The following is a 121,896-nucleotide window of genomic DNA, read 5'->3' on the forward strand; positions in this document are numbered from 1 at the left end:
TGAGTTATCCACTGAGTTGACATTTCATTTCTGTTGTCTGATATGACTCAGGGGCTCACAGCAAACACTCTTACAACATGAGAGGGGTCACAGATGACAATGTGATTAAATAATGTCCTCAGAAACTACAAAAGTGTTTGAAATGTGTTAAACATTATGCACTTATTTGCTTCAATCTTTTAATTTAACAGATTTAACAAATCAACAGATCAACAAAAACAACATGAACAGAGCTTTCTTTTATCAATCTGAAGATCTTGAGGAGAGCTTTATATCTATGCATCATTGTCGTAGACAGAAAACCATAGTAGTGGAGTTAGAATAGCAGGAGTTGTGGGAGATTGAGTGTTTATGTATGTAAGGGTTATGCCACAATATCTGATCTGGTGACCATCCTGCTTTCCCATTGTCCATCCCAATTCTCCCACCCTGGCTGCAGGGAAGTCCATTTTTGGCTGGTTCAATGGGAGGAAGAGGAAGTGGGCACCATCTTATACCAGGCATGGAACAGAGTCTCCGGAAAAGCAGTCCTGTTTTATTGAAAGCTCAAATACACAGATAAAAAATAGCAACAAAATGTTCAGAGGAAGTCCTGAATGTTGAGTGAACCCAAGCTTTTCACCAAACATACAGTAGTACAGAGTTTTTTCAGTCAACATCAAGGTAGGATTGTATTATAGTTTTCTGTTTTGGGACATTTACTAACTTTATAGCCAAGAATTGGAGGAGAAGATTAATTTCTGTCTAGTGGCAGCAGGTTAGCCTAGCTTAGCATAACGAATGGAAATGGGGAAATTGCTAGCATGGCTATGTTCAGGTAAAAATATGTAGCAAACAAGACCTGTAAAGGTTACTAATTAACACATTATATCTTGTTTGTTTAATTTGTACAAAAACCCAAGTGTAAAAATGAAATACTGTGATGTTACAGGTGGTTATGTGTGCAACTATCTTTTGTCCAGGCACCATAAATAATCAGACACATAATCTTCAGTTAAACCAAAAAGAGATTTTGGTTTTCTTACAGATTAAACAAACAAGATATAGAGTATTAATTAGTGAGATTTAGAGATGCTGTTTAGCAGAGTTTGTTACCTTTGAACAGAACCAGGCCGTTTCCAGCATTTATGCTAAGCTACGCTAACTGGCTCCTAGCAGTAGCTGGATATTTAGAGACATGAGAGTAGTATTGATCTTCTCCTCTAACTTGTGAAAAATGTGTTTCCCAAAATGTTGAACTATTCCTTTAAAGATTGGAATAAAGTTCCAAATGTAAGTATGACCAGTATAAATAACAGTAATACTTGATTCTTTGAAACTGAGGTGAGATTTGAGCGATAGATTCAAGAATGCGGTGCTGGGCCAGATGTGACTGACTGTTCTTCGTTGACTTTTGGGTGTTTTGATTATGCCGTAAATGGGTCCTTGTGTTTGCACCAGATGTCACAGGGTTAACAACAGGTCAGCCATTAAAAACTATGACCCAGAACAGGCGGGGAAAGAGAGAGAGTGAGAGCTGGTAAAATGCAGGGGGGGAGAGGTTGGCTGAGAAATGAGGCAAATTATTTATATCATCCATCCTCTCACTCTTTCAGAGCCTTCATTAAAATCCAATCAATTACACCTCAACACAATCCACAGCTTGTCGAACTTAGCCTGTGTGTGCTAGTAACTCTGTGTGTGCATGCACACGAGGAAAGTGAGGCACAGTTCAGGGTAGCTGTATTAAGATTGGCAGCAGGAAAGGTTTGTAATGAAGAACTACCGGCGTTTACCTTTATGCTTTAACTTAAGTTCCAACTGCCCCCTTTACCTTCGCATCACAGAGTGTCCATTGTATGTTCCTCATCATTATTAAACTGAGGAATTCACTCAGACATCTGAGCACAATCATCCCCTCAAACTACTCCAATCAAAGTTGCCTCTCAAATCAAGCTTTTCTTGCAGTGTGTAGATAGGTTCCCACAGTCCTTGTTAAAAAGAAAAAAAAATCTGAGATTGATAGTTTTACTCACATCTGTCTTTACTCACTACTGACTCAAACATGCAACATTGTTGAAGTAGTTTTACTTCTTACTTTACTACTTTAAAAAATCGTCTGTCAAATGGACTGCATACCCGAAGACAGTAGAGAAAATATTTCAGGTTGATGGGAAATAAAGTACTTTTATGGTTTTATTTTCTCATAAATACAGGGTGTAAACTACTTGCATGAATATCTTTAATGTACGTGTGTGTGTGTGTGTGTGTGTGTGTGTGTGTGTGTGTGTGTCTGTGCATCAAAGTTAAATCTCTCAGGGCCAAGGATAACAGCCTGAACAGCTGGTTAGAAAAATTATAAAAAGGGTGCACTAACAGCTGTGGAGGAACACAATCACAAATAGAGCCAAGGAGCTCTTTACAACGTCCAAAAAAGGAGAGAAAGAACATGGGTGAAAAAATAATAACAATCACTGCCTCCTTCCTCTTTTCATGAACTTCTGGAGGATGTGTCTTTCATGCCTCGCTCTTTTCATCCTCATCGCCATCCTTCTTTTGTGTTAGTCTTCTCCTCTCACCAGTGCGAAAATACACAGGAAACTTTTACCACAATGGGACCCTTCACACATCTTTTGCTCATTAGGGATTTGAATGTTCACTGGAGATGTATTCATCGGGGGATCGGACTTCAGTTTACCCACATATAAGCAAACACTTTCACAGATCGGGCTCCTGACAGGCACTTCACTCAGTTTGGCTGGCAGTGATGGGGCCCAGGCAAGCCTGCACTTTGCAACTTTGAAACTCTTACATGGAAGGCCTGCTGTCATGGTTTGAAGAATGGATGGATGTAAAGCCATTGGCCTCCATTCAGACTCTGATGTATAGAGTGCCTGGTAGTGGGAGGCTGACGTGAGGCAGCAGAGCTGTTTCATATTTAGAAGCAGAGGTTGAGTGTGGCTGGGAGGTTCAGGGAAAGCTTTCGGTGGTTTGGTGCATCAGAGTGACAGGGTTAAGACTGTAGTCAGCCATTACGCTCCTCTCCAAATCCTTTTCTATATTGTAATGAGAAGCAGATATCTAATATCTCCACCACAAGCTGCAGAGTGATGGGTGAAGCAGACACATGGTGAACACAGCACATCCTGTCCCTCACTCCTTTTTGATCCTCCACTCTGATGACGACTCCTCTTTTGTTTCAATGTTTGATTCAATCTCTTTTCTGGCTCTTGTTTCATGCATCTCACTTAGATATTTCCCTTGATATAATACTGATCTATTCCCACTGTCAAGAATGGTATAAACAATGAAAGTATACAGATGCCCTCATATGTTTTTTTTCTGTGAGTAACAGATGTAAGTAGAGGCTGAGGGTTATAGATGGGACTATGAAGAAAGACTAGATGGATGGGAGCGCTAGCACTGGTGCCCCTCACCGGGAGCTCCAGGCGCACAGGGCTCAACTCCAGATGCTGCCTGGGTTTCCGCATCCTGGCCGTAATCCCCCTGCCGTGCTGAATTTGAGTTTGTGTGTATGTGATTGGTGCGGAGACCATGAATGGGAACCACCTGGGAGAAAGAAATATGGCTTTAGGTAATTTTCCATCACGTGTCACTCTGGTGATATTGATCAATAATTTTGTGCTGCACGGTTATTTTTAAAAGACATGATATCTACAGTGTATCGCCATTTAAATCTTTTTCCATTAATGTGACTCATTCTGCTAGCATGTTTATCTACATCACTTATTCCAACATCTTGTTTGAGTGTTGTGGAGTTGTGTTTATATCCAATAAAGCCTGCAGTGTTTGGTTTTCTGTCAGTGCTCAGGCTCAAACTTGTCTTTTTTTTGCAATTGAAACATCACACGGTCTATGTTAAATTGGTCTGTTTACCACTGATGCAAGTTAAAAGCTTCAAACTTACAGTAAATTAAACCATGAACTTGATCCCTGGTAACAGTATGTCAACACTGAGGCTTCCATGCATTAGTCCTGGGCAAGGGCAAGGCAACACCTACAGGTATTGTAGCTGGTGAAGCTATTGCTGCAGGCTTCCCCAAAACACAACGCATTCCAGCAGCACTGATGGTCCATTTTTCAGTTAGCGTGACAGCACAATAGGGGTGAAAGTTACCCACCTTATCTGTGAACTCTGTGTCATCAGAATGATGAGGCGCGGTGTTGTAAAGCACACATTAGGATTGTCAGGATAGGATTACTAGATTAGACCTGCAGCCCCCCGGGGAATGCAGTGAGAAGGACACCTTCTCATGCAGCCTGTGGACAGATTCTGTCGCTAATCCATACTGGGACACTCACTGTCCCCTGGAGCAAGACTTTTCTTCAGCTATTACCTATCTCATGCATGATCCCAGTGACCTGACTCATATTAATGAAGAAGGTGTGAGTGTGTGCGTGCACAAGAATGCAGCGAGGGTGGGGGTGAACAGGAACCTGTAAGGCTTGGGGAAGGCAGAACTTACACTTTGTTTGAGTTATTGCTGCGTGCAGAGATGACGGACAAACTTAATGGACTGTATGAACCACAGCCGGTCATAGTCAGCAGCAAAGCATGAAGGCACTGACAGATTCAGTGAGGTCAGAGAAAAAGAAGAGAAGAGAAGAGAGAGTAAACAGAAAGCTCTTGGAGACAGCAAGACAAAAACAAGGTTAAGGACAAAAATTTAAAGCTACTATATTCAATATTTTTATTTTAACAGTGGATCAAATTACTACATGTAATTTGTAAGGGCTTACTAACAGAGAATTATCACCCTGCTCTGTAGTTGCCCCTAGGTTTACAGAGCCTTTTAATATCTTTCAGCCCATTGTTTTGGTTTTACAGCCCACAACTTTACTGTTCTGGTTCACTCTCACCGCTTTCATCATCGCTGTTTTCAACTGCAGCAGGCAACTGTTTTCAGCACAAAAGCACTAAAAGGCCCACTGTAAGCCACCTGCCCAGGACTAAATGACAGACAGACAAAGTTAGAGACTAGCTGGTGAGCATAGTGGAGCTGGAGCATTTAGCAGCTTAAGAGCTGGATATTTCCCCCAGGAATTTGTGTAGAGCAAACAATCCAGGAGAGTAAATACCAGACTTACATTTGCCACATGGCCACAAACACATTTCCAAATGAATGTTACTGTTGCTCAATGTCTGCTGGATGTGTAAATAAGCAGTTTTTTGTTAACAAATTTGCCAAATCAACATAAGAGCTGATATGTCAGTACAGTTTGTTTTTGCTGCCTCCAAATGGCAAAATGCAGGTTTAAGAAATCTTGCATACCTGTTTAGCACAAAGCCTCTAAGTATATTCTCTGTTTTTTGCATGTTTGACATCTGAGCAGTTCTCAGATTTCACTCACATTCGCGGGCTGGTGTAAGAGATGCTCTGTCAATGTGAGGAATGCCTTGATTGCTACATTTCCTGCCAGGGATGCACTCTTTCTGCCAAACACACACCTGCATGAACAGATCCCAGAGAGACACAAAGAATATCCACGGTGACAAAAAAACGGCTCTAAAACTTTCTAACGCGATCCCTCATGTTCACATACTCCTTTCCTCCATACAAGCTTCATCTGCTTTGTCTGCACACTGCTTTCAGTTTCACTCACCCTTCTCCTCCTAAAAGATAATTGTAAATGAATAAATGATTAAGTGAGAGATGAGTGCGGTTAGAAGAGCAGGGGATAAGGAGGAATGTGAGGGAGTGGAGACATGCAGGAGGGAACCACAGAGTAAGATGGATGTTTACAGTTGATGGTAAAGATGTGGTTGAGAATTAGTTTGAGAGGGACCCTCTGAATAGGGATTTGCACGAAAATAGGCTGTGTCTGTCAGATCCCCCACCGTGACATAGGGCGAGACTACAAAAGAAACGGCAGTCATTAGGAATAACTCTGTCAATCTTTCTTCCTCTGTTTCCCTCAGCTTTTCTCTCCCACACCACCATCCACCATCCACCCCCTCCTCCTTCTTTTTACGTCATCACAGCCCTGTTCTCCTCCTGCAGTCGCCTAACCCTTTTCCATGCCCTTATCTCTTGATCGTTTTGTTTATCCTGTGTGTGACAACATGTGTGATGAACTTGGCTTTGCCGAAAATACTACAAAAATATACTGTGTGGGAAGAGCAAGGTGTTTGAATAGTGGATAAATACAACTCAAACATGAACATACATAAAAAGAGAGCAAAACTCTGCAACCCAGAAACTTAGCCCCTGTCAAAATTTTTAGCAGATTAAGTCAGTTTTATTTACATAAAACATAACATAACCCAAATTTGTCTCAGTGGGCTTTACAAATCTGTACAATTGGGGACATGCTGTAGGTGTTACACATCCAGCAGATACAAAGAAATATGAGCATTCCCTTTCAATCAAACTTAAGCCTGATGTATTTATTTATTTATTTATTTGCTCTCTTTTGGTCTCCACCAACTCCAGAGGGAATTATCTGGCATTTTAGTGGCTAAATGCTCTATTATGATCACCAGATAGTTTCTAACTTTGTCTGTCCATTGTTTGGTGCTGTGGGGGTAGCATGCAGTGGGTGTATCAAAACTTTTTGATGAAAACAGCTTCCGGCTGTGTCTCTGACAAGGGTAGTGAGAGTAAAGCAAAAAAAGTAAAGCTGTGGGCCTGGGAAAAAAAACCCAAAACGCAACAATGAGCTGAAAGATGGTGAAATGCTCTAGAGCTTCGTGCCACCAAAATTGCTTTGACCAGTTGGGGTGTGGACATGAGACCTCAGAGGGTGTCCTGTGGTGTCTGGCACTGGGACATTGGCAGCGGATCTTTTAGGTCCTGTGGGCTGTGGGGTGGGGCCTCCTTGGACAAAGCATGTTCCGGCGAATCCCACAGATGCTCAATTAGATTGGGATCTGAGGAGTTTGGAGGCCAGGTCAACACCTTGGTCTCTTTGTAGTGATCGTCGAGACTTTTCTGAGCAGTTTTTGTGGTGGTGGGAGCATTGTCCCGCTGGGGGAGGGCCCAGGGGGTTGTGCTTGGTCTATAATGTGGGTGGTACATGTCAAAGTAACATCTAGATGAATGTTGAAACCCAAAATGATCAGTTTTATTCACTATGTCTGTCAGTGGTTTTAATGATGTGGCTGATTGGTGTATATGTACATGCAGTTAACTTAAATAAGATGATCAGATTTAGGGAAAGTGTAAAACTGTTTGTGGTGAAGACTGCGGATCACAAAGAACATGTGCAACTCAATTTCATTAGATTTGTCCTTACCCTTTAAATGCAGGTGGTCTTTTCCCAAACAACACCACATATTTCCACACACAAACACACATACACACAGGCAAACAGACATGCACACCCCTGCTGTTCCCAGTCCGGCTTCCCTGTGAATGAGAACTGCAGAACAGAGGTTGGCAGCAGTCTGCAGGGCTACGGATGCTTATCAGAAAGGCTTACAAATCCCCCCTGATGCTCCTGATATGGAAGACAATGGGTATGCGTGCGTAGTGGGAGCTCTCTTTTAAGCCTCATTGAAACCGACTTCACTACTCTGCTCTTTAATGAGGTCAGAGTAGCCTGCTGGCTGTATTTCATCTCTGAATATAAGGCGTGCAGTCATAATAAACTGCAGTAAAGTGACCTGTACCGGTCAATGATATCTTCTTCCTAAGCAAACATGCTGGACTCCCTGTACCTGGTCAAGTCAGTACTTCAATCACTCGAAATGAGATCAGAGGAATTACTTTCATTTGAGCACAAACAAAGTATATTATGATTTTACAATTCAACAAGATTTATCAGTGCATTCTTGAAGGAAATCCCACACTTTTTGAATCTTTGTGTGATCCTGTCTTTGTATTGAACTTGGTGTTAATTGCCCTGGTGGGAGCAGCTGCGAGGCCACCAGAGTTGCAGGTGAGCTCTCAGCTGCTTTCAACAAATACATGAGCCTCCCACACAGCTTTGTGCTGCTTCCAAAGGATGTGCCTGAAATGAGACTGAATAACGCTCAAACGACAATGAAACAACAAGGATCATGCAGCTGAGGTTGTTGTTCATAGTTTCAGGACACCGAAAAAAGGAACCCTTTCACACCTGCAGCTGGTCAGATTGCCCAAACTGATTCTAATTCACAGAAACTGCTTCAGATTAAAATTTGTACTAAACTGTGAAAATAGCTTTCGATGTTATTCGTTATTTGGAGGTTATTTTCAGTTACCTCTGCTGATTTGGATGTTGGGTTTAACTCTGTTTGTGGGTTTTGGGTGGAAGCAGAAGACAGTAGATGTGGTTTACTGACTGTCTGCGGCTCTGGTTTCATATTTAGATAACTGGGGTGGGGAACTGCAGGGAGCACAGGGAGGTGCCCTCGTAGTATGATTTCATGTGGTTAATGAGTATTGTGTATGACGTTTATGATACATTCACCCTGTATATTGTGATTTCATGAGGCCTGATGTAAACCACATGGTTTATTAAGCTTGCATGTCATATACTGTATAACATTACTGTGTTTTTTACACAATCTGCCCCTTTTCTACTGATTTCATACATTAGGCTACATGCTTTGACCATATACAGTACCAATAATAATCTAGAATGATATGCTATACATACAGTACTTTACTAGAACTATATGACTGAGGAATGATAAGTTATTGACATCCATCTGCATACCACATGGGTAACTTACAGTTAAATGTTGAATGTTAAGTTGATTACGTTTTTTTAAAACTACATATTATTATTTATTGTGTACTGTTAATACTGTATATAGCAGTCACTGAATAACCAAAAAAAAAAAAAAAAACCATAAAAAAATGAATAAATAAATAAAAATCACTTTTGAAGCTTCCCTCCAAAAAAGTTCCTGATGACATGTTTTATGGTTTTTTTTCATGTAATAGGTGTCATTATTTATTATGCATTGGCCTATGTGAAGGAGTCACTAAAATAACATATGTGCAGCATATGTGCAGGATCCAAACATCTACAGTGGGGGTGTCATTACAACGCCTTGAGAGTTTATGTAAAATGCACTATTTCTTAGGTTTGCATATACTATACAATATCAGGGCATTTTTCCTAAAAGGTTAATGTTTTAGAGGCTTTGTGTAAGACAATGATAAAAATAGCAGAATATTCCGTACTCACAGCGCAGCACAGTTATAAACATGTATAAACCTGTATACCATATAAAATCTTGCATTAAGCAACATACTGTATATTTTAATGTTCTGCAACTTTGCATTAAACTTGCCTTATATATTACATTTGGTGCATGGAAAGTCAGGATGTTCTTTTTTTTTTTTTTTTTTCTTCTTCCTGCTTGGTCGAAACTCGCTGGGCTACTTGGTGTTTATTGAACGCCTGAGGAGATGCCATGTCAATATGCGTTGCTGTTGGGACCAGCCTTGGAGGCGTAACTCTTGTGAGTATCAGCAAGTGCAAGAACGAGGAACAGGCTCAGATTCAGTTACAGAGACGAAGGGAATCGAGCGCACAAGTGTCTCGCAGTGGAGCTGAAGTTATCCATCCGCACAACTTAGCGAAAAACAAATTCGGTTTTTGGGAAGCAGAGACTTCAGAAAGGGAGGAAGAATAAAAAAACAGGTAAGCTGATACAATGAGCTTACGTGGGCATGAAAAGTGTAGTTTTTCCGACTTACTAACTTTGTACACCTCAGAGATGCTCGATACTTGCGATTTTCGGTGCCTACGTCTTAAATGAAAAAAATCTACAGCGTAAAGTATTACATGTAACAGTTTAATTAACACTTATTATTGCAGATACGAAACCGGGATGAAATCATATACTTGTAACTTACTCAACATTGTTACTGATATGTCAAACAAACAAACAGAAACAGAAAGTTCTTGTAGGAATATTTCTGTAACATTGTAGCGTTTTATTTTATTTTATTATTTATTATCTCGGAGCTCTCCATCTTTCCAGCTTGTCCTTGTGTTATTTATTTGCCTCCTCATTCAAACACGGAATCAGGCTACTGTATAGCTGACATCTGATAAGACGGGTTTGTTTCCAGCCTGATATGAATCAACAATGACACTGAATGTGTTTGCAGCCAGCAGCAAGCTGGGATCTTTGGTTGGATTCAGTAGTTGCCTACTTGTGCGTAATGACGCACAGGACAACACTTGTGCTGTTAATCTGCGCGGAAACATGATGTCCTGTCCTTCAAGGCAAAGATTTTATCCTAAACTACAAAAGCCTGTAGATAGAGACCGGCAGGGGAAACTTCTGACAAACATTCCGCACCTGCACCATTCTTGGCAGCAGCATTAGCACATGAAAATGGCCTTCAATCGCTTTTATTTCATGTGTATTGAGAAACAAAAGACGTTTTCAGCTAATTTGTAACTGGATGCTAGCGGGTTGAAAAGGGGAGAAACAGAGGTACACACACACACACACACACACACACACAGAGAGAGAGAGAGAGAGAGAGAGAGAGAGAGAGAGAGAGAGAGGCTACATGTGATGTTTCTGTTATCTGATGGGGTGGGTGTTAAAAGGTTAATTAGCTTGAAGCCTGTGGGCCTACCTGGCACCTCCAGGTATTTTCCATATAATATAAGGGAATTAGACAGAGACCATTGTGAGGGATTATCTCAACATAGAAAATCCCCCCATTAGAGTGAATAGCACTCCCCAGTGTGCCAAAATAATAGAAAGTTAAATTAAATGTGGGGTATCTGACATCTCTTTTCAGAGCTTTATCAGAGGGAGAGGTGGAAGAAATATACCCATTACTAAGCAGAGGAAGCAGAAATGTAAAAATATTCCACTGCAAGTCAAATGTATAAAAAAATGTAGAGTTACTCATTTCCCCTTGTTAGAAGAGCTTAATAAGAACAAAGTCTATCACTGTGTATGTAAGCTTATATTTGTCTTGAGCACTTAAAAGTTAAAATAATCAAATTGGAATGTCTGCTTTTGGCAAATCTATTGTGTTAAATAACTGGAAAGTTAAAGTACTTCACATTTATACAAATAACATAAAATAAATTCCATAATGCAGTTTTAATCAGTAATTTGCAACATTGCCTGCCATGGCTTAAAACACCCACAGACATTACAAATCATTGATGCTGGAATATAAACTCTATGGAAAAAATCTCTGGAGGACATCAAATTATATTATATATTTTTATTTTATTCAACCCTGGCTTCTGTCAATGTTAAGCAGTAATGTTAGGTAGTTTGATCTGAAATTATATGACTTTTTTACAAGCTGATCTTATATTTCAATGTATAAAATATGACGTAAAATATGAAGTAACCAGTAACTGTACCTATGAAATAAATGTGGGTGTTAAAATACATTATTTGCCCCTTAACTGTGGAGCAGGATTATAAAGCAGTATAAAATGGGGATATTGAAGTAAACTGATGACTGGTAGCTTCCAAAGGCAGACCTGAGACACACCAGACAGCTGCACATCTTAATGTGTTCCAGGTCTCCTTGTATATACACTTTGCCTTTTTCTTTCATCATCTGTCACTTTGTGCCAATTATCCTGTGGTCAGCACAAGTCTCCCACACAGACAGATGTCTGGCGCGGTCACATTTCACTGCTTTCCGGCGTGCTGTGTCACCCTGTGGTCGGTGACCCTCATCTCAATCGCACTCCGACCATTTTGCAGGCGTCAAGCCTCCCCGCTGATCCCTGCACACAGTTCACCCTGTGGGTGTATGAGTTAGCTGGGGGGGCAACGGTGGGGTCGAGCCACTCGTGTTCTGGTTTTGATCTATCACCTTTCACCTCTGAGCTTTCACACTGGCAGCCTGCCAGTTAGAGGAGATGAGAGAGACATCACAGCGAAAAAGCGTGTGAAGACAAGGCAGATACAGCCATGCCATGCAGAGCTGGACATTTCAGTGGCCCTATGCTCAAAAGGTTACTGGCATGCCAAGCTGCTCTAGATTGCTACCTCTGTGATCTTGCATATTGCTTCAGTCATCTCACTCTGAGCATGCATATACCTTGTATTTGAAACTGTGTGCGTGTGTTATTAGATTCAGATGTTGTAAAATGACGTATTCAGGGTTATGAGCAGCGTTTTCTTTGATCATCGGGGTGGTGACAACTCTGCTCTCACCCTCTCCTTGCTTGAGAAGTAGGGAAACATGGGATTTATTTTTACTATAACAAGCATGTTAAAGGAAAACATTCTTTAAAGTGGCATCAGGTTTCCCACCCTGACCAGCACTTTATCTTGGAATGCCCGGAACGCTCCGGAAATACACCCTGTTTTTATTTCTTGATCCCACTTCCTTGTGTCTAATCTGCACTCTGTGCTAGTGGAGCTAATGTAAACATTTATTGTACTGCCCCCTGACTGCACATCAGTTACACACAACTCCTACGTTTGTGACATGGCAACAGAGAGCCTCTATTAACTCATGAAAGAAGTGTTTTAACAGTTAACCACATAAGGATTCTTCAGGATCTGGTGGCACACCACAAGTAGCTTTATGTTTTATTAGCTTGTGCGGTTGGAGTCCACATGGGTAAAATAAACCCTGCTTTATGCAACAGAAAATTGCTTTTTAAATATGATACCCGAAGGTTAAATGAAAAAAGAAAATAAAACCAGTGGTGGTATTTAGCTGTTGGATCAATTTCCAGATAAATGTATGCTGCAAGAAATGATGTAATGAGTTACTGTCTTGTTTTTGCAGGATCTATCCCAGTCAGAGGTGGTGTGTTATCTCCCAGTAATCTGTGGTCCTCTCCTAGTGCTGAAAAATGAGCCTCAGTGAGCTGGAGGACCTCTGGGAGTCGTGGGGGGACCTCAACGTCTCCGAAACCTTTGGCAACATATCGAGTGTGGATGCAATGGTGTGTGCCACGGCGTTCAACCGCAGCACTCTGCTCTACTCCATGTGTGTCCTCTACACTTTTATCTTCATCATCGGTCTGGCTGCTAACGCTCTGGTCCTCTGGGTCAACATCCGTGCGCAGAGAGACTCCACCCCTCGCCATGAAACACACATGTACATCGCCCATCTGGCAGTTGCAGATCTGTGCGTGTGTGCCACTCTGCCCGTGTGGGTGAGCTCACTGGCCCAGCATGGCCACTGGCCCTTTGGCGAGGTGGCGTGTAAACTCACACACCTTATGTTCTCCGTCAACCTCTTTGGCAGCATCTTCTTCCTGGCCTGCATGAGCGTCGACCGCTACCTGAGCGTGACGCAGCCTGGAGACAACGAGGGAGGTGTGCGCAGGAAGCTGATCCGACGTGGAGCGTGTGTCGGGGTATGGCTTCTGGCTCTGGTGGCCTCCTTGCCAGACACTTACTTCCTGCGGACTGTGAAGTCAACACATGAGGACACCATGCTTTGCAGGCCTGTTTACCCAGAGGAAAACCCCAGGGAGTGGATGGTGGGAGTGCAGCTGAGCTTCATCCTGCTGGGCTTTGTTCTCCCCTTTCCTGTCATTGCAGTGTTTTACACCCTGTTAGCCAGCGCTTTCACCCGCTCCTCTACTTCTTCATCATCTTCCACAGTAGAACAGGAGCGCCGTGTGAGCCGCAGGATGATCCTGGCCTACATTGTTGTGTTCCTGGGCTGCTGGGGGCCCTACCACGCCGTTCTCCTGGTTGATGCCCTGTCCCAGCTGGGCCTGGTGCCTCTGACCTGTGGCCTGGAGAATGTGATTTACGTGGCCTTGCACCTCACCCAGTGCCTGTCCTTGCTCCACTGCTGTTTCAACCCCATCCTCTACAACTTCATCAACAGAAACTACCGCTATGATCTCATGAAGGCCTTCATCTTCAAATACTCCACGAGGACGGGCTTAGCGCACCTCATTGAAGCTTCCAACATGTCTGAGACTGAGTACTCTGCTGTAGCTGTTGAAAACCCACCACAGATCTGAAACTTATAAAACCGAACAAATATTTCTCTGATCACTGTTTCTAAATCTAACTTGCAATACTGCAATATAAACTAATGTTACAGCTGATTTGTTCTTGTCAGAATCTGTCCACTCTAAGCGGTATGTTTGACATAAGATGACAGTGAAAAGAGGAAAAGCTAATCCAGCATCTTTTTTTTACAGAAATCTACTTGAGACCTGTAGAAAAGCTTGAGGACAGGCTAATATCAACTATGAACTGATTAAAAGCACTTAGAGAGCAGTTTAATTATAACAGCTGATACTGAAATCATATGAATATTGTCACCCATCTGTAAAACAGTGACCGTAAATGCATAAAAATCATTGCCTTTACTGTGTATATAGGATTGTATTGTGTGTGTGTGTGTGTGTGTGTGTGTGTGTGTGTGTGTTCGTGTGCGTTGTGTGCATATGTACATCTGTCGGGCATTGAATATTGATAGTATCAGCAGAGTAATATTGTTAATCTTTTTGTAACAAGTTGTATTTATATACTGTTTAACTATTTTGCCTCTACCACGTTGCAATGGAAAGTCTTAACACACTGATGTCTGCTCAGTGCTTCACTTCATACGATGCTGCCTCATCATTTTAGTTGAGCCACTGACTGGCTCAGTGTTGTAGTCCTGCTGTCTCATTGTTAATCGTAACCTCATGTCACACCAGCTGAATCCTTTAGACAAATAATATAAATCAGATTTGAGTTGTTTCATGCTACTAAGGTTCATAACATATCTAGTGCGTGTGTGTTCTGTACACCATAGCAAAATGATGATTATTATTTTTTGAATACACTGCGTTTCTGGCTATAGCTTTGAATTTAGCACACAGACATGAGAGTGGTATCAACCTTCTCATCTAACTCTGCAAGAAAGCAAGTAAGCGTATTTTCTAAAATGTCAATTGTCAAAAATGTTGCTCTAAAAAAGTCAAGATGTTGGTGATGACAGTGCTTACAAATGATTGCAGATAACTAGCTTCTCTTAACTTCTTTTCTTTTGGTTCTAAATATTTCCAGACATTGTCTGAAGGCTTCATCTGGGACTACTGAGCTTAAAGAGCAGATACATGTAGCCCCCATCTCTTCTGAAATGTAAAGTATGATGTAATATTATGTGCTGTCTCTGTTTTACATCAGTCCTAATAGTACAAAGGATACAGATGTCCATGTAATCTTGCTGTGTCAGCACGTAGACCACAGGAGGCAAAAACCTTTATGACCAAATAACATCAATGGATAGCTTTACTCCACCCATGTAGGCAGCAGCTGTGGTGTGGAACAACCAAGTGTTTATTAGGGATCAAATAACAAAAAACATCACTGCATTACTTTAGAGTTGTGTGTTTGAGTTGTGTATGTGTGTGTGTGTCACAGCTTGACACCAAGAGTTTTATGTGTCATAAACATTGAGTTATACAGTTTACTCACTGTCTGTTGTAGGAAACAACATATACTTTTGATATGCTGACATAGAGCACATTGTGTCATGTGATTGGTTACACATGGATGCTTTTACACTGAAAAGATTTCATGTTGCAATTAGAAAAGACTGGAGACACAAGAACAGAGGCATTCCTTTGGTGTTGTAATGTGTAGCATGTGTTTTGATATATATTAAATACAGACAAAATATTTTGCCTCACTGATTTCTTTGGTTCCTGTCAAAATAATTTCACAACTTAATGTCCTCCATACCTCGAGATTCCTGAAATACTGTCATTTAGACAGCAAAGAGAGAAACAGATGTTGCTTCTGTCACTTGCAAAGAACATTTTCTTACACTGACACTAAGGGTCAAATGAGAGGCTTGACCAGTTAATTGCATTCATTATAAAATGCAGTCAGATTTATGATGAGATTGTTCATTTAAGAGTGAAAGGGAAACAGTTTAGCTCCATCAGTGGTGTCAATATGCCCCCAACAACTCATAAGAATACACGGACTGACAGTAATACTTAGACGCCATTGTTGCACCTTCAATTGTGCTCCTGCAAAACTGTCACATGGGGATGGCAATTAATCAGTGTTATGCTCCTTTAATTCAACACTTGACCCGCTCCCCTGTGGAAGGGACAACTCCCTGCCACTGTTATCTTCAGGATATGTGACATCCCTCCACCCTGTCTTCTTCCTAGATGTGAGTATATCAGTGTCTTCCGCTCATTGGCTCTCTTCCCCTCTTTCCCACAGGATGATGAGTTAAGTGATGGAAGACAATTTTGGTGGCCAAGGACCACATCACTATGTCTGGGTGGAGAGATGTGGTGATCTCCCTCTGAGATGTCCCTGCCCTCATACATGCCAGAGAGGAGGCTTAATGATGCGACTCTTTCCGGTGTTTCCTGAGTACACTGAGGACCTCAGTGACATTTTTCACTTTTTCCTGTTGGTATGCCTCCTCATTCCAACATCTGATAATAATTTGGACACGTTCATGATTTTCCCACCACATGACCTTCCACTTTATCTTAGTTTATCTCCTCTTGCCATTTCCAGTGTCTTCCAGGTCTCCTTTTTCAGTGTCTGGTCATGATCACATAGTGCTCTTGAGACAGCACGCTCTTGCTGACGGAATATGTCGAAGGTTTGTATTGGCAAGTGAGGGGCAGCTCAGCACCTCCTTGCTGAACCATTGGTGCAGGCAGGCCAGGGTGTTAAGGTCACTTTGATGAGGAAGCTGCGCAGGGATTTCCAAAGGTCAAACCGAAGTGAGTGATCTGCTAATGAAATCCTCCCAGCTTCCTTCTTCCCTGTGACACTGCCTTGATCTTGCAGCGCTCCTGCTGTGTGGTGGTCACCTCTGCCACAACCAGGGCAACCCTAGTCATTCTTGTGTGAATGATTTTCGCAGACCCATTCGTCTGACCTGAACCCTATCAGTATCTTCCTTGATGTTGTTGCCCGCTTATGGCTTTTTCCAGATCAGTGAACCTCCACTAACTCACTACACAAGATGCAGTGTGTAAATTAGACTTTGCATCACCTGGAAACTGGAACACAGATTTTTAAATATATTTATTTAGTTTTGCTTTTGATGAAGTGATGGCCAAATCAACCAGCAAGTGAGCCTCTGGGCCAAAAACTCTACAGTAGGCCCCTGTTAAGCCCCACATGTTCCTGCATGTTATTATTATTATTATGTTGTAAGTTGATAACATAAACATTTGAGAGCATTGAAGAATATGTACCATGTAAGCATAATATTACCTTTACAAGGCCCAAAGATTAAATACAACAGCAGGAGTTATATTAATCAATAAAACAAATCACCACAAACTAATTGCCACACAGTGCACCTGGGCCCTGAGGAGTCTGGGTGCACGGGGCAGTTACTTGCTTGCTAAGTTTTAATTACAATTCCAGATGAGGTGCCATACTATACTCCAGACCAAATCCCATAGCATTATTCCAAACTATCCCACCCATACAGTAGATGTTCCGGTGCTGTAGTCACGTCTGAATACGCTCAGGGTGAACAGAGTGTAAAAAACACAACTCAGTTGCCTGTGTTTTACTTGGCAGGCACATATGCTATGAAGTGTTTTACTTCCTTTTACAGTTTGCCAGCTATGATTTGCTTTTGATTCCTTTCTGTTCCCATTATAAGTTGCTTATACAGGACGTGTCAAACATACTGAGCCAGTCCTCTGCACAAACCCAAACACTGTAGTGTGAGTAAAGTGTAAAACCAGCTAAACAGGAGCTCTGAAAGATTCTCCTCATAACACTATACTTCTAAGACACAGCCTAAATTGTTTTACGCTGTCACTAGCTGGAACACAAACAGTGCTATAAATCTGTTTTAAAAAATACAAAAATTAGTGGTCCATAACTGGGTAATGAAATCACCTAAGGTCCAGCTCGGTCCTATTTTTTTCTTACAGCTGGTTCACATGTGAGTTGCAGTACTTTCTTAATGGGGCTATTTATTATAGTTTGATTTAAGAAGTATAGGTAATGGACCAGAGATGGACTAAATTGGGGGAGTGAGGCTTTACAGCACAATGGTCATTGATGCCTTATGTTGAGGAGAGATAACATTAATGAACGATGGAACAGAGAAGAGGTGCAGAGGTGGAGAACAATTTAGATCAGCTTTATTTTTAAAAATGTTTTTTTTACAGGAAAAGAACACTGCTAATGCACTGAGTACACTCATATTGCATAGTAGGATTTATTCACACAGACAGGGCTTTGTGGTTGTAAAAGTAAGATACATTATTTCTGGCCCATTTCCAAGCATTTAGAATAAGTTCAATTCCCAATCATGTCTGTACTTGCTTCGCTTGGTCTGTCAGGAATTCCACATGAGGACTTATGAAATAAAGGGTCTTGAATTATTGATGAAGTCGAATGGGAGAGCAGCAGCTGCTTGTGCTCAAAGGGAGTTTTTGGTGTGAATATAAAGAAAGTCAGAGGATAGGGTTAATTTAGCACCCCTATGTCTCCACTGCTATCAGGAGAGGAGGACAAGTGCTATGCCCAGATGTTAGACAGATGTTCAGTCAAAGGGGGGAAGAAAAAATTTGAGTAAAAATACCATCTGACCCGAACTTGGATCAAACAACACCAATGGCACACGTCAATTTACAAAGTCACGGCTTATTTAACCTTCCAAGCACAGGCCTGATAACATTAAGTTGAGGGCAGATTCTTTTTGTGCACTGGGATATATCAACAGAAACTGAGGTCTAAGCTGGAATTTATGTTGCTGTGTTCAGGACTAATGATCATACTGTGTGAGGGTCTTTGAGAGCAGATAGTTCATGCACTCGTTACCTTCTGTTTAAGACAAGGGGAAATAGAGCAAAAACTCAGTCAGCTTTTAAACCTGAAAGGGGATTCATATAAAACTGTTTTGAAAGGTTTGGTTTCATCAAATTATACAAAAAACAAAAAGAAACATATTGTCTCACTCACTTTTCATTTGTTTTGTTATATCCATCTCAGAGATTTCTGTCTCCACCCTAATATAATGGAAGTGAATCAAATCTCAGTGTGGATACATTCGACTCTGTGGATAAACCGCAGTTAAGTGGGACATTGTGTTTGGAAAGAGAAGTTTCTGTTGAATTTTTTAAATATAATTTTTTTATCCCTCCACAAAGGCAGGAGCCAATTTACTCATCCACCAGACATGGAGCAACATCAGGGTTAATTTGGAGTCATGTGTATGGTCACCTGATAAATAAAAGCAGGTTGATAAGAGCATTGAAAGACCAAATCGAAACAGGAAATTTGCAGGCCTTTAAATTAAAACTGTGAGCTGAAATAGGCTAAAGTGTGAGTTCATCACTACCTATGACTCCTTTCACACTATGCACATAATTCTTTTCTGCAGATGATAAAAATCTTGATCAGTGCAGGTTTAAGGGTATTATGGCTTTTATGATTGATTACAAAAAGAGTACTATAACATTCCTCTTAAAAAAGTATAAATATGTTTGGCTAAAAATCACACAAGACTAGCTGTCTGGTTGCAATAGGCCCAGACAGTCAGATTGATTGGCTGCAATATCTGTCTGGGTCGGTCGCTCGTGGAAGGCACCTCTTACTCTTATTTATGGTTCAAACACAGATTAGACACAGAGTTCCAAAAATAAGCTTCACATGTATCCTGAATAATGGGTTGTGATGTTCTTTCCTGTTGCCTACCACACTGTGTCTGATAATGTTCAACCCCTCATAAACCATCCCATGGCTCATTGTTAGTGTGAAAGCTCTAATCTCTTCCAGATCCACAAATGTAACTGTATAGGCAGGACACACATGGCTGTGAAGGCTTGATATTTGAGGGTTGTGGGGTGATTTATACCATGCTTCATGCCCAAGCTAGGGATCTGGTGTTTAGACATCACCTAATTCATCCAATATCCCGTCAGCTTTAAGAGCTCATGCTGATGTGCAACTTTAAAGTTCATCCACCACTCGATCAGCTCAGCAGCATGCTCGTGTCAGACCCGATGATGAAACTTCAAAGATGTGTTAGAGAAGAGAAGGCAGCTGCTTTACGGCTTATGGAGGCACACAAATCCACACAAACCATTTGGTTGTGTTATTATATCCACATCTGTCATACATTTTATAAGCACCCAGTAATGTGTTTGGAGTTTATTATAACTTCATGTGAAAGTATCATGTTGTTTATATTCAATCATTTCTTATTTAGCTAACTAAACTGACTTATTATCCTTTCATATTAAGTGTTTTTGGTCTCTGGTGTGAAGGTAATGAGAATGGATTATGCAACATAACATCATAACACAAAGAACTTATGCTACACCCAAAGAGCTACAATATGCTATGCTCAAAAATCTTGCTTTAGTACACAGCTTTATTATAGTCCTTCACTCCATCAAAACACCCTTCTTCCTAGATGGATAATGAATGACTTACCTACAGCACTTTGAGACAGACTGCAGGTAATGATAGCTTATTTTGACTCCAGAGAGAGAATGATAGAATGAAGGTGCCGACACACTTTTATCACAACTGTCAGGAGGTGTTAACACTGACACCTAAAATCAAAAGTAGGATTTATGTGGCTCTCTGAAGTGACAAGAAAAACCCTCAACTTTTGGCTGCGGGTGATGTTTTGTCTGTGATGGTGTTTGAGCAGACAAATGTCCTCCTTTGGTTCCTGTCTGGGGTCAGACTCTGGCATTCCACTGGAAAAACAAGCCTGTTTATTCAGACAAAAGCAGGGGCGTCTCAGTTAAGTCAACATGACATCACTGCACCAGAACCCAGTTTAATGAGCTTCATAAACTTGCAGTTCCCTCAGTGTTCTTTCTACTTTGTAAGAAATGCTAAATTCATTAATAATTTTTACCTGGAAAACAGGCTTTGTGTGACTTAACTGAAAATATTCTTTATTCCTTTTTCTTTCTACAAAACTGTAGCATGAAGCTCTACAGCTAAGATAAAAACTTGGGAATCCCCAAAGCTAGAGTGAGCAGCACTTGCCTTTGCAAATGAATACACTGCACACAATGGCAATTCTGGTTTTTCTGCACTCTGATATTCTCATTACAATCACAGAACATTTCTCTCCTAAGATGACATATTTGAACACATGCCAATACCCCCCTCATTCACCACAGAATAAATATACAGAACACAAAACTACATGCTGTATATATCCATATTTTGTATGGAAATCATTAAATGGCATTAGAGCACCTGAATTCTTCGAACATACTCCTTGTAAAGCAATATCCCCAGCTGAGTCTTCCCCCACAGAAATCACTGGGGAAACAAAGAAAAAGAGATGGTATGAATTAATAATTGTAATCTGACTGCATATGCTCATTCTCTACACCTGCTGATTCCATTACAGGCTTGTGGGGGTGAGCATATGTGATTCCTCTGTAATGATTTGTGGAAGCCAGTGACAGCTTGAAGCATTGCATTTATGTTAGGTGACATAGATGTTACTTTTCCTAAAGTTAGGAAAAGGTTATGGTAAATAAAGTAGGCTTTACACTCTGTATCTCCTTTTTCAAGACACTTTTGACTTTTTAACTTTAATTTAAAGCTGTCTGAGCCTAAAAAAGTTGCAATGAGTGTATGTTGCATCACAAGAGCAGATGTTACAGGTAAAAAAAAAAACCCATCAAAAATCAAATGTGGTTTTGTAAGAGGACATTTTTACCCACTTTACCCATCAGCTATTCACGTTGTTCCCCACAGACACTCCACAGCATGTACAGAAGGTTAGTTCAGCAATTATTGTCACTGATGATGTGTCGGTGTTTATGTCTGTCTGTCACCAAAAAAAAAAAAAAAGAAAAACATCTCTGTCTTTTCCCTTTTTCCTTCTTCTCCTCAGTATAAAGTGGGACAGAGACTCTGCATGGTATCAGTTTACAGGGAGTTTCTCTCACCATCATTGGCACACACACAGTTCACACCCTGAGGTAAAAATGAATGTCTGTATGTCATTCAACAACCGCCTCGGAGTGTCTTGGCTCTCATCATCCCTCCATATCACAGAAGTTACTCCCCCCCTGCAGGAGTGAAACTTCCCCTGCTTCCCTAGAACTCGATCTTCTTCCTCCCCATTGTGTTGTTTTAGTTGCAGGTTCACTGTAGCTAAAGCAACCTGCGATGCACATCAGGCATGCTGCTGTGATAAAAAGGATTTCAATATGAGCATGCATATACTGGGGTACACCCATATAAACAACATGAACTACATTTGACTGTCTCCAATATAGAGCAATTTTGATTCTGAAACTGAAACGTCTGTGTCTCATTGTGGCCGAGGTTTTCTGCAGTTGGCCTCGATACAATAACCTCACAAACGAACTGTTCCTGTAATCCTGTAATCTCTGTGTGTATAAAAGAAAAAGTTTCCTCACCACTGTTTTCTTAAGCTTGGTTTCACAGGCTCAATAAACTTTTGTGTGGCTTGACAAATGAGTTTGTAAAATAGCTCCTGAGAATTAAAACAAAATTGCAGGGAGATGAATGGGGGAGGAAGTTGTAGTTTCCGGGTGGGGTTGAGGGTGGTTTAGGGTGGGGAAACTGAGAGCTGACACACCTAAAGTCTGCGTGTGTGACACCAAATCTCAGCATTCACTCGTACAATTGACCAAATGAAAACACAGCACAGATTATATTCGCCCTCTGGCCTTTAGTTATGAATAGAAGATTTTCAAGTTGAACTCAAGGTTCATCCTCTCCTGTCCCCTTTTCACCTCTGCAGTGGTTCGGAGTCACCCCCCCCGTATCAATTGCTACTTTTATTTGCTTCAGGACATCATTGTTGTCACAGCTGCAGCTATTTCATTGTTCCAAAACAAAGATTTTAAAACAGAGAGCTGTAGGAAAAACAATAAAATGGCTAATGGAGCAATTAGCATAGCCTAGTATCACCATAGAAGGTCATTTGTCTGAAATGTGGTAGGGATGTGATAAATCAGTCTGGTTTCTTGAAGAGTATACAGAGCTCAGTAAAATTATCTTTCATTATGAACGTTTATTTTACGGTGAATCAAAAATTTTAAAGATATTTTTTAGCTGAGGAGAAAATCATTGGCATTAGCCAAAGTATAGGACAAATGAAGACATGGAGAAATGACTATGCTGGCAGAGTTTATTTTGTGAAATGTCATCTTATTGAATCAAAATGTATGGTCTTGATAATTTGCAGCTTTGTCCAATTAAGTTACCATAGTAACATGAAACATCAAAGGACCCTAATTTGGGACTTGGAGCCAAAAAAATGCCAGGGAGATGACAGGAAAGATGGAGGGAATGAGCAATTGAATTGATGGCTTTTGTGTCTGAGTTTTTAAATTGAGTGGAAACTCCCTTAATGAAAATGAAGATGCTTTTGAATAAAGGGGAAAGGAAAAAACATGAAAGGAAGAGAAATGACAGAGGAACATAATTTTCTGCGCACTTTCATTTTGAGGTCTTTTGATTTGCTCGTTGCAGACATGAAGCATGTCATTCTTGCAATGAACTTTGTGTGAAATGCAGATATCCCAATAAAGATTTGATTTCAAACTACAGCTGAGAAGTTCTTAAAAGTTACCAAATATGCTTCATTAGGAAGCCAGAAGAAAGAAGAAGAGAAATATCAGTAAAAATCAGTAAAACAATGGTTAAGTCAAGATGTATTTTACAGCGCTCACCTGCATAAAACAAAAAGTCATTGTTTTACAGAAGTATTCTCAAAACACAGACAAGTTTTGTCAAGAATCACATTTTTGCTTTCCAAGTATCATACATTTCACCAGATGAAAAGTACTAAAGTTCTCTGAGTTTCTTGTCTGGTCTGTAAACTCATACCTGTCTATGTTTTAGATTGATGGATGAACATTTTCATTGAGGTCGATGTGTCACAAGTAAAAGCTGCAACCCAAACTGGGCTTTCCATCCTGGCCTTACACTTGGTATATGGTTTGTAATTCTATAGGAGAAGTGGGGGGTTTAAACAAACACAAGTTTAAGGGGAGGAGGTGTATGTAGGCGTGTGTTTCACCACTCTCTCTCTGCTATAGTATTAAATAGCTTTCCTTCACATGCCTGTCACCTTGTAATCAATAATGCTAGAATAACACCTGAAACACAACAGCCGTCAGTAAGCTGTCATTCACTCACCCCCAAACCTTATCCACACATGCACACAAACTCAAAACCATCCATCATTCATAACTGTCTGATGGCTGCTAAGACAGCACTCGCATGAACACACTGCAGCTCCGCAGCTTCCAGGCATCATCCATCACCTAGGCCCACCAGAGGGGGTCCGTGGCTGGGACACACACAGGCAGCGAACCTGATCCACACCAGGCTGCGGACTGGACACACACACGCACCTCTCAGGGTGGACAAATACAAACACACATAAAACACACAGGTCACCTACAGGGACACATAGGTGCCCTTTATCATTGCTTCAAGCTTTAAAAATATTTCCCCTCCCTCTCTGTCATTACGCAGTGTAATTATTTTCAGCTGTTAATCCACATTCTTAATTAAATCCTGGTACATTTTCCCCCTACTTCCCACTCCTTCTCACCAGACTCTTCCCTCCTCCTGCTTCTCCTGCTATGCGGATTATGTTTGCAGTACAGTGTATAAATAGTGCTGAGTAGGTGGCCTTGTAATGGAAACACAGATATACAGATATCAAAGGCTCTGCCCCTTTCTTTCGAATTCTACTCACATTAATCACGACTTGTGTTTCACAGATGTGTCTGAGTCCATGTGTGTGCTGTTTTCTGTGTATGTGCAGTATACACCCGTGCGAGCCTGTCTGGAAATGTGTGTGCATGTCATGCCAGCTGAGCACATATGGCAGCACAGTTTACTCCTTCTCATAAAAAATAGCTTCAGGTAGGCTTGAAGATGTTTAAACCAATAGCTCAGTCAGCTCATGGATTTGTGCTTCCATGCAACAGATTCAGACTGTCTCATTCACAAGCTGAGGTGTAATGACTGAAAAGAACGAGAATATAACTCGGTGCAGAGGTAAAGGTGTTCGTGACATGCAGTCTTCAGTAACATTATCAACTCTGCTCCTCCATTAGCGTCAGTCATGGGACTCTTAGTGTACTTTAGTGTATGTTTAAGTTCCCCTTCCCTGGTCCTATTCCCATGACCTGGTTCTTCTCAAATGGCAGACTACATGGTCTTATCTTGCTGAGAGAACTTTTTTTTTTTTTAGTCGTGATGGTGATATAAAAAGTTTTAGTTTTAAGAATGAGGTTTGCTCTGAAGCACAAACTTGAAGCTCATTCTATAGTAGGCGGAGGCACTTGTCTGTTTGTTTCATCAGCTTTAACACTCTTTATCATATTAACCATGCATTCTTGTGGGTTTCTTGTGTTCTGAAGCATACAGCTATACCAGCTGTGTGAACAATCGTTGTGCTTCAATAAAAATAAGTTACAACATTTTTAGGGTCTTGTCTATTGCCATATCTAGTGCTTGTGTGTGTGTGTGGGGGGGGTGGATGGGTGTTCTGACATTTTCTGAAAAATGACATGACAAAAATGATAGTGGTATGATCTCGTATCTGGGTGTGAGCCTGTTTCAGTGTTTGCATGATGAAGGTGAGATGAAGAGGTTGACAGTTTGGGTTCATGAATAAGGAATTGCTGTGGTAACTGTGATCTTCAGCATTACCTCATTTCTCTCACTTTCAGGGAGTCAGTGGACACAGCTGCCATGTGTTGCCTGAAGAAAACTGTATCAGGAGTATCAGAAGTACTAAGTATCATGATTCTACAAATAAGAAGTAATCAAGCAAATGTCATAGTTTGTGATGTGTTAACTTTTGCCTGGTTACATCATGTTCTGTGATTTAAATCCACCCCAGTTACAGTTGAGCCAGGGAGTCACAATTGCAGCTTTAAATGTCTTAACTGAAACGTTGATGGTGATGGAAGTGGTGTCATAGTGTGGTGGTGGGGTGTCGCTCTGCTGGGACACAAAACGGACTTGTAAAATAGAAGCAGGAGTGTGCACACAACCCAAATCAGCCTCTGGAGCAGGATAAAGTAAAAACTTTAGAAGTTTAAGGAAACCACAACAGTCCAAGTAGAATCATAACATTTTACATACACACGCAGGCCTCACAGAGGATTTCTTATGTGAAAGGTATATTTGTTGATTTGTGACATCTGGCAGTACCTGGACCGCCGCCTCGAAACCTTTAAACCTACGATAGCTGATTTTTGGCCACTCGGGGCAGTGGAAACAAGCTGTAAAGAGACCACTGACATTTACCCCCTATGTTGATATAGCAATCATGTTGGCAAACAGTTGCTTATTTACACGTCCATACAGTATATTGAGCTATGCTGGTGTTCATTTGGAATCATGTTTCTGGTTACATGATGAATGCAAGTCCAGCACTCAGTTTTCGGTCTTCACCAAAATGAGGGAAATACTGGGCCCATAGAGCGTCACTTACACATAGGCATTTGATCAATTGTTAATAGAAAATATTGCTAGTTATTTTTGATAGATGCTTTCAAGTGTCAGGGCTTTGTAAAGTGATGAGTTATGAGATCATCAAATGATTTGATATAATTTATCATTCCAAGCAGTATCATACTGTGCAGCAGTAATAGCAGGAAAGCTTTGGAACACAGAGGGAAGCTATCACAGTGTCCACTCTAACCTACAAAAACATCTGGACATGATATCTACCATTTCTTTTCAGGAATGACGCAGAAGGAAAACCAAGAGTCCCACCCTTACAACCCCTGTCTCCATTTTCCTGATCTTTGCCATCACTGAATGTGCCAGACCCTTATGGAAGATTTCATACACCCTTATGCAGTCAAGGTGATAACTATTATAGTCTATTTTTACCCATAAATCACTCACGGAACACAGCTCAGAGACAGCCCTGGAGAGAACGATGAAAATTAGCCCCTGATGGCAACGAGCTGCTATTTGCTTTAAAAAAAAATCCAGCATAGAACCTGGAGATGTTGCCAAGGCAATGACATGAACCTTGTTTTTGAAGATGTATTTCACAGCTCTAGCTCAGCCTTTGTCTATGAGTAAAATGATACTCCCACCGGTCACTACCATAATCATCACAACATTTATCCTGTTCCTTTATATATTCATGGTTTTGTTGAATCTCATATTCTGCCTTTGTATTACACAAAGGATTCAGCATAGATCCGAGTCCACTGTGAGACAAACCTACAGAGACGCACACACAAAGACATACTCACACGTACATTCTTACTTCTTACCAAAAGTGGACTGTTGGACTATGCCGATGTAGACCACTTTTTCTAGCCGCCTCCCAACCTTCAATCACTTCAGCATTCATTATAAATTCAGGAGCCTGCCCAAAGTACACAAAATACTTGATAGTGAGAAGCTTTGAATCTACTAGTGCTGTGCCATTTTTACCCAACAGAAGTGCCAAGAACAGGGTAGAGGAACACCATGTATGTGAAAAATAAAGATACTCTTTCAGATTCCAGATTTGGTGTGGTTGAACTTTCCCTCACCTCCAGAGGCACTGCAAGGACACAGCAGAAAAAACAGAGAACGGGCCAGGGGAAATTCCTGCCAGGGATCCATGAATGTCTTAATACCACAGGAATGCACAAGTCAAATTTACATGACTGTCATGACAACTACAGATATGGAATGAGATAAACCAAGGTCGTCCTGAGCAACATTGTGATTGTTACTGCTTGTTCTTATTTATTAGTAAAAAGTTGCAGACATATCAGCACATTGTGTTTGTTTTCAGCTTCATCACACTGTTATATAATGACTTAAATTTGTAAAAGCATGTTGTTTGTTTATGGCATTCAGGTCTTCAAGGAATCATTGCAGAATGTGTGTGGTCTCTTAATAAGACTTGTTTTATGTTAATATATGGGGAAACATCAAAACAAAATGAAAATAATATCAATCTTAACATCTAAATTCCTTGTAAGACACCAAACAAGCATGTTTTTTTTCCAAAACAAAGGAGTATTTCTTCAGATAACAAAATTCATTCCAGTCCCAGTAACTTAAATTCAAATAAGACTATATAGTGATATTAGCATCAAATTTTGTATTACATTTGCAAATTTGTCATGTACTTTTTACTTTCTTGCTTTTTAAACTTTATATGAGGAATAGTTAGACATTTGAGAAAATATGCTTATTTTTGCCAAAAGTTTGATGAGAAGACTGATATTACACTCATGTCTGGACATGGATTTAACAGTAGGATCTATCAGCTGGTTAGCTTAGCTTAGCATAGAGACAGGAGACAGGGGTAAACAGTTAACCTGGGTTTATCTGGGTAGGTCAATGTAGCCACATTTTTGACAAATGCCTTATTTTATGCTATATATTAAATAAAAGTGCATAGTTTTTTTGGTTTTTTTTGACAGTGTTATTAAGAAGAGCAACTGTACTGACACAAGCTGTTGGCAAAAAGAAAAGTTAATTTTAAACTTACATGGTTACTTATGTAATTAAATGAGTTACCCACAGGACTGGTTATTTCACTCAAGGGAAATACACCCTAATGAAACACTAACAGCTTTCATTCTTCAGTGCTTGTCCTTACATAACTCAATGAGGGAACACCCTCTCAGCCTGAAAAACAACATTGATTTGTTACATTGCTGAACTTCATCACTGGGTGGATCTTCTCCAAAACTACCAGCATTTGTGATTGTCTCTCACATAGTCTCTGCATTAGTGAGAAAAAGATTTGTCAAGGCTCATGTGGATTTGATGAACTCCCCATCGTGCCTCTGTTCCCATTGATGGAGTAGCTCGTGAAATCTGTTGGCAGAAATCCAGCTGATTCTTGCTCCTCAGTTGTGATCCATGTTTTTTCTCCACTCTATTCTTCTCTTTCAATGCCACGGGACATTTCCTGGCAAAGAAGATAAAACACAAATACTTTCCACTACGGAGTTGCTCTCCTGTGTCCTTCAGTCAGGCTTCAGGAAACCAACAGGGGCCAGGTTAAATGCTCCATTAATCTCTGAGATCTTTTAAACTCCTTTACTTGCTTTTCATGCATAGCACTAATACCATTTTAATGTAGTGCTGTATATATACATTAACCCAAAATACAGTGACTCGTGTCAGTGTAGCTCATTTGTTCCAGTTCTACTTCTCTCATCTGATGAGCAGAGCTGTATAGCAGAGTCCATTATTAGCTACTATACATGCTGGCTATCTGCCAGGCCCCTCTGGTAAGCCACTCAAAGAGGCCAGCACCAGCGAAAGGCCTGAAGCATTCCCATGCCAAACAAAAACACATCAGTAAAGTCAATATTAGCCTTTTATGCTGCAGCTACCAGCAGCAGGAAAAGCAGAATAAAAGAAGAGCGAATACCTCAAAGGATAAGCAGAGGCTAAGTGAAAGCACTGGGATAGTAAAGTTGGTAAAGTGATCTCAAAGCTCTGTGTCTCGAGGGGGCCGTAACACATCACACTCCTGCTCTCGCTTCCGTCCATTCTCTGTGTGAGGTTAATTGGACAGTGGGACAACACTTTGTCAGGATGTGTATATACGTCTTTGGAAACAATTCACATGGGCCTATTTTCCTAATAGAATGAGCAATTTCCCCTGATAACAGTTCTCACACGTTTCACTGCCAAGAATGAAAACTCAGAAGGAGTGTGGAGTTTAACAGAAAGCCATGCTCTGGTATTCTTAGAGTGACAGTCAGCATAAATGTGTTGTTTATTGCATTGTAAGAGTTATTTTCCTCTATGTGCTGAATATACAGAGAGTGACAGTGGTATGAATTACACTGCGTCAATTTTGATTTGATTTAAATCAGAGATAGCACAATACCCTGGTGTGCCATGTCATATAGCTTTATTAAATCATGAAATATTGAGGTTTGAAAGTCTTTGGAAGCATGTACCTCCTCTCTGCTGAATTTCACCCTGTCTGGTTGTTAAACCATTGTCTCTCCTGCAAAAGAGATCTTGATCTCAGTGAGATTGCATGAATCCATAAAGGTTATAAAAAACAAAGGTGAATCTGGAGAGAAAGCCACTGCCCTTTTATTTTGAAAACCTGACATTTAGCCTTGATGGTTGAAGTGCCTTAGCGTTAGATGAATCAGAAATACCCTGACATTAAGTGACATTATCTGCATCTGACGAGTCATCTGCCCGTCTCATAAATATACAAACACCAAGATTAGAAAGGGTAAGGCAAACTTCAGCTGCTCTAAGAGCTAATTATTTGGTTGTTTTCAGTATAGTTTCTGCAGATGGATGAACTGTCTTCTCTAACCATCCTGCTGGGGTTTCATTGCTTGCGTGAGAAGTTCAGGACAATCATTTCATTTTTAGAAGATCCTGAGCACCATCTTCAGTTAAAACTTGCATTTAACCATTTCTTTGACCTCCTCAGCGTTTTAAAACTTTGCGATGTTGTTACCAATGCTTAGCTACTTTCTTTTAGTGTAATTTTTGTTTGAATGATAACCTCCTCAAGTGTAAATTTTGGCATTATATGTATGTAACTGCACCTGTGTCCAGTTTCTTTTCTTGCAGTTAGAATCACTAATGACTCTTCACCCAGGAGAAGGATTTTGAAGATTTGTTGATACTGCTTGATTCTTCAGCACTCTCCAAAGTGGGTCCAACAGCTGTTGGAAACACTAGATGGGGTGGATTCATACCCCTGCTTGGATCATGTGATTGTGATTGTTCTCACTTTTTTTCCCACAACAAATTTATTTTCTCCAAACAAGATGGACTCTCTGTGCCAAGAGTTTCTTACATTATCTTTTTTCCCCACAGCTGAGTAATATTCAGCTGCTGATGTTCATGTTATATTCTTAGCACGACAAGTATTTAATACTCCTCCCAGCAGAGGAGAAAATCATCATGATTCACAGCTCAGCCAGCATATGAATACATACCAGGCTGCTCTCTGAAGAGTTGGACAAATACCATCTTACTTTCAGATTTGTTGCCAGATTTGCTTTAGCTTTGGAAGACTTAACATAAGACTGTGTGTGTTTCACATGTATATGTGTTTGAATGTAATGAGTGCAAAAAAGTATTTATGTATTTCCTTAGAGCACAACATGGTTTGGTCGATAGCTATGCAAAAACTTAACACGAAGCAAACATATTTAGGATTACACCAGTTCAATAAAAAATGAAGAAATACCAAAAGTATCATATATATTTTTTAAAAAAATCTCTGTCTGATCTCAAAAAGCAGTTTTATTAAACATGGATTTCCCATTTTCATAAACAAAACCTTACTCCACCCCACTCTAAGAGCACATGTTGTGAGAGAATATTAAACCCTCCTGTGTTCTTTCAGCAGTCCCTTGCATCGACAATCTTCAGATATTAAAGATTAAATCAGGTGGATTAGATTTTTTATGAAGTCAGGAGGTAAGCTTTGCTCAAATAAACCTGCTCAGTGGGCTACAGGTCTTAAATCACAAGAAAAAAAGAAAAGAAAAAAATATTCAGAACAAATCTGTGTTTTTATTCTTTCATACCCCCATACTGTCATTTTGAAATGTCACTAGTGCCCCAGTGGTCCAATTTCTGGCCTTTTGAAGTAGACACTTTGCCCACCATAAAGCTCTAAATTATGACTGGTGGAAGGGTCCATTTCTCCCTCGAGGGTGCTTTCACAGGCAATTACTGTTAAATGCTGGCCACTAGTAGTCTGAAGAGTGCTGTGGTCAGGGTACATAAGTTGAGGTCATGTTAAAGAATATGCACCATGACATACACTGATGCTGTTTAAATAACTGACATAAAGCTGATTATGCTGATAACACTTAAAGATTTGGACATATAGCAAGACAACATCTAATCACATCAACATGTTAACATTAAAGGATCACTTCACTGACTTCTGACTTTATTTTAACAAACTTCTAATTCTGTGATATCCAATGTACACTAAAAAAGAAACCCCAAATTCTGCAACTGTAACTGCAGGTCAAACTGTACAAACAAAAACACAGCTTTATTTTTCCTGGCTATGAGGTCTTAGTTTAATTTGGTTAATGATTGTAGATCTGCGGGTCACAAGGGGTCTTTGCTGCTTCTGCATTCCCAGTGAATGCATCATTGTAATGAAAAGCCTTTCACAAGATCCAGTGAGCACTGAAAAATAATGGGCAAGGCTGAATACTTTCAAGACAGGCCTTGACAAGTAAAATTATATTTTAAATCAATTAAATCTACTGATTTCTTCTTGTCTTGTCTTCTTCACATACCTCGCTGACTGGATCACTGCTTCATCAACCTAGAAAGTTACAGGATGTAGAGACAATCCCTCTGTGCTTATTCCTAATCATACTCCTCCATCTACATGGATATCCTGTGATCAAATACTTACTGAATGAAAGTTTGCCTGTTGAGCATCCACACTGAAGGTATACACACAAACATGCTCTCCTGTGACCCTCCCCCCGGCAGGAAAACAAACTTGACTGGGAGCATTAACCTAGCAGAGGGAGGGAGCACCCGCCCCCTCCTCTCCACTTATGGACCCCGACCACAGAGACATAAAGCCCAGGAAGGGAGAGGCTACAAGCACACGTTCCACATTCTCCTCCTGACCATCGCAAGAGGCTGGTTTATCACTATCTGTTTGCTCAGGAGGTTGGAGTCCACTGCAGGCAGGAAGCAGGAGGAAGGTTTCAATCAAGATAACACATAAAAAGTTTGGAGCTGTACCAAGTTCTTAATAATCAGTCATTGCACAGAAAAAAGAAAAAAACAAAAAACAAAACAGCACTGTCTCTATTCCTGCCTTCTATTGCAGAGGTTAAAGGACCCAACTTATCTACAGGTCACAGCTCACTGCTGAATACAAATGCACTCAAGAAAGTGAACTTTGGAGTTGTTGAAATAAATGACTGCACTTATACCCAATTTAATCAATATGTCAATAATTCTCTTTTTAACTTCGTTCACTTCAGCAGGTATTAACAGAAACTGAAGACTTGTTAAGGCCACAAAAGCCACTTAATTCGATGCGACCAACACTGTTAAGTGAACGCTCAATGATAACGGTATATTAAGAATGTCCTAGATGAGTTCCCGTAAGACAGACGTTGCGCATGCTCTAAAGCTCATTCCGTTTACGTGAGATAAATGGCGTGAGCAGGTGCGCGTGTGGTGGGTGAGAGACTGGAAATGGAATCAAGAATCATCTGATTAATTATCTGAGTAAGTATCATTGCCGACTGCAGTCTGTGAAGCTGACATGTCAGCATGTTGTTAGAAAGTGTTGTTGTACATTACTCGCAGTAATATGGGCAATATTTGAGCACATGGTCGCTAATGTTAGCTAGATAGCGAACTAGCCAATTAATATAACAAGTTTAAGGAGCTGTCGAGTTTAAGGAGCTGTCCTTGAAAGCATTATGATGTGACTGAATTAGGTCATCATGCTGTTACAGGCTATGTGGTAGTTTGGTGTTTAAGTCACCAGAGTAACAGTTCTGGGGATGAAAAGAATTGAGAATGGCGTCTGACTTGAAATGTATTTGACTGGCAGCGGTGGCTTGTGGTGGGGTAAGTTAGCCCTACAAAACTTGTGTTGGTACTTAACTTGCAAGTAAAGAACACGAGGTGTCGGTAACAGTTCTGTTGATGGGCAGTTTTGACAATTTGCCATTCTAAGGCGCTGCTAAGTGTTTCAGCAACAGCGTGCAGGCTAATGGCTAACAACTGGAGTGCGTGAATGAGTGAGTGGGCGAGTCAGGGTGAGGGGGCAGTGCTGTGACTGCTGTCGGGGCCGACAAAGTGGCGCAGATCTGTGCGGAGACGGGTGAGAATTATAAACTCAGACGTGGTGACGTGTGTGTAAATATGACGCGATATGTGTATGATGTATTACATGTGCTGTGGCTTGAATTTGTGCAGAGCAAAAACAAGTGCAAAGATAGCTGTAGACCTGTGCTGATATACTTTCAACACAATATATGTGAAGACAACGTTTAAATTAATACATGTGCTGTTGGTGTCTATGGCAACTGTATCTCTGCATTGAGAACATGCAGAGGACTGTCACTGTTTCTGTGACTTTGTGGCAAGAATGTTGAACTAGAATTTAGTATGAACAGTGGCAAAATTCAATGGCTTTTTTAATCCAGTAGCATCTGATTTGTTATCAATTGTTTCACATGCAATGTCACTATTTTAATTGAAATACTTGTGTGTGCGTGTGTGTGTATACACTAACTATGCCATTAAAAGTGGTAACTGGATTTAATGTGCTGCTCAATGTATTTCTAAAGTTTATTATAGATAAATAATAACTCTCCTCTGTCAGTGTATTTTCACATGTACAATTGCACTCATGTATTATTAATAAATCTCTATATGCTAAGGTCTGTAATAAATAAACCTGTCGGGCAGGCAGTATTTGAGAATGCATCAAAACACCCAACTGTTCATAAATAATCATTACAGTTCATATGCTGTCTAATCAGTTTTGCAAGTAAATGCTAAAGTAGCAGTTGTCAGACCTATACCAAACCCTGAGTTTAGCATTTGAGTTTGTAATGATCCATTGTTGTCATGTTTTAATGTAATCAGAACTGTAAAAGTAAAGGTGTGCTTTTATTGCTGCTTTATGTTACATATTCTAGTTCTGTTTTCTTAACATAATTTTGGTGACTGTCATTACAGTTTCTATCTGGAAAAAAAAAGCATTTCTGAGCCTAAAGGCTGGACACTGTATTTATTTCTTAGGGCTGAAGACTGCACATTTGAAAATGAAATAAATCAAGAGGTGTGGATTTAGAAGTGAAGTTAGATCAGTTTTGGTCTACTGAGTAGAACTGTATTATCTGTGAATGGTTTATAATCATTTTCTTCTTCTGCTTTTCTTCAGAATAACCTGGTGACCAGCATGGTTATTTCAGCAGTGCTGTGCATCCTACTCCAAAAGTAATCCTGCCTTTGGGGGAACACAAGGTCCTCTGGAGGAACTTAAAAGTCAGGAAAAAAAAACAGTGTGAGGTGTCAGGAGACTTGAGACTACAATAGTCTATAAACCTTACATCCAAAGGGAGAGTAGGAGCCACTGGCTGAAAAATAAAGAATATCATGGCAGACTTGGACAAGGTGTGTATTTTTCTAACAAATGTTTGCTCATTAAGAATATTTTTGTTAGCTCTGTTGATTTCATTTACTGTCTGTGCATTTGTGTTACTTTTGCATGTGATGAAATACATCTGGTTGACTGTGGACATTTCTGCTTAGATAGCTGTTTATATAGCTTCTTAAAAAACTCAATTACTTTAATTGGTGATCCTTAGGATATACTTACATGAGTATGTATTCATTTCTACATGAAATAGTCGAAATTAAGTTTGTTTCCTCCTATGAAGACAAGTTTTAAATATGTACTGTGTACCATGGAGTTTGGACAGAAACTTTTTAGCACTGCAGATTGACCTCCTGTTACATCCAGATCAGCTTGTCGGAGAGTGAATATTAAGAGGATCATTTGAGTTACATTGGGGACTGTCTGCTGATCATGATAGGCACCCAATCACTCTAATATCATGAGCCAGTCCTAGGATACAGTGTTGTTTTTTTTGGATTGCAGCCATTGTTATGCATTTTGCTACACATGGATATGATGAAAACACACATATGCTGTAAATATATTGCCTAGATTGAAAAGCAGTAAGAAGAAGCAAGCATGAAACTGTATGCTACAAATTTGGAGCCTGAGCAGTTTGCTTTGATGCATCTTGAGTGTTGCACAATAATATAACTCATCTTATATGTTTCCCTTGTTCTTTGCTGCAGAATGATGCTATTGATGCATTTGTGGATGCTGTTAAAAGAAGTTCCAATCAGATGACATCTTACAAACTACTAGTTACTAGTTTTAAAGATTGAATTTGACTGTTTTCTGCAATTGAAAAAATAATAATTAAATATTTATTTCAACTGTGCTTTTGTTTCTGAGCTACTATGTATGGCTTACTTAGTCTTATTAATATTACTGGACACTGACCTATTGATTCAATTTAAGTTGATCAGATAATGTTGGAATACCATTATAGGCATGTTGGTTGCACCAAAACGTGCACAACTTCATCAGGAAATTGTTGACATACCTGTATTAAGTAAATCCAATAGGTCATTTTTTTGAATGCTCACATCTTGAAGAGCACTTAAAGTATACAAACAGGAATTATTTCCTGTATGTAATCAACACATCATTTCCTCTGCAGATTAGCAATTGTAATATAGGAGGTTGTTTTTCCATTACATGTTTCAGTAGGTTCTTCACTGGAACTGAGTTGGCCTTCATTTATCAGGTAATTATTTCATTGTTGGCACATGATGCACTTCAAAAGACTGTTAAACAAGTTCAAACATGTTTAAAACACACTGCTGTGTAGCTGTTAATTAGCCACTGGTAAAGTATAATTCTAAATCCCCAAGGACACAATTGAAAGTACTTGCGTTTAAGCCAACTTGGTGAAAAAGTGCCAAAACCTTGTGGGGGCAAAGGGGTGAAAAAAATAAATATTCGTTTAACCGCATACTCTTGCTGAAGAATATATGCAGATACACAGCACATTAATTCCTGCAGCAGTTAAATAACTTAAACTCCAAAAAATGGCATCCGCTAATGCAGATGAAAATGAACACACACTAATTTAGTAGACTGGGAATGGAATTGATTAGGCTTCAGCTTTTATCAGCATCAGCTCGCAGTTGTCCCAAAATATGGATGAAAAGACATTTTTTAATTGTCTTCACAGATGACTGAGATGCAGGAACGCGTGTAACAAGAAATCTTTTATCCACAAGCTCATTAGGATCACACAGCATATAGTGTATTTCACAAGCCGTGAAGAAGTGGAAAATGTACAGTACATACACGCACTTTTGGATTTTGATCATCCAAATAAATTATTAAACTTTTGCCATTAAATGTGTGAAGGGGCCCATCCTCTATCACTTCAGTGTGAAGTAAATAAGATTCATGCAATCCACTGTTAAAGGCTGGTATTTATGCTTTTATATATATTGTAATTCATGGTATCTATAAAAGAGAATCCATACAACTCAGAATATTGAAAATGTTTCAATAACTACATGAGTATATTATGTGTATTATGTATTTTCATTAAATTTAAGGCTTTGTTTACAATTCATATTATTCCCTATTGTGCTTTTTAAAAAGTGTCCTTATTTTTCTGTACATATCAATGTCATCAGGAAACTGTGAATATATTGGACAGTACAGTGCTGGTATAGTACTGGTTATTCTGGGCGATATCTAAACTGAAAATATGTCAACAATGATCCATAGAGAACAGCTTGATAGCATCTTGAAAATGATTGCAAGTCACATTCCAGAGCTGCTGCTCCTCCACTAAACCAAAAAAAGGTGTCTTTAATGGGGACCTCCAGTAAACAGAGGCCTAGGGTTTACTGAAATGATGTGCATGGCGTTTAAGCTGTTTACAGTAAAGGTGATGAATATGTCTTTGGGTCAGCTGCAGGGAAAGAATGACCCCTATTAAAGACGAAATATAAATGCGTCAACCAAGCTGGGCAATGCATCACTCTAGTGGAAACAGGCTACGTCACCACTCTTAAGTTTCAGTTTGACTCAAAATATTGTCCCAGCTACCCATGTTAAAAAGATAATTAACTAATAAATGAGCTGCAGTGAATCTTCCTTGGTCCCCTCTCCCATTAACCAGAGAGACACTTTCTACAGAGAGGCACCACAAGGGACTTTTGTATGGACATACGTATAAAACTCAGCCCGTTGCAGCTATTGCACTGGTCCACAAAATGACTGTCAAAGCCTAAAGCTTTTTTTTTACTACCTTCAGAGACTCCTGAGGCCCTAGTTCCCTGTGACGCCAACTTACTTTGCCTCAGCTCTACTCAAAAATTGCATATATCATATCTCTGTCTGCCAGAGTGTGCCATGTCACCGGTGTTTCCGTCATTGCTGCGGTAATGCAAGACGTGGGCAAAACTCATAAATGTCAGATTCTGTTTGGTCAATCTGGGTATATGAGTGAGCTTCTTTGTGGGCTGAGCCTCGGCAGAGTGCTGCAGAGAGCCTTTTTAAAACCTCAGCCTTCTGCTCCTTATAAATCACAACGACGTACACACTCATGAAAAACATTCATACCATTTCAGTGGACCATGGCCAAGATGATGAAGCTGACAAAGAACTCAAAGAATAACTGAATATGCAGTAAAGATACACCAAAAGTTATCTCTGAAGAGCAATAATGACAAACTGTTGGAGATAAAATACCATAATGTATTAATCATGCAGCTATCATGAGACATGTGGGACTAATTAAAACTTGCATATTTTCCTTATCTGGAGGCTGTCCACACAAACTTGAGTCAGTTAACTATAAATATGGAATCACATGATCAAACTGATTTGACTCCACAGCCATAACATTATTGAATGCAATTAGATTATTTGTGAATAATGACTTTTGTAAATAAGTATTTAATACAATTTAAAGACTTTTTAAAAATTATTGGACACCTATTGTTGTATTTGGTCTGTTTTATTGTTTCTCCAGTTTTTAGGACATTAAAGAGTAATAATGGTATGCTGCTGCTTTTTTTCTCATTTCTGTAAGAGGTTTACTTTTTAACTTTTGCTCTTTTGAGGAATAGATTCATCACAGGTCTTTGGCACATAATAATAACCCTGCAGGCAGACCTGTTCTCCATCTAGCTCCAGCAAACTACATGAATCAATAAACCCTATCTCTCTAAAGTCCTTACAAGTTTATATCATTTAAGCCTGTGTCCTCACACACCATCTGTGAAAAAGTTTTCCTCTGAGGCTATTACACTACAGTATCTACCTAATGTATATTTTAAGCAATGACACTGCAGAATGACAGAGACAGATGGAGAGAGGTGGCTTACAAGAATAAGTCTGTGAAATTTCAGAGAGGCATTAAAACATGAAATTAATGGCCAAATACAGAGAGAAAATAGAAGCACAGAGCATTCTGGATAATTTGAATTGAGAAAGTATTCAAAAGATTTGGCAATTTTATGCTCTTTACACAACTTAGTAAACTGTGTCCGACATTACCCACAATGCAATGTGTCCAATGCAATATGCTAATTACAGAACCCATATTTCCCAACAAAGGATCCTGATACTGAAAACAACCCAAGAGAAATTTTGAGTTTTTAAGCTGCACAGAATTGTCTGTTATGGCTTCTCAGGAAATGCCTTTGCCATTATTCTTGAGTAGAGAGGCATAATACAAATTGCGGTTTTCAGGATATTCTGCAGCTAATTATTCAGTGCAAAAGATAAGTTAAGCAGAGTTTTATTTTCCACAGAAAGGCAAGCTGGGAGAAGCTTATATTGCTGTAATCATCTCCTTCATCAACACCCAGCTATTCAAATTAAATCCACCATATAGGTCTAAGATCTGCATTGAGACACAGACTGTATGAGTGACAGTTCATTACCCGTATGAGCTATGCGCCATCTAGTGCTAAAAAGGAGGTATTGTCTTATTTTGAAGGCGGAAGTGTGACTCCGGATCATGGGCCGGAGAGAGTTACCAAGCTACCCACTGATTCTTTCTAAAAATCTTCAAAATAAAACTTGTTGAGCATGCAGCTTAATTTTAAAGTGTGAACAGAACAGAAACACAGAAAATAAAATTAGTTCATTAAAAATGTTTTAAAGGTATTTATATTATTTTATTTCAAATTTTCAATTAAATTACTTGTTACACGTGAATGATGTTTGATAAAATTATTGTTATTTGTTTTATTTTAAACAAGGGCTACACAATGCTTTCCAATGCAAAGTAATATAATGAGCAATTAATTAAAAAAATAACTGGAGTCAGAGTCACAAATGTTTTTATCTATCCTATTAACGATTTATCACAGCCTGTTTGACCTTAGCAGCTACATTTCAGTATTTCAGCTGGATTTTAAACGATTACACATTTTTTTCATTAGACGCTTTGATTTTACTTTGACGGTTCTCAGCGGAAGTTACAGTTTCTCTCGCGGCGGTACCTTGACCTGGTGTTAGCCTCCTTGGCTGCATGCAGACAGTAATAGCAGCAACAGCATGGCTTACAGTGCGAAGATCGGTCCGTCCATCCTGAGCAGCGACCTGTCCTGTCTGGGCAGCGAGTGTGTGCGGATGATGGAGTGCGGGGCAGATTATCTGCACCTCGACGTTATGGACGGGTCAGTTTATCAGTATATAGCCAGATAAACTAGCCTGCTAACGACTAGCAAGCCGGCTGGAAGTTCAGTGCGAGAGAGCTAAAGTTGGCTAACATCAACAAGCTAGCTTGCCAGAAGTTGAGCTGAGGGAGCCGATGTTTATGTAACTGGATTTTCCTGGCTTAAATGCGTCAGTGAAAAGGCTTTCCAAACCTCAGGATGTCAAACATTACGCTGTGTTCCAAGTCTTAACAGACCTCTTCCTTCTGCCTGCTCATTTAGGCATATTTTTATCTTCCTCTACTGTTATGCAAGGCGTTACTTTGCAGCTGTTTATGCAAGATGAGAACATTTCACAACATTTGCTCGATAAACTATTCTGCTCTTCTCTCCGTCTTTCCTTTTAAAGGCATTTTGTCCCCAATCTCACATTCGGCCATCCCATGGTAGAGTGCCTAAGGAAGTCAGTAGGCCAAGACCCTTTCTTTGGTGAGAGAAAAAAAACACCCTCACATATAATATAATTACAAACTTAACCCAGTTATCTCACTGAATTGAATCACGAATGCCACTACTGTGTGGTGCAGTACAGTGTTGTGACAGTGTGTCTGTGTTGCAGACATGCACATGATGGTGTCTCGGCCGGAGCAGTGGGTGAAGCCCATGGCTGCAGCAGGAGCCAATCAGTACACATTCCACTTAGAGGCCACTACCAACCCTGGAAACCTCATTAAGGAGATAAAAGAGAGTGGCATGAAGGTGAGAAAATGTTTCTGCACTTCTTAGAGTTAAATTCCAGCCCCAAGTGTGTAAAGTAAAATATCTCTAATTAACAAAATAAATGTATATGGCTTTTTAATGGACTGCATTGAAGGAGGGCTTGTTTGAAAAGATCAGATAAATGCATACAGATATTTGTGCAAAATGATGTTAATAGGAAAATTTGAGATATTGGCATCAGTTGCAAACATGAGTGCTGAGGTGACTGTTTTCAAGGACGACTGATATCAACACTGTGTGAATGCTGTAGGTGGGTTTGGCCATAAAACCTGGCACAACGGTTGAAGAGTTGGCACCGTGGGCTAACCACATTGACATGGCTCTGGTCATGACTGTCGAACCTGGCTTTGGTGGACAGAAGTTCATGGAGGACATGATGCCCAAGGTAAGGACAAACTACAGAATAACAGGAACCTTTAGCACAATCACAACACAAACTAAGCTTCAAAGCTCTCTTAATAGTAAATTAGCACCTCTTAAATGCAGTATCATCACACTTTGAACATAACAAGCTACTGGTCTGCATCATTTAAATCACCACTACGGCTTCTGCCTAATGTATACCATGCCCTAAATTATGTCAGCAAAAGAGTACATAGCAGATGTGCAGCACACTGACTAAAATACATCACTTTGCACCTAAACTCGCCTAAAATGGTAACATAACAAGCATGCCACCACACTCATGGAGAAAACAAACAAGCTGACCTTTGTGACAAGAATAAATAAACTCCTGGCCAGTTGTCTTTGAGCCACTGCCATTACAGATGCATCTTGCATTCATTGCATCTTAAACAGATTGTGTTAGGGGAGGACAAATAGTTTTGAGACACCTGGTAGGTGATCTGCATTCAAGATATGATGTGCAAAGCAGAGCTCCCTTCAGTCAAAATAACTGTGGGCTAGGCCAGACATGCTGTCTGCTGAACTCAAAAATTGCAGACTAAGATTACCTGGGTGTCAGGTAAAGTTCTTTCACAATGACGTGAGACTCGATACCCATGAACATTTTTGTTAAATGACAGAAATATACAAAGTACCAAATTAAAATCCATTTCCATTTCAGTGCTCTCTTCTCCCTCTCACCTCCCCTCTTGTCTCGCTCGCTGTGTTTCTCTCGTTAAAACAAGTAGGGAAGTTGGTTAGATGTTGTGTAAATGTCTGTAACAGCTCATAGTCCTGATAGAAGCATCTGTTTACCAAAGCATGGTGGTCTTGTCTGACTAGCGTTTCAATCTGGTTGAAGATGCTTGTGTATTATCCTGCAGTACTGTGTCTCTTTGCAGTCCTATAAACATCTAAAACTTGTGTTATAGAAATGGTCTAAGGCAGGTTTTGATCTCTTTGTTTTTGTGACAAGGTGAGCTGGCTGCGGAGTCAGTTCCCTTCATTAGACATTGAAGTAGATGGTGGGGTGGGTCCTGACACCATTCACAAGTGTGCAGAGGTAAGGAATTCAAATAATACAGTTTATTTAAATAACCACCTAAAAACTCTTAATTGGAGTTTTTGAGGTTCTCTTATATTGTGTGTATTCTCACATTTGCTCCAGGCGGGAGCCAACATGATAGTGTCAGGCAGCGCTGTGATAGGCAGCGACGACCCTCGTTCAGTCATCGCTCTTCTGCGTACTGTGGTGGCCGAAGCAATCCAGAAACGCTCGCTGGACCGCTGAGGTGTCCCCCTTGTGGATATCTCCACAGCGACACTCTACCTGGCCAGTCCAAGCAACACACCACAGCAGCCAGTGGAACAGACTCAATATGGACATTTCTTGGGTAGAGGTCGGGGGTCACAGTCAGATCAGGGGGGGTTTCTGTGGAGGCATGAGCTGATGGCCAAATCTAAATCACTTTGGTGTGAGTGAAGTTGCATCGTGCCTCTACAGAACTGATTGAACTTCATCCTGTCCTGCCACAGCCTCTCCTCTCTGAACAGTTCAGTCAAAGTGAGTCTCATCATTTTGAGACTGGAGCTGAGGTTATACTGATTTCAGATCTGTAAACATTCCTTAATATTTTTTGACTTTTTTTAAGTAGAAATCATGGAAATTATTTGGCCCAAGGAGTACTGTGTTAAGCATATTTTCTGTTTGGCAAGTAATTTTTTGACCTCCAACTGAAATCATGTTTCTTAAATCATAAAACTGTTTTTGCCCTTTTGCTGTTTTGTTGAATGGACCATTCACAAACTTACTGTACTGCTGAGCAAAAATATTGTACACTACTAAATTCCGTGACATTTGGCTTTGCAGATTAAAAAGACTCAAGTGAATTGATGTGTGGATTATTCACAGTTTGACTTTGACTGTGGTTCATACTATCAAATCTGAAAAAAAAAAGAAAAATGGTGGCAGAAATTCAATGCATCAAATTATATTTAATAAATACTTTGCAAATTATTGAAGTTTGCCAAGTGCTAATTTCTCTTTAGTTTGGTTTTAGTAGTAGCCATTAGAAGAAGTGTGGCCAACATGAATGCATGTGGTCAGTAACAATAATCAGGCTAAGGCATCCAAGCAATGATTAATTGGTATTAAAGGGCCCAAAGTGAAAGTCAAGAAAGCATTCTCCACACCACCAGCAGCTTGGACTGTTGACACAAGGCAGATTGGGCACATTGATTCATGCGCTTAATGCCAAACTCTGGCCCTACCATCTGTGTGTCTCAGCAGAAATCCAGACTCATCAGACCAGGCAGCATTTTTTTGGTTTTCAACAGTACAGTTTTGGTGAGCCTGTGTGCACTGCAGCCTCTGTTACTGGTTGACAGGAGTGGAACCCTACGTGGTCTTCCTCTGTTGTAGTCAAGGTTTGACGTGTTGGTTCATTCTGAGACGCTTTTCTGCTCACCACTGTTGTAGAGTGAGGAGTGGTTATCTGTGTCACTATACCCTCTCTGTCAGCTCCAACCTGTCTGGCCATTCTCCTCTGACCCTTATCAAGATTATTTTATACTTCTACCTAGCAACTTCAGAGGTAAATGTTTGTTTTACTTCATTACCTTTGACTGGCAGATAAAGTTACTAATTATTTTGCAGATTTTATATAGAAAACATATGATGATCTTTTAAAACTACCCAGCAATATAAAAAGTAGTCACATCCACCTCAATCAGATTCAATAGTAAAAGATAACTTAAATATTAATAATTCAATAATACAATCTACAATAATTAGCAATTTTACTTTTAAAATGAAGCATATGACTAAGCATATTTCACTGTAAATCTTTTGTACTTACAACAGAATATTTTTACATTGTGGTTTTTCTACTTCTATTGAATATTATTGTTGAATTGTTGAATACTGCTTCCAACACTGATGAAATGTATGCTGTATGAACCAAGCTGTGTTGCAGACTTTTAGTGCAGTTTCTTTTTTCATACACTAGATGGCGAATTTGGGCAAAATAATCAAAATGCGGGGGTTCCCAGTCAGAGTAAGAAATCATATAATGGAATTGTAAGCACATATTATTGATTTGTAAGCGTAAGCAAATATTCTACACAGCTGTAGATTTTAGAGACATGATGCTGTAATCTATAATGTATTCAGCCTCCATGGTGTTAACAGCACCACTAATAGTGCAGCATAGAATTGGCTATGTATAGTAATTCCCTGCTGAGAAAATGGTTTGCCAAACTCTCCTGTCAATGTGCATACTTAGAGTACTGTTTTACATGTTGCCCCTTTTCTCACAAACTTTTACCCCCTAATCAGTATCAAAACATTCATCAATGTATTGTTATTGGTCAAGTGGATCATGTGCGGTAGTGGTGCCACTAAGCATTAAGTTGTAATCGGGAGGACTGCAAGTTCTTGAGTGGGTTGCATTTCCAGAAATCAATATGTAATATTGTATTTTTTGAGCTGAGCTGAGAGCCCTCTTCCTGAGGACACCCTGGAAGACTAAAGACATGTCTACTACAGCATCTCTCATCTCTTTATCTGCTGAAAGAATTCTTCGTGTCAATGAGAATCACCCATGACATACTTCAAACCACAAGCAGCTCGCTCTCAATAATGCAGCACATGCCTTGGAGGCAATTCACAGACTGTTGAAATATTGATGCCAAAAATCTGTATTTTCATTTCAGCGTGACATATAATGGCAGATAATGTCATCATTTTTGCTCATTGGATCATTGTATATGTGTACATATGGGTTAACCCCAGAGTATGTGCATGCAGCAGAAGAGTTTGTGTAGGATACATGCATTTGTACATCATGAGAAAATCTCCTGTGACCGATTTCTGTTCTAATAGATGATGACAGGCGTTTTGTCTGCCTGTGTCACTGCCGCCTCACATAGACAGAGACACAATCCAGTGGGCGGGAGTAGTCAGCACCTACACGCGCTCCACACTCCTTAAGCCACGTCGTAGTCTCATTATCAGCTAATTGATGGTTGTTTCACTCTCCTTCACTGTTTACACACCGTTAGTGATTTTTTGAAAAATTATAAATGCAGAGAAAGAGATGTGAGCAGCAGCGATTGTGACAATGAAAGAACTGGTCTGTGGAGGGTGCTCATACACACACACACAGGCACATACATACCTGACATGCTGGGCCCTAACTTATACATCAGAGTCACTCATGAGAGACTCCCTGCTCTGATGCCATGACAACCACATCTGCAGGTACAGGTTAAAAACACTAGTAGGTGGGAGATGGTAGGGACACAGAGCAGAATGATCCATTAGTACTTGGCCTTTTCTCACTGGTCACATATGAGAATTGTCCACATCTCTCACAGCCTGTCGCCTGGCGTGTACATAAGAAAATGTAAAACACACACAGGGAGAGGTAAAAAGAGAGGGAGAGAGCAGATATTGAAAGTCCAGAAAAGATTTTACACCAAAAATGAGTCAGACAGACATCATGTAGAGCTTTTGATCTTCAGAGCCCTGCCTTAAGGGAATGTCTCAGTCCCTGGTAGAGGTGTGTGCAGACTTCAACAGAGTACCACAGGGTGCACAACCACACAGTGAAGGCGGTCAGATCACCAAACAACAGGACCCTCCAGAGGCTGCCTTGTTAGACCGCAGGGGCTACTCTACACTCACAGGAACTCAAACCACTGCTAGGAGCAGCTACACCCAGTTTGAATAGGTGTAAAATCCACATCTGCAAATTTTACACCAGGGTCTCAGTGAACATGATACCAGTACCCTTAACTATATTCATGATCATGAGAGATTTATCACTGGATAAGGTATCCTTATATTATATGCTGTCAAATATTCAATAGGCTCATCCACAGATACTGTTTGAAGTAACTATCCCAGGGGGAACGCAGTTTTAACAGTTTCCTCTTTTTTTTTCTTCTCTCACACTTTATTTTGCTCTATCAATTCCCTGCTGCATTCTCGTTGCCTCTATGAGTCACCCTTCCCCCCTCTCTGGGATCATTATGTAGTAGAATTATATCTTTCTGCTTCTCTCCTCATCTTCAGCACTAAAGGCACATTAGTGAACTTGCTTTGCCTGCTTCTGCTCATTCATAATTACTTGGCATCCCACAGGAGGACAACATGCACATCGCTGATTAGCTCGCTGTTGTTGCCGGCTTTACTTATGCATAAAGGCCTCATCTGATTGAGTGTGTATAGTCTTATTAACAATTAAACAACAACTTGCTTAGAATAACATTACAAAAGATCTCTTTGCCCCTCCCTGCAGCAAGGTGGTTGTACACTATATAGATTGCCAGGAAATTTTGTACATATATCCACAGAGAATGAATCCTAAAGACGTAGGTTTAGTTCCACTATTGTGGCTTTAAATTAAAATATTGGATTTCAATTTCAGTACTCGGGTACACAGTAAACATACTCTACATGCTAAACATCAGCATATTGAAATTATCATGGAGAGCATGTTGGCTCCCTGGTGTTGGCTCAAAAGCATCCTTGTGCGTAAATAGAACCTTAGAGCTGCTAACATGGCTGCTTCAGGAGTACTTTCTGAAGCTTCCATCCATACATGTTCACAGAAAACTATATCTCCTCCCTTAGATAGATAAAAGTCTTACATGTTTTGACCAAGCTCGAGATTAGCTTCAGTAGGAAAGGTCAGGACAAAATAGCCTTGACTAAACTTCCCTGAGGAATGATAAATCTTGCAAGGTCAATGCACCTATCAGGTATTAAATGCTCATATAAATTCTCAACAAAACAAATAAAACAACAAATGCCTGGAACAGCTAATTAGTGCTACATCTGAATCTCCAGGCTTTTGCGGGGCCCCCGGAGACTAGAGAGACTAAATGCAAAGATCCCAGAGGAATGTTGCCTTAGTAGCAACCTTAGCATTAGTTTACTACATCTTAGACAGAGCCAGTGGAAGTACATACACAATTTTAGGGTCTATCAATTATGGATGGGATGAGAATATTCCAATGTGTGTGTTTGTAAATTTGTGCATGTTTTTAATTCATAATGAATGTTGTGGGGCCATCAGTGTTTTTGTTGTTTGGATGTCAGCATGTGTCTTGTGTGTTTTGAGCTACATGTGAGTCATGATGTCCCTGGAGTTTCTATGATAATCATCAGCAAACTCAACATTTTTTTTTCCCAATAAACAGCTTTAACTAACAGGCCATTAATACAATTATTGATTTGTCTTCTTCCAGTAGAATTTACACAGATTACTGACTCTTGCTGATATATCAATAGAAAAGCGTGTCGTTGTTTTCTGCAGTACAGGTGGTACATCTGTTACAATTGTTTTATTAACAGATTTTTTTGCTGTTCTTACTGACTCACACTTACATCATGAAGTGAGTTGTGCCACACAAAGGTGAGTGTAACAAGCTGTGCACAGGTCTCATCAGGCCAGTCACACTACACAAGCTGTTAATTTTGTAGTTCTGCCTCCCTTATGTCCTCACCTCCAAGAACAGAACAGCCTGTCTGTCGAACTTGCATATAGCTGTTGCTGAGCATTGTGTGTTCAGTCCAGAAGCAAATATTCCCTTTTGCTATTCACACTAGGATGGTGTTGATCTGTACCAATCTTCACAAATTTTTCTTTTCCTTGTTCCGATGAATCCGAGCTTACCACAGAGAAAGCAGGAGTCTTTGCATTTTCTTCAGTGCTACCTCTCTCACTGGTGATATATCATAATCTATTTGCCTGACTGCTGCCCTGCTGCTCTGCATCGTTAAGTACTGTCTGCCCATGTGTGCCCTCTGGTGTCTGTGTCCTAAGTGAGGACTATGGATTTGCGAGTGGTGCTTACTTTTATGCAAAACTACAGTGGCCCTGAAGGGTCAAAACACAACATTTTAGAACACACATTTCACAAAACAAAAACGTTTCAGGAAACTCTACAAGTTCAAAGTGAACTGCTCATCCCCATAGTGTGACTGAGCTCACAACAATGGCTGATCTGCTTTTGCCTTTTACCAGTTCATCAAATTTATCCAACTCATTGTGGAAAAGCAGTATGTTGCTCTAAAACATTTTCAGGTCAGACACAAGTTTACATTAGTCTTGACACATGGAATTAAATTCAAGTAATGTATTCAATGTAATTCAAGTAAAGTCTGAAAACACAGAGGGCTGTGTTAAGTTATATGGGAGAATAGTCATATATGGAACACCTGCTAGAGCAACACTTTCAGAGTGCAATGCTGGCATTGTTTTAAGGCCAGCACACATCACGTCAGGCCAGCATTGCATGGCGCCACATGAAGTTGAACCATGAGCTGAACACACCTGTTGTCTGATGTCATGCTGCAAAGAGTGATTCTCTCAGGAGAAGCGCTACCATAAGCTCTCAAAATGATGGTGGTTTGTGTTGTTTATGGTAGATCCAATCAATCACACAAAGAAATCATGAGAGACTTTAGTATCTAAAGTTATTGTTAATATAGAGGAAAATGCAAGAAATTAAATGGGAAAATGCCATTAAGAGCCTTGCTGGATCTCTATGTCACAACTATGGTGAACTTGTGTGCCTCTTGGTAGCATATGGTTGTAGAAGGTTAGAATTTGTTGTAGCTTAGAGGCAGTAATGCGTCCAGCTTTTTGTTGATACCAAATCTTGGATGCACCATGGCTTCGCGTTGCCGTCTCCACAGCCTGAACCTGAGAAGATGTCAGCTTTTCTGGCTGAAGATCCTGGCATAGCTCTTCAAGCTCTAACATTAGAAAGTAGCCTAGTAAACAGTTTCTGAAATACTGTTGTGTTTTCTGAAATCTTTTAATTTTGTTGAATGTTTTCCAAAATGTTGTAGTGTTTTTTGAAAAATTGCTGTGTTTTGTATGTCTTTCCTTATAGCATGTGTGCTTGACAAAATGGGAGACAGAGAACAAAAATCAGGGAGAAAGTGGGACAGGGAGATAGTGCTCAAAGGGGGAGGATTTGGTGTTTTTGCATCCCGTGAAGTTGTGACAGTGCTGGCTGACAGTAACATCAGCGGTATCAGTGTGTCTGCTATCTGTGCTGGTGGCATCAATAGATATTTGAGTGTGGGACCCTTTCACTCAAGATAGATTGTTTTGTCAAGAGCTGACCATTAGCTCTTGCAGGGGAACCTGCATGCATCACAGAATCCAGAAAATGATCCAGTAACTCCATAAGCAAACACCAAACTGTGATTTTTCCTGCAGTGAGTACTGTTTTCCCTTTATGTCACCATGATTTATGGAATGGGTGGCATCATTTGTTCTTGGCTTCTTTGGGTTCGTGTGTGTCAAAATGAGTTAATATGAATTCATGGGAGAAGGAGTCAGAGAGAAGTTTATGAATGGCATGGACTGGTGGAAGACTGCAGTCTACTGCTTGGGAGGTATGTATATATGTGAGAGGGAAAGGAGGAGGGGGAGGAAGAGTAAGCAAGTCCATCTGCATTGGTTATGAGTTGTGAATAGTGTGATGTGATTTGCTGAGGCTGTCAAAAAAGTGTCCGGTCAACTTGCAGGAGGCCCTCTAAGCATCATTTATCCTCTGACTTGCTGACCCAATCCTTCTCACTCCTCCGCTCAAAAAGACACTTACAGGCAGAGACCGAACTGAACATGCAGAGTAAATGTTGTTGAGGGGCTCAGGGGTTAAATTCCCATGCAGACTCTATGAGACCTTGATGCCTGCAGGGCATTAACCTTGAGGTTACAGTTAAAGCAGAACTAGGTGCTTCGGAGGGGTTGCTGGTAGTATTTTAGTACGTCGCTATTGTGAGAAAACTATACATATGTTGTTTTAACAACTCATCTTACAATACCAAAAAAAAAGTGCATACGGTTGAAAAGAAAGCAGGGAGATGCACTGAATGTATTTTATTGCAATAAACTGACAATAGCAAAGTGCCTTTTTCATGGTCACGATGGCAACTATTAGATAGATTAAGAAAAAAAACAAACCATGGTCATATAAAAATACATCACTTGAAAATAAAGCATCACTGGCTGAACTGAAAACATCACCACAAACTATTTTACACCTAAATCTGGAGCCAGCACACAGCCAATACATGCAGCCCTCAAAATGCAGCTACAACACTGTCAGAACATCTGGAGGAATCTTGGGAGGCAGCAATGGATGGTATTAATATTATTTCTACAAAAAACACCATTCAGAGTTTGTGTACAGCCCCAATGATGGCGGCAGCACTGTGACACCACACACCACGACCATGCCTTACACTTCCTGGCTCAAGTCTAGAAAGATGAAGTGAGTTGAATTTTTAATGAATTAAGTCTTATTGTGTGATTTTACACAGTAAAGCTGAAGCATCTGTTCAGTGGCACCATTCACCCAACCTGCAAATCTAGGAATGTTCAGCATTTACTGCCAATGCAAATGCAAGTCAGTAAGATGTGCAATCATTACTGTCAAATCAAGACCTTTCCAGCAGCTCTATTAATTATTCCTGGTGACACTGGCACCTGAAATACACAGAGTGGCTTTCCTGCTGTTTTTATATATATATAAACCTTTGACTTGCATCAGCATTGCATCATATAGAAACAGGAGGCTAAAGTCTGTATAATGGGGAAAAAAGGGGCAGTTCCCATGCTGAATATCACAATTGAATGAGGCAACATTTCAACCAACATGGTCTTCATTAGGCAAACACCATATGAGAGAAAAACTGGATAGACAATATATATATACACAGAAAATTAGAGGAGACCACATGATGCAAAAAACCAAATGTATCTTTCTCTGCACAATCAATGTACATATTTCTGTCATATGAATGTTATCACTTGCAGGTTTTTGTATCATGTGTTCTAATAATTGTACTTGGACTCCTTTTTTTTAACCACATGGGTATGAAGAAGACTTTTCTAGTTGAAGTGTTACCTCATCATCTACTTGGGAACTTGCAATATTCAGTGTGTGGACAACTTGCGTCTGGGATGTTGTGTCCAAGTGAGGTCAATATCTCTTTTATGAAAACACTTGTAAACTTGTTAATAATGAGTGGACAGGCAGCTAATCAATGGACCTTATTGTTGAACACATTGATTTAGTTGTAGCTGAATTCACTGCACATGCATCACATTTCTAACTCCTCTGTCTAAATAGCACCAGCTCTTCTCCACCTGAAATAGTGCAGTCTACTTGAAACTGGTTAACTTGAAAAACAGTGAAGGAAGTTGAAATCTCAGGACTCTGGCTTGTGTCAGTATCAGCTACGCACCTTTTGGCTTTTTATCTGTTTAATGAAGTGCTGCATAAAAGCAAAGCATTAAAAGGACAGATATGAGCAGTAATATCAAACACAATCTCCACAACACCCATTCTTGAAAGAGATTACTTCATAGGTTCAGAGGGCATCATTGGCAGTCAAATATTGTAAATGAGGAGGAGCCTGGGCTTTGTGTTGACTCTTGGCTTAGGAATTCGGGCGGGATTTGGGCACTGCTCTGTCACACAAACACAATGCTCAAAGAGTTCAAAGTTTACAAAACATTAAAATTCCTCCTGCAATATTGTCATGCAATATACATGTTGACACAATTGAGACAACAATGTCAAGTTTTTCAAGAGTTTTCATGTTCCGTCTGGCAGTGAAAGGGTAGGCCCAGATCGAGGATTTCTCACCTCTCCTGGCTGTTGCGTTCCAGGGAAGGTGGCAAAGATTTTTCATCCCTTTTGCCTTGCGTCAGGGGAGCTGAGGAGATACGCCTTCAGCTAGAATCCATGATTAGAAGACGTGTTAACAGTTCAGTTTCGGCTGTCTTTGATCAAACATCCTACCTAGGTGTTACATCACATTTCACTAAATAAACGCGACTCAAGCAGAAAGCATTAAGTGAATCCATTTTTGTGACTTGTCTGTTCAACTACTGTACATGTAAAGCCACAGTAAATTCCATTATAGATATAGATATACAGTGTTTTGACACTGACCAAACTTGACAATCTGGTATGAAATGCTACGGACTGCAATGCGCAGGACAAATCTAGCATTTCTACATCTACCACATTGCCAACACACAAGCTATTGACATAATCTGCTTGGTGCAGTTGCCTGGCAACACAAGCAGCACAGTTTTTAGAGAATTTCAAAGCAAAAAGAAAATCTTACAAAGCTATGCAAAGTAGTATAAAACAATAAATAGAAAAATCTTTAAAATAAACACAAAAGTCAAACATTTGCCCCCACCCATTAATTTGTTTTCTTATAATGTGCAGATTACATTTTTAGAGTGTTTTACTACACATCTACACATTAGTAATCTTCAGTGTGGCCTCAGTGTTTTTTTTAAACTAATATGCATCATTTGAGCTTCTGATATCTTTTAAAGACAGGATGACAGAGTGATTAAACTGGGCAACTTAAAGAAATGTGCAAGAATTTAATTTCAGTCAGTGACCCCCACTGTGAAATTTAAGGACAATTCAACTGATTTAACATGAGTGTAAAAATTGCCCTTTTGCCCACAAAGCCTGTAAAACCACAGCAGGAGGTAACCAGACATACGATTTACAATCTGCCTCAGAACCAATCAGTACCCCCCCTACCCCACCCCCTCTCTTTAAAACTTCAAATATTGGCTGCAGAGGACAGCGTGGAAATAAGGAGGACTTGGCACTGAAAAAATCCCTTGTGTTAAAGTACGTATATCCTCAGCAGGAGAGAGCTGTTCATTTATTCTCCATCATTTCCGACCTCCCTCTCGTTCTCTCTGTCTCTCTATTCGTAGAGGAGGAGGATAGAAGAGAAGAGTGGAGCAGTCTCTCACTAAGGCCAGAGTGTCTGGCAGTGTTTAAGTGGCGCACCAGGACCTGTTTCTGTCTGCCAAGGCAAATTCATTGTGGAGGCAGGTGGACCAACACACATACACACATCCTCACTTAGGACACAGACTTGTGTGTCCTTGCCTTTGTCTCTATGCAGGCTGGAAACCAAGTCGTCAGCTACGGAGTCAGTGGGCGCAGAGCATCACTATGGCAACCAACATAGTGGGCCAGGCTGTGGCTGCTCTTGGATCAGTGCGGAGACTTTTTTTTGGCATCCGCTCAGTGCCGGAGTCGATTATAGAGTTCCTTCTCTTAAATGTTCTTCCCGGATTGGCCAATGATCTCATGTGCGCAGTTTTTTTCTCTTTTGAAAAATAGACAAATATTCAGAGTAATAAAAATCAAAATGCAGCTATGAGATTAAGTTTCACAGAAAACAAAAATGAGAGAGGCTCATGATACTCTCTTACCCTTCAATTTGCACTCACACAATTAATTGTGCTAACATGGCACACTCATTCTAGCCCACACACCCAAACACACACAGTTAACATAAAACAGGCAGCCACCAGGGTAGGGATTTTTAAACTGATCAACTGATTGACTAATTCGACACAGCAGTGAACGACAGTAAGGTCTGAAGGTGGAGTCCGGATTTGCTCCCTGGCATTGTGTTGGCTGGATCCGCAACGTGTGCGAGACAGGAGGGCAGGGCCCTCGCTTAGTCAACAGAGCCAGGGTGCAGGCTGAGTGCAGGCGGGTCCAAACAGGTGGGAGAGTAACTGAGGTGAGGTTCTTTAATCCACAGGAGGGGGGCGCCGTTCTTGCCCTCTTGGCTCTTGCTGTTGTTGCGGCTCTTGTAGCGCACTAGCAGCACGGCGATGAGGAGGATGCCGAAGATGGGGAAGGGGTAGAAGAAGACAAAGTAGAAGAGGGAGTCGTTGGAGCACACCACTGACTGGAGGGTGGAGACTGTTGAGAGAGAATGAACAAATCAGTTTTTCACAGATGAAAAACATTTTTGAAAGAGCCATACTTGGTATGGTCCAGAAGAAAATGGTCACTGAAAAATTGATTACGATGGAATGAAATTAGCTTTTTGATGGAAATCGAGTCTGGATTTTATGACTCGTTTAGCGTGTTGAATGCGTTTTGTACAAATGATCTTCATCTAGTTGTTGACACTGGTGAATGAATCTATTTGAATTCTTTAGATCTCAGCACTTTTTTTGACACCATCTGCTTTAATGCTAAATAGAGGGTGGCTGTCTCTGGCTCTGTTTTTAACTGGGGCTGTTCTCATCTTCAAAATAAATGTTGTGACTTGCAGAGCCAGATCATCCAAGGCAGGGATAACATACAGAGTATCTGAGAAATCCTTAATTGGACTATTAATATTCTCTTGTTACATGTACTGTAACAAAGAGGACATATTAGGATTGGGCAATATTACAGAATACAGCGTGAGACAAAACCTTCAAAGGAGCAGCAGTGAATTAAATCCTATCCTGCTATCTAAGGAACCTCTATGGTTTTAAATTGCTGGAATAATACAAGAGGACAGCTATTGATCGAAGCATTGCTTTGTCACAGTCTTCATTTCCATCTACATTCAGGGAAGCTCAAGGGATTTAGTTAATTAAGGAATTACCTTGTTGCAACACATTGACGATGGTGAACCCAGAGTTGTTGGTGGCCAGGCGGTACCATGCATTGCGGGGGTTCAGCAGCCACTCCTCTACGTGACAGTAGTATCGGCCTGCGTCTGTCGGCCGGGCTCCTTGAATGGTCAGGCTGTACTGGTCAGAGGCCATCCTCTCAAACTGCAGGCGGGAGTTAGGCCCCGCCTCCTCTCTGGGGCTGCAGTTTCCATTTCCAAAAACGGCATCATGGCCGATGGAGAACACACACTCCCGCTCCCTTTCCTCCTCACCCGGCTGGTCCTCACTGTCCTCATCTTCGGGGCGCTCCACGTACCAGGACACCGAGAAGCGGGAGTCACGGGACGACTGGGAAGGAATGCTACAGCCCAGTCGGATTGACCCGGACTCCTCCACTGTCACATTTGACTCCATCTCCTCTACCTGCAGTCGAACTTCTGCAGAGGCCCAAGAAGATCAGAAAGAGAGAAAAAGATGGGGGCAGAAAAAATGGATTAGTGTTGAAATCTACAATATTTCTTGGAGCCTATTAGTAGAGCATAAGTCACAAAATTCACTTCAAGTAACATCAATGGCTGCTTTTTGAATATTATATATCTTGACAAGAGCTGTAGTAATTAGTAATTTAATTAATAAATTGATCAAAATAATCATTTTATAACTGACAAATCATTTGAGTCAAAAATCCCATACATTTTCTGGTTGTCTTTGTCCTATATGATAAATATATGATGATACGATGTATATGAGGTCCTATATGATAAATCTCTTTCATGTTTTGGACTGTTTAACAGACAGAACAAGTAATTATAAGGTGTCAACTTGGCCTCTGGGAAATGGTGTTGGCATTTTTCACTGTTTTTTGACATTTCACAGACAAAACAGTTAGTCAAGAATATCATCAGCAGATTCATTGATAATTGAAGTAACTGTTAGCTGCAGTCTCGACACCACAGAACAGCACATGATTATGCAAACAGGGACATGAAACTTTCAAAATGTGCAAACAGAAGACAAAAATAAATAGATCCCATGGTGCTGCCCACAGCTATCGCCACTCTTTGAGCTTTTCAGCGAGGTTAGATCCTACCCCAAGGCTACTGTGTCTTTCTGTATAGGTTTGTAACAGCCCTGCAGGGGTGGTACAATGACCCACTTCTACTTTAGTTTTAAAAAAAAAAAATGGCTGTAGAGACCTGGCTTGCTTGGGCTCCTCTCGCACACAGTTTGGAACAGCCGTCTTGTTAAAGCAAAACGAGAAGTGGAAAGGACAGCAGGAGAGCAGGAAAAAAAGGAAAGCGCTGGCACACATCTACCCTCATCTTTCCTCCTGACAGGCAGATTTCTGGATGACTTCCTAGGTGAATGCATTTTTTAGCACCTTAATGAATATCCATGATGTTTATACTGCATACTCTATTCATCTTATGGACATGTTTACATATCATTAAAGGTTAAATTCTATATGTTTATGAATAATACACCTTCCTGATTAATAATAACCCCTGGTAGGCTCCCACCAACAACCATGTGTTAACGTTTTGAATCAAAGTTGAAACTAAACCACAGAACAACAGGAATAAATTATACAAACAACCCAATATAAAGGTGCACATATGTATGTTGCAGATGTATTTGTATGTGTGCTGTAGCTTCATTTATCATGGGGGGAGCATTAACTTCACTATCTTCATAAAATACAGGCGTTTTCCTTGCCCTTCTGGCTCACAACCAGACATTTGGATCCTCACGTTCTAGTTGGACAGATGCCATATCAAGGATTTCACTCTGCATTATAAACAGGACACCTGGCAGAAGAACAGTGCTCTGAGAGATGTCTGAAAAAAGTCACCTTCAGCTGGTGTGTGGAATAGAGCCATGCCAAAACAAACAAACAAAAAAAAGACTATCAAGGATGGCTAGGTCGTTATTATTTATTTGCTTATTTATTTGCTTTTATTTCATTGTATAGGAGTGGAAGGAAGGTTGTCGTAAGAGTAATGACAAATTCAGTCAAGGGGAGAACAGATAGAAGATAGAGGATATGAGGCAGAGTGTGCTTGAGATAACTGTCATAGGGTGGGATGTCAGGGTCTGGGTGGTGTGGGTACATCATGGCTTTGAGCACTTCGAAAGTTTTTGAGCACTGGACATAAGGATTAGGTTCTCCGTCTAAGCCAGGCTTTGCCCTCTGGGGTGGCATATGACAACTGGCATGTCTTCAACCCATTTTTTTGCCACCTGAGCTCTGCCCAGGGTAGGTGTAAGGTCATCAGTGCGAGACGGCCTTGAGGCCTTAAGCAGAGCACTGAGTGGGAGGCAAGGTGAAGGAAAAGCAATTTGGAAGAGGGATTGGCTTAACAATGTTCAACCTGAGCTGGACACTGTGTGGGGCTAAAGTGTCAGCTGCTGCTTCCCTGCAGAGGGAATAGATAAGCATTTTATTAAAGAGAACAACAGTTTTGACCACTTGCTTACCTGGCTGTTTGACCAGAACCTGCGTGAACCCTGAGGACTCCCGGGAGAGTCGATACCAAGCTCCATCTGGGTCACTCAGCCATTCCTCCACCAGGCAATAGTACGTCCCAGAATCGCTGCTCTCTGCCCTGTTCAGCGTTAGCACATAGGAGCGGGGTGACAGCCTCTCAGCCTGCACACGACGTCGAAGTCTCTCCTCATCTGCGTAGGCGCCATACTCAAAGGCCCCCGAGCGTTCGATCCTCAGCAGGAGCTCATCAGCTTCTGACCCTGTAGCGCGCCTCACGTACCACAACACAGCGTGCTGGGAGTCCTGGCTGGTCTGGGAGGTGATAGAGCAATTGATTCTGACACGGCTGTCCTCTGGATACACCTGAGACTGGTTGGTCTTTTGCACTCGCAGCTTACTCTCTGCAAAGAATTAAGGGAGACGGGGTTTGGGGAGGGAAAGAGAAAGAGCAGACAGTCATTCCTTTGGGTGCAGGAAAATGTGAGCGCTGGTGACAGGTACACAATGCAATTTCTGTTTTGTGACAGACGACCTGTAGCTGGGTTTATTTCTGGTGGCAGCGGGGCAGGAAAAGATAGTGGTGTGTGGGTGGATACAGCAGGTGACAAAAAGAAAGAAAGAAATATGAGGGAAAGGAGGTGGAAATGTCAGGCAAATCAAAGCTGAGAGGATGGGAAGTTTGTTGGTATCAAGGTAGAAATGTAAGATGAGATGTAGAGCAGCGAGGCAGCGAGAGACAAGGGTGAAGGAAAGGGAGTATGTTATTAGATCAGATACAAGACAAAAGCAGGGCAGGGGGTCTGCCAGATAGAGAGGAAGGAGATGGAGGAAGGAATACATTTCTAAAGTTAAGCAAGGACGGGAAGAGAGCAGATAGGAAAGGGAGGAGACGATAGAGAGGTGTGACTGAGATGTCAGGAAGGAGCTGAGGCTGCCCTGAGTGCTGTGACAGGATTGGTTACAGTGACATCGGTAGTGGGATAGGATTAGCTGCAGGTACATCAGGTGTGACCGCGACCAGAGCCCTGCTGTCAAAAGCTTGGAGGGAGGATTAGTACAGCAAACGATCATGTAGAAAACACACATATGCACATACATGCGCACGCACACACTTAACACAAGATGTACATTAGCACAGAGACCCAAGGTAAAAAAGAATTTGCACCTTACAAATTTTCAACCAAAAGACTTGAGAGGCATAAGACCTGCTGTAATTTACATTTCACATTATATGACATTAATTCGAACAGCTACCTCATCTTTAGATCTTTAAATAATTGAGATTATTATTATTCATCCATCCATCCATTATCTATACCGCTTATCCGTTAAGAGTCACGGGGGAGGGGCCTGGAGCCTATCCCAGCTGACATTGGGCGAGAGGTGGGGTACAACCTGCACGGATTGCCAGTCCATCGCAAGGCCAACATATATAAATAAACAACCATTCACACCTACAGGCAATTTAGAGTCATAAAATAATCTAACTTGCACGTCTTTGGACTGTGGGAGGAAGCTGGAGAACCCATACAGGCACATGGAGAACATGCAAACTCCACACAGAACAGCCCCGGGCAAACTGCAAATTTGTCTCAAACAACTATAATTACAAGAGTATTTACCTACACTCAAACAAATATCATACAGCTTGAATGAACATCAGATACTTACTGCATATATGTATTTCTACAGTGCTTTTTCTAGCCTTTCATTAGACTCAACGAAAACTATCTCCACCACCAGCTATAACCATATTTATCCAAAACTATAACTGTCTGATTGGTAGCACTTCCTCTTGTTGGCACACAGACAGCAATCCAAGAGTTGTTTGTTGGCGGAGCACAATTTGGGAAAACAAATTCCCTTAATTGATCACAGCAGCAGAAATGCAAGTGCACCATATGTCATCTTTCCATATCATCCTATCAGAATGAGAAAGGAATACCTATTTCTGGATCAGACGATTTCTGAATACACAGACAACCAGCAAAGTCATGGGAGACATTTTCTAATGTAAATATGAGCCCTTCCAAAGCACTTTTCGTTGCAATTTATAATACATCAATTCAGAAAAACAAACTTCCAATTTGAAAAGTGGAACTGTTTGACCCTTATTCAAATCAGTAATGAAGTCAGGTATTTTTCATTTGTGAATAGTGATGGGTATCAAATTTCCATAGTTTTTGGTACAGACTGAAATGAATCCATAACACAGAGTATCAGAGACATAGAAAAACATGTTTATATTCTTCACTGCTAGGGATTAAAAAGTATAATTTTGATATTGTAGCAGCACAAAAATGACAACCTGCCCTAATCAGAAATATACTGTAGATTTGTAATAATAAAGTTTTGTTATCAAGTTGTTAAATACATTTGACTTGACTTGACTTTTTGATAATGTATTGTTTCTTGTTTACTGACACAAATCTGACCCCATATCAAAATCTCAATCTTCTACATTTTGTTTGCGTTCTTAAACAGCCTTGCTGCATCCCCAATTTCACAGCTTAGCTCAAGCTAAGCTCTACTATGACTGACTAACTGATTTACTGCCTGGGGTCACAACCATCTGCCCAGAAATCCTCACCCTTATTCACAGATTGTCGAGCATGCCCAAAAGATCGCTTTATATGATTCTGCACATTTGCATATTACATACAGTGTCTACACATTTGGTTGCATTCAAACGATTCATGGCCACAAGGCATAGCCAGACCACCCTGTTGTGCAACAGCATTTCAAGCTAGCATCTCAAATTAGTCATCATCATTGCCTCTGTACCCACCGGAGACTTGGTAGGAAGTCTGACAATCTCCCCATCCGGAATTACTGCCGAGCCCTGCGGAATCCTGGCAATCTTTTTTTTTTTTTTTTTTAATAGGAGAATTACCTCCAAACCTCCTGAAGTGGAACCATGCAGGATTGGATTGGCACAGGACAATTCTCTGCCGTGCCCATTTGAAGTTCCGCAGCCAGGAGAAAAACTGGAGGCTGAAAGCCTGTTGCCGTACATCAGTGTCTACAGAAATGTTTTTTTCAAGGCTAAAATAGGTTAATTATTCAAGCCTTATTAGGTAGCATCATGAGCTATAACAAGTTATTATAACTAAGCACTCACTCAAGCAAAGAAAAGGGGACAAATAAAATGGAGGAACAATGTGCAGAAAGGCGGAAGGGAAACAAAGGGAGGAAATATAATGTCTTTTTTTTATCCCGAAACAACCCTAAACTCTCCGCTCCCTCCAGAACCATCGTGCTGAGAAATGTCTCAGCAAGAGCAGTGACTTCACAGACCAGCCTGTCACATCCTCTGACACGTGTCCATTCCCACAGAGAGTGAGTTTTCTTCCTTCAGCTACAGCCTTCCTACGACAGTTAAATCAGTGCATCTGCTGAGGCTAGTATTACTAAAACAGGCTAAAAATTCTGTATTATGTATGTACAGTACGAAGTGTTTTTTTTACATGTGGAGCTGATAAAGGTAGATTCATTCTATTATGGGAGGAGGAAGAGCACTCCTGTTCTTGTGTGGCTGTCAATACCTATTTTTAGTTGTGATCACATGTTCTTTGCTACTGAGTTTCTTTAATGAGCCTCACGGGTGCATCTACAAAGTAAGACAAATCCGTAATTAGAGACACATGTTCTTATTTCCCTGCATTCGTTAATGTGCCAGTCAATCCTGTTCTCCATCAGAATAAAGTACATCCTCTCATTTTTTCTCTCTTTTTTGTTTTGGTCAGTTTGTTTTCTCCACAGAAAAGGGGGCAATAACTAGCGTCACTTTATGATCAGGTGGAATACGAAATCATTTTGAAGTTAACCTTGAGCATAAATGTTCAAACCTTCTCATACTCTTCACCTGCCTTAGTGGTTTCCAAGGCAACCCCTGTCTCTGTGAACAACATGGCAAGACACTTTTAGGATCTCATTGATCTTGAATTCCAGTAATTGTCCCTTTGTTCATGACACCAGGCATGATTTAATTATACAATTTGTTTCTTGCTTTACAAAATGTGTAAAAAATACTTTGTTGAGCAAATGGACATGTAACAATATGCTCTGAATCCAGACAGCGCGCCTCTTACCCTACATCTATCTCAGTGCCACTGGAGGTGCTTGTGTTTCTGCAGTTTGCTGAGCATGTGCCGTCATTACAGTACACACAAACGCACACAAAACTGCACAGTACAGTCACTAATTGGCTCATTGAACCCTTGTCTCACCCCTTTCCCATATGTGCCCAATTTGTCTGTTTAATAGCTACAGGAAACTGCAGAGTTGAGACAAAACTGTCTTTATTCCTTTTATTTATCAGCAGAGGTAAGTACACAAAGGCTGCAAACAGCTCTGTTTTGATAAGGACGAAAGATAGCAAAGTGCGCCCCCAATCCCCAAAAGCTGCACCACACAACTGTTGTTTATGAAGCAGAGCAGATGAAAACAAGTTTGAGTCCAGGGGGAGGAGAAGTGTACAGCTAAGGATGCTTCTGTGGCATGTCAGCGCACACTAACCACAGCTTGTAACAAAATTTTAGGATAACTTCAAAGGAGCAATGAAACTGCCTGGCTAAGTGTTCAGAGGAGAATACAGGCTGAGATTGTAAATGAAAGAATGTTATCCTTTATTCTTTGACTGCAGAGGAAATTCAATTCATTTTCAAATCTCTGTTTTATGCTGCTGCTCCAGGTGAAGTCTTTGAATACAGGACAGGATCTAAAGTTAGGGCTGAAAAGTCTGCTTCACCCCTCTTATCTCCCTTTCATCACAGTCGTCATTTTGACCACTCATCACCTCTTCTGTGTAACTATGATCTATGTCTCTCCTGATCACACTCTGTCTAATCATCTGACACTATCATAAATATTCAGCAGCCTCACCTGTGGGTTAATGAATATTAATTAGTCATAAATGAAGTGCAAACACTAGGGGTGCTGGTGGGGTCTCTGTCTAACATTTTCTTTCTTTTTAGATATAGTCTAATATGCACTTAATGACCGCTGAGCTAACAACCTGGCCACTGGGCCACAGATGTAATGTTTCCACTTAGCTGAAGGAGAGCAGAGTGGAAAAGACACAGGGAGAAAGAGACATAAAGAGAAAAGACAGACAGATGAATAAAAGCAGACAGAGCTATGGGATTTTTTTTAAGGAAGACAGGATGAAAGAAAAATAGGAGAGTTAAGGGATATATCACCAAACTGAACAGATATTCACAAGCACCTACCAACAGAGAGCGGAGGAGTGAGAGTGAGAGTGCAGAGGGAGGGAAAAAGCCTGGAAAAGATGAGAGAGATGTAAAAGACAGAAAGTGAGAACATGCTCCTGGGGGGATTTCGGTAAGCAGCAGGCAGTCTCTCCAGCTCTGCTCCAGAGGACTTACAGTCTTAATGGCTGCCTGCTCCGCCTTTAGCATTAGCATTAGCACAGTCCTGGGCTAATCCACGGCCAGGACCCCAAGCATGTCAGGACTGAGGGCTTTAGATACGCCCTGATCCCCGGCAGAACAGCTCACTTTTTGGCTTGCTGCTCCTTGCCAGCCTCTGCAACACTACACACTCAAACACATAAACACATAAACACACACACTAACATGCTGCACATCCTGTGCCCGTCTGGACCTCTAACCCAGGGGGCGCAGATTAGAGCAGGCTGCTAGTCTGAAGCATTGAGGGATGGGGTTTTCCTGACTGAAAAGTGGCTCCTCTGCCAAAATGGGAGCCTAATTTCTATGCTAATGACTGCGATGTATCTATGATCCCATTGTGTCAGAGGGATATTACCACTCCTCATCCCTTCCCTTTCCAACTCCCCCTACAATATCATTAAGACTGGGGTAATTATGGAGATCTGTGCACGTTAAAAGCAGCCTTGAACACGCCCAGACAGAGCCCCATGCACACACGCAACCTCCACCCATATACAGTAATTTCTATTCTCCACCAACAGTACAAACACATTGATGCACTGACTGCACTTTCCCTCTTCCTTCCTGCCTGTCTGGGAGAGTGATTGCTGGACGCAGGCTGCCCCGACGGGAAAACGGATGCACAAGACGTGGGCAAGACAGGGGGTCAGGGCAGGGGAACTCTGGGAGATTAATAGCCCAGAAAAAGCTGGCACGGAGGGGAGAGCATAAAGACATATCAGATTGAGCAGTGTGCCTGTCTGTGTGTGTTTGAAAAGGGTCTGCCAATAAGCATAAAACACATAATGCCCATTAAACCACAGAGAACAGTGGTTATTCAGTTAGCGTAGGCTAGAGAATGGCTAGTGTGTATGTGTGTGTATTCAGGAGGCAGGCGCTGCTGAGCCTCTCCTGCTCTGCTCCTACTATTAGCCACTGATTTACATGGGGAGCAGCAGCACTGTAGCTAGCTCTGAGTTACGACTTCAATTACATCAGCAGCAGGACACACAAGCGCGCATGTGCACGCACACACACATAAAAGGTGCTTAAGAGAGATGGAGAGACACAACACAGAGAATCTCATTGTGTCTGCAGATTGGGCCGAACAAGGAAATGAGGCCTAGATTGGATTGTATTTGACAGAAAAATGCACCTGTGTTCTTGCATGAGAGACAGAGAAAGTATAAGGGTTTGCTCTTGTGAAGAACAAGGCATGTAGGGAAGGAGCCTGACCTTGAATGCCTGAAACAGACGTGATTAATCAAAAACCTTTTACGAAATTATTTTCTGTTTCAGTGCACCCCTCAGAGGCTCTTCATTTATCACCCATTATGACCCTGTGTGTTAATATGTGTGTGCAGACAGTCAGGCTGTGAGTGCACTCTTATTATTTGCACATGCAACATATAAACTGTACGTAAGAGAGGCAGGGGACATGTTGCTGACATACAGTCAACCCCATATGCAGAGTTCTGCCTCAGGTGAGCTTCTGGGCAAACCCAAACTATATCCACTGCTGCTGAAAACGGGGCACACAATAGATTTACAACCTTGTCACTAACAATAACACTGTGATAAACTGGCTATTGTGTGCAAACAAGCACAGTTGCCATATCCTTATTATTCATGAAATACTGACAATGGTGAAAAAGCTATTTGAAGAAAAATGTAAACATAACGGAGAGAATTATGAGGAGGAGGGAAGCAGGGAATTATAAAATATTGAAAAATCACAAGAGTGAGAAAGAAGCTGGGGGCGTGCGTGGTGGGAAACATGCAGCTAAGTGAGAGTGAAGGGGAAAGAAGACATTAAAAGAGACTTATGGGGAGAGTGCGAACAAAATGTGTAAAGACAGAGATGAAGAGGCAAGGCGATAGGCCGGGCCTTAATGAAGACAGACAGCTCCTATCCATGCCCCGATAAGCAGGAATCTCCAATCACCCCAGTGACGCCAGCACTATCAATAACAGCTGGGTGGCGAGTTTTTCATTGGCATGAAATGAGAGCACATGCGGCATCTGCTAGTGCCAGCCCATATTAAACGGGAAGATACCCTCAAGTACAATCTCAGAGAGAGAGAGAGAGAGAGAGGGAGAGACGGAACAGATGACGCAGGACAAGATAAAGTAGGAGAAAGTAGGAGGCATACATTCTCTAACTCAAAGTGCAACCACAAGAGAGCAAAACAAGAGAGGAGGATAAGAATAAGCAAAACAAAACAACAAAAAAAGGCATCCATTGCTGCGTCGTGATGTTTGATCATGTGAGCACAAGGTAGCCAAGCAAGCGTAGGTGTGTGAGGAGAGATGAGGAGAAACTCTAAGTGGGACACCCCCCCCACCCCCCATCATCACCATCATCATTCTAGCTCAGCCAATAACCAGACGGTCTTAATATCCCGCTCCTCATGCCAGACATACACGCACAAATGTGCACATGCACACACTGAAATGATGAGAAAAATGTATTGAATTCCCAAAACCATCATTAATCTAAACTCTGGTTCCATTAGGGAAGATTCAGCATAATTAGTTTTGCGTGTTTTGTGTGTGTGTGTCAGAGAGACAAAGAGTGTGTTTTTGTGTGTGTGTGTGTGTGTGTGTGTGTGTGTGTGTGTGTATTTGAGTTATGAGTAGATGATATTAGATTGTGTCGTAGAGACTGAGGCTTCCCTGGCGATCTGCCATGCTGAACATGTGTTTGCCATTATTGTATTTCAGAGAGAGACAAAGAGAAAACTCAATCAGGTGAAATCTAATATTACTGCTACTGTATGTGGAACTGTATACCATGTGTTTAGGTTATTTATATTGTGTGTTGGTGGAGATCCTCTATTGTGAAGGGTAATATTGAATCATGTTCTACCATAAGATAATTACACTTTGCCCAGTGTGTATCCATGTATTGCATGTTTGTGTGTAGACATGAACATGATGTTTGTGCTCCTGTGTGCTTTGGGTTGCTGCATGAAGCTTATGGTGGACAGTTCAAGCCCAACTACTGCGCAGGGTTGCTCTTACAATGTATGTCTTTGCGTGTGTGTGTGTGCAGATATAGCGGTGAACTCCTCTCATACGACTCAGGGGACTTGGACATAGGCAGTCTGCTGCTAATGCAATCTGGAACAGGAAGTAGGCCTGGGCTGGGCTACAGGCACCTCACTCATTTGACGAAACATCACGTTGACCGGCTGACTGCTTCTGTTCAGTCCAGCTTTTATCTACATCCAACTTTTCTCTTCTGCTGATCTAAGATGCATGGAAGTTGGATCAAGGGTGCTATTTCTGATGCTAGTTTTCACTCCGCTTTTGAAGTTCTACAATGATTTAATGAGGAGTGTCATTCCACATTTGAAAACCTTCTCATGTTCGGCACACACACGCGTCTTTCCTCTGAATACAAGATGGTGGTGTAATGGACCATCAGAAAGCGGAAAGAAACAGTTCGGCTGTTGCATCGCTGGGTATCAGGGGTGAGGTAGGCTTCCGTATATTATGCATAGTAAGCATATGAAAGCTCTCTGAGGCACAAGAAACACAGTTGCAGGGGCATTCATGCAAGAACTAAAGACATGCCCACACATATGTATGTGCACACACAATGCTGGTGAGGCAATCTTATACATACTGAGCAGGTACCTCAGGAAGCGTGATTTAAAGTCTCTCAATTATGTATCTGGTCAGATGCTGTGTTTGCTCACACCTCATTACACACACTCCCCTTTATCCCACTTCTCTGAGAGAGGAACTGAAAATGCCAGCCGCTCATTTAGCCAGGAGTGGTTAACATTTAGGAAAACAGAGAGGAAAAAGCAGATGGGGAGGAGAGGCGTGAGGCAGAAGGAGACGTCCTACATTCTGACAAATGAATCATCAGTCTAAATGAAGGTCTGACAAAAAAAAAACAAAAAAAACACAGGAGCTGGAAGAGATGAACACGGCATGACCAGGGCTGAACTGGGTCTCGGCAGCCAATGAGATAGAGGAATAAGTCACTCGCCCTCCCTTGTGAGATAGTGCCCTTACACACAGAATGATTGCTCCGTTATGGTTACTGATTGGCTTTCAGCCTGCAACTGATCACATTGTCACGATTACTGATGACATTACCAAGGTAACTAATCACTTTGTCATGGAGACACTGCCAGAGAGGAGAGTGGGAGGTGGACCCACTATTTATTCCCCTGCAAAATGTCTCTGAGTGTGGGGGGTGGGGGGTTATGCGCATCCCCAGATTCTTCTGGTTAAAGATAGACAAAGTAAACTGCACACAGGGGGAAGGTAAATGAGCATTCAGGATGAAAAGTCGATCTCCAAATAACTTGTGAAGGGCCCGGGGACACTGGTGTGTTCTGCGTGAATGGTTAAGGTCAGAGCACAGTCAGTCAAGCAAGTAAAGCACCATCTCTGTGCTGTGGTGCTACAGCATATGTGTGTGTCTGTGTGTGTGTGTGTGTCTGTCTGTGTGTGTGTGTGTGTTTACATCAGTTTGAATCGAGTGTGTATCTGAATCAATAGCAGCAGAGAATTTAGAGACTGTCTTTACTGTACATGTGACTACATTCCACTGGCTCACTTTTAAAGTGTTATTGACCACAGTCTGCCTGTAAACTCAATACAGCATCTTACTTTCCCTTCACCTGAACAGGGAAGGGGCCTGCAGGCAGGCAAAATACACAAGTCTGCACCAATAATATAATGTTACATACACACAATAGGCAATTCAGAAGATGCTGCGTGATTGCTGATCTTATTACATCAAGTTTAAAACCTACCTCCCACCGCCCACACACCTTGCTCATATTCCTCCTGCCAAATCAACAAATCTGGACCCCACTGGTACTTCAAGTACCACAATGCTTTGCTGGACAGCTTTGAAAGCCAGACAACAATGGTGGGTTTTTTTTCACTGCAGGATGAGTATTCGCCTCAGGCACATTCACCTGAATAAATGAAGTATCATACTGTTCAGGCACACTAGACTGGGGTAAATTGGGCCAGTGTGTGTCCGTGTGTCAGTGTGTGTTTGTTGTTTGTGTTCAGCTGCTAATTGGGCAGTGTCTGAATGGTTTTTTCTGTGTGTGTGTGTGTGTGTGTGGAGCACAGAGTGCCAATGAGGGTGGTGTAGACAGTTTAATGCCTCCGCTGAGGAAAAAGGTTCAAGGACAGATCGCTCATTCTCCTTCTCACTCTCTCTGTCTCTGTCCCTCTCTCCTACCTCTTTCACTCAGTTTTCTCTTCCTGTGGGATATTTAGCAATCCTTTCACTGCTCTCCATTAGGAGACTCCACCCTGCCCTGCACTCACAGACACACACACGCACCCATGTCCGCGCACACTCCAATTAATGGCTAAACCAGAGACTAAGAGCAATTAGAAGAGGCAGAAATCCACTAAGCTCTGCTGAATTCACTCTGTGTGTATGTGTGCGAGTGTGTGTCTGAATCTGTGTTTATCCCTGTTTGTGTGCTGGTCTGTGTCTGTTCCAATTAGGTATGTGTCTGCCTGGCAAGCAGCCATGCAGTTTTACCTGGCTGTAGGACACTGATGCCAAGCAGGTTGGAAGTGCGGTTGGCTACTTTGCTCCAGCTGTTGTCGTAGTTTCTCCTCCAAAGGATGGCGGTGCACTGGTACTTGCCCGCCTCTCGGCGCCCTGCCCGGGTCACTGACAGCCGGAAGTTGGTGTTGGAGTGAGAGCGGTCCACTGTGGTGCGGGTGCCCAGCCCCAGCAGCTGCTCTCCCCACTGCAGCGTGCCCTCACGGGTGAAAGTCACCAGGTCTTTGAACTCTCCCTGATCCTCGCCATCAGCATCTGCACCAGCCGGCATGAAGCGCCAGGTGACAGAAGTGGGGACACGAGGGTTGTGACGGGGCTTGACCAGGCACAGGAGGTCAAATGAGTCTCCGAAGGTTACAGATGGAGTCCGTGATGAGGCTGACACCATGAAGGAGGACTCTAAATTGTAGAAGAAGAGGAGAGAAGATGTTAGGATGATGGACACAATAATGAGCCCCTCAAACATAGTACTGCATAATAGCACACCACAACGTGGATATGTGATTGAGTCTGTTCTGTAAAAGCTCTCAGTCCATCAAAGGATGTAGGGCTTTATAATCATTTGCAGTAAGGAACTTTCCTTTAATGCATGGCCACCAAGAGAAACAAAGCCCCCTGCTGGAACAAATACAGACTGTATTTACTTAAAGTGCACCAATTTATTTATCTGAAAAGTGTTTCTCGAGCTTCACAAGCATTTTCTTCCATCATTATGGCCAAAGTGCCTAAAGACAGCGATTTACCTTATGCATGTACATGTGTATGTATATACTAACCTGCGCTTGTGTGTAAGTATGAGATTGTGCACCTGACTGTGAGAGTGCCTCAAAATTAATGGTGATGCAACAAAGAAAACCCAGGGGAGAGATTTCCTCTAAGCGCCGATGTTCGATCTACGCCCAGCTCCCTACCAAGTCTAAACTATCCTCATTAAGCTAAAAACATTCACCCAACTCCATATATTATTGCCAAGACACACCTACACTGGAAAGCAAGGGAGACAAGGGAGAGAGAAAGACAGACAGGCTAAATAAGGAAAAATCCCTTTTATCCGTGGCCCTTTAATAATCTGGCCCTGCTGTACCTATTTTGGGGCATTTCAATGAATGTGAATGATCGCGCTTGAATATGAGAAAGACGGTTAGGTTTTGCCAGATCTGATAATTCATTTCCTTGAGATTTTGCAGATTTCTCCATTATGTTCTTGTCAACAGCCCTGTCTCTCGCCCTCTGTCTTTCTCTGACAGCCGTCCTCCCCGGTGTCCTTCAGGGTGTGTAATCAATGGCTTTCTGTCCAGACTTGGCCACTGCTGGGACAGCCGCCTGGGGCCATAATTCTCTAATAGACAATAACTCTCTCCTCTCACTCTATCTCTCATCGCCCTGCGCCCCTCTTCCATCCATCCATTTCCCTCACTGTCTGCCTGCCTCTGTGACAGAAAAGAGGATTTCACGCCCATCCATTTTTCCCATACAACCCTGTCTTTTTGTTTGTGTGAATAAACATGAATGTGTTTGTTTCCTTCACTATACAAAATGTGTGTGGTGGAGTGGGAGAGTGTGTCTGTGAGTGTTTGTGAGACATTGGTGTGTGTTTGTGTGTGTTTATATATGTAGGCTTCCCACATGTACACACTTTGCCACCCCAGGCATCCTGAGGCCCTGTTAAGCCAATCAGCTGGAAAGAAGACTCTCAACCAAGTACCTTTGTCTTCACTGTGGCAACAAAAACATAAGATTCCCAGAGGAAACCTCTCTCTCTAACCCCCTCAGGGTCTTGCCAGCAAAGCAGAGGGAATCCATAAAGAAGGAAGTTATGAACAACATTAAGGCACTACACAGCCTCTGGTTCAGTCAGAGGACAGGTCAGTGCGAAGCCCAGTCTGAGCTCAGAAGGAAAACTTGAGCTCAAGGTTTCTCCTTTTTTTATTTATTTATTAGATTCAAGGAGTAAGTAAGCAAGGCAAGAGTTGTGGAAAAGAAGAAAGTTGAAACACAGGAGGAAAAAAAATCTATCTGCATGGCAGGTTTAGGTCCAATAATACTGCATTTGGAAGCTAAAGTGAGAAAAATGAGGACCACTACAAATCTGAGACTGAATAAAACACACGCAGTGACCGTCACACAACAGCGCACACAAAATCCTTTGATCAACAAGCATGGAGGAGAGGGAGAGGAGATGTTGAGGAGTGTGTCTGAAGAGAGATGAGCAGCTTCGGACTCCTTCTCCCTGATTTGCATAATACGTCCCTTGTTCCTCAAACTAATGTTTCTGTTGTTGCCCGAACTTAACAAATGGCCACTTAAAAACTGACATCTCTTCTCTGCAGCACCGCTATGTGTTGCTGCAGGGAGCTAATCCGTTGGTTGTGTGTGTGTGTGCATTGAGCCTGGTGCTCCTGGTCTGCCAGCTCCTCACTGCTCCGCTCCAGTGGCTTCCTCAGCCTGTACCGAGGATGTTAAGCTTAACTCAGCACTGACAGAGGAGACCCACAGACTGTGAAACACATTGCCGCTGCATTTCCATTCTAATAATTCTGGCTAATCCATATGGGTGAGTGTGAGTGTGTGTCTGCATCTATGATGGGTGTCACAGAAGCACTGCTCTTGATGTGTGGCATGTGGTGTGTGTGTGTGAGAGAGAGTGAGTATGTGTGTGTCATAATAGCTCTTTCCCCTGGGCAGTGCATGAATAAATCATGGTGTTTTCTACTATGTGCATATATGCATGTTTTGCTTGAGCCATTCATCAGTTTTTAGCAAATCACAAACCATATGCCTCTTTTTCATTTGGTGTGCATGTATGCAGACATGCAGTCTTATCTTGAGTGTTTACATGCTTTACTGACTTGAGAGTATTAGAATATACACAGCATTGGGGTTAAATTAGGCTGAAATAACTTACCAACAGTCTTCACGGTGACTGTCTTGGTGGCTGACTTCTCTCCTATCTTCTCCCAATTTAGCTCTGGTTCAGTGCCGGTCTGAAGCCACTCAGTGGCAGTGCAGCGGTACTGACCCTCATCCCCAGGTAGGGCATTGTACAGGGACAGAGAGAATGTGTCGGCTCGCACCTTCTCTGCACGGATCTCCCCGTAACTGGAGCGCTCTCTGTAGGTGGGGCTGTGCCAAACTGTGCCATCCTGATCCAAAGAGGCCACCTCCTGGGCCGGTCCAGTTGCCTGCTTGTCTGTCCACTGCCAGACAACAGACAGGGGACCTGTAGTGGACTGGACTGAGCAGGTCAAGTGGATCACGTCACCCTCTAGGACCTCAGAGGAGTTACTGGACAATGACACAGTGATGTTGCTCTCTGAGGGGGAGGGAAAAAGAGAGGGAGAACAAAATAAGCATGAGAAGTATATAGGACACACAAAGACAGTTGGAGAAGGAGTTAGAAAACGTCCCTCGAAATCTCAACTCCTTCTCATGATGAATCCCACAAAAAACAAAAATCACACTCTCTGTGTTAAAACATTCAGAGAGTACAGGGGGCCACAGGCAATAAAACAAAATGCTGAGCCTGTTCCCAGGAGGATAACACAATCCTGTCCTAGTGCCATGCAGGTGTGTTTGCATACTTACATGCAAGAGCGTGTGCAAGAGGACGAAAGTGCAGTTCGTAACTGGCCTCAGGCACATCAGAGTGACAGCCAGAGAAGAGGCCATGGTTAGTGTGTGTATGTGTGTGTGTGTGTGTGAGGGAGGGGTTGAGATTCTCTCTCTGAACCCCCGAGTAGCTTGTTGACCAAGTCCACATGGGCACAGGAGAGAAGACCGAGATCACAGGACTCAGCGGCACTTCAGAAGAGGAGGAGGATAAAAGTCTTTACTGGCTCTTCTGCTCTGTTTTTCTGCTTTATCTTTACTCTCATCACTTCAGCGTCCATCAAACATTATAGAGCTGTGGTTGACCCAAAGGCTTTTTTATCCCTGTGGGGCCAACATTGCTGTCTCTAGATGGTGTGGCTCAAGGTCTCTCCTTTTTTTTTCTCCCCTCAGGCCAAGCTCTGCTGCTTCCTTCTCAGCTCGCTGGCCCTCCTAATAAGCATGAGCTCTCTGTGAATATGGAATAACCTCGCTTCTTACTTCTATCACACTCAAATGAACAAAAGGAAAACCATTCATCCTTTTCTTGTCTCTTTTTGTCTTTTATTTTAACAGCTTCATAGTTTTTCTGCAGCTAAAAACATACTATATTCTATCATTTTTGACACTGAGACGTGAAGAGACAGTTATAAATGTAGATCCTCCATCCTCTCTCCCTTCAAATTGTCTCATTTCTGGTCAGCTTTGTGTTTTTGCAACTTTCCCTTTTCATTCTCTTTGAACTTTATTTTTTCATTTCTCAGTTTTCCCCAATAGCTGTACTTTCTTTATTTTTGAACTACAGAGCATTTTTCTCCCCATTACAGCATACCCCCTCTTTTTTCCCCTGCCCTTGCTCTTGTCATTTCTATCTGTATGATAGAGATTCAGTGTGGCATGTAAGCTCTCTCCCCCTTTCTCATTGCAGAGGTAAACTCATCCATCAACACTGATTTGTCACAAGTGTTTACCTCTGTGTTTCCTTCGCTGTCACCTTTTCCTGCCTCTGACTCATCAACTCTAACCCCTGTCGCACCCTATTACTAACTCTCACCCAATTCCCACAATTAGAGTGATGAAGCACATCTTGAAACGTGTGTGTGTGTGTGTGTGTGTGTGTGTGTGTGTGTGGTGTGTGTGTGTGTGTATGTGTGTGTATATCTGTGTGTGTATCTGTGTGTGCACAGGTGAGAGGAAACAGACATGGGAGCAGTTTGTGCATGGAATAAATGCTGCCTGACCGCCACTGCTGTGTTTCATGGAAGTTCCCCTCCAATAACCATGGCTATTATCCTGTGTAAACACTATAAACATCTTTTATAGGGCATTAAGGTCTTTTGTTGGAAAAACAAAACCTCCCATACAGAGAGGCTCCCAGGAGAGTGCTGCAGGCTTGGGGCCATTGTTTTGGGCTGATTTAGCAGGGGGTGCAGAGCAGTCAGGACACAGTAGCGTTGGCTGCTTCAGAGGAGATACTACTCTGTGGTTATCATGCTTTATTATACTGGTAGCAGCTGGCTACATAGCACTATTCCAGTCCTAAGAGACATGGAGGTACAAAGAGAAGACGGGGTGGAGCATATGACCCAAAACTGATGGGAATGGCATTTTCCTGCTGCCGCTGCCAGCGAGGAACATCTCAGTGACAGATGAGACGATTGTCAGCAAGTCAGTTTTTAAGGTTTGACTGTAAATTTGCATCAATCAGCTGCAAGCCTGGCACAGCCCTGCCAGCCAGCCCTGCTTAACCCAACTGTAGAGGACTGCCCCAGCAGAACACATTAATTTAGCCTGGGGAAACCACTTAGAGGGCCCTGGAGAGCTCGGCCCCTTTCACTGCTTCTTTTCTTTTTCCACGCTTTCATTTCACGGCTGTTAGCTCAGCCTTCTTGAGTCTGGACTCTTCTGCTCTCCATTATCCTACTATAGTGTTACCCCCCTCCCAGCTAAGCCAAGGAAATGGGAGGGACCATAATGCTGCATTACCAATCCTTAGCAATCCACTCAAACAGAAAATATATCAGGAATACGAGCACCATTATCCTTTCCCCTCTTACTCACAGCTAACAATAGAGGCTGTGCAGCTATCTGTTATTGGCCACCTTGTGGAGAGAGTGAGGGACACAGAGAGAGAGAATGAAGAAGAGAGAGAAAGCAAGAGAGAGAGACAGAGAGATAAAGAGGCTAGAGAGAAGCACAGTATGACATTCTCCACTGCCTATGTGAAGATAAAACTCATATTAGGAAAAGCTCATCATTCTTTGTGTAATTGACAACTAAGGACAGGACAAGCAAGCCAGTGGCCTCGTGAACACATGATTACTCACTGAGCGGCTGGACTGTGATCTGGACATTGCGAGACCTCTTGCTGCGGTCGATGAAGTCTCCCGTGGGTGTCTTCTCCCGCTCTGTCACGCGGCAGATGTATTTCCCAGCATCTTCGGGGCGCAGGTGCTGCAGCTTGAGCAGGTGCACATTGGGGCTCTCTTTACGTACAGTCATGTGACCGGCCGCCTCGCGGGCGACATAATCGGGGCCCAGGACAGGCACGGCACTGGGGCCCACCACGGCCACCGGTGAGCTGCTGAAGACCCACGACACCGAGAAGAAACGCTCGGGGACATTCTGGGCCTCAATGGTGCAGCGAAGCTCCAGCGGCTCACCGGCCGTGAAGGACCGTCGCTCCGTGCTCACCTGGATGCTGAAGTCCCGATCTGAGTGAGAGAGATGGGGGGAAACAAAGGGAACATCAAGGTTAAAGAGGTGTTTGGTAGAGTAATCAGAAATATGGTTAGGCAGCTGACACCTAAAGAAAAAGTTACTGCAAACACCCAAACAAAAGAGAAAATGCCTTTTTGTTGCACAATCTTGTTTCTTAGTAAGGTGAGATATTTCTATCAAATACCAGTAAATGTACAAAACCTTGAACACAGCAGTAGATTTTAAATAAAACAGCAGAATTGAAAGAGCTGTAGGTATGGGTAGACATTTGTTATGTTCCTAAACAACCTGTTTCTGATTCGTAAAACAAGACTGATGTCTAAATATGGGCTAGAAATAAAATGCGTAACACAGCTGCTTCTTGGGTTGCTGATCCTGCATGCTGAAAGAAAAAGAGAGGAAATTGTGGGGGGTGGTGGGGGTAAAGGTGGGGGTTGAGTTGGCCAGGGATGGGTGGGGGCAGTAAAATAGCATCAGTTAGTGCCAACGGGAGAGAGAATAGAAACTAGAGAACGCTGAGGTCACACAGCGCATCGCTCCGGTAAAACGCTGATTTTTCAGAGAGCTCTGCTCTCTCCCCCCTTGGTTTCACCTCTGCAATAAAAAACACATCTAATTAAAATTCTCTTCAGCAGTCTGAAACAGAGTCAGGCGCTCTCTCTTCCTCCTCCTGCACGGGCTAAGACAGAACAGTAAACACTGCTGGTGCTAGCTCCTCCAGTTGGCCAAATTACACTGCGCATTTGCTGTCCTGTTTGCATGTGTGTGCGCGTGCATGACTGTGTGTTCAGTTTTTTATTTACTATACTAATTTCTAGATGATGAGCACAGTATGTATCAGAGGCAGCTGCTTTGCCTCTCAGTGAGGTGATAGCCCTGAGCTGTAATTACAAAGACTTTAAACAGACTTGCTGAGAAACACACTCGTGGAAAAGTTCAAAGCCTACTGTTGGTATGGTGCTCGTTATACAGGGGAGCATTATGATGGGAGGGGGGTATTGTTTTGACATACACAAACACATGAATGTTCACACATACCAAATGTTGGCATACAAACACATAATGTGTGTTTACTTGTGCAGAAACAATAAAAAAACACTAAATTAATTGCTGACAATTTTTATCATTTTTATTATTAATATAATTTATTATTAATATAATAAAAATGCCAAACACTCTATGGTTCCAGCCCTTCAGATATAAGTATGTGTTGCTTTTGTCAGTTTTTCCATCATTGTAAATTGGATAGCTTTGGTTTTAGGACTGTATGTCTCTTTGGAACTGCATTAATTTCTATTTTTCAGATTTTACAAACAAAACAAAAAAGCACCAAAAAGAAAACGTCATTAGATTAATAGATAATGAAATAAACATTACTTGCAGCCCTAGTACACACAAACATGCACATAATAGCTTGAAGAGAACAACCCACAGATGCCAAAACAAAGAACAGCCTTGCTACAACAAGGCGGCAGCACAGCAAGACATTGTATTATGACATTTGAATGTCATTAAATGTGAAGGAAGGGGAGCAAAGCTAAAAGAGCCACGGCCTGCTTTGACAAGAACTGGTCACCAACCCAGCATGGAGCTCTATTAGGACCATGTCTAACAGGAAGAGTTCAACTGAGAGGATGCAGAGACTCTGTGCAAGTAGCAGATGGAGTAAGGAGGAAGTGGCGATGGAGAAAAACTGAGGGAGCACGAAAGAAATGCAGCGATGAGACATGACTGCAGAAAATGAGAGGTGATGTGAGAGTGGGGAACAAAGGAGGAGGTGAGAGAAAAGAGAAAGGAAGAGAGAGATAGTAAAAACAGAGAGTGAAAGGTACATTAGGATTCTGTCCGTTACTCCTCTCTCTGATGCCGGCTGTGGGTGATTAGCTGGTGATGGGACTGTCTTGAGATTTGCTCCATCTTTTATAATAGGAGTCTAATGGAGAAGCCGTTCACTCTCTCTGTCACATATGCACTTAGACAGGTGCACACATCAAATACACACATTCAGCCTAAAGGTATGAAAGCTGTGCCCTCATCACGTAATAAGTAAGTACACAAGAAGATATCACAATAAACTCACACGCACACGAGTTTTAGCACTCACACCCACAGCAGTGCACGGTGGCACAACTCCGCTCTATTCTCTCTGTCACGCAACAACACCTCCATCAATTATAGATTACAGAGAAGACAAAGAGTGACGAAGGGTGCTGCTGAGAAGGGAGCTCTTTGTGCCTTTTGTCTCCTCCCTGAAGTAGCAGGAACTTATCTGACAAACCTGCTTTACATCTGAGTTACCACTCTCCCTCTCATCTACCCAGCACTATCTGGGGCACCATCAAGTTGTATTGGTCCAGAGTGGATCTGATGCTTAATGGAGAAGAGGCAAAACGATTCCACTTTGAAGTGATTTACTGGCATGAGACACTTGCCACTGTGTGCTGCCTTGGTAATTGAGCTAATGTCAAAACAGTTTATCACCCATCTCCGTGGCTCTTTCTTGGAAGCATACAAAGGGATTCTTTATGTATGTATGAACACAGCACAGTGGGTCAAGTCGGGTGGGAGGTTATGAGGACACGTGAGGAGTCGTAAAGCCGTCTTTGTTTCTGGTCCATCACGTCTAGATAGATATTGACAGCCTATTAGATCATTATCATATGAGGCATATTCCTCCAGCCACCTCAATGTGTTCTTTGTCTCTCCCTTGTGCTTTCATCACAAACCTCTTGTTACTTACTCAACTCCATGTCCCCCTGCCACCCTTCCCTCCTCCTTCCTCTTCCTCCCTTCCATTAGAGAAACTCCTCCTTGAGACCTTACAACTGCCCTAAGCCAGTGAGGTTTCTCCCACTAATGCACTCACACACAAACTAGACTGATATAATTATTGGTGAGGAGTGATTGAAAAACCCATTCTTGGCATCTGATCTCCAGGCCGCTCGTTGCCTGAAGAGATTCTACATGTGGAAGCCATAGGTCTCCGGTGTCAAACACCCACGCTGTTTGAAGCTGGTTAAATTATTCTTGGATACGCTTGTAATGTTGCCCATCAAACAGACGCAAATACAAAAGTGGGGAGTCTGTGGAGGTTTAGTTAAGCCCTTTTTAGTAAGCTAATGAGCTTAGTGTGAGATACTCATCAGCAATCAGAGGAAGCCAGCCCACATGCATGCGTGTGTGCTTGTCAAAAGGACAGGGCCCTAAGAGTAGACCAGCCTTTACCCTTGCTCCCTCCTCCTTTTTTCCATGAAATCTCTTCCCTTTACTCACCAGTGGGCTGAATGCGGAGCTGAGTCTTGTCACTCTGCTTGCGGGTCATGGCGAACCAGCTGCCGTCTGGGTCCTGAATCCACTCAGCAGCCTGGCAGTAGAGCAGGCCCTGGTCCACAGGCTGCAGCTTGTGAATGGTCAACCTGTAGGCTGTGGCGCTGGTTTTATCCAACCTCAGGTCCCCTGCTGCCATCCTCTGCCGATATGGTCCACCAGAGCGGAGAACAAAGTCCCTCGACAAGGTGACCAGCTCCTGAGCCGGGGCAGCCGCATCCTCTGGAGATCGGAGGTACCACCCCACTGACAGGTGAGTGTGCTGCACTGTGGTCCGAGACACCTCACAGGTAAGCTGTAGTGTGTCTCCTTCCACCTTGGACAGAGTCTGAGCAGGAGCTGTCACTGTCAACGAGTCAGCGATGACTGCAGAAATAAAGAGAAGAAGAAGAGAGAAAATTAGGACTCAGAGTCAGAATATTTGGAGGCTGTTGGGGAGTATAAAGGCAGATTAGAACCCCTCTACACGTGCATAAAAAATTCTAAAATATCATGCAATTCTGCTGTTGTTAAACGTGGAAAACTAGCTTTAATAAAACAGGCTATTTTGGTTTGTGCTATTATGGACGTGAAAATAAACAGGCATTCTGCTGTAAGTGGTTGAAAATCTAATTTTCTCACCATTGTGAGGAAAAGGTGATAATACAACCAAGCTTTTGTTCTGAGGTGATTGCCCTCTATTTCCTGTTTCATACATGACTTTCACATCACTGTGTGTTGGCATTTTCTCCATCTCACACACCCAAAAGCCTCCAGAGACCCTTTTGGCACTTCTACAAACTGATTACATCCCATATGGTTTACTGTAACAAACATAACAGCTCCACACTGGCATCTGACAGCCACATTCCCTCTCACTAAACATTTCAAACATTTTTTTTTGATCACACATGCTAAATATACAAACTGCAAGTTAAAACTGCTGTAATAAATTCAGTCCAAACCTTCCATCTACAATACAACTGAGAACAGAGGACGGACTTCAAGCCAGATGGCTGCGAACAGGGGAGATGAGACAGGGGGACAGTCAAGTGAGAGGAAGCAGTGGAGACTTCAAGATGTGATCATTTCAGGAAAACAGGCTGGAAACAGTCCAAACAGCGACAGAAATAAACATGTATAGCTTTAAAAAAGGAGCCTGTATTAGCTAAGTATTTTTGGATATGTACCCTGGCGCTGCCGTATATATGTGAGAAAGAGAGAGAGTGATTGATAGCACTGGACCTGAGATTCCAAAACATTATTCTTTAATGAAAGAAGAAAGGTCTTAAGGTCATAATAAAAAAAAGTAGTGCCAGTATACTGAGTGTGAGCTCTCGCAGCTGTGATATCCTGTTTGTCCCCCTGTCATTTATACAATGCATGACTTGAGGCTGCAGACGTACGGATGGTGTAAACACACACAAGCATATGTTCATATGAGCACATATGCTCATGGACACAATGCCTGAGAAACAGAGAATATACAGAGACGTCAGTGTTAGCCGTTCACAACGGACAGCAGTCAACCGTTTAAGCTGGGCTGGGATAAAATGAATTGAGTGAATAATGTCGAGAGAAGCTTTCTTGCATTTCCATGTGGTGACTGTGAGCTCATCTTAGAGGCCAGGAAAATGGAATTGCTTTGTGTGGGTATGTACTAGTGGAGAGCTTTGTCAAGATGTTTGGCTGTTCAGGCTCTTGAGGGATTGCTATTGTGAAGATTACAAAGCAGTGCGTTTGAGGTCTGTCCTTCTCCTCGACTCACCTGCTACAACTAAACAACGATGCAGGAAAAAATCTTTATTTGTGCATCACATACATACTGTATATACGAGCTCACAGCAAACTGTCTGTGTGTGCTCATGCGCCTGTGTGTAAAAACATGAGTGAAACTGAAAGAAGGGAATTGCAAGGACAGAGAAACAGACACCACTAATGAAACAAACGACGGGCGGTGGGAGGGGGACAACAAAGGCAGAGAGATCAGAGAAAAAAAGATGGTGGGGGCGGAGGAAAGAGGCTTGACATCTGGTTAGTGTAGTTTAACAAGACACTCAAAGAAAGAAGCAACGATGAAACAGAAGTGGCAGAAAAATAACGCAAGTAATCAGGTGGGTCAGATAGAGTGGCACTTTAATGAGATGCCACATTCTGGAGATATATACAGTGAGCCCAGACAAGAATAAACAGCTTCCTGTGATTTAGCTATCTTGAAAATACTGACGAGGTCTGACTGAATATGTCATCTAAACCACTTTGATATTACCTTCATTGGCTTGATAAAGCAGCAAGGGAGGCTAATGGTAGTCATGGGCAGCAATAAAACTGTTCTGCTGATATATTTGTTTGCTGGTTTCATCATAAAATGAGAAACATGGGAATCTCACTGGGCCTGTACCAGTGTTTATATTCAGGTGCTTTATTTATAACAGGTTAAGAGTGAGCAATCTGCCTCTCCTGATGGCTGTAATTGCTGGGCAATAATTCTTCAATATTAACATTTACTAATTTTCACTGGAATTATATTATGATGATATGATCTTATGTTATTGTTCTACAAGTCCGTGTTGTCTAAATGGAAAATTCCAAGTGATTAAAAATAATAAAATTTTGCCTACATTCCCCATGAGTGTAAGTACATGCGTTTGTGTGTGTATGTATGTATCTATCTATCCACACACATACACACACGTGTGTGTATTGTAATATTATGACCTCCACCTCTAAACAAAAAGTGTTGCCAAGTCCTCTCATTCTGACTCTCCAGTCAACACTGAGTGAACGGTAGCCTCACACAGACACACTGTTACCACAACAACACACCTACGCTACAACCTGCCATTTCCATAGCAACCCTCCCACATGATGCTGTGGGCCTCTGAGAACACCCGGGAGTTACTATAACAACCGAACCCCCCCAACACCAACCCAATTTTGAACCTGACTGCCATCCCACTCTTCGGACCCCACCTTGGTAACAAAGCGTGAAAATGGCAAGCTGATTCCTCATATCCCCTGGCCTGCTTCTTACAATAATATTTAACACATAAAATCCTCCAGACCAATCAGATCCACACATAGAGATATATCTGGGAGACAGAACCAATCAGATAGCACCAGCCAATCTCAGTAGTTCCAAGGGTCGGACCGAGGTTGTAAACACACCAAGATCCTCCAATAGCCCCACTGACCTCAATCTGGGAAGGATTAAGAACAGCATGAGATGGCATTCTCGGGCACTCATTCAAAAGTGACTGTGTGTGTATATACTCACTTTTGCCACTTATGAGGACACTGTATTGACTTACTTAACTAACTGCTGTGTGCCTAATTACAATAATCACAACAGACTTAAGAGACAAATCTGGAAATAATCTCTTTTTCTTGTAGTCAGCAAACCTCAAAGTAAGACCAAAACCGATGAATTTATCCTATTAAATATAACTAAAACCTGATATAACATAGTTGAAGATTACAACTGTTATCTAAAAACTGTTACAAACACATTAATGAGCTACATCATGCCATTGCATGCTTCTTCATTAATGTGAAATGCATCCTACTGCTGTAAATTCTCGCCAGCACACCATATGTGTTACCAATCCCCAGTTGAAAACAGTCCCTACCTAACCCTATTTAATTTTCCCCACTAACATCGACAAAACTGCCAGACAGTGTGCTGAAGTTGGTGAGAATGGGGATGGGAAAGTGTGGCATATTCAAAACATTTGGCATCACATAGTCAGTTCACCACTTCAAAAATCTGTGCATGTGTTCACTGTAACTCATTGAGCCAATCTTTATTACCATAAAATAAATGACTTGAAGACTTTGTGAAAGATTTAGGCTAATTTACCTTATTTACATTACATTCTTGGAGACAGGAATCTCTAAGTACTAGCAATTAAAACACGTTTTACAAATAAATAATGGTAGTCTTTTGCATTTTGAGATGGAGGTTATCATGTGTGGATGTGAAGAAAAACATCTGTGTTATTCGGCTTTTTCTGACTGTCACAGAAGCTGTCAATCTTTTATAAATCTTTAAAACTACTCTCTTCCTGCTCTACCTCATCTGCAATTTTTGCTTTCATCTCTCCCCATTCCTGATCTTCCCCTGCTCTCTCAGCCCTCTGAAGTGAGCGACGGTTGTCATCCCTCAAGCTGGCCTTTTAAGTCCAGTCACACAGGGATAGAAGTGTGGGGGACACAAGGACACAAAAATGGAGGAAAGGAGATTTTGTAAAGACGACACAAGAAGAGAAGAAGATAATTTATGAAGACTGATCTGTGCATTTTGCATGCACTCAAACTTTTAACATCTCTCTGCAGCATGTGAGATGGCTATTGAAGTTAAACAAGCAGAAAAAAACAGAGAAGTAACAGGAAAGAGCAGTTTGCTTGTGTGTTCAGTGCTTTCACATGTGAATGTTTGTGGGAACGTGGCTTTTAAAGATGGGACACAGCGGACAGAGAAGATCTAACCACCCGACACTCTGTGCTCTCTGTTGCGGTCTTGTCATAGGAGAAGATGATTACATGAGGAACTGGAGAAATTCACTGTGCCCTCTGGATGTTACCACTGTTACAAATGTTCTCGCTCGCACAAGCATGCATTCTCCTCTTTCAGCAACAAAAACAACACATGCATGCACCCACACAGATGTCAATTCATTGTCTCTATCTGCATTTGTTTGAACATGCATGTGTGTTTATGACCCTATTAAAATGCGTGAGTGTTAAGTGTACATGCATGTTTCTGTCTCAGTGGTATATTTCACTGAGAGTCTGCTGCTAGTTTAGCCTCAGTTTGGAAATGTCAATGTTTTGCCCCTGGCTGCTGGCCAATCAAAATGAAGGAATATATATCAAAGGTGTGTAACAATGGTATTATCCATGAAAGAGCTTTTCTCTCACATTATATTTAAATATTATGCCTGCAGGCAAATAGTGCAACAAACTTTATGGTGAAGCAGTTAGCAGAAACTTAGAGCTGATGGGCTGATCCTACTAGCTACACTATATAGCCAAAAGTATGTGGACACTTGAACAAAGTATCTGGACATCCATATATGTTTGTTGTCCATTTTATTCCAAAACCATGGGCTTTAATCTGCTGCCATACTACCCTCTGCTTTTCTGGGAATGTACAACAAGATCTTGGAAACTGGCTGCAGGGGTTTGTTCTTAGCCACAAAAGCCCTAGTGAACCAATGTTGGGCAATAAAGTCTGGCTCACAGCCAGCAAAACAATTCTTTCCAAAAGTGTTTGATGGGTTGCAGGCACGTCACGTTGTTTCAAACCAAAGAAATCTTCTTTTTTTTTTGCAATTACATGCTTTTCAAATGCTTTACAAATAAGATCTTCCTTCACTGGAACAAAGGGTACAAATGCTAGGAAAAACAGCCCCAGTCTAAAAGCATGCCAAAACTATATGGACCAGGATAGTCCATATGCTTTTGCACTATAGTGTATGACAGTCAAAATACTACTTCCTAGCACTGCAGATGTTCAGCCACAGCTGAAGTGGTTACCACTTTTCAGCATGTAATGACCTTAAGTGTCTGTCTGTGTGTGTGCATGCTGCTGCAAAGCAAAGGGCCATTTGGCAAAGCCAGTAGGGTAATTATTGTTAATTACTCTGTGAAACTGAGAGTACTGCTGAGAGGAAAACAGAGCGAGTGGGCGATCCTCAGCTCCACTTCATGTGAGTCCAGTCTCATCACCAAGCAGACGTCACTTACTGACCCAGGATGCCTGCAACACATGCAGGCGTACTGGGTCACGAAGTAACAGAAAGAGAGATAAATAGAGACAGTGCCTACACCTGTCTTTCACAAACTTATTATCCATTATCCTGCCCATTCACATCCTCCACTTCTTTGTTCTTTTCGGCGAGAGCTGTTGATGAGTCAGTATAAGGGATGAAGTGGTTCAATTGGGGAACTGAGAGAAAGGAGGGCAAGGTAGGAGGAAGAGGAGAGAAAGTGAGGATGAAGACAAAGGAAATTGAAGAAAAGAGAAACGATGAATAACAAAGAGGCGGTGCTCTTTTGCTTGATACATCCCACAATCCATCACACACACACAAACACACACACCAACTCAATACAGGAAGTGGAAAAACTACTTCACATAGATTATTATTATCCTGTTTGTAGCCTATATATAGATAGTGTACTTGTCGGCCTTATTTCAACTCCCTGAATTCATGCAAACACTAACACAAATTTGGCGAACAACACAGAGAGTGAGCACCTTCTCAAGAGACTGGGAAATCAACTAGGTCTTCAAACAAAACACTGTGAGCAACCACTAAAGCAACCTGACGAGCTGAGGTCTGACACACCATTCTCAAGAGCTTGTACTGATAATATAAGGACAGGATGAGGAGTAAAACAAGAAAAAAAAAGGCAGAGCAAGGATCATGCCTTGAAGCTAAAAAACAGACATGTGGGAGCCCTCTTTAACAGAGAAGAAAGGGGTGAGGGAAAAAAAAGGAGATGGGAGTTGAAGGCTGCAGTGTGATCTAGGTCCACAGCAGGGGGTATATCCATAATACAACACACGCATGATCAGATGAGCCATGCTCCTAACTGGGCGTAAGATACAGAACATCACTCCTTCATTTGTATGTTTCTGTATTTTCACATATATAGCGTAATATACATATTTATTAAGGTGGCAAAATGTTGTTATGGTTAATATGATGTTCTCCTGTGAATTTATGATAATGTGTTGGATAGTGCTGCTATTAGTAAGGCCTGTTGGGGGTTCTTTGTTTAGTTTTTTGTTATTTTCTTTTTTAAATCCACAATGTACAGTACCAAAAGATTTTATGTTTCCATTTACTCAAGCAATCTGTTCCCTGCTGAAGGAAGCTGTAGCCAATGTAGTGTACTATAAACTAGGTCCTGTGATGACTACAGCTTAGAAAATCTTCTAGTAATAAAAAAGTGTGGAGGAAAATTGTGGGGAAATAGCAAAAGCATTAAGGAACATGGACTCAGACCAAAACTACTGTAACTATAATTTTAGAATCCTCCTCAAGAATAAAGATTTTGCCAAACCCCAACCCCCTTAGGTACTGACGTTATACCAGTCAAGGTTTTTATTCTCACGCAGTAATATATTGATGAGGTAGATTTACTGATTAAAAGTCTTAATAATTCCTCAAACAAATGAGTTCTTGATTTCAGAAATGATTTAGACAAATCCAATAAAAAGAGCTGCTAATGCTGGGTAGCAAGCAATTTAACCACATGATAATGAAAAAAAAAATTGTCATTTATAATTATTGTAAATAATTTAATATCATCCATTTATAATATTCAAAATAAATGCAAACAATTTCAGTAATTTTTAAAAAGAAAAGCGAAGATCAATTTATCATATTCAAACAGCCAGATGTAATTACTGCACTTAACTGTAGTCCATATAGGAAAAGTTTGATGGCAAGGGTGTTGATACCTTAGAACAGGACTTCTTAATAGAGAAACACAATGTGACAGCACATTTGAGGATGGTACTGTGGATTCACTTGCAATTATTTGTAACTAGCTAACAGCTCTCAGCTTGGAAAGCTGTCAAACATTTGATGTTGACACAGCTATGGTCTCGGTCTGAGGCATGAGTGATTTTCACATCAGTGAATAAATTTTGGCAATAATGAGTAAATGCTTACATAACACACTGATCATCACATCTAGCTAACAAAAGCAACAAAAAAACTTTTCCACCATTGCATAATTACTGTATCTTCAAAATGTCAGAGCTTGATCACAGAAATTCATAGCTCATCGGCAATCATCTAATTTTTTTAATCAAGTATTTATTTAGTATTTATCTTTTTCTCAAATATTATTTTCCCTCTGCTGATCAGTGCAGCCATATAGTCACGCTGTGTGCATTAGAGGGCTGCAGCGGTTTTCATTTCAGCTCTGCACTGCATGTCAACCCTGGCCTGTCTTTCCCTTGATATTTCAGGATGATAAACTCGAGTTTTCTACATTTGCAGCAATCAAAGCAAGCCAGTTTTCCTTTCTGAGCCTAGTGTGTACAGAATAAAGTGGCACCTTAAACATTATAAGTGAATTAGCAATTGTTTATTATCAGGATCAACCACCATAGATTGAGAATAAACCCCAGTCATATTACCCCATAGCATGAATTGCTTGATTTTGAGATTTTATAAAACAAATTGAAACAGATTAAAATATATTTGTCTGTAATTTGCTTTTTAAATGAGGCATTATGAGTTGTCTAACATTATCCTGTCTGATCAAAGAGGCCTCCACATGGTCCTATCACAACACACCACTTCCAATCTGCTAAAAATGTGAAGAGATGAAATAGGAATAAAAAGGGGGATAAAAGAAAAGGGTGAGAGGATAAGAGAGATCTTGCAGATGCCGATATGAGACTTTCAGTTAGGAGCTGCGAGGTCCCCTGCTAATGGAACATCACTCTCAGCGGGTGTGTGAGTGTAAGTGTGTGTCCTGTGCTATAACACAGAGGTCACAGAGGCTGAAAGGAAGGGGGCTCTTCATTTAATAAAGGGGTCTCTGAAGCAATCGTTGCTGTCTCCTTACACTGTCATTCTTCTTCAGACCCAGTTCCATTTTTCTCCTCACAATTTTCTCCTCACTCAAGCTTTATTCCATCTATGTGAACCCCCTCACCCCCACCCCCACCACCCTCCCTCTTCATGATCCACGCCCCCCTCTCTCCACCATATTATCTGGTGAGTTCCTTCTCCTTAGACTAGTTGCTTGTCAGCACCCAATTATCACTTATTCTGTTTTTCTCAGCCTCCTTCCTCCTCCAGCTTGTCCTACTGTCTTAGAGCACAGACAGGCATGTTTTATTGAATGCTGATCCCTCTTTAACCAGCTTACTCTACATGTCAGTCAAACAATGACCATATTGAAAGTTTTTTTGTTTTATCCTCAGGGGTCATAAAACTAGTAAAGCGAGTAACATGTTCTGTGTGTGTGTGAGAAGGAGACAGAAACAGAACTAGGCCCCTGTGGCCAATACAGCTCATTATAAAGGTAGAAGGAAAGGCACATCAAAATCGGGCAGTCTCTCCCTCTCTCTTACACACCCATCCAAATGCACACGCACAGTCAATCCTGAGGGGACAGCTGCTCTCTGACACACACACAGTAGTATAACTGACTGAGATACTCCCCTCTGCTCACCCAAACATTTCCTCCAGAGCCGTGACTCAGCCGTACTGGGTCACTGAATTACAAATAGTCCCAAGGGGTGTGCTGCTTATTAATATTATTTTTTAGAAGAAGATAGAGCAAGTTAATGCAAGAACTTACCAGCACAGCACGTTTTTACAAGCATGTGCTGAGTTGTAAAATGCATGAATTTAGAGGGCCAATAATTCTGTCATAGTATTTCAAATATATTATGACAAAGTTTTGCATGAAGATTTTTCTTGAACTGAAATTTAATTTTTTAAAAAAAAAGTATTTCATGGGTCCCTTATTTTCTGAACAATACATACTGAACTGAACTGCAGCATTTAAGGAGACATGCAAGGATAATGACTGGATTTCTGAGCCTATTTTATCTGTCATTTCAGAAAGGAATATAATGGATGACATCTGATGACCAATTGGTTCGTATAAGACAGACAGAGTGAAGTATGAAATTAGTACTAGAATAAAGGAAGAAGGAACTTTGACGGCATGGAAAGAAAGTGCTGGCTGGAAAATCATGAACGACATGTTACCATATGAGGAATTAGCAGGTTAACATGCTAATATTTAGCATGCAACATCTAGCATGCACATGGTAGTGTGTTAGCATGCTAAGCTGCATCTGATCAATATTCTAATTGTAACAACAGATTTGGTACTTATATTGTGAAAGATGTTGCTTTTTGTGTTTCTTAGTGCTCCTCATCAGCTCTATGAAGCATTTTAGCACCTTTCAGCTCATTGTTTTGGTTTAATGACCACTAGTTTTGTTTCAGTTTCACTGTTTGCAACAGCCTTGTTTCCAGCAGCATCAGGCAGCTGCATTGATTAACCAGCTATATTCTACCTGCCCAGCATCAAACAGCAGACAAAAAATGACAGCAAAAAATAAAGCATTACCAATATAATATATGATAATAAATGGAAAGAAGAGGTGGAATTTACAGACATTTGCACAAGCTTCACCAGTTGGTTTTATTGGACTTTGCCTGTGTTTTCTCACTGGACAGCATAAGCAGAGAGAGGGAGAGGTATAACAAAAGGAGAAAGTGGGAGAAGAAAAGAAAAGAAAGATGGGCAGCAAGTGAAGGAGTGGGCTTTGTTATTGTAGAAGGAGAATGGTGACGTGGAGTTAAAAGGCTGAATGTTGTGATAAGAGAGGGATCCATGGTGAGAAGAAGCTTTCAGATATGAGACGCTGTTTACACAAAGACAGACGAGGAGGATTTAACACTGAACTAAGATGCATGCAAACACACATGGGCACATACACACACATATACACAATGTGACACTACCTCTCACTGAGGCCCAGCCAGGAAATGAGCCTGAGTGAGTGTGTTGGGAAGATGGAGAGTAAGCGGCAGATTAAAAGGCAAGGCGTGAGAGGAGGGGTAGTCTGAAGAGAGGTGGGAGTATGAAAGACAAATCTTCCTAAGAGCGTTTGAGAAGAGCTGTGTGCAAAGCTATCGTTGACTGAAATCCTTTAGAGCATCAAAGATTTACTCATCATGCCTAAACACATGAAATATTCCCTCCACTCCCCCATCCCATTCAGCATCACACTCCATCTCTCTCTGTCCCTATTTCTCTTCTCATCTTCACCAGCTTCAGAGCCACTTTCTCCATCATTTTATCTGTCATATACTTTCTTTAGCATTTTCTGCCTTCCATCTGCTTATGTATCCAAATAACATAAATTACAACAAACACTCTGTGCTCAGGAGGAGATAAATACACACAGACACCAACTCTGTGTGTGTCTGTTTGTCTTCAACTTCGCTGCTGTCCTGGAGGTTGTTAGCACATGTGCAGGGTTTTGCTCCGTCTGCCAACATCAGCATGAACACACACCCCAGAGTCATTACCGCTTCCACACACACATATACAAACACACCAATGCTGCCATGCAATAACCCGTCCACCTACAAGCACACATGGATGCACACAGGCACACGAACACACCATGTGCAATCACTCGCATTCATGCACCTTCCCACTTGTACAGTATAAACAGCATTTATCAAGTATATTATGATTCCGATATTACTGGAGGTGCAGGTATTAAAACTAATAAGCTCCATCCCTGTGCTGCACTTACTGCCTCTCCACCCCTTTCTTCCTCTCTATACCCCATACAGGAGCTCCAACCATCTCCCTTCATCCCTCCCTCCATCCGTCGCTCCAGCCCCAGATGGTAAAGCACTGTGACCAATTAAAGACTTCCCTGAGGATAGAACCAGTTATAGCCTCAGCCATCTGACCATTTCTGTGTGTGTGTGTGTCCATATATGTGTGTGTTTGTGTACAAAACCTTATAAAACATAGTGTTTTTAACAGTCTACAAAGCCTTGCTTTTTGGCCAGTTCCACACGCTGTCTTCCCTAAAAAGGTACGCTGGCATTCGAGTCTAAGAATACAGTCATATCTAAAGCCTTTTGAATTGTGCATAAACACACAATAGCAAGATCTAGAGTATTCAATTCATTAGAGCACAGTGCAAGGCAAAGGTTGAGTGGAGCAGCATGTGGAGGCTGGTCAGAGGTGCAAAGTATTAGCAGGTGTGCGTGTGTTGTGTTGGTGTATAAGAAACAGTGTCATTGAGGGACAGAGAAAAAAAGAAAGTAGAGTGCAGCTAAGGGAGGTGGGCAGTGCTCACTCACCAGGCACCCGTCCAGCAGGGCAGCAGATGAGGGAGCAACTGTCTGTCTGAGCTGCCAGCACTGAGGGGAATCAGGCATATGCCAACCCCACCCCACCCACACATACACACACAAAACCCATCTCTCTACCCATATCCCACTGTGGCCACCCTGGCATGGGGGCACAGGTGGCAGCATATGTCTCTTGTCTACCCCTCAGTCAACTGAGAGGATGGGACCAGTCATGCATCTGTCTGTTCATGTGTGCACATGATTGTGAGAAGAATGTCTTTACACAAAGTCCTTGCTTAAGCTTTAAGGTATTTGTGAGTGTGTGTGTGTACATTATTAGATTCTGTACTACAGATTTGAGATAGTAGTGTGTCCCTGAGACGGAGCTTGAGGGTCATCAGCTTGCCTGCTGTAGTACTGCTTCACCAAAATGAGTTCAGCCTCCCAGGCTTCTCCCACTTTTACTTTTCACTTCTACTACAGCGACAACAGCCTGCAGCTGACTCTACAGCCCACACTCAAATCCATTACATAAGACGTTTTAACTAATCTTGTGTTTCCCATTGCAAATAATGAGGCTGTGATTAGCATGCTAATGAGGTGGGTGCAATGCTAATCTTTAAACTGGTATCAGCAGTCTTTATTGATAGGCCCATGCCAAGAAAAGGACGTGGAGGTGGTGACTTCTCTAAGAGTAACTGTAAACTGGATCTTGTGTGAAGAAAAAGCATGGGGGATAAAAGGTGTATCTGCTGAACCTCTGACCACACCCACGCTAATAGCTGTGTAGCACAGTGTTAGCGTGAGACAGGTGTGCATGGTTTTCACTTCATTTCAATTTGGCACAAAATTTCTGCCACAGGTAAACAGAACACCATGTGTATCAACAGTGCTGTAGACAAACATGTCATTATGGCTTGCTGTGGTTAAGTCTAAATGAAAAAGGTACTGTATTGTCCTTTCAATTCAAAGAACTGTAATCTGATAATATTCGACAAGACTGAAAATAATTTCTGTCACAGCATCTTAAATGTGTTTATCAGTGACTGAAGAAGCTGCCTCAGGACATGACTGCCAAAATCTGTGCATGTTCTTGTACATATGGATGTGTGTCAATGGATTCTGATGCCTGTGTCTGTATTTGTGTCCGTGTCAAAATAGGTTATCAGATGTATAGCTTGGCCCAGGAAAAAACTCCTGCCCCCCTTGTGCTCAGATAAAGCTTCAAAGCAGCTGCCAACATCAAACAATGCAGCAACAGCCTGAGTGTCCTGGACCACACTCACAACTGCGTGAGTCCTGCGGGCTATTATACTGCAAGTTCCACTCTTTACTAACACACATTTTAACAACATGAACACAAACACTCATTAGCACATCCATTCACATCCATATTCATGCTGAATTCATATTCAAACTGTGGCTGTGCTCTGTTAATCTCCCAGAGAAGAGGCAGCAGGCCCCTGAGGGTTAGCGCTTAGCTAAGCTAATCAAATCAACTAGGGGAACACTGGCGCATCTTTAGCCCATTATATAAACATTAATAAACATATACACTCAAGACACACACACACACACATACACGTGTATTTGTTAACATATTAAATCCTTTCTCATTAGCCTTGCTCAGTAGCGTGGGCAAAAAGCTAAATGCAGAGCATCTCTGACATCATTTATATTTTCATAAGGGTAACAGCCAAAATTTGCAAAGCACTGTATGCTTGAAAGTGTGTCTGTAGGCTACGAGAGCATTTAGATTCATGTTTAATGGCAACGGCTTCTTAAGTGGCCCAACCATATTCCTCAGCAGCAATATCTGGAGCAAGAGGCAGGGCTAAAACACTATGTGGCCTCATCTGGAGGTCTCTATGGGTCCTCCGGGGTCCTAATCTCTGAGACCTGATCTGGGACCTGACTTGGGCTGGGTCCAAATTCTATTCAGTCTAACTAAGTAGGACAGGGTCCTATTTTGTTGCCATGGGTTACAGGTCTGCGTGTTTAATACCTGAGTAAATGCTCGAGAGTCCTTTCTTCAAAAAATGTGTGCTTTTTTGTTCAGGAGAGTGTCATCTGTTAAATGCAGGTGAAATTAAACATTTTGTTGCTGTTTTTAACCAAGGATACTTATTCATTATTAATCATGCTGCTGTCAGCACTGGCATTCTCTCTCTATTTGTTAGTTTCATTTGTCTGTTTGGTATAACAGCATTTGGAACAGGTACAGTTTTCCTGTTTACAGCATGTCTCATGTCTCTCTGACTGTGCTCAGACCATTTCTTTAAAAATGTATTGCATGAATCTTGGATTTTTGACAGGTCCATTTCAGATCGGGTCTAAAGCTTTGTGGGCCTGTAAAGACCTGCAGTCTCATGACTGCGGTCCTCTTTGACTTTGTTCATGTACATGGCTAATTTGTCCAATATCACACGTGTCTTCTACCTGAATGTGTCTGTTCAGTGTTTCCAAGTAACTGCAAGTGACAGGCAGTTGGCAAGACCTAAGAGCCACTTCAGAGTATCAGAGTATCTAGTGTCAGGGAGCCAGATTTAATTTAGCCCTTTTTGTGGCAAGCTTACACATCTGAAGACAAATTTAAAATGTAGTTGCTCCTCCATAGCGCGTCTCTTCTAATTTGATTGCAGTTTCTTTTTTTGTTCACTTCTCCAACAGTGAAGCCTGAGGCTCTAGGATCGGTGTAACATTTTCAAACTTGGAATACATTTCACTTTTCCCACCCACCCAGCATCTAACACTGTCCCCAAACTACACATGTACAGTACTGATCCAAGCACTAAGAGTAAAGTGAGGAACCTTTAAAAAATAATGCCATTAGCAGTTTTTATTTTTATTTTGGCTAATTTCATGTTAAGTGCAGTAAATACAGAAAAAAGTAAAACCAAATCAATAATTGGTATGTACACCCTTTGCCTTTAAAACAGCACCATGTATCCCTGGCGCTATTCTGAGATGGATAACAATCTAAAAATCTAAAATGCCTACAAACTTTTGCACAGCACTGCACATATGGCAGAGTACCGGTTGCCATACAAGACAACAGAGTATCAAGATGTCTGGTTCGCCCTGTTCAGCAGTGCTGTTTTATTTACAGTGCAACAATGTTCTATTCAGCAGTTGTATTGTCTACTACAGTGATCCACTGGGTTGTTAAAGCCCACTTCAGTGATGTTCAGTAGAAAGCATGTGTTCCGATGGGAGCACTACAGCACCGTCCCTCTCTGACTCAATTATGGGTGCGACATCTGTCCTGACTGACAGCTCGCTACGGCGTGTGACTGCGTTCGTGTTTCCTGTGTGCGCGCGTGTGTCTGCAAATGTGTGTGCCTGTGTATAGTGGGTCCGAGTGGCAGTAATGTTATTGAGCAGGAAGCCCTGTCCGCTAAAGTAGATGAGATGTGCAAGAAAATGGCAAGCCAGACATAGTGATAAAATCTCTTTCCATTTGGAGTCCTGCCTGGTCCGCAGCTTAGAGCCAGGGATGTGCGCACACACATACACACACACACACACACACCACACACACACAAGCATACAGACACACAGACACACACCAAAGGCAGAGAAGGGAATGTAATTGTAAATGAAACTGAGAGGTGATGGTGAGGCTAGAGAGAGGGGGAGCAGAAAAAGCCAGAAGTGTCACCGCAAGGGGAGACAAGAGAGATGAAATGTTCCAGTCACACACAGGCCTCTGCTCCCAATCAATACCAAAAGACACAGAGATACAACTTCCCATGTCTATTTATCTACACTTTCTCTCCTCACCTCATCATTCCCTCCAGTACATCTTACTACTTCTTATTTACTACTACTCACATCTTTTTGTCAACACAAAGCTTCTACCATTTGTCACCATTCAACTGTTTGTCTTCTCTAAAAAAATCTTCATCTTTTTTCTTCCCATTTTCCTCCCCTGTCTTTATTCAGTCACTACTTCCCTCCACAGTCTTCTGCTATGTACTTCAATCACCCTGGTGCCTTTCTCCTGTGATGAAACTCAATGAACAGCTGTATTGACAAAACCATATACCTGCATGACCAACACCGGCTGGAGGGGGGGTGCGAGGCCGGGGACCGGACTAAATTGAATTTAGAGCTCTGAATTGATGGGGAGAGAACATGGAGAACAGTGGGGATGGGGGAGGCGGGGTCTCTGTGTCACCCAGTGTAAAAAATGGAATGTGAGATGACATCTCCCCATTCAGTCTATCTCATTAAGTGAAGTAGAGGAGTGCAAGTTGGCAGTGCTGACTCCCTTGTGAAAAGAAAGTCAGGGGAGACATACGAATCAGAAACACACACACATACACACACACACACACAACGCTGAGCTCAGCAGAGGCATGATTCAGCCACTTTTACTCTGTATATATGTTTAACAGTGCACAGCTTCAGCTAAGCAAAGAAAAATCAACACTCCTGTTCTTTGCCCTCTTCACACACACACTGACTTGAAGGTTGCACGTGTACAGAAACACACAAACAAAAAAGATAACTGTACTTTTGACCTTGGGTAGGCAATGCTTCACAGATTACTAGCTTACTGTAGGGCCACAGTGTTAGCAGGTGAAAGAATTATTTTTCTCCATTGAAAACGGAAGAAAAAATGTGGGCCATAAATATAATGAAAATGAAAAGTGTGACTGGAGAAATGTGGTATTTTACCGCGGCTTGTTCTGAGAATGATTCGCCCGACAGTTTTCTTCTACCTTAATTGAAATTCCTGGGTCTCATCTCTAGCCTTTTCCTTCTTTCTCTTTCGTTCCCAGCTTCCTCAATTTGTGCTGCCTAATTGCGTTTAGAACTTGGATGGCGGTTAGTAACTGCATTAACCTTAGGAGTCACATCAGGCGGAGACTATTTAAAGTGCACCCCTATAGCGGCAGTTGTATTGTGGGTAATGCCTCGGGGAGGTGTAACCAATCACATTGGAGTCGAGAGGAAGAGCTCATCATTTATTGGTCACACACTCTATTCAGCATCACCCCACTACCCATTTCCAATACTGCCGCATCCGTCCCCATTCCTCTCTTTTCCAATTTCCTCATCTCTGGGTTTGTGCGCCATCCATCTCTCGTTCCTTTCTTCAAAACCACTCGCTGCCAAACTTATATTTTTTTCTGGTCACACATCTGAAGATGGACGTTTTCTTCCTTTCTCTTGTCCGAACGGCAGTGAATAACAGAAAGATGCAGAAATGCTTCTGTTTGAAAATGTATCAAGGCGGCGGGTCTCTAGCTCCATTACTACGTTACTACAGGACTGGGAATGGATGACAACTGCCAAATGCGGAGGTTAGAAACTGTATATCTGCCAGCACGGTGACTCCTATGGTGCTTTCTATGACAGTGAGGCTATATGGCAGCTTCATAAGTAAGAGCAGTGATGCTTGTCTCAGTGAGGGCTTGTTGTTCTGCTAGCTGTTGGACTCACTCACACGCAGGCTGGTGCGTAGGATAAGGACAGCCATGATGGCCATGTCAGGCTGTTGTCCTTTTCTTCTGCAATCTGATGTGTAGGAGGACAACCAAACACACACACATTTGCATGCACAAACAAGCACATGTTAACCCCACACTGAAATGCAAAAGACTAAGCTTAGACAACCTCCAAGATCAGAAAATGGAGGTGTGCACAGAGAAACTACAGATGACCTTTGACCTCAAAGAGCTTCACAACACCCTGGTTAAATGCGTGCTTTGTGCAGCACTTAACCACTGATTGTGACACACAAACAACAACAACAACTACTGCTGTAAGAAGACACGCCATCTAAGAGTATGAGAAATACTCACTTTAGAGAAATTACAAGACAGAATTTTAAGTGTTGCCTGTAATCACTGTAGAGCTTCTGCCTTGATGCTTTAAAACTATACTGCCAATCAAAAATACAGTAAATGCCAAAAAATTGCTACATTGATGCATATTTCTGGCATTTGAGACCTATTCCTTCATTATGACTAACATTTGATTTACACCTCTCAGGTTGTCAGTCAAGTGAAGCAGCATAAACATGGAACCACATCTGAGCATAATGTTTATGTGACCTGCAGCTACTCTGTAGAGATCCAAAATGTAATGGCAAAGTAGCTAAACAGACAGTTTTTGTTAGCAGTATCAAACTGTTCCAACGCTGCTGACTTAAATGTGCAGTCGCAGTTTCGGTCTCAGTTTCAGAATCATTACACTCCAATGACTTAGTGGATATTATCCAGTATTTGTGCCATGATGGCCAATTACTCTCTATACGTGTGTAATATTACCACACTGCCTGCAGGCCGAGCAGAGATACATTTTCATTTGATCAATCTAAGTTTAGTATCAGAGGGTATAAAAGACACACTTTCTGAATGCTCACTCCCTTCAAAACAAAAAAAAGTCTTGGACACACAAAGAGAAGTAGGGATCATTTTTCCAGGCAATCAACCACATGCACAGCTGCAGTGACTGATTCTGTGTGAGAGACAAAACAACTCATGTAAGCACTGCGTCATAGTATCAGGAAGAACAGTGTCCAGGTGCACTGCTGAAACTGTTTTGCTCTCCCAGCAGCAGGTATTAAGTTCCATGTTGTAACCCTCCCTGCTCTTTGTACAGAAAGGTGACAGTGGATGAAATGCATCCCTGTGAGTAAGCCTTAATGCAGCACTCAAGGCACAGATTACTGCGTGGCCTTCTACCCCTGCAATTAACCCAACCACCCCACCGCCAGACACGCACCTACACATAGAGCCATCCCTTCTGTCTGCCCTTCTATCTCATATCCTTCCTCCCCATATTTCCTCCATAATGCTCTCCTGCTTGTCGTTGTCCTTTGACATCACCCTTGAAACACATATCCTCAAGGGCAGCGCCTGCAAGGGGCTGTTTTAATACAGCCGAGGGAGAGCAAATTAAAGAAAGAGGCCAGGGCTGTTGCGTGGAGACAGACAGATGACAGTGTGAAAGACAGGAGAATGAGTAAGAGAGGGGGGAGGGGAGGGAGGATGAGGTATTGTTTGTGCACAACGGGTCCAAGGAGGCGTGCAGCTGCCAGGGAACCACAGAGGGACTTATAAAGCACAGCAGAGCAGAAGGTGGGAGAGACCCTGCTGTGTACCCTTGACCTCTGAAACTGGGTTAAGAGGTCAGAGACACAGAAAGAGGCTCAGATAACAAAGTCCCTCAACACCTCAGCTCACATACTCTGTTCAAGCTCTCTCTCACACACAGATCTATAAATACTGTGTGCTATCAGCAGCACCGTTTCACTGCGCCCTGCGCCTGAGCCCTGCCCCACATGCAGACCATACTGCTCACTGTTTTTCAGTGAAGAAGAACATTTATTCACTGAAAAACCAAATCTATTGATTGTTAAGCACACAATAACTTTGTTTCTGTGGCACTGATCACTACAGCCTGACCTGCGGTGACAAAAAGAAAGAATATAAATATTGATGTTTCTTAAGTCACAGTGCCACACACTGAGTGACATGGAAACGCTGGGACACAACTCAAGTTTTCAGCCAATAAGCATTTGCTTTACACTTTGACCCTGAGAGAGAGGTCAGCTACGTCTGGGACGAAGGCATGAAGTTATGAAGGGGACAGAATCCTCAACTGTGACAGCTGTGTCCTTGGCGCTGTAGGCCTGTTGGTTTGATCTGTATGTGCCTCTAGAGAGAGAACAGTAAAGCGCAGAAGAGGGAAACTCATGCTGCTGTTTGAAACACTGACACTTCATGCCAACACACCAAGCGTGTTATCGAAACAGCTTAGGTCAAGGAAAGGTGTGGGAGGGAGGAACATGAGTGTGAGTGTGTGTGTTTATGTGTGGATGTGTGAGTGAGATCGAGTGCAAGAGAGGGAGAGGGGAGAGTTTCCTCGGTCAGAACAGGTGGGACTCTGTGTGACTCTGGAGTGCAACACTTCCTTTCACACTCCTTCCAAAGGGGTACACACATGACATATGACTAGTTTTTGGAAGGGTTCTGGTTATGAATTTGCTTTGTGATCTACCTGGCCAATGTGATTGTGATAAAAAAAAAAAATCATGCTTTGGTTTTACTTTTAAGACTGGTGATCTGTCCAGAGTGTAACCCACCTCTCACCCAATGTCAGCGCTTCCTGCGACCCTTATGGGTAAGTGGTGTAGATAATGGATGAATGGATAGGTATTACTTTTACCTACAGCAACATACTGCAGGGTGTGCAGGTGCCTGAGGTCCAAGAACGAAAACGTTATTGTAAAACATACTTGGAATATGCACCACTAAAGCAAAATACGTACTGAAATAACTCAAGCCAGGTCCTGCATTTTTGACCTCACAAGGCTGCAGAAACTGGAGAATCAACAGGGACTCACAGCTCAACTTTGCCCTGGGCCCCCCAGCAGGTTAATAGGCTAATTGAAAATACTGCAACACACCTTAATTTCTGAAGTAGTATAATCACAGTGACACTGCTACAAAAGAGGCCTTGCCTTACCAAGACTGGACTGTAATTTAATATATAAAATACCAATCAATGCTTGCATATGGAGAAGGGACATGTGTGTCCTTACATTTTCTAATACAACGCAAGATACAAACAAGATGGGGATCGTCTAATCTAAACATTGCTCCAAAGCACCACTGGTAGTCAAAAACTCCACAGGGTCCCTTTAAAGAATGGCCAGCGAGCTCTGTATTATTACAGCAGGAGGACTGTATTCATTCACGTTATCAAACAATAAATAAGCATAAACATGAAATATACCCAAAGGATATATTCAGGAAGCTGGAGAGGTATTTAGCTGGTATTACCTATTCAGAGGGTTGACTGGTTGCTGATTGATCAATAAAACTCACTGTTTAGTTCATCTATACAGCAAATTTTGACTAAGGTGGGATTCGTCTGTAATAAATGTGCTGCCACGTGTGGTATATCCATACACACAGGTGGTTTATCTGCTTATTGAGTTCATGCGTATGTGCTTAGATACTCACCAGTGAGGTTGGTGCGCGCACTGTAGAATCCAAGGTACCGCCCGTCCGTGTTGGGTGTGTAACACTCAAACAGACCCTGGTCCTTGGCTTGCACTTTGGTGATGTGGAGCACAGCAGAGTCTCGGCTCAGCCTCTCCACATAGATCTCTTTACTGTTCACCCGTGGGGCATACACGGCGTAGGCATAGTTTAGCTGAGCTGTGCTCACAATGCGGATCTCCCGGTCTGGTGCTGATGCCAGGTACATGGACCATTCAAAGTCCTGCTCCACTCCTTCTTTGTAGCCTGTCACATTGCACCAGATGGTCACGTGGGAGCCCTCAGTCCGTATCAGCGGTCCAGTCTGCACCGTTACTACTCTCTGAGCCACAGCAACACTGGCTACAGGAGGAAGGACAAAGGAGATGGACAGAGAAAAAAAGAAAGAGAGAGAGAGTGGATGGGGTGAAGGCAGGAAGAGAGAAAAAAGAGGGTTAAGGGTTAAAAAACTGCAGTTCAAATATAAAACATGGGCAGAGTTTCTGCACCCAACATCTCCTTAAAAATACAGAAACAGCATGACGTGCAGATAAGCATTCTGCAGAGTGCTTACTGACGCTGAGGTGTGCATATACAGACATTCACGCAAAACACACACTTGGTATTTGAACACCACAAACAACTTGAAACATTCACAGCCTTTTTAAAAGCCATCATCCAATCACGCTCAGTGCTATTACACACACTTGTGTGTTAACCCTTCACTACAAGGACAGTGCTGCAGCTGTACTACACTGAGGTGAGAGGCAGCCATCTGGGAGCTGGGGAGAAAGGTCAGCATGAGCTGGTAAAACACAAGTCAGCAGGGTATGTTAAGTGTGTCAGGCTGTACAGAGTACAGGTGTTTTTGAAATGGATAATAAATACTGTTTCGCCTGATGCATCCATAATTTTTAGACTTCATCATGGTTCCTGAGCAAGGATGTGAACGGGCTACTCATTAGAGCTCAACTGACAACAGACAATACTGCTTAGTGCTGACATATTGCTGTTGGCAAATATAGTGGCTGCAAAGTAACAGAGGCCAGTGAGCACTCACAAGTGTATTTGTCCACTGTAATTTTGTCCCACAGCACACACAGTACATCTTCCTCACACTCAAAAACACCTCAAAAACATTTATGTATGAATGAATCTCAGTGTTTTTATACTTTCAATAGGTGACAAACCACTTTAAGATGAAAAAATATCATCACATCGTGTCATTTTCATCGAAATCTTAGCAATTACTTGTCCAAATGGATATAAATTGTTTGAATTCACTTGTTTTAATTACATACATTAAGGTTAAAACTGCTGCCTGAAAAAGCCACCATGACACCTCCATGTCATTGGCCAGAAATACAAATTCAGTTTAGACATTTGCTTACTCACGGTTTTATGAGTATGTTTGTACCAACATTCTTTTATTTTTCTTTTGAGAGAGTCTATCATTTGCATTTTGCAAATGACTAAGACTCTGGGAACCCAAGGACAAACCGCACAAACATTGTTTTTGCAGATGTTGTGTTTAAAAGGAATAAACAATAAATCTTTTGTAATAAATTGTTCTCGTTTAAACAAACCATATAATTATTAGACTGCAGTATGAACCACATGTTGAGAATTGTAACAAACAGAGTTTGTAGTGTTAGACACATTGTGAAGACTGATTACTATTCTGTATGTTGCTTTGTAGCCTATATTTAGGACAATAAACATATGTGAATCTTGCCTCAACCCCTTGCACGCACACACACACCAAACACACACAGAGCATTCACCATTCAGGGAACAACTACAAACATCCCTCTCATTGGGGCCAGAGACAACAGAGCACTTACACATACCCCCCCACCCCCACCCCCACCCCAAAATCCAGACAGAGCGACAAGTACGCTGTTTCCTGTCTGCACAAGCAACTGGGGATTGCAGCTGGGTTTGTGTGTGTGCGTGTGTGCATGTGTGTGCGTGTGTGTCTGTGTATGTGTGTGTGTAAAAGAAAGTCTGTAAGAGGCTGTGTCTGTGGGCAATGCTTGGCATTAATAATTCACTAGAACAGCTTTTTAACTTCAACATCCTCTTTCCTCTCATAGTAACTTTGTCTCACACTTCCACTACGCCCCCTGCTTTCATTCACTGTTATTAGAGCCCATTTACGTCCGTGTATGTGTGTGTCCATGCGCATATATGCGTAGGCCTGTGAGTCTGTATTACAATAGAAGGTTATCTCGTCAAAGAATGAAGTCACGTTCGCAGATTGTGCTTACTGAGTCGGCAAAATGGAGGAAAACTTGAGGACGGTCCACATTTATTTTTTGCAGGTTCACAGTGTATGTTGTGCATATATGGTGTGTGATCAAATCCGTGTATCCGTACAGTGTTGATCATATGTCTTATTTGCAGGATATACCTGAGTTTGTGTGCTTCAGTGTCATTTTGTCTATTACTTGCTTTTTGAAACACATCCCACTGATGAGCTTATAAAATCTTTACAAATCTCTGATATAGAGTCCCTCGTTCGAATGGGATTTGAATTCAGTCACAGTGGCATAAAGTGAAAACTGATTAAATTAATCACTCCTTATGGCTTGACTTCTCCTAAAGGATCCCCACTGGACTAATAAAGATGTAAATTCTGACACTGAATTCATGAATTTCTCCATTTAAAAATTAAACTTGGTTTATAAAGAAAGGGAAAATAATCGTTTTAAAAAGAATGTGAAGTATGCTAAAGCTCACTGCAATGTAACTGAATCCTACCAGATGTGTACAGGAATATTTTATGAGGATTGAAATGATAATATGAGTGCAACTAATGAACAGTTGTATTTTTAATAATTATATGCTTATTAATGTAGCTTTCCACACATGCACACTGCTTACATCTTTCACGTACTTCTATCTCCTGGTGCTTCCTTTCCACAAATGTAACAAACAAGATCAATAGCAAACTAAAATACACATTTCCTTTTTTTCAAAAGAGAAAAAGCAAGATGATAGGCTGCATAATTCCCCTTAGATTTCTGTTGGTAGCTGTAGAGAAGTAGATTTGTCTGTCTTTAACTTTTACAGATTTCTGATGAGGTTCTGTGATGAAGTTCAGTAGCTACTATGCACATCTCTTCCCACCTGTGTATACTTCCTTAACACACTGCTGCATAACAAGAGGTCATAACCTTCTCAACATTTGGCCACCCTGAAATCAGGGCATCACTTCCACAGTGAGTGAACACCCAACACTGTTGCCTTAAACTGAGATTGACAGCAAGTCTTTAGCGAGGAGTACTGACTGAATCTAGCTGAGCATGTTATGGGGTCTATTAGGTAAGAGAAGAAGCCATCTATTCTGACTCAGACCCTGGTTCCCTGCTTTTCTTCACTGTGATGTCAGTGTGCTAATCTGGCGGCGCCCAGTCTACCCACATCCAGCTCAGATCCGCTCAAAGCTGTACCGCTGCATCACTGCTTCTCATGTTGCAGCTACTCATCTAGAACTGCTGGAAACATATTACTCATACATCCAAAAAAAAAAACCCCATGCTACTCATATGTTGGTGCACTAAGAGCTTTCCTCCGCTTGCCTGTCTCCCGTCATCCTCCCAAAACAAGCTGCCTTACTTCTGATTACTCTCATTCCTTTCCTCCATGTTTCACCCATCATCAATCTATCCCTTCGTCCTGCCCCTCGAGTCTCTCCCTCTCTCTGTATATTCCTGTCTGTTCTCAGTGCCTCGCGGTTCTCTGCGTCTTTTCAGGCAGGATTTAAGCAGCTCTGTGAAACTTCAAAGTGCCCATCGCTCTGCAGGCTGTTTAGAAAGGCTGACAATGACATACCAAACCCTGCAGACCTTCAACTGATTGCTCTATTCCACCACCCTTCCACAATAATCCTGCACCCGCAACCTCCCCCCATTTCTTCACCTCTGGCTGCGCTGCCTCGATCACCGAGTGCCCATATTTGCTCAACAAGGCCTCAGATTTTCTATTATTAACACTCATCTCCATCTCTGAATGCCGTGGATGACTTGTTCCCCCTCTCCTCCTCCCGCGCTCACTCTCTCTGGCTTCCCTCTCCTGTGTCTCATCACTCATCTCTGCTGCCAGTCGCTTCCCACACAGCTTGTTGACTGGACGCAGGAAACAGGCGTCCCAAGTCAGATGATGGTGGATGACCACAGACAAGCTCTCACAATGACCTTGCTGCTCATCAGCTGGAGTATACAGAGCAATAGGAACAGATAACTAAACACACACACACAAAGACACACACCCATGCACGCACACCCACAGAGAAAAAGCAGCAAAGAGGATTATGCTAAGTGGAAGGGGGGTCAAACACTAATCCAATCATTTGTGGCCAGTGTCTTATTCTCCACGGAAACAGCAGCAAGGCCACTAGCATTCATACCTACTGCTCTCATCGTCACTCTTCTATGACACACGATAATTATACACCTGGAAAGGTGTATAATAAAAACACTGCAGGGTGTAAGTAATATAGAGGGCATTCACAGCAGTGGAGAGATGTGCTAATGTGGAGATTTGAGCTGTCCATCATCTCCTCTGGCATTGCTTTTGTCTCCAATTACACACACACACACATATATACTGTATACATACAGTATATATACACAAAAATAGGAGAAAAGTGGCAATAAACTAAATAAAATATGACCTGCCAGCTAAGAGTGAGCAGAGCAATACCTCAAGTATCAGTGCTATGAAAACTAAACCTTATTTTGAGGATGGGTACTAGTGACAACAGGATGGATATGAAAAAAAGTGGATCTGTCTCTTTCTGCTATGTTGTACCTGCTTTTATTTGGAATATAAAAACTGTCTCTGCAAATAATGCTTCCTTGTCATCCTCTAACAAGAGCAACATTATATCATGAACACACTTCTTAGTGCATGCACGCTCTGTCTTTCTGCTGCTGTTCTGTGCACGCACACAGTGATCCTGTTGTTAAGGTCGGAGAAAAACAAACTCTCACACACACATACACGCACACACAAACTAAATGAAAGAGGAGCATCATCTGGAGTTATTCCTCATCCATGTGATTAAGTAATTAAAAGAGAATAATAAAAAACAAATGCTTAAGGCCTGGCACATTATTTGAAGGTAACAAACATGTATTCATAAGGTGGGAAATTAATGATGTATTCTAAGGCTTAAATCATGACACACTACTTTCCCCTATGTGACAGTCCATAAGCCACTTTCCAAAGCCCTGAAATGCAATTGCAATTTCTTACTATGGGTGATTGGGTCCTGCATAAACAAACATTTGCCAAAGTTACAAAGGTTTTAGATTTTTCATGTGAGAAATTTCTGTGTTTCTGTTTTTCTCTGTGCTCTTCTCACTGGTTTAAAGTGGGCTGGACTCAGCCAAGAAAAGGTGACGTCAGAAAAGCCTCCCTCCACCCGTCCTCAACACGTTCTACAGACGCATCATTGAGAGCACCCTGTCCACTTGCATCACTGTCTGATGTGGTTTTTGACAATAAAAATATTACTATATCAACATTGTTGATTCTGGCTGGCTACTACTTGGACTGAGACTACATTTGTTGCTACTGCCAACCCCTAACGGTGTGAATGAACAACAACCCATCACCTTAAAACTCCTGCAAAAACTTTCAGGGAAAGTTGAAGAGCAGGGGAACTGAAGTAACTTCAGCCAGCGAAGATGAATTAATTATGAACATGCTTGGACCCAGTCAATGTCCTATCTCCCCAAGGGAGGTTCAGACTCATCCCACAGATCTGAAATCTTGTGAAGATTCTCAGACAGCGAGTTAGCGATGAGGCGAGGAAAGGATCGCATGGTGAGAGAAGAGGAAAAAGAGGAGAGCGGAGGAAGCTAAAGAGAAAACGACAGCTGCCTCCAGGGTGCTGAACAGCACAAAAATGCAAAGAGCTAAGTGAATATAGTGTGCTGCTGACTTATGTGCTGCACACATACATGTATTACAGAGAGAATTAAACGCCGGAGATAGATGAAGAACCTAAGAGTATTTTCCTCTCCACACTTCTCAGTGCTGGTTAACCATTCTCCACAATCACTCTGCGTCGTTCTCCCTCTAGGCCCCCAAAAGCATTTGACCCTGTTAACATCATTACCAGAGAGAGCAAGACAGCGAAAGAGGCCGAGAGATTCCAAAATGAGGGAAAACTGGAGGAAGAAAGATGAAAGCGTCAGAAAGGGGAGACATTTTCATGTAATGGAAACATTAACATTCAGAGAGGATATGGCCCTGGTACAATTCGAATTGTGCCTTTTTCCTGACATTGTGCAACAAAATAAACCTCTATGCGCTTCATTATAGTGTGGCTTACAAGATCATAATTGCCTATTTTTTATTGACACTAATGTGCCTCATCTAAATTTGACATAAGAATGAATACATTTGTGCCTGTGCTCATGGAGTAATATTGTGGTATAAGAGACCATAAAAATTTCTCACATTGTCCTTGAGCAAGAAAGTAAATATCTGGCTTCTCGCTCTTTGTACATGGCACTGGATAATCATGTCATCTTAATGTAAAGCATCTAATTGACTGATGAGAATCCCCATTCTTCCTTTGCCATCGCTTTTTCAAAAGCTTGGGATCTCTGATTGATGGGCTCCAGCCAGCATCAAACATTACAATTTAGGCCTTTTCTTCTCACACTTTTTCCACTCAACGTCCTTCCTGTGGCGATAATCATCATCTGTGTCCCTAAGTATATACCAGTGTAGCAGGGTTGTCATTAACCTTCAAAAAACTCCATATCCATTGGCTGATTTATTAACTGGAATACTTTTAAGACAGATTTGGTAAGCTGCATATTTCTTTTGCACTGAAGAGAAAGCCAAATGATTTTCAGTGTTCAAATGTTCTAGCAATGTTGCAAGCCAGTCAGCCAGAATAACAGGTGTGATATTGTGTGTGAGTGTTTGTCATGGAGAAATACAGAAAGAAAGACTAAGTGCTCCAACTTCCATTAGAGGGCCAGTTAGACAGGCCAGCAGGCCGCTCTAACAGCTGACAAACACTTACAACAACTGCCCATTTCACCCACGCAGCTTTAATCAGAGCAAGAACAAGAAGAGCAATCATAGAGTGGGAAGATGAAGTAGATATACTATATGTCACCGCACAGCTCAAGTAAAGAGAGGTGGGCAATGCTAGAGGTACAGATGCAAAGATTGTAAAATGAGTACAGTTACGTGGAGGGACAAACTCACTTAGGGAGTTTCATAAGCCAGAAATGTCTGTTTATCATACACTGCACATGTACAGTATACAATACAATAACATAAATAAATCTAATTGGATAGATTTATTTATTGTATCTATTATTTTATCTTATTTTATTTAGACCATTCCTCACAGTCACAACAAGATTTCAGGAAGTTACTACTTGCAGTAAGAAGCAAACAAACAAACAAACAGATTTGTTACTGGTGAACAGAACTGCTTCTCTCTGTTTCCTGTCTTTATGATATGCCAAGCTAACAAGCTGCTGGCTGCAGCCTTGTATTCAGATTCAGATGGCAAAGATAATGATTTTTTGATGATTTTTGGGGCATGATTTTTTTTTTCTTGGCTTTCAAGTCTCAAAGTAAGTCGAGTCTCTCAGTAGTCAGTTGTGACTCAAATCAAAGAGTCAGGTCTACAGACTCTTGCTTTGTGTCTCACCTGGGTCATGTTGTCCTCTGCTCTCTCCATGCTAACTAGTCCTAATTTATGGGCCCCCTGGGCTACAACAGTCATGACCCCACCTGCACTGTTGCTCATAACAGCTGCTGAGACCCTGATGAAAGCAATGGGGGTTTCAAGGCTTTTGTTACTGTACACCGCTGGTGTCCATGACTGCAGCGCTATAAATGTAACTAAGTGTAGGGGCTTTACATGCTGAGCAGAAATGTGATTGGTCTGCGTGGGCTGATTCATATTTTCTCCTTTCCATTTCTGGTGAATGTAGCATTTGTCGATAGTGTCAACAACACAGAGCAGATCATAATCTATCCTTCTCTGCTGAACAGCTGCCTCTTCATCCTCCCTCCTACACCCTCAGCTGCTTCACCATCCTGCTGGACCACAATGTAAGATAGCTTTTGAATTTTATTGTTTCATCCTGAGTGATCATTTCAAACAGATAATCAGCACTACAGCAATTCCCTCTCATCCTTTTAAATAACATTTTCATCAAACATTTTTGATCAAAACTCATCAGTGATCCCAGATAAATAGTTTTTACTCCTCCTCATCTTACAAAACTACTGTTTCTCAAATTCTTTGTGTTGCCTTATCGCTCAGTCCCTTGACATGAAGGTGAACCTGATTATTTTAGAGCTTTGTTAGAGAATGATTACTTGAGCTTGTCCAGAGCTATAACTCAGTTCTACACCATCATCACATATGGCACAACTACAGCAACGTGTTGACATATGTAAAGCATATTCAAACTCTGTAGCAATTTCTCTCTTTCCACCTTCTTGCCTCTGTCCAGATGACCACAATAAAAAATGCAGTGTTCGAGATCAATTCGTGGAACTGTGTAACTCCTGAAGTGACAGGCATAGCCACTCAGGCCTAACTAGGTCATTCACACACATACACACGCAACCCAGTAGTTAAAACGTGACCAACCAGTCAACAGATTCACATAAAGAAACCAAAGTGCTGTATATAGAAAGTAATTATATTCTCTGTAATTTTCTTCATGAATGCTGCTGTCAACTTGCTTTTAATTCTGCTTCATAGACCAGTGAAATGACAAAGAAGCAAATTTAAGACCTACACTGCACAACTATATCATCTGGACAATAACATGACATGGAAGATATCAAAATGGTATATGATACTGTTGGAAAGTAGTAAATGCAGCATTGCCAAATCTACATGGGTAAACATTTACAATATGACAGATAATCTGTATGTGATGAATAGCACTTGAAGCAATAGTACCTGTGCCAAATGCAGGTGTTTGGGTTAGTAAAAGTGTCAATCAACTTTTTATTGAAATTGTGGCCATTATCCCACCACTGTTTATTTCTGTTTATAACAACAGGGGAGAGAGAAAGGTCAAAATAGGGGACAGAGACAAGTTGTCAAACTGGTTCTTTCATATCAGCCCATGTACGTACACGTACATACAGACACACACACACACACACACACACACACACACACACCCCTCTAGTACAGTACATTAACGCCTCCCATCTACTCACTTTGCCAGATCCATTAACTCTGTATGGACACCTGCTACCCCACTAACCTCATCTCCCCATCCCCCAGCCCTAACCAGTCTCACCCCTCTAGCTCCCCCCCCCACCCCCCACCCCACCCCCGAAACAGGCAACATCCCCCCATTCTGTTTGAATGACAAAGGACTGTGGTCTCAAATCTGCTCCCAACATACCTTTCACACAGACACAGATAAACAACACTCCCAAAAAACAAAGCTCAACCTATTATATCCTGTGATGAGCAACTGTTACAGCAGAGTTGACCGAATGTTTGCCTTACTTGTTGTAAAAGAAAGTGAGGCTATAAAAACACTTTACTATCTTCGGTCATTATCCATCTTGTGTTTGTACACAATTAAGCCTGGCAGCTGTATCTACTTTATGTACAGTGGTTAGTTGTATGACTGGCAGCTTGCTATCACTTCCCATGTTTACGCATTAAGCTGCAGATTGGAAAAGAAACTAATTAACTATTAATTAGTCTACTTCAAACAGACTTTTTCTTCCATTGTCAGTCATTTTGCCTTTCAGGCTGTAAAAGACATGCGCTTGTAAATTAATGCATTTATGCATAAGCAGACACAAAAAACACACATATGCACCTCTTTGGTTCTAGGTGTAAAGCGGAAAATGAGTGCATTAACAGAACATACTGTGACGGCAAAGTGAGCGTAGTTCTCTTCATCGTTGCGTAAGAGAGATTTTTTAAATGGGAAGAAAATATATGTAGACATTCAATCATGGGAGCATGCATCTTTGAACGTGCACACCACCACCACTGAATATGGATCAGCAGTGTGCAGGTGGGGAGCAGTCGCCATAGTTACGGTGCCTGGTGTGTATCCCACCAGCGTGGGATCTGCTCGGGTGGAGGATCTAGGTGCTTCTCTGTGTGTGTGTGTGTGTGTGTGTGTGTGTGTGTGTGTGTGTGTATTTGTGTAGGAGTAAAGTGGAATCCTCTCACCGGCCAGCCATCCTCACTCCCAACACAGAATAGCAGGGGTGGGAGGAGCAGACAAAATCCCAAGGGTATGGGGGGATGGGCTAGTCTTTTAATTGGTCAAGGAAGGTGCTCATAAACAGTCCAAGGTAGATGTTGCTGTTAAAAAAGCAGATTCTTTGTCTAACACTGTAAGGGAGATGAAAATATCTGGCTTGAATCACTTGAGGGCAGTTTCTAATTAGTTCTCTTTGAAGAGGAGGTGGGTTGGGCGTAGAATTTAGAAAAGAGTGGGGGAGGGAGGTCAGGGGCTATTCACTGGAGGAGGAGGAGGAGGCAGCAGCTGGAGTACCTTTTAAGTGTGTGAGTGAGATGAGGCAGAGATCCATGCAAATCAGCCCTAAAGAACACTTAAATGGTTTACAAACTGAATAGCTGAAGGGTTGCTGTTGTGTTGTTATCACAAAACACGAGATAAAGTTTGAGGTGTGAAGAGATGTGCAGGCACAGCCACGCGATCCCGGCAAGGTGTTGTGACAAGGGACAGTCCTGACAGTTCACCAGAGGTGATGCTGTAGAGTCAAAATCAAACACAAAGCAGACGCTGCCTCTGCTCTGTCTTCAGCTACAGCCACTTTACTGATTCACTATGGCAGGCAGGAAGTCTCCCTCAAGAATTTTGTTTCACTTCACATAGTCACTCATCTCCTCGTGTGAACCGGGGAGAGACTACAACTCAGATCTGGGTCACGGGGGAGGGTCGCCATTTAAAAAAAATTAAATTGAAAAAAAGCGGTCACTGCATGAGAAGACTAGCTGTGATCATCTGACTAACTTTGGTTTTTGATTTACTGCTCAGCTGGCAATAAAGTTCGGTCAATTTAATTTCAAATGTTTTCCCGACTTTTCCTTGATCTCTCCTGAAAACTCAATTGGAATAAAAGCTGTTTTATTCCTCCACACTGACTTCTTAGCTTTGAGAAGACAGAGGGGGGGCTGGATAACAAATGACAGTGAGATTGTGGTAAAACTGCAGTGATAGTTGGGTGTGAGTTTCTGTAGCTGACTGTGAAGTCAGTATTACAGGGCCCTCTTGGTAGTATACACTACTAACCAGCATTTGACTCGTCCACAAGCACAAAAGCCCACCCATGCTCGAACAGTCACCCAGTCATCATCCAGTTCGGTTGATCCATGACTAATAAAACATCTCAGCCCTCACCAGCAGCAGAGCACAATCCACGAATGGCCTGTGTTTTCATTACGCGTCCCAACTTTAATGAATATTTACTGGAACCTTACCACACAGTTGGTGATTGATAGCCATGCTGACAGTCTTCTTTCTGCCTTTCTATTGTTTGATTTTTTTGTCAGTTGAGTCAACAATGTTATGATATGAAAAAACAATAGCAAAAAAGGCATCTTGTCATGGGTATACACAAAGACGCGGGTCTAATGCTTATCATGTAAACAAGCCTGCATATAACTACAGAATATAGCAGGCACAGAAAATAACAAGGGGAGCAAACAGCACCGCAGTCAGACAGCTACACAAGCCCATATTTCCCCTAACACTGAGAGAAGTAGGTCCTCTGTTTCTCGTGACAACAACAGACAAAAATAATGAGAAACAAAACTTGGGACAATCACATGCACACACGCCAAACTTTTCTGGAGAATATACAGACATAGAACAGCTACACAAACAGCTAGACAGTGAGTTATTGCATTATCCTTCCTTTACTGTCTAGACAGCACTCTCTCTTGTGTCAGCTGAGGCCAACAAACACATGGAAAGCATTCCCAGTGTGGCAACAGCTGACCCAAGATGCACAGCAAAAAGACGCATGAGGCTTGACCACACACAACTTGAAATCCCTGTCATTTTGGGGTGGGGGGGCTTCCAGCTGTCACTCTTATTTGAGACAGAGGAGAGTCAGGGGAGGGCTTCAGGGAGAGGCACTGCAAACTTTGAATCCTGACAAAGTTTGAAATGCCTCTGGGTTGACCTCAGCATTCCCATGACCACTGAAGGAAGAAAAGTCAACTGAAATAATTATTACTAAGTTATTACTAGTATCTTACTTCTCTTTACGTTGCTTTTTCTCCTCTTTTCAACCCCCAGTTAGTTAAATGTTTTCCTTTAATATCTTGTGTGATGTGATGAAACGAGGAGGCATCCTGCTTTCCTTTAAACTGACATCATAATATCGAAAAACTAGATGGCAATTAGTGAGGTTCTATGCAGTTGTCTAGATGAGTCAATTCCATGCACCAGTTTTCTAATTTCTTTCACCATTAATTATAATCTTGTTTCACATTATGCAATGCACACATTTTAATGAGTTTGTCTGACATGGAAAATGAGATGATTCAAATCCTAATCACTCTCAAGCATTTGTGACAATTGTCACAGCACCACATGGACAATCAAATCTATACTTAAGTGGCTATAAGTGCTGCCATTCCTACATTGCACAAAAGTTTTGAAAGAAATAAAAATCACATAGTATTTATGCCCAAAATGGAAATGAGCTCTGAAGTACTTTTATGTTGTTTGATTGGGGCAATTATGCAGGGCTGGCTTCATATACAAAGTTTGACGGTGTTACTACAACTACTTAAAACTTTTCTCTTTTTAATCAATAGTCCTGTAATGAGCCAGGATAACAGGCTATTGCTTCACCTCCTCTTCTGAGTTAAAACAACTGATCAAAAATAGCATCAAAAATCTCACTAAAAGATAAAGAAACAAGAAAGCATCTACCCACACAACAGGAGTGAAAAGAAATGGAGGTGGATGAAGGGGAAATAAGCTGCAAAAGGATCATACCAGTGATTTCACAAGTTGCTTGACTAAAAAGCACATATACTCAATATCACCGCTGACCATTTCCCAAAGTATGTTTCAACTTTTTGAACATAGATTTCTGACTCTCGGGTAGTCACCAGTTTTTGTTTCTCTATTGTCGTCCATTGTCCATTGTTGTTGTGTGGTATTACAGTTTAACTGCAAATAAAAATGAAAACCAGTGGATGGAAGGAAAAATTGTTTTTTTTAATGAAATGCTACAGCAGGGTCCAGTTTGTAGCAAATTAGCCAAACATGCTAAATGACTGGTATGGCATCTGACCTCTGCTGAATACTGAAATATGAAGATGTGGTGGTCATTGTGACTGTTCTGCAGGTGTACTGATTATGTTATGTTGCCTTTTAAATAAGAGGCCACACCCACTGCCACACCCAACTTTTAGCCAAAGATTATGAAAAATGTATCACTTCCATTGTATCCCCACAGCCAACCCTCTTATGTATGTTTGTGCAAATTCATTCCTAACATGCTCAGATATTGTATCAACAGGATGGAAACAGCACCTGTCCTGCTGAGTTGGCAGAGCTAATCATGATATATATATATGACACATATCACGTTCTGACAGATGCATTAGTGACTGCAAGTGGCAGAATGTGCATCTTGTCAGACATAAGCTTTAAGATTTTCCTCTGTACAATATGAAACTGCTCTGAGACCAGCTGATAAACAGGCCTAGTGGCAGCTCATCAGAACCTGGGAGACTGCGGGCTGCTCTCCTGTCAGCCCAGTAAATAGAAACCACTCAGGCATTTCACAGTTAAACCAGCCAGCCTCACACATATTACACTTTCAATTTAGTTACATAAACTGGGATGTCTTGGGTACTTTACCTTAGCTCCCCGTTTCAAACACACTCTTACACAAACAGAGGCATAACCCCCTCAAAAAAGCACACAATAGCGCACCACACCAAATGCATGACATCTTTCTCACTCTCTGTGGGGGAGACGGGCGACATCCTGTTTGTAAAGCTAATAAACATTCGTTCCTTCAGGCAACTCCTTTTGTATGCCTTATATCATATACCACGGTGCCACAAATAAGCACACACACACTCACTCACACCTGCTTGCAAACTCAGCAGCATAAATAACCTTAATGTAAGATTTGCCTGCTAAAATTGTGTAAGTGGCACCTCTGGGTTTAACAATGACTGATACAGTCTCCATCTAACAGAGCTGTCATCCACCTCTTTTTTATGATTGCTCTTTTTATAACAAATGCAAGTGCAAACGTGTGTCAGCTGACTTGGAGAATCAGACAGCTGATCACATACAAAAGACAGACACAAGCATATCTCACTACACAGATGTTTGTGCTTGTACATGCCTCTGAGAGAGGGATAAATCATTGATATAGCAATATATTACCATACATTCTGTTGTGATGTCTTATTGATACATTAGCACCAATATTGCATTACCAGAGAATAGCTGTATCCTTCCTTGAGACAGATCAGCCTTTTGCAAGGGTGATATGATGGTTTTAGAGTATATTAAGATGGGACACAATCACATGTTGTAGTACATGTTAAGTACAGACTGAGATTCATGCCATGTTGCAAGCAGCTTATTTCAAGTTTTTGATCTAATGAATGACAATAATGTGATTGGAGAAGCAAAATTTTGTCATTTTAGAGGTATGTTTTCCCCTTGATATTGTGATGCACAGTTGATGGTTTTATGCAACTAATGATTATTTTCATTATTTCATTATCAGTATGCTCTATAAAATTTAACTAAATAGTGAAAAAATACCCATAACAGGTTTCCAAAGCCCCTAAGACACTCAGTTTACTGTCAAGAAGAAATCATAAAATGTTCACATTTGAGGCGCCACAGACAGACAATTTTTCCATTTTTGCTTAAAAACTAGGATGTGACACGTCTCCTATTGTAAAAACTGTCAGCTTCATAGCACCCATAATGCTGGCAACATATCATAATACCATTAGAAAACATCACGAGTCCCGAATCCTGTGCCAGTGATCCACACAGACACACACCACATAAAACAAAACCCACTCTTTCCTAACACCTGAAATGTTCTTCGCCACCTCAAACTGCTTCCCATTTAAACACATGATTCATGATTATTATGTAATATAGAAACCCTCCCTTATCCAGCCTACACTGTAGATATGATCTGTATTGTGACTGTGTGCAGTCTTCCCTACTGAACAGCGAACAATACATGTCACATTTTCATTGAGAAAACTCATTTACAGCCCCCCACCCACCCACCCCAACCCCATCCCAGTGAAAGTGTCTTCTGATGCACTGAAAGGGGACGTGAAGCAAGGCGCAGGCTGGTAATCCTCTTGGCCAAGTGGGGGCCCCCAGGGGGGCTGACTTCCACTCCCACTCCAGCCCCCACTACCCTGTCCAAGAGCAGCACCGACAGACCTCCCAGTCCAGGAACAGAAAAGGCCATCTGGTGTTTGTTTGGGACAGTTCACGGGCAGGAAGTACCGTGTGCATGTGTGTGTCAGCAACCATGCCTGTATGACTGTTTGTATGTGTCACTGAGTGTCATCGGGTGTGCATGCTTGAACTCCTGTTCATCTGTGAAATCAAATAAACTGCAGGTTAGGTGACGAACGTGAGAACTGAATACAGTGGCTTCACCCGGAGGGATGGCTTACTGTACAAGTGTAGAACAAAGCTGGTACTGGGTGTCTTCACACCCACTGGATGACTTCATACCCTGGGGTGTTGGTGATGTGTGGTTCAGGTGTGCCTATGACGTGTGTGTGCCTATAGACTACTGTATCTATGTGTGTATTTATACATGGGTGCGTGGGTTAATTACAGACTATCAGGTTGTCAGCAGCAGCACTTGAACACAGGAGGTCAGACTGCACAGGGTTAATCTGTGACTAAAGTCCAAATATCACATTAACCTAGTTCATCACACACACACACACACATACACACACAGCTGTTCACAGGCATCTGTTATTATTGCAGCGATTATCGATGCAGCCTACTTCTACCTGACTCATGATGGCTAGTGGTTGCTTTCCTAACTACCTCGTGAAAATTCACACGTCTCATACAGGTGTGCCCTGAGTGGGACCCAGCAGATGCTGATTTAGCTCGTTAAATAAACAGACAGGGGGAAAATATCACAGTAGAAATTAAGGCTGACAGCTTCCGCAGATGACTTACCAAGCAGCGCACAAGCAAGAAGGAGCGCACCGGTTGCCATTGTGTATTGCCCTGCAGATTCACTTCCAATATTCCCTTTGGATGAGGAGGCGATGTCTGGTCGGGTTTGATAATGTGGTTAACCGCTGGTCCTGAATCAGAAAGAAGAAGAAAAGAAGGTCTACAAATCCCGGGCGACAAACAGCAGCCGGACTCCTGAGAGTCTAATCCACAGCCGGGGGGAGACCGGCGGTTTGCCAGTGTCCGACTCACCTCTCCGGCGTTCTCCTGCTTAAAAAAACCTGGCGCTTCCCCTCGCGTTCACCCTCACCTATCTGCTTTTATCGCTGACGACGTGTGCGTATGCCAGGCTCCTAGACGACCCAACCCACTCCCCGTTTACGCATCCGAGACTGCGGAGGCGATTTCACACTCACAGCCTCCTCAGTAAAAGACAAAAGTCCGGCGTGACTTGCGCGTATTCGGACGGGGCTACCAGATAAAAAGACAGGGGACTGGACGTAGCCTGTAGTAGAGGAGTGGGGGGATCTGAAAGTCCTGGCGGTATGCAGTCAGACTGGAATAAGTCCTTGCTAATTTCCCTCCCCTTCACTGATGGGAGAGCAAATCGCAGTCCAAGTAGGCTCTGGCTCTCTCCACGGCAAATCCCGTAACTATAATCAGTCTTCCACTATTGCTCCGCAGAAAGCCCGGTGGGCGGGCGCTCTAGATGGAGCAGACAAGGCTTTGTGCGCTGACACAATAAATCAGATTAATCAATGAATACTTTACCTCCGAACACCGGTTCCTCATTTATACGACCGACACACCTGAGCCAGTGTGTCCTAATTCATAGCACTAAAATACGCACAAAATCATAGCAGCAGACGGCTTAGCAGGCAAAAAAAAGCTGCTTTACTTGTGAGTTCAAACACTGCCGCTTAATTAGAATCTGTCTGACAAATGCTTTGATCTGGTCCCAGGAAGAAACAGTCCAGCGCGATCCCACCTTCCAACATTACTTCCCTGTTCGCTGTTGTTGTTTGAAAACTTATCGGCGTGCTGCCTGCCCCCACCCACCCCCATCGAAGACCACGCCCAGGCAGAGTGGGACATCGTCCACTACGGGAGAGGCCAAATCTGCATTTCTGAGTTTATATTCTAGGCCAGGGCGTTGATGGTTTGAATGGGTTAAGTGAAGTGGAGGGTAATTAAGCCTCTAAAGCTACCAGTTTTCTCCGCTTTGTGTCAACAGGGTGAAGTTTAACAACCTTTTCAGGCTGGCATGAATCATAATGGCACAAAATCACATTACGCTGCATAGTAAGAGCATGGTGATAGGGTCTTTTAAAGGGAAAAGACACTAATTCCTTTTCAAACATCAGGCTTTTCATTAATGGTGTTTATTTGTCTTGTGCTGATCACCTCCTCATGCATAATTTACCCAGCAGTCTGTCTGTCATAGAAAGAAATTTTATATCACTTCCACCTCCTGTACCCCCACACCTTCATACACACTTCTGGCAGTCATCATAATGAGGTGCCAATCCTCTTGGGAACTGCAAGAAATATCAGAACAAGCACTTTTTCCTCCTCACTAACATATTACAGTTCACCTCTCAGAGGTTGCAAGTTGCAAATTTCATCCCTCTTTGATTCAGATCATAAGGATCACTTTGACATATGCACAGATTTATTGATTTGCACAACTCTGCTGCATTATTAGGAGGTTCTCAAAATAGACAGGGTGAATGGGAGTTTGCATGGAAACAGAAAATAGCACAATGAGATAATACTCCGTTGGTGTGAAGCTGTGAAAAGAGCGTTGCTTTTGGAAATAAAGAATCTAAAATTCAAAACTTAGTGAGACTCAAAGCTCTCTCCTGTGTAATACATGAATAAATGAGCAGGCCTTTGCGTGTGCATACAAAAAATGATTGCAATAGACCCATCTGGTATTCTTTTTTATCAACTGGGAATTGCAAGTTCCGAACACTGGCTGAATGCAACATGAACGCCATTTTTTTGGAAGCAGTAAAAACGATTTTTCTTCTTTCTGTGTTCATAGATTTCAGCTTAACTAAAACTTCCTGCACAACTGGTGAAATGAGTCTGGGCCCCGAGGTATCAAGAGAGATGTTTACAAAATAGTGTACATTAATAAACCATAACCTCACATCTGAATAACAGTTAAACAAACAGTTTAATGGGAGGAAAAGGGATATGTTTGTCCGTCCTTCTGTCCAAAACTGTGTCATGAAATTAACAGAAAAGACAGACAACTTTTAGCATGTTTATATAAAGAAAACAAGGTTTTGGCAGGCATTGCTGCCAACAAAAAGTAAGCCAGAATGGGATTAGACACTGGTATGAAGTATGTGGGCTATTGGTTCAGCTTCTCTGAAGATCTATCCAAGTCCAACACTGCTGTATTAATGCGCAGCTAAACAGAGCGGGCTAGGTAGGCCATGTGCATTACACCTGGTCTACATATTGCTGCACCTAAAATTAGCTCAGTTCTCCACTGACTCCTCGTTCCATGGCCGAGTGATGGCACAGTTTGCACAGCCGGGCAGCTAGAAGCCAGCTGTGACGTTGGTTGAGCCCAGCATCACATTAGCACTTTTGATGAGATCACCTTTGCCCCCACACGCTAATTTTGGCAACTATCCAGAAGTGTGCTTGCTTAGAGGAAAAAAAAAAACAAAAGGCTCCAGAGGAATGTTTGCAAGTACAATGGATGCTGGGGATCACAATAGGTCTCCATGGAAACAGAGGAGTCTGCATTGTGTGCACTTCATAACAGGGTCCATCACCTAGATAAGTCTTGATCACCACAGCCCGCTTAAGAGTGTCCCTCATAATTGTTGAGAACTGATGAGAATTGTATAGGCCCACTCATTTAGAAAATTAAAAAAAATCTTAATAATTTTGCACCCTTACAGCGTTATCTGTTGAGACGGTGTCAGTGAGGTTACATAGGATTACTGAAAGAGGCTCAATGTGAAGAGAGAGAGAGATTTGTTCACTTATTTCATCATACACACATTTTTGTACTACATCCCAAAAGTATATGGATGATTTATCAGATTTCTCTATGCATTTTTTTTGTTGCTCTCGTCTCACATGAATATGTCAGTATTATAGTACACAGAGGGGTGTCTAGAGGCAGTTCACACACACATGCACATGCACATACACAAATGGATGCATATATTAGCATAAACGCACACATAGTGATGCAAGTGTCACTTCAAATTACAGAAACGTACATGTGAAAACGTGGGATATATGCCACACAAACATGGAATCACATGTGCACTGACTTTGTTGATAAATCCTGACTTTTGAATGGCATGCACATAGGATACAATGAGCCCTGTTACATAAATGATGTCTGGAACAAATGATGAAATTATAAATAAGTAAACAAAAGCACTTTGTTTTGGTGGAGTCTAAAAAGCAAGTGAAAAAAACTTTTGAAATTACTACTGGCCATATTTATTCTAAGAGGCTTCTGTAAGAGGAGCGTGACATAGCAGAGACAGGGAGCAAGGCAGAAAGGGATGGGAACTAATCCAGATGGGTAAAGATGGAGGGATGATAAACAGAGAACAGAGAAAGTGTAACATTTCATTGTCAAAGAAAAGTTATGTTGCAATATGTGGATCTACTGAAATAAACATGAGTACAAGTGATGTTATGAGGTAAAAAGGATTGGGCATCGCCTGATGGGAGAACAACTACTGTGCAGAGCTACTTCAAAATCCATTAACAAATATGGACACATTCACAATCAAAACAAACATTACTCCCGTCAATACATGTGTTACATACCCAGATCCAACATAGCCTCTGCTGGTGGGCCATCAATGCATGTAGAATGTATGGTGACAGACGCTGACTTGACATGTGGTATATACTGTGGGTTTTGACAGTCAGCAGACTGACAGATGGCAGGCAGAAGCCAACACTCCAGCTGGGACCAGCCAGGTCCAAGAGTGCCACTCTTCTGTCTAGGATTAAATGTGAGCTGAGTCACTACACAGTCAAGTAATACAGTCCAATTTCTCACACCACACTTCACATTGGCTCGGAAGATTACACACTGCATTGTCAGATAACCTGTGATTATATACAGCTGAGGCTGGTGCAGTCAAATATGTAATTTTGCCTTTATGTTATAAAGCCGGTGTCATGCACAAGCAGTTTTTTAGAGGTTAAAAATAAAGCTCAGTTATCCAAACTTACATTACTACACATTAAATTTAAGTTATATACATTAATAGCAACATTCACAGGGCCTTACTTTACAATGCATTAGCCTGCAAGGAGCGCAAGTCACTACATTTTCTAGCTGATTAATTATTCATCATAGGGGCTCTTAATGTAGAGTATTAATATGAAATGACTGTCAAGCAACCATTTTTTTGCCTCCTATCTGTCTGTGTCTTCTTCTCCATCCCTGAGCTCTGATGGCCTTTTTCACTCCCTTACTTTGTCATTTCCGTGCCACATGCTACTCAGACTTGATGCCTTTCTTCTTTACGCTTGACAGCTCTGATTACCATGATTATTTGATAATTATTGATACTGGCACTTGTGTGTGTCTGAATGTGTGTTCATTTTTGTATGCACTTGAATGTATGCACTGTAATTTTTTGTCACTTTTCCTTTGTAAAGAACTGTAAAAGATGTTACTTTGCATTAGATATCTGTTCACATGCATGCAATTATGAACAAAGGCTTTAAGTGAAGCATAGGTAAAAGTGTCCGCTCTTCTGCCTCAACCTTTGCATGTGGTTGTTATGACATTAGTATAGGTATATTTATATCCCCTTTGTTTTCATATTAGAGCAGAGGTGATGCTGAGATAAGGCCCAAACACCACATATAATTTTCACAATCATTAGCTGACAGGTGGTTACAGGAAATATCCTGTATTTATTTTATTGCAAATAATTACTCTAGCTGAATCTGCCAATTTAAGGCTTATGAAAGAAGCGAACAAATACTTGAACATCTGAGTAACAATAGATCCTTTCACCCAGCCAGGCTGGGCTTACTATAGGTATCATTACACCGACTTATTCCAGGTGTCCATATACACACATTGTCAGCAGCATCAGATACAAAACATCAGATACAATTATGACAGTTTCTGGCAGCAGTATGGATAAAAATCCTCCTGTGTCATAAAGACGGACAGCTGTGTACACTTGTTCTTTAATTGCATGCAGCAAAACTAATTTTCTGGGATCTTCATCAAAAATAATTTTAGTAACGTTTGTGTATTTCTGTCGAATTCATCTCCTTTCTCTTTCTGTCTGTCTGTCTTTGTCTTTTTTTCACATCTTGATTAGGTGGGTGTCACCCAACATGCAAACACAGCTGAATGTCATACATTATTCATTTGTAGTGTACTGGACACACACAAATACACACACACACACACACACACACACACACACACACATATAGAGACACTATATTCTTAGGGGAATGAAAGCAAGGGCATCAAGGTGAGCTCAGACACACTGTGAAAATTGTTCGACTTTTATGCCCCAAAAACACCATCCACATTACACAACACACGCGCATTTCATCATCATCCCTCGCAGGTACAGGCTTGTCCTTTTTGCTGTTGGGTAACAACAACAAAGCAGATGCTATCTATCAACTCAGAGCTGTAAAACATCCTCTGCTTTTCATGGTCACACTTAACTGGAACTTTTGCTTTGTGTATGCAGAACAAGGTAACTCTTTCTCACCACACACCCGTGTAAAACTGACATGACTCACGGCTGGAAGAGGAAGTATGTGGGCAAAAAAGGCTTTTGGAGGCACAGCTAATACACCACCAGATTAGTGAATCATGGCATTATCCAAACTGGTAACAAAAGAGGGACACTGCATGCAAGATTTTATTAATTCTAAGAGATATGTGATAGCATGTGTTGATGTTTAATTTGTTCACCCACACACGATCAGCCACAACATTGACAGCAGCTGATGGTTTTAATGTTGTGGCTGAATAGTGTATATGTCCAGTATATTTACCTTTACATATGTTTCACTACATAATTGAATTAACTATTAAACTAAGGAATACTGCTGTTGGTTGTATGGTACAAATCCATTTTACTGTGGCAGCAGTAAAGTCCGGAGAAATTACAGGGTAGTTGTGACTGTAATTGTAGTAGTTAAAGGGATTTCTGCAACCAAAAGCTGAGGACCAGGAACATGTCTGTGACTCCTCATTCAGACCAACACAACACAGCCTACAGTATCCAACCTGGGGTCCCTACTCCTGATGAGTGTTAAACACGGGTCTGATACTGCTTGGCTTTGTATGAAAGCGTTAAAGAATAATTATAGGATTAGTATATGCTTTTATTATTGGATTACCTTAACCTCAAATGTCTATTCTGGTGTTGTTGCTCTCTTAAACATTATTATAGGTTGTTGCATCAGCACAAGATGATCAAATGAACGAACGAAAACTGCACAGAAATCATATTACACCACTTTATTCATGCTATCTAAAAATTTACAGCTCTATTTTATTAATTTGAGTCTGTACTTCTGTGATTTAGTAGTGATGTATAGTATATTGAATAGTGGCTATTAGACTGATGTCATTAACTCATGACCCACTTGCTTAATTCTGTCCAGTGTCATGACGGGGTGGAGCCTATTCCAGGTGCAAGGCACAGAAACACGACGAGATTGCACCCCTGTGAAAAACGAGCCCATAGGTCATTTGTGCAAGCAGCTTATTAAGACCCATAGTTGTGTTTTATTGTTTGGAGACCTCTAGCAGTTGTAGTAATTATGATGGGAGCAAAGGAGGAAGTCAGGTGGTGTAGTATATAGAGTGACAAAATCAACTTTAGGTTAGGATGGATGGATGGAAGGAATAGTTTAAAATTTTCAAAAATACACTTATCTGTTTTTTTTTGTTTGTTTTTTTTTGACAGTTAATATTAAGGTAGGATCAGCAG

At 41.7% G+C, this 121,896-nt stretch overlaps 3 protein-coding genes and 2 long non-coding RNA genes across 7 annotated transcripts; 4 read left to right on the top strand and 1 right to left on the bottom strand.

The window, feature by feature from the left end:
* The first annotated feature begins 9,377 nt into the window (after positions 1–9,377).
* Positions 9,378–15,526, top strand: LOC108901609 (atypical chemokine receptor 3). The gene is made up of 2 exons (XM_018703155.2): positions 9,378–9,579; positions 12,675–15,526. The coding sequence occupies exon 2, from the start codon at positions 12,742–12,744 to the stop codon at positions 13,870–13,872; it is 1,131 nt and encodes a 376-aa protein (XP_018558671.1). The 5' UTR covers positions 9,378–9,579; positions 12,675–12,741; the 3' UTR covers positions 13,873–15,526.
* A 17,419-nt stretch (positions 15,527–32,945) lies between these two features.
* Positions 32,946–37,035, top strand: LOC108901552 (uncharacterized). Its single transcript, XR_001963935.2, has 4 exons — positions 32,946–33,073; positions 34,746–34,978; positions 35,672–36,189; positions 36,640–37,035. It is a non-coding gene; the product is annotated as an uncharacterized LOC108901552 (long non-coding RNA).
* A 2,877-nt stretch (positions 37,036–39,912) lies between these two features.
* rpe (ribulose-5-phosphate-3-epimerase) lies at positions 39,913–60,870 on the top strand. 2 transcript variants are annotated; one of them, XM_018703077.2, is made up of 6 exons: positions 39,916–40,102; positions 40,491–40,570; positions 40,701–40,840; positions 41,112–41,246; positions 42,222–42,308; positions 42,414–43,135. In XM_018703077.2, exons 1-6 carry the CDS (start codon positions 39,981–39,983, stop codon positions 42,534–42,536), a joined length of 687 nt encoding a protein of 228 aa, XP_018558593.1. In that variant the 5' UTR covers positions 39,916–39,980; the 3' UTR covers positions 42,537–43,135. The 2 variants fall into 2 exon arrangements, with proteins under 2 accessions (XP_018558594.1, XP_018558593.1); XM_018703078.2 differs by lacking the exons at positions 42,222–42,308; positions 42,414–43,135 and adding an exon at positions 60,467–60,870 and having other exon boundaries at positions 39,913–40,102.
* igsf3 (immunoglobulin superfamily, member 3) lies at positions 50,128–115,925 on the bottom strand. Of its 2 annotated transcripts, XM_018703068.2 has the most exons (10): positions 115,166–115,925; positions 114,914–115,044; positions 98,661–99,041; positions 77,771–78,190; positions 74,104–74,490; positions 71,094–71,501; positions 68,162–68,587; positions 57,208–57,618; positions 54,720–55,166; positions 50,128–54,040 (listed from the first exon to the last, which is right to left on the bottom strand). In XM_018703068.2, exons 2-10 carry the CDS (start codon positions 114,951–114,953, stop codon positions 53,790–53,792), a joined length of 3,171 nt encoding a protein of 1,056 aa, XP_018558584.1. In that variant the 5' UTR covers positions 114,954–115,044; positions 115,166–115,925; the 3' UTR covers positions 50,128–53,789. The 2 variants fall into 2 exon arrangements, with proteins under 2 accessions (XP_018558584.1, XP_018558583.1); XM_018703067.2 differs by having other exon boundaries at positions 114,914–115,925.
* On the top strand, positions 77,932–82,554 carry LOC127142546 (uncharacterized). The gene is made up of 2 exons (XR_007813362.1): positions 77,932–78,077; positions 81,936–82,554. It is a non-coding gene; the product is annotated as an uncharacterized LOC127142546 (long non-coding RNA).
* Positions 115,926–121,896: the final 5,971 nt, after the last annotated feature.

Source organism: Lates calcarifer, linkage group LG1, assembly GCF_001640805.2.
Source record: "Lates calcarifer isolate ASB-BC8 linkage group LG1, TLL_Latcal_v3, whole genome shotgun sequence".
Lineage (NCBI taxonomy): Eukaryota > Metazoa > Chordata > Actinopteri > Centropomidae > Lates > Lates calcarifer.

Bases quoted from the DNA above. Each gene is read 5' to 3' on its own strand.
- LOC108901609 (XM_018703155.2), top strand. From the start codon at position 12,742: ATGAGCCTCAGTGAGCTGGAGGACCTCTGGGAGTCGTGGGGGGACCTC.
- rpe (XM_018703077.2), top strand. From the start codon at position 39,981: ATGGCTTACAGTGCGAAGATCGGTCCGTCCATCCTGAGCAGCGACCTG. The intron at 40,103-40,490 runs GTCAGTTTATCA...TTCCTTTTAAAG, and splicing joins CACCTCGACGTTATGGACGG to GCATTTTGTCCCCAATCTCA. The intron at 41,247-42,221 runs GTAAGGACAAAC...TTTTGTGACAAG, and splicing joins TGGAGGACATGATGCCCAAG to GTGAGCTGGCTGCGGAGTCA.
- igsf3 (XM_018703068.2), bottom strand. From the start codon at position 114,953: ATGGCAACCGGTGCGCTCCTTCTTGCTTGTGCGCTGCTTG. The intron at 57,619-68,161 runs GTAAAACTGCAT...AATTCTTTGCAG, and splicing joins CATCAGTGTCCTACAGCCAG to AGAGTAAGCTGCGAGTGCAA. The intron at 55,167-57,207 runs GTAAGCAAGTGG...GGGCCTCTGCAG, and splicing joins GGTTCTGGTCAAACAGCCAG to AAGTTCGACTGCAGGTAGAG.